This window comes from Leucopleurus acutus (assembly GCF_964270905.1).
Source record: "Leucopleurus acutus genome assembly, chromosome: 16".
Taxonomy (NCBI): Eukaryota; Metazoa; Chordata; class Mammalia; order Artiodactyla; family Delphinidae; genus Leucopleurus; species Leucopleurus acutus.
Window position 1 is genome coordinate 5,100,638 of NC_139158.1, and position 136,093 is coordinate 5,236,730.

Here is a 136,093-nt window from a genome sequence, read left to right on the forward strand (position 1 = left end):
AGGGAGGGTGGGAGGGAGGGAGACGCAAGCAGGAAGAGATATGGGAATATATGTATATATATAACTGATTCATTTTGTTGTGAAGCTGAAACTAACATACCATTGTAAAGCAATTATACTCCAATAAAGATGTTAAAAATAAATAAATAAATAAATAAAAATGAAAAGAAAGATAAAAAAATATATATATAAAAGCAAAAAAAAAAAAAAAAAGAATCCACCTGCCAATGCAGGGGACATGGGTTCGATCGCTGGTCCGGGAAGATCCCACGTGCCTCAGAGCAACTAAGCCCGTGAGCCACAACTACTGAGCCTGCGCTCTAGAGGCTGCAAGCCACAACTCTGAAGCCTGCACGCCTAGAGCCTGTGCTCTGCAACAAGAGAAGCCACCGCAATGAGAAGCCTGCGCACTGCAACGAAGAGTAGCCCCTGCTCACTGCAACTAGAGAAAGCCCACGTGCAGCAACAAAGACCCAACACAGCCAAAAAAACAAAAACAAACAAACCTTCAATGGGGGACTTCCCTGGTGGCATGGTGGTTAAGACTCCGCACTCCCAATGCAGGCGGCCCAGGTTCGATCCCTGGTCAGGGAACTAGATCCCACATGCATGCTGCAACTAAGAGTTCGCCTGCCACAGCTAAGGAGCTGACGAACCGCAACTAAGGAGCCCATGAGCAGCAACTAGGAGCCCGTCGGCTGCAACTAAGGAGCCCACCTGCCACAGCTAAGACCCAGCACAAGCAAAGTAAAATAAATAAATAAATTAAAAAAATATTAAAAACCAAAAAAACCTTCAGTGGAATTGGAGATTTGGAGACATTAAGGAATTGTTCGTTTTTTGTGCATATTTGTTTCAATGGAACATGTTTATCTTTTGGAGATGCACCACGAAACATTCACAAATGAAAAGGTAGGATGCCTGGAATTTGCTGTATAGTAATATGGGAGAGGCAAGGAGCAGGTGGGGGTGAGACCAGGCTGGCCTTGAGTTGAAGGTTTGCTAAAGCTGGTGACAGGTGTGTGCAGGGAGGGGCTGGCCTTACACTCCAGCATCTATGTTTGCATGTTTGAAATGTCCCCAGCAAAAAGTTGAGTGAAAAAACCCTTCAGCAGTCCCTAACAGTGGCTGGACAGAATCCAAACCCTGGAGCTGGCAACTCCTCACCCCGTGTCCTGGCCTCTGTTCTCCCCAGGCCACCTCCTCTGGGCACTAACACACGCCCTGCATTGCACCCCACAGCAGCCTCTAACACTTGCCCCTGGGCTTCCCCTGTGCAGAGAACACATACACCTAAGCTGGATACCCCCAGGCTGGCTAGGTGCCTCCAGGGCTCTCTACCTCCTTTACAGCCCCAAACACCTTGTATTTCTAACACCTGTTTCCTTATCGCTGGCATGCATTCATTCAGTCAATCAGCCAATGAATAGTTCTTGAGCATTTTTAGTGAGTATTTAATCCAGTCAATGGGGATCCAGCGGGGACTGTGTCTATTTAATCCGGCCTAGGACCCGCCTGGTTACAACCCAAGTGGCGGAATAAAAGGGCTGAGATGGGGAACATATGATCCACCTGGAACTCTCTCCATGGCTCATAGACATCTGAACAGCAGGAATAAAAAGGCAAACGGTGGGTGTTGTGTGTTTTTGAGTGAATGAATTCAGACGTGTTCAAAGTGTCCCAATGTCCTTTCAAACGAGCCGACAACCACACGTTGGGCCTTACTGTGAGTTGAGGGAAAGTTGTCTCTTTATGAGTCTCTGAACAGGGTCCACTGTTCCCTCCTCCATGCAGCTCTGGCTGAAAAGTAGGACTCCCAGGCGGCAGCCAATCTTGAAGCAATAAAGGAGAATTCTGCAGATACCACATCAAGCCCTGGTGATGTGGGACATAAACCTTTGACTACTGCCTGTCTCAAATGCTTTGCAACCCCAGACCTGTTTTTTTTTTGAATGAGAAACTCTAGTGAATTTCAGGGGAAAAAGTACCTACACATTATTAAACCCCACACTCTCTCCAAATGATCTTTTAATCTTTCTTGAGGGCCTTGGGTTTGTACACAGCTGTAATCAGTAGGTACAGATATTTGGGGTTGTGTTGTTCTTCTCCTTTTTCTTAGTCTGGTTTTTACTGCAGAGACTCCATGTAGTGTGGTTGGTTAGCTTAAACACTGTGCAGCCAGCTGCCTGGGTATGAATCCCAGCTTGCTGTGTGGCTCTGGGCAAGTTACTTAATCTCTCTGTGCCTCTGTTTCCTCATCTGTAAAATCAAGTTGGTAATAGGACCTACCTCTTTGGATTGATGGGCTGATTAAATGAGTTAATACGTGTGCATGGGCCAGGGCCCTGGCTAAAGCAGATGGGTAGCTGCACAGGGCAGAAACTCAGAGCCACCCACGTGCCTCCCTTTTGCTTTCTGCCCCGCCCCGGCCACTGTACTCAATTGGTGCCCATGTCCTGTGGGCTACATCTAGGGAGGATTTCTCCAGTCCTCTCATTTCTCTTCATCCCTGTCCTTGCCGCCTAACCCATCACTCCCGGCTTGAATGACTGCGGTGTTCGCTCTCCTGACCGTTCTCCCCTCTTTTCTCCGTCCTGATAACTTTTCAAGGTAGTGATTTTGTTTCCTTTGGATAAACACCGAGAAGTGGGATTGCTGGATCATATGGAAGTTCTCTTTTTAACTTTTTGGGGAACTTCCATACTCTTTTTCATAGTGGATGCAGCAGTTTACATTCCCGTCAACAGAGCACAGAGTTCCCTTTTCTCAACACTTATCTCTTGTCTTTTTGGTGACAGCCCTCCTAACAGGTGTGAGATGATATCTCATTATGGCTTTGCTTTGCATTCTCCCGATGATGAGTGATACTGAGCACATTTTCGTGTACCTATCGGCCATCTGTATGTCGTCTCTGAAAAAAATGTCTGTTCTGTTCCTCTGCCTACTTTTTAATTGGATTATTTGTCTGTTTTTGCTATTGAGTTGTGGGAGTTCCTTGTATATTTTGGGTACAAACCTTTTATCAGATATATGATTTGCAAATATTTTCTCCCATTCTGAAGGTTGCCTTTTCATTTTGTTGATGGTTTCTTTTGCTGTGCGGTCTTTTGGTTTGATGTAGGTCAGTGTCCTTTATAAAGGCCCCCAATATTTAACTACCCTCCCCTTGCATATTCAGTCCCCCACCTGCATGTCTCTGAGATGAACCTTTTCTCAGAGATGCCGAAAAACATGCATGGGGATAAGTTTCAAGTGACGGCCCTGGTACATTTGGTAGACTGTCCGAACCTTCTGCCTTTTTGAAGGATGTGTCACTCAAAAGATGCTGATGCCAAGAGAGAATGGAGTGCCGTGGGAGCTGTATCTGTGCTGCCTGGTACGTGGGCTTTAGCCACATGTGACTATTTACATTTAAATGTAAAATTCAGTTCCTTAGTATGGCAATTCCTCAGAAAATTAAACATAGAATTACCACATGACCCAACAATTCCACTTCTGGGTATAAGCCCAAAAGAAGTGAAAGCAGGGCCTTGGACAGGTATTTGCTCACAGTATTATTCACAACCAAAAGGTAGGAGCAACCCGTGCCCATCAATGGATGAATGGATAGACAAAATATCGTCTATCCATACAATGGAGTATTAGCTTTAAAAAGGAAGGAAATTCTGACACCTGCTACAACATGGTTGAACCTTGAGCACGTTATGCTCAGTGAAAGAGCCAGTCACAAAAGGACAAACACTGTATGATTTCACTTAGGTGAGATACCTAGAATCGTCAGCTTTACAGAGTCAGAAAGTAGAATGGCATTCGCCAGGGGCTGGAGGAGGGGGAAGGGGGACTTGGTGTTTAATGGGGACAGAGTTTCAGTTTGGAAAGATGAAAAGCTTCTGGAGATGGATGGTTGCACAACAGTGTGAATGTGCTTAATGCCACCGAAAGGTGCACTTAAAAATGATTAAATGGTTAAACTGGTAAGTTAAAAATGGTAACTGATGAACGTGGTACATTTTATGTGATGTATATTTTCCCACCATAAAAAACATCAGTTCCTCAGTAACACCAGCCACCTTTCAAGTGCCCAACACGTAGCCAGTGGCTACCATAGCTCAAAGATATACAACGTTTCTGTCATCTCAGAAAGTTCTATCGGCCAGCCCTGATACCAGGATGCCACTGGGTGCCATGGACCCCAGTGGTTCTCCTTACTGATCTCATCATCATGGATGAAACATGAAGACAAAGGGAGCCTGATGCTGAGGGAGTGATGCCCTCTTGGGTTTTCCTGTCATCCTCCTGGATGGTTTGAGCACAAACGGGAATTGATCACATAAGCAGAGCCCTCAGCCCTGTGCTACCTTTACAGACAAAAGAGATGTGTGATCTCACCCATCTTTAGAGAGACTGTAGCAAGTCCATCTCCCTCCAAATGGCTTCAAACTTACCTTCCCTCATCGCGGAGTCTTTGCACCCTTGAAATTTGCCCTCACAATGTACACTGGGGTTCCTTGAGGACAGAGGCTGCATTTCACCTATTGTTTGTTTGTTCACACTCTGTAGCACCTATTACAAAGTTTGGCACAAATTAGCCATTTGAGACCTTTTAGTTTTAATTTAAAAAACTTGTGTCTGGGGACTTCCCTGGCGGTCCAGTGGTTAAGACTGCCCTTCCAGTGCAGGGGGAGTGGGTTCGATCCCTTGTCAGGGAACTAAGATCCCATGTGGCACGGCCAAAAAAAAGAAAAAACCCCAAAAAACAAAAAACAAAACAAAACAAAACCCTTGTATCTGTGCCAGGATTCCTGCCACAAAGGCTGAGATGACTTACAAAAGGAAAATATGCAATAAAATCATCATAACTCAGGAGGAAGGAAACAGGGCCAATTAAATGGGAAAAAAAGTGACAGCTGAGGACAAAAGAAGTCAAAAGGCAAGTCAAAGGCTGATGTAGTTGCTGTGCACAAGCCTCTGATTTGGCTCAGAGCTTCCTCCATCAGTCACATCTGTCTTGTTGTCAGGGACACCAGATATCTCCCCTTTACTGCGTCAGATCTACTCTCAGCCCTTCTCCAGGCCAGTCTCTGTCCCACATATTGGCGCTGTATGGACCATACCAGCAGGTTCCCGTGCCCTCCAGCTTCTAGATGGGTTCAGTCCATGCAGAGCTCTGGCGTGAGATCAGAGGAGAGAGGAGAGTGAGGTTGGACTAGTCATCTCCCCCTCCATCCCCAGCTCCTCATACTTCAAGGTTAAGTGGCCTTGAGCTGGCTGTCCTCTCAACTGAAAGTCATCCCTCCCTCCCTAGCTCTCTCCCCTCCTGGGTCTGATAACTCCTTCTTCCCTACTCCTTCCAGCCAGGGGTGATAACAACTTGACTGCTGTTATCCACACCTTTGTAAATAGCTCCGCCGTAAACAAGCCCTCCTAAAATGATCCTATTTTCAGTGTGCCCTCTGGATCCTGATGGGACCTTGACTGATACAATATCCATTTCTCAGGGGAGGCAAGCTCTTCTGGCCCTAAGTTTGAAAATGAATGTCTCACGTGGAGTGTGATCTAGGAGATAGGGAATGGGGGTGGGTGTGTGGTGGTGAACGGTATCCCCCCAGCAAAATCAGCAATGAGTGTCAGTGGAGTTTCCTTCATGAGAGCCAAGAACATCTTATTCATTCATTCAACAAATAATTCTTGAGCACCTATGATGCTCAAGATGTTGGGAATTACACTCATGAACAAAATGCAACCCCGTGAAGACAGCTCTGTAAGAGAAGAGCTACTGCATCCCCGTATGCGGTCTTGGGAGGGTGGTTCTCAAACGTCAGCATCAGATCCCCCTGGAAGGCTGGTTTAGACACAGATCACTGGCCCCGCCCCCAGTTTCTGTTGCCAGAGCTCCAGGCTGGGGCCTGAGAATGTGCATTTCTAACATGTTCCCAGATGATGCTGATGCCTCTGGTCTGGGTACCACACTAACTTCTGATGCCCAGATCCTAAGGGTGGCACATAGAAGGCCTCTTGGGATGAACATATTCTTCAAACCCTCTATCAGTAAGACATCTTCACCTTGGCTTTTGTAGGCCACTTGGGGCTGTATTCTCCAGCCAGGGTCCGGGATGCTAAAATTAACCACTCTGAGTTAACTGGGGCTTGGTCATAAGAAACCAGGGGGATGTGCCTTTATGAAAACAAAGGCACCAATTCCAGGACTCTGACTAGCATAGGAATGCTGAAGGATAAGACCTAAACCTTCTAAGTGTTTGAATACCCTCTTCTGTGTCCCTTTACTCTGACAGAGACTGCCAACTCTCCACCATATCTGCTGTTCCTTTATTCCCCAGTAAATGAAAGCCCCAATTCTTAGCTGGCCACACAGCCACCTAGAAAAAAGCCTACATTTCCCAGCTTCCCTTGCAGCTAGGTATGGCTATGTGTCTAAGTTCTGACCAATGAATTTTTTTTTTCAGTGCATTCTCAGCCCATGCTGCTTTATTGCCAAAATATATATGTACACAGGTGCAAAGTTTCCAACTCTTACAGCAGTTCCTTTTTACAGCAAAGAATAAAGTTTCTTCTAAAATCCCAAAGGTGCATAGATTAGAAAGCAAGCTACCTTCTGTAAAACTTCATTCAATGAAATTCTTTTACCATTATCTTATATACCAATGGGGCAATGGAGAAGATGCTGAACAGCAAGTAAAAGTTTTTCTTTAATTGAAATATAATTCACGTACCATAACATTCACCCTTTCGAAAGGGAATTTCAGTGATTTTCAGTGTCATTAACAAAGTTGTACAACCATCACCACTATTGAATTCCAGAATGGCTAATGAGTTCCAAGTTTCCAGGAACCTTCCCTGAAAGGCAGCTGTGACAAACTCTTTGCCCCTTCTTTGTCCTCTCTTCCATTTTGTAACCTGGAATGTGAATATGATGGCTGGAATTCCAGTTGCCACCTTGGACCATGAGGATGGGACCACACCCTAGGGACGGCAGAGCAGGAAGCTGAAAGGAACCAGGACATCTGGGGCCTTCGTGCTGCCAGGACTGTTTGCCCAGACTTTTAAATGAGAAAGGAATACACTTTTGTCTTGTTTAAGGCTCTCTTATTCGGGAGTCACTGAGATTCACAGCTGAACCTAATTCTAACTGATAACCAGTAATCTGATGAATCAGCCTGGGTTCTTAGTTGTAACCACAGAAACTAATTCTAGCTGCTTTGAACAGAAAAGAGATGTGTTAAAGGGTGCTAAGTAACTCCCAATCTCCAGAAAGGCTGGAGAACCTGGCTTGGAGTCTACACCACCAGGGACAAGCCCCAGGCACACCACAGAGCAGGTTTAGATGGGAACCCCGTTAGAATAACATTCCCTTTGATTCCCTCCCTGCTTCAAAGTGGATATGCCTGCTCCTGTTTCTAGCCTCTTGACTAGGCACCCATGCATCTGACTGGTGGAATACAGTCACATGGCAGGGCCCTAGCTTCACAGGAGGCTGGGAAAATGATTGGCAGCCTCCCGTGGCTGGCACTGGGAGCCAGAAAGAATGACAAAAGGCCACGACACCCATCTCTGGCATTCCCCACAGCTGTTGCCAAGCCAGAATCTCAGAGGGCTTTTCACTGCACGGAGCCTCTGATTTATGTCTGTGTGGAGGGGATCTCTGATGGACAGGGGCTTATCTCTAGGATTTAATCAGCCGCACTTTTTAATGCTTTGCGTTGCCTGTCACTTTGGATGTAATTCAATCTGTGTGGTGCCTCTTGCAATTCACCTCCATCCTTAGGAGAAGTGAATGCATGTGTGGCGAGCTCTTGCAGGGTACAAGTAACTCCTGATCCAGCAGAAAATTCCCCCTACAACTCCTACTCCGGAGTTTCGGCTTTCTCTTCTTTATCCCTAAGAGGAGAAGGGCTCAGGCTTCATGACCAGGACAGAGGAACTGTCTCGCTGTAAGACCTGAACTCAATGCAGATTTTTCATCCACAAGGAGAGCTTTGGGCTCCATGCTTCTGAAGACCCTTCCAGCCCAAACTGATATTCTGGGCCTCAGTGCTGCTGCGTTTTCTAAACTTCCTGGGGTCCCTCCGGGATGCAGGTGTTGTTGGCACCAAGGACCGGGAGCCAGGAGACTTTCCAATTGGCCTCGTCTCCTTTTCTATTAAAATGCCTGCTTGCTCAGCAATTCCACTTCTGGGTATATATACACCCCAAAGAATTGAAAGCAGGGACATAAGCAGATATTTGCACACCCACGTTCCTAGCAGCATTATTCACAAGAGCCAAAAGGGTGGAAACAACCTAAGTGTCCACCAACAGATGAGTGGTCTATCCTTACAATGGAGTATTATTCAGCCTTAAGAAGGAAGGAAATTGACACCTGCTACAACGCGGACCAACCTTGAGGACATTATGTTCAGTGAAAGAAGACAGTCACAAAAGGACAAATAGTACATGATTCCACTTATATGAGGCACTTAGAAGAGTCAAATTCATGGAGACAGAAAGTAGAATGGTAGTAGCCAGGGGCTGGGGGAGGAGCATGGGGGGTTATTTAGTAGGGACAGAATTTCAGCTTGGGAAGATGAAAAGGTTCTGAAGACGGATGGTGGTGACGGCTGCACAACGATGTGAATGTACTTAATGTACACTTACTTAAAAATAAAGTGTTGCATTTTATGTCATATATTTTACCATAATAATAATTTGAAAACGTCTGCTTGCTCAGAGCCCAGTGTCTTCAAAGACTCTGTCTGCTGGATCTCACTAGCAGGACTAAAGCCAAGTAACCTATTGCCAAAACATCCCATCAACTCACTCAGTCCCTAAATAATTGTAATCAATACAGAGAAAAAGAACCAGTCAACCCTTCCCTGTTCTCGCGTAAAGGAGACAGCACCCCCTGAGCCCTCAAACCTGACTCGTGGAAAGGTGCCGATTTCTGCTTAGATATTCCAAAATCCACATAGGATGTCTTGTCCCCAGACAAGCCAGCTCATGACTCCAGCTTCCTTCTGAACACAGACACACATACCCAGATTTGAATAAAGACATGACAAATAGAATTTCAACTCCATGCCTCTATACCTCGCACAGAAACAATGCAGAAGAGCCAAATGGAAAAGCTACCCGCCATCACCAGACAGCAACAATCTTTCAGGTCAAATTCAAAGAGAGTACCTGGAGCATAGCCAACCACCCCACCAAAAAGAAAACACTCCACGGCCCTCAGCCGATTCAATTATCTCTCTAAAAAAGGGCTTTTTTTAACACCTCCCAGCAAGCAGCAGATTCAGCGAGTTGGTGAGGATGACAGTACATAATCAAGCAAGTAGAGCCCAAGGTGTAAAGTAAAACGCGGACTGGCTCGGCCAGGAGCAGCGGTGCCCTCACGCCATGAATACAAACGTTTAGAAACGGATATTATCGTTTTTTTGCCATCTGGAATATTTTCCTCTACGGAAAGCATATTTTAAAATGTCTTCACTATTCTCTACTTGGAAAGCGATGCTGGTGACCAAGTTTCTGTCCTGGACAGGATATCACCGAGTCGAGTCTGTAAAAATCCACCAGCTTAAAAACAAAAATAAACACACGAAACAATCTGCCCTTTTCCCTATAAAATAATTCAGGCTCATTATAGAAAACTGAGAAAATACCAAAAAAAAATTTAAAAAAAAGAAAAGAAAAGAAGAAATGAATAATAAATAACGGAAGGCAGAAAAAAATGATACATCCATAGTTGTACCTTTCAGACATAAGCATGTTATTACGCTAGTGTTTTGGTGATTTCCGTCTCATCCTTATGAATATGTATGATATGCATATGAATATGAACATGGGATTATGCTGCCTCCTTTAACTTAACATGGCAACATGGCATTTTCCCTCGTTAACGTGGTCACTCTGGTCTTGATCCCCTTCTTGCCTTTTAAGGCCTTTTGGCCTCTGTCCTCTGTATGGACTCTCTCTCTCTCTCTTGCCCTTTACTTTCCTTTCTCATCCAGCCTTACTGCGATGTGATTTTCCGCTATTTATGCCTCCTCATGGGAGTTTCTGTGCTCGGGGCCTGTGTGAGGCCATCAGACCCTTCTGGGCACCCAACAGCCAGCCCCGTTGGACCCTGGTTCTCTGGCCAGGCCTCTCATCAGCAAGGGCAACCTCTGCATTCAGTCTCCCCCGCCTCGCCTCCAGCTCTTTCACCAGCCTGGATTTAAATGGCTCAGGAGGCCTCCGGTCTTTTCTTCGAAATGCTTTCTTGAAGGGCAAAGGAGTTTGCAATTGGTTTTCCCCACAGGAATCATTAGCTTCCATGGCTTCGACTCCGTAGCTATCTTGATAAGAAGAAAGTCACAGGTGCTTGTTCTCAAAGGAATCTGGGGCGTGGCTGAGCAGGACCCACGTAAACACAGCTCGAGCAGAGGAGGACGAAGGCTGGGTCCAGGGATGCCCGGAGACGTCCCTCACCCCCACGCCCGACAGTCCGAGGAGCAGGGAAGCCCCGGGTCTAGCTGAAGAGCTGCTGGAGGTATGTTGTCCTCTCAAGACCTAGGACAGACCTGGTGTCGGTCCCTGATGCCCAGGTCCCCTCTGCCCCGTCCTTCCTCGGGGTCTCTGCCAGCCTGCCCAGCCTGGAACGAGCCTTACCTGTCCACAGATGGCAGCCTCACCCTTCATGAGGAAAGGTGAGCAGCTGGGTCAGGACCCATCTCCCCCAAGAGGAAACAGGTGTGAGGAGGGAGACTATGGCCTTGGACCCAAGTGAAGCCCGTAGCGGAAGGCCACCCTCCCTATGAGCCCTTCCTGCTGCTGATCAAATATCACCCACAGCCTCATCATCCTCAGGGAAAATTAAGATGCCCCAATTCCCGCACCTGTAAAATGGGCACAGCTTCGACCCCAGAGGGTCATTCTGCGACGTAATGAAGTAACGCACCAGAAATGCTTGTGTGTCACCCAGGACACAGCTCCTGTCTGAGCATCCGGAGCAGACTCTGGCTTGTCTGTCCCTGGAATCAGAGAGAGGGACACACACTTGCCCCCTGGAAGAACTGTGGTTTATGGTTACAACCCAGATGTTCAGAGAGCAGTGAAAAGACCTGGGTTTTTTTTTGTTTGTTTTGTTTCGTTTTGCGGTACGCGGGCCTCTCACTGCTGTGGCCTCTCCCGTTGCGGAGCACAGGCTCCGGACGTGCAGGCTCAGCGGCCATGGCTCACGGGCACAGCCGCTCCGCGGCACGTGGGATCCTCCCGGACCGGGGCACACGAACCCGTGTCCCCTGCATCGGCAGGCGGACTCTCAACCACTGCGCCACCAGGGAAGCCCGAAAAGACCTGTTTTAATCAAATCTGGCAATTTAAAAAACGGCCACACCTCCCTCTGCTAGTAAGTAACAAATTCACTGAGCAGCAGAGAAGGAGCCACACGTTCAGGCCCAGCCTGTTGGCAGATGTTGGAACTGCCCGAAACAGCTTCAGGCTCAAGGAGGTGGGGCGCGGGGAGGTGCAGGAAGTCGCCTGGGCCTCCCTGACTTGGGCTCTGGCAGCCGAGGCGGGGGTGAGGGTGCCACTGGTGACCCGAGGCTGCCTCCTGGGCGCTGGGACTGAAAAGGAGCACAGGCAGGATCGGGCACCAACTGCAAACAGCGGCCTGTGGTTCATCTGGGTGACTTTGGACCCAGGTTCTGGCCAGTTGGGCTCTGGCAGAGTCGATTCCTTACTTGTCCTCGTCTTTGGGGTCCCATGAAGGCTTTGTTTCTCCGACATTTGGGGGACAGACAGACAGAAAGAATAAGGAAAGTTCCTGCTTCTGCTGCCCCTCCCTGGGGCACCAAGGGCACCTCCGATGGGTCGGGGTGGCACTGCTGGGGGAGCCTCCCAAGGAGTCCCTCTGCTCTGAAGCTCCCAGGCCTCGCTGGGTTTCACCAAGAAACCTTGCAGAAGACTTAAGTAGCTGAGAGTTGGTTTCAAGGATCTTCTGATGCTCTGAGAGGTCGCACAGGGCTGAGAAGTGGCTGGAGAGCAGTGGACAGCCACAGAAGAGCTGGGCTTGGGTTCAGGACACGAGCAGCCCCCAAGGGGGCTGGGCAGCAGGGAACTGTGCGCCAGGATGACACAGCTGCCAGCGTCACCTTGGACCTGGAAAGACGTGCTATACCCTGGCTGCTGGGGCCCCAGAGGGCATGGCTGGTCCATAGTCTTCATAGTGGGAGGTGACCTTCCTACTACCAAGATTCATATCATGGGGGTTTCTCGATATGGGAAGGAATTCAGCTTCTGGGCAGGCCAAAGAGAGAAAAAACCCAAGTGTTCATCCCAGGAGGAGAATCTGTCTTTCGCAACAGATTTATTTTATTGAGCAACTATTGCCTTCAGGGTAATATTTGCTTCCCCACCTCCTCTATTCTCCCATCCCTACCTCTGTCCCCACCAGGAGGCAACCCCTAATAGGGCATCTCACCTGAGGGGCGCACATAGGGCAACTTGGCTCCCAGCTCATATTCACGAAAGTCCTTCAGTGTTTGCTTTTGACATTATTCAGTTTTGATTTTGAGACTCGCAAGGACTCTGGAGCCAGGCTGCCTGAGTTTGGATCCTGCCTCTGCCACTTACTAGCTATGTGACCTTGGCTAAAGTACTTAACCCCTCTGTTTCTGTTTCCTCTTCTGTAAAATGGGAATGCCAATAGCTTACACCAGTCACAAAAAGCCACACATTGAATGATGCCATTTATAGGAAATGTCCAGATTAGGTAAATCCATAGAGACAAAAAGTAGATTTGTGGTTTCCAAGGACCAGAAGGAGGGGCGCGATGGGGAGTGACAGCAAATGAGTGCAGAGCTTCTTTTAGGAATGATGAAAATATTCTAAAATTAGATAAAGTTTAAAGAGTTACCACAAAATGCTTAGAGCAGTACCTGAAATACAGAAAATGATTTGTAAGTCATTGTTAAGGAAAACTCACTTCCAGATGAAGGCATTCACCCTGATGAGCTTGGGGAAAATATGCTCATCATGTAATTTTGAAGTGGTATTCCATTCCTGAATCTCACTGTCTGTCGGGTACTTTTATAAATCCTGTCATTATCTTGGGGATAGCATTGTGCATTCATTCATTTTTACCATATTGGGGCCCCACCTCCATAAATGGGTGGTGGCTCAGGGCTCTGAAAGGCCACCACATCTGGCGAGCTGTCCTTGACTCAGTCAGCTTTAGACACAGGATCTAGAAGGCAACAGAAGGTGAGGACTTCATACAAAGGCATTTAGAAGGAGAGTTGAGGATGAGGTGTGTGGCCTTTGTTTCATTGGCAGGGAACTAGGAAGAGGTGATTTCCAAGCTGCATGGTCTCTTTATTTGCTCAAAGCTGAATTAAAGTAATGCAACCACAAAAAGGATTCAAGTCAGCAAGCGGCAGTCATAGAAACCCTGTGGAGGGTGCCCTATGGCAAGACCACTAGTGCGCATACCTAGGGCTCTCTGGGAGGAAAAGAGCCTTGATTACTAATGTTTGCCAATTTCCATGGTGTAAATACTCAAGCTATAGACATGATATCACTGGAGTCAGAGTTGGCAAGAGTTGTGCAGTAGTACAGTATTATATAGCATTTCTGCTATACTATATAGCTACAACAGATGTAAATAACCTCAAGGGCTTCCCTGGTGGTGCAGTGGTTGAGAGTCCACCTGCCGATGCAGGGGACACGGGCTCGTGCCCTGGTCCGGGAAGATCCCACATGCCGCGGAGCGGCTGGGCCCGTGAGCCATGACCGCTGAGGCTGCGCGTCCGGAGCCTGTGCTCCGCAACGGAAAAGGCCACAACAGTGAGAGGCCCGCGTACTGCAAAAAAAAAAAAAAAAAAAAAAAAAAAAAAAACCCTCAAAGTATAGATAACAGTAAATGTAGCAAAATAATTGACTTTTTAGTATTTATAACCTTTGCTTTTTAATAACAACTTTGAGATATAATTCACAAACCACAAAATTCACTCCTTTAAAATGGATTTTAGTATATTCACGAAGTTGTGCAATGATCACCATTATTTAATTTTAGAATATTTCCAACACCCCCCAAAGAAACCCCATACCTATTAGCAGTCACTCCCCATTTCTTCCCTTGGCCCTAGGCAACCACTAACCTAATTTCTGTCTCTATGGATTTACTTAATCTGGACATTTCATAAAAATGGAATCATACAATACACCTTTCGTGACTGGCTCTTTTCACTGAGCATAACGCTGAGGTTCATCTGTGTTGATTGGTCTCACTGAGGTTCATCTGTGTTGTAACATGTATCAGTACTTCACTCCTTTTTATTGCTGAATAATATTCCATTACAAGGATATACCATATTTTGTTAATCCATTTATTGGTTGATGGACATTTGCGTGGTTTCCAACTTTTGGCTATTATAAATAATGCTGCTATGAATGTCGGTGGACAAGGTTTGATGTGGACATATGTCTTCAATTATATTAGGTGTATATCTAGGAGTAGAATTGTTGGGTCATATGGTGACCCTACGTTTAACATTTTGAGGAACTGTCAGACTATTTTCCAAATCAGTTGCCCATTGGCACCTCATTTCCTAAATTTTTCTTTTACACTTTCAATCAGCCATCTGGTGTCACTGGCTCAGGAAGCTGCAATGTTAAACAGTTGCCACTGGTTGTTTTCAACAAACTGGGGGTAGTGCTGCTTGCACTAAGGGAGTTCCGAATCCTGTCAAATAAAGACAAATCCTGAGAATGATGCCTTTCTAGGGAGCTGCCTGACAGGTCAAATAGTGACAGTTTTCTGGGGATGCAGCTTTCGGGAGAGCTCCAAACCTGTTCTGTCCCCTCCAGTAGCTTAGCTAGGCTGTTCATTTTCACAGCTACCATGGTTGTGAGGTTGATGTTTTTCAAGACTACCACGGAGATGGGAGAGAAGAATGTGGCTACAGCAAGTGAAAACACCACAAAGCTCACAGTTTTTACTGAGGTCAGCCATTTTTCTTTAATAAATGCTCCTTGTGATGTTGCAAACCTCTGGCTAATTTCTAGAGTTCTGAAGAAGTTGATTTTGACAATGTTTGCTAGTCTTCTCATTGCTTTCCATTCTGAAAATGCTTCTCCTTTTGAAGTAAGAAGTAAAATGCTTCTTACTTTTGTTTTTAATATCATTTATTTAATTGCAAGTTTATATAAATTAATTTTCAACAGTGGCTGTGTCTAACAACTGGCATGCAAGATTCCTGAAGATTTAACAATTGGCTTTCACAAGCTGGTACCAGCTGGCTCCAGTATACCACTGACAGGACCCTCACAGATGCACCCATTTGATCCAGCTCAGCCCTGCAAACATTTAGGGTACTCAGAGATGCATGCTCATCCAGTACTAAACTGAATCCATATCCCTTGAATCCAGCCCTCAGCCAGAGCTTGCTGGCAGGACAGACAATGCCTGTAGAATCATCCAAGTGATGGCTTGGCATGCAAGAAAAATTGGAAAAGGCCGAGCACAGGTGAGGACAGCTATAGAAACACTGAAAGATATTGCTTCTCATCTTAGGGATCTAATCCCAAATTGTGCCAAAGGTGGTTTTCTGATTCCTAGAGGAAACTAAACAAAGCAAATAGGTTCTTATTTGCTTTATAAATTCTCTAACTGGAAGTCTTCAAGAGAATCACTGGGCAAAGATGTGAGCAGTGAGGTAGGTGGTAGGTCAAAGGTTTCCATTAGACACCGCCCGAGGAATGTGCACCTTAACCCTTGCTCTGTGAAGTGGAAAGGAAATAAGTTTTTAAAAAAACTTTTCAGCTGGTCGAATAATAACGAAACCTGCTTTGGGATTGTGGTCTGACATGTGGTCGTTGGAGCTCACTTTAATTATGATTAACAGCCACAAGGATTATGAGTCAGGGCTTTGGTTGGGCCAGCACTGCTGCACACAAATCCAGTGACTCCCCACGGGAAACAGTGTGAGCATTCCCTGGCTTTCTCAAACTCAAAGTCCGGAGCTTCCTGATCCAAGGAGAAGCACAACAGGGTGATTGTGGCTCTTTTCCAGACCTTTGCCTTCCTTTCCTTTCCCACACAGAGATCAGCAGACAGCCATATACGCTTTAACCCAGCACTTCCACATTCCAGCTATTTGTTTACTTAGGTGTTTATTGGCTTGCCTTAATCATTCAACAAATATCCCCTGGGCATGGTCCATGTGTCCACACGGGGTTAGCCCCCCACAGAGAGCTGGCATTTGGAATGGACATTTGAGGAGTCCGGAGAATTGGGGAGGCTCCCTCGTGCTGCCCCATCTGATAAGATTCAAAACAGTCCCTCTCATGCACAAACTGGACTCTGGGTGCATTCTCCGGAAGAGCCCAGCATTTTCCCAGCCTCCAGGCTTCTGATCATCGTCACTTCTACCTGGAAAGTATTTTTTTCTCTACCCTTTCTGCAGAAGGATGCTCTCCTCACGTGTTGGCTGAGTCTTGTCACTTGGTGGGAAGAGGCAGGCACCCAGGACCAGGCACCACTGCTTTGGAGAATTCCTACTGGAGCCCACCCCCAGAGGACACGTGCACAGTTCCTGTCCTTAGGGAACTTACAGGGACAATAAAATATGGCAGCTGGGATAGCAGTCTGTCCAGGGCCAGGGAGGGGCACTAGGAGTTGCTAGTCATTTCTCCTGAGGTTGGGAGAGGCCTTCTTAGATGACATCATTCTTCAGGTGAGTCTCGACAGTGGAAAGGGAGTGTGCCAGGTGGCCAAGAAAGGACAGGAAGGGAACTCTTGCCAAGAGGAACAGCTTGAGCTCAGGAGCTGAACTAGTGGGTGCGAGGGGAGAGGTATTCTATTCTTGCTGAATTGAAATAAAAAAGCCCAAAGCTCCTTGGTGGCTGATAGGTCAACCTAAGAAGAGTCTAAAATGTCTGTTGCAAGTAAAAAAGGCAGAAGACAAAACAGGCCTATTTTTACACGTTTTGAAATACTGAGAAAAAAATTCAGAATGGATTCTGGATGCTTTTCATTATCTTCTTTATACTTCCCTTTTTAAAAAATTGTAAAATAATTGCTGGCATCACCTGCTGCTCACGCACTTCTTGGTCTGCAGGGGGCGCACCGGCGGCCACCCTCCCTCAGCCAGGGTGGTGGGCGTGGCCTCCCAGGCGGGTGTGGAGGTGACGATTGGCAGGGTGGGCTGTCTATCACGGCGTCCCGCCCCCCCACCCTACGTCACATGACGCAGCCCATCATGGCGGTGGGAGCGCGGCTGCACTGGCTCGTGGCTCCGCAGAGCTGCTGCCGTTGCTTCTGTTGAGAGGCGGCGGCGGCGGCGGCGCAGGCGGGCGGGCAGGAAGGATGGTGTTTCTGTGGTTGGAGCGGTGGGTGCGGACCAGGATCTGGGCTGAGGTTTGGCCGAAACGACGTGTGCTCAGGAGCAGCCGGCGCGGGTGCCGCTGAGGCAGCGGAGGGAGACAGGACCGACTGACGGACGGACGGACGGAAGGCAACCCGAGAGCCAGTCTCCGGGGCCGCGCCGTGGGCGAGATGCCGGGGCCCCCGCCGTTGCTGCTGCTGCTGCTCCTGGCCGCCGGCAGTGCCGGGGCCGCGCCACTTCCGCAAACAGGTGCAGGTGAGCGGGCCCGAGGCAGGGACGGGGCTGAGGGGACCGGTCTGCGGGGCCGCTGCGACGGGGGTGTCTGGGAAGGAGGCTGCAGGCCCGGTCCGGCCTCGGCGCCGAGGAATCGGAGGGCCTGCCGGGGCGGGAGGCCCGGGGAAACGAGTGATTAGGGAGATTTTGCAGCAGGGACGTGTGTTGGGCGGGGGGGGGGGGGGGGGGGGGCGGGCTGCCTCTCGAGGGCCGAAGCGGGGGCGAGGCGATGCGGATGGGGCTGGGGAGGACTGCGAGCGGGGCGGCAGCGACCGACCCCTCCCGGGGTAGACTGCAGCACCGGCTCTGGACCTGTTGCCTGAAGGTCCTCAGCCTACATCCCTTGCTGGCAGTTCTGCTTCCTTTTCCAGATGTCACCTGCCTCCTGTGCTTTTCTCACATCTTATAATAAGAACCGTTTCTTAGCCCTAATCATACTTAAATGCAAATGACTTGGAGAGCTGCGCAGAGTTTCCTTCGCTCCCTGTAACTTGTTCTGAAGTTGTAAATTGATTTTAGACGCTGTGCGTTTTATTCAGATTGAATCTCTGGGGATGAGAAGGAAACCACTCTATAAATATTTCTACTTTAGGAAGCCACTGATTAGAGTAGCAGCCTTTGAATAACTATTGACAAAATGGCCCAAGGGTGATTGAAGTTTCTATTTTAGCTACGTCAGTGTGTGATTTTCTTTTTTTCTCCCCATCGTTTTCGTTTGTGGTTTGTTTTCTCAGATAAAACTTCAGTCCAGGAAAGCATCTCAAGTTGGATAATTATTTTTAAGGAAAAAAATAATCTAGGCTAATTTACCATTATCATCTGTTACTTATCTTTGAAATGAGGGGAGACTGAAATTTCATAGAATCATGGAATCTTAGAGATGGGAGAGACCTTAAAGAAAATTTAGTCCAATTTCTTTCATTTTGCAGTTGAAGATAGTGAGGCCCTGGGGGTCAAATGACCTACCCAAGGTGACACAGCTAAATTTTAGGAGGAGTCACAACTTAAACCCAGGTCTTAGATTCCCCTAGCTGGGTGATTTTTCTGCTTTACCACTTCAGGTCTCTTATTAGCTGTTTGGAATACTCTTGAGGTCAAGAGTTATTTTAGAATGATGTTAGTTGGGTGCAGAATGTGGAAGGTACTGTCCCTGGTAAAGACATATTTTTCAAACACATCTACAATGGAAGCTAAATATAATTGTTTCCAGAGACACACCAGGTTATGTCATTGAGTGCCCTTTAGTTACCCAACTAAACTGTTATCATTGTACCACGTAGTGTATTGCTAAATTTCTGCCACTGCCTTAGATCAAATAAGCGTAAGGTGAATTCTGTTTTCTGACCTGATAGATAAGAAGAGTGAATATTATGAGGAATGTATAGGCAGCCCAGGTATGAGTCACAGAAAGTACCTGGGAAATTATAAAAGACTGTAGGGAGAAGTGTCGACGTTGATATTGAAACATATTCATAGTGAAATTGAAAATTAGCACTAGAATAGGATAGTGGATAAAGACTACATATGTGAAAGAGATTCAAGAAGTTTCCAGATGACTTTGCTCTTAATCGAAGTTTTACATATTTTGTAAAACAGATTCTATTTAGGAAACTTTGGAAATGTGGCTGCTTATAAACCTTTTTTTTTTTAGCTGAACCGTGAGGCATGCGGGATCTTAGTTCCCCGACCAGGGATTGAACCCGTGCCCCCTGCAGTGGAAGCTCAGAGTCTTAACCACTGGTCCACCAGGGAAGTCCCTATAAACCTCTTAATGTGTTTATTCCCTTCTTCTACTATTTCATGGAGGTATGAATCAAAAAATTGAAGTTTTTGTTGGAGTGTTGTATGTAAAACAAAGCAATCAAGAAAATTAATCCACAAATAGAAATATTAAATCTTGGCATTAAAAAAATGTAAAGAACTATTCGGTGACTTGTAGCAGCTTTTGTAGATTTTCCCTCATGTTCTATTGCTTGGAGGGTGTATGGTGAGACTTGTGGCCTATGGATGACAAATACCTACTACGGTTAAATTATGTGGAAAAGATGCACAATCACACATAGATTTGGGAGTTTTTATTTCCATTCAGAAGGGATTGTTAATCCTGGTAATGGGGGTAGATTCTTGACCAAGAAGAGTAAAGAAACCTTTGAGCTAATCCTGATAAGTGAGTTCGCTGGTTAAGAAAGAGGAACCCCTCTGGAACATACATAGTAGATAAAAGAGCAGTTAAACATTGAAAACAACTATCAAGCTTTTGATTATCTGGGGGCCTGTACTCCTTACAAAGGGAGAGCTGGCCATTTTCAAATTCCGAGTAGATCCATTGTGTATGGTCTTTGCCTCCTTGGCCTTATTCTGCTTAAAGTTCAAACTGGTTAATACTGCCTTGGAGAAAGCATGGCTTATCAACAGTAGGTTGGAAAAAATACTTGAATTGTATCCTTTGCCAGCCTGTTTGCATGGGGAAATGAGACAGTTAACTGAAATTCAGCATTTAAATCGAAGTTCATTTATCCCGCGTTTCTTTGTCATCCAGAATCATTTCTAGGTTCTAAAGTTGAAAAAAGGTATTTACCCATTCAGTCATAGTAAGCTTTGTAAATATGTGGATTGCCTTTGCCCATCAGGCAAGAAGGCATTTCTAGGTTGAATTTGGGGGGGAGAATCTGTTTATCACTCTGAGAGTCCCTTATGTCCTCCCTGGTGCGGGGGGGGGGGGGGCTTTCCTGAGAATCTGTATTTCTGCAAAGGCCCTTATTATATAGACTGAGATCCCGGTCCTCACTTAAGAAGCTTACGTAAAGGCAGGAAGTCCACTGTTTCACACACAGTTCAGTTACCAAACTAAGATTACAGTTAAGAAATTCTTTTTCTCCAGATCATAGTTATCAGACCTTTCTTCTCGGCAAATATTTATGTGCCTTTTGTAAGATTCTCAGAATTCACATCATAAAGAAAGATGTTGTATGCGTGAAGGCATTCCTCTAAGTCCACAACTTGTTATTAATATTAGGATAGTGGTGAGACAAGGAAACTCACTTCTATTGTTCTGTGGCATATTAGGTCACAGAGTACAGAGGAAGCTTTTAGCAGTTCCAGATAAAGGACCTCACGGAAGTCTGTGAAGCCGGTGGGACTCAGCTACTGATTAAGCAGCAGCTTGTGAAACCGGGGCTTTTGTTTTAGATTAAGCAAACAGGCTTGTATCTTGAAAAAGATTTCTGAAGTAAAGGAAGTGCTTTCTAAAGTGTGAATTTTTGTGTTTATTTTAACAGCTTCTGAGAGCTTTCCATGCAAATTCTTGTGAGGATATATGGCTCTAAGGCTTGAGATCTGATTTAGACTGGGAATGCTGTTAATTGCTTTCAGTAGGTGATATTTTGGGGTTAACTAAATATGTCCATTTGCATAGTAATAGGAAGTCTGTCCAGCAACTTGGTAGCTGATCAGCATCGAAGTTATCAGACCTCTACAGTTTTGCTGATATCGTGTGCAGATGTGCTGACTGTTCACGCAATTCTCTTGAAATTTAGAGCCCTTGGGCCCTCTGTGCTCCTGTGGGCTGTGTCACTTAGAACAGCTGTACATATAATGAAAAACACTTCGTAATGTAAATGTCATATAGGGGATAGCCAGGGTTCTGAAACTGTTAAACAGACTGGTCCTCAAAAAAGTCCTTGTAGGTGGACATATAAAAAGAATCCACCTTTTCAGCTCAGTTGAGAGTAAAATTCATGAACCAGTCACAGGAGGAGCAGGCGTTGTGGCCAGAGCTTGGACTTTGGAGTTAGTCTGGGTGTGAGGCCTTCCTCTGCCACTTTAAAGCTTTTAAGACCTTGCCCAGTCACTTGACCTCTCCAAGCTTCTTAGAATTCAACTATTAAAAAAGGATGATGATAATATTTACCTAAGGGGTTGCTGTCACGTGATAGCCATGCCTGCTACAGGTTTGGCCCTTGGCAACATAGATTCCTTCATTGCTTCAGATTTCTTGGTAAATTTGGTGGGTTATCCTAGAATTGACTAATGGTGGGTGGTATGGCTTCAAAGAAGGAAGTCACCGTGGTAGCTGCGTATCATGGAATGCCTAGAACTTATGGATGTAAAAAAATCTTTGTTTCTCAAAATAGCAGATTATATGATGGGTGAAGATCCTTTAGAGAGAAATCTGGCTTATTGAAGTATGATGTATAAGCTGGTAGTGTTACTTCTTTTTTTGCGGTACGTGGGCCTCTCACTGTTGTGGCCTCTCTCCAGACGCGCAGGCTCAGCGGCCATGGCTCACGGGCCCAGCCGCTCCGCAGCATGTGGGATCTTCCCGGACCGGGGCACGAACCCGTGTCCCCTGCATCGGCAGGCGGACTCTCAACCACTGCGCCACCAGGGAAGCCCTACTTCTTGAAATTCATAGTCTTGGGGAATTATGCTAGAAAATTTTAAGATGATCTGGATTAGTCTGCTTTTATATAATAAACCTGTTTTTGAACATCGAGATGACTAAAACTCTTGCATGTGAACAATTGCTGGTTTTAATTTACTTAAAGGAACCACGGGCAATCTAAGTTTGGTTGATCCCAAACAAAATTGTGTACTCGCAGAAAGCGTCCCTGAAGGGAGCCCGTTCACCCAGACTGTGGTAGGACCAGCACAGTGCTGAGGCTTCCCCTTAGAAAATGTCATTTGGAGAGATGAATGTGGCAGACTTGCTTTCTCTCTCTCTCTCTCTCTCTTTTAAAATTATGTATTTTTGCAATCCTCTAGCGGTGCTTCACTCTTTGAAATTTTTATTTATTACTCAGACACGAGGAAAGGAATATTATAGAAAGGAGAAGCTGGACAAACGTTCCTGGTCTAAAACAAACTACTGTATCTGGGGTGGTTTTTAGATTCGAATTCCTGCTTTTCTGTGAATCCTCATATGAAGACACTGTAAGAAAGCTGAGGAGATGTGGCAAAACCTGTGTCAGAGCAAAATGTTGGAGTGAAGTATTTTTAAGTTGTAGTAAATGACTGATTTGGAACCATGCCTTGGCATTACAGTTATTTGCCACAAAGGACAGGCATATCAGAAAAATAACCTCAATATTTCAAAAGAAGGTTTTGTGCAAAGGTTAGCCCAGTGCAGAGATTCCAGATTTCATTGGACTTTATTGTGATTCAAGTGGGCAACATGAGAACAGCTGAAGCCGAATGTCGCAACGCAGGTGCCTGAGACACAACACGGTGAGCGCCTTTACTCCTCTGAAAGCCTCTGCCCACCCCCCACTGCCCTCCACCCTGACTGCAGAAGAGCGCTTTGTACTCTTCTGCTTTCCTGGAGCTTCAGAGGGGTAAACCTGACATTTTATTTTTAACAGCGTGGCAGATTTTGCATTTTACTATATTATATGTTTGTTTTAAAAGGCTTAAATTCCCATTACCTCAAACAGATGTGCCACGACCCGGTGCTGTGGTGCAGCTGGGGTAGCTCTGGGCATCCGGCATCTGACCCCAGTTTGGGAAGCTTTGGGCAGGGAGGTCGTGGCAACTGAGTTTCTGCTGTCCCAGCCTCCGCTCTCCCCCTCTCATGGCACTTTCTTAACAGCTAAATTGATCTGCTCATGGTTTGCAAAATATCCTGTGCAGAGTTCCATCTTCCAGCGCTTCATATTCTGTGTGCAGTTGCCTGACTCTTCCCCTTGTATCTTTTAAGTGCTGTCATCTCTTTCTTTGTCTTTTTTTTTTAACCTCTTTGCAGCCCCAGTTTCCCTACTGAGACCTTTCTCCTTGCCCAGGCTTGGCGATTGCCACCCCTGATGAACTCTTAGAGTGTTTCCTTGTGGGACAAGACGTTCCAGGGGATGCAGCATGAAAACGTGGGAATTTTCTAATTTATTTTCATTTCGCCCTTAAAAATTTTTGACTTATGTGACTTTTGAGGGATAGAGTGTATTGGTACACTAATGCATTTGTATGACTTGGAAATAAATTTACATGAAATGGAAGGACTACGAAGAAAATTTACTGGTGGGTTGCGTCATCAAAAAAGGTTTGCGTTTGTTGTACTGGCCTACCACTTGCACTTAGCAAATACCACCTGTTTTTTTAAGTCCTGTCTCTTCACCTGGATTGTAAGCCCTGTGTCTCATCGCCTCAGTATTTCTCGTGTTTGCGTGGTTTTGAAGTTTGTGGGTGATGCTGAAGTATGAGAGAGATGGTGCTGGAGAACTGACTTCACCAGACCAGCACTCCAGAGCGTGCGTGTGTTAAAAGGAGGGGGTGTCAGCTTAGACCCTGTCATTGTCCTGCGAACTTCATCCAGCCCCAGTCCTTCACCAGGAATGAGGCCATGGATGGTTGTTTTATTTTTAGCCATAAACTTTTTCTTTTAGAACAAATGTAGATTTACAGGAAAGTTGCAAAGATGGTACAAAGAGCTCCTGTGTATCCTTTGCCCAGTTTTCCCTTTTGACGTTGGTAACAACAAGTAGCCGGTACTCATACATTGTAACCAGCGTGCAGACTTCACTCGCATTGCTTCAGTATTTCCCTGGTGTCCTTTTTCCGATTCAGGATCCCACAGTGTGTCTGGCTGACATGGCTCCTTGGGGCCCTCCAGTCTGTTCCCTGTTTTTGATGATCCTGACATCTTCAGGAGTCCTGGCCAGGAGTTTTGTAGAATATCCCTCTGCAAAAGGGATGCATGTTTGATGTTTTTCTAGCTATTAGACTGGGATTCTGTGTTTTGGGGAGGAAGACCACAGAGTTGAAGTGCCGTTCTCATCACATCATGTCAAGGGTGCGTGCTTTCAAGACTCCTAGTCCCTTGATCCCCTGGCCGAGGTGCTGTGTGTCAGCTTTCTCCACTGTCAGGTTACCCTTTCCTCCCTACTCCGCGCTGCGCGTATGCACAGCCCGCACTTCGTGGTGATGAGTTCCGTGCCACCTCCTTGAGGTAGAAATTACCTGGGTTTCTGTACAGGGTATTTAACTATTCTTCCCCATTTATTTCCTTATTCAATTATTTATATCAGTATGGACACATGGATATTGATTTTACACTTTGGCTTATAATTCAATACTGTTATTTGCTGCTTAAATTGGCCCCTGGGAGCCCTTTCAGTTGGCTTCTGTGTCCTATAGACATATGTCCATCTTTCTTTTTTTTTTTTTAAGCGCTTCCTTGTTTTCTGGCGCTAAGCTCACCTTGTATATTCCCTGCTCCGGCCCTAGGATCAGCCATGTCTCACGCAGCTCTCTTTATTGGAGAGCGATATTAGAAACCGATGTCTGGGCACTGGATTTGCGTGCTGCTACTGGCACATTTATAATAGGGTTTTTCTTTTTTGTTTGTTTTTATTTTAACATCTTTATTGGAGTGTAATTGCTTTAAAATGGTGTGTTAGTTTCTGCTTTATAACAAAGTGAATCAGCTATACATATACATATATCCCCATATCTCCTCCTTCTTGCATCTCCCTCCCGCCCCTCTAGGTGGTTCCAAAGCACGGAGCTGATCTCCCTGTGCTATGCGGCTGCTTCCCACTAGCTATCTGTTTTACATTTGGCAGTATATATATGTCCACGCCACTCTCTCACTTCGTCCCAGCTTACGCTTCCCACTCCCCATGTCCTCAAGTCCATTCTCTACGTCTGTGTCTTTATTCCTGTCCTGCTCCTAGGTTCTTCAGAGCCACTTTTTTTTTTTTTTAGATTCCATAAATATGTGTTAGCATACGGTATTTGTTTTTCTCTTTCTGACTTACTTCACTCTGTATGACAGACTCTAGGTCCATCCACCTCACTACAAATAACTCAATTTCGTTTCTTTTTTTGTCTGAGTAATATTCCATTGTATATATGTGCCACATCTTCTTTATCCATTCATCTGTCGATGGACATTTAGGTTGCTTCCATGTCCTGGCTATTGTAAATAGTGCCGCAGTGATCATTGTGGTACATGACTCTTTTTGAATTATAGTTTTCTCAGGGTATGTGCCCAGTAGTGGGTTTGTATGGTAGTTGTATGGTAGTTCTATTTTTAATTCTTTAAGGAACCTCCATACTGTTCTCCGTAGTGGCTGTATCAATTTACATTCCCACCAACAATGCAAGAGGGTTCCCTTTTCTCCACACCCTCTCTAGCATTTATTGTTTGTAGATTTTTTGATGATGGCCATTCTGAGTGGTGTGAGGTGATACCTCACTGTAGTTTTGATTTGCATTTCTCTAATGATTAGTGTCGCTGAGCATCCTTTCATGTGTTTGTTGGCAGTCTGTATATCTTCTTTGGAAAAATGTCTATTTAGGTCTTCTGTCCATTTTTGGATTGGGTTGTTTGTATTTTTGATATTGAACTGCATGAGCTGCTTGTAAATTTTGGAGATTAATTCTTTGTCAGTGGCTTCCTTTGCAAATATTTTCTCCCATTTTGAGGGTTGTCTTTTCGTCTTGTTTATGTTTTCCTTTGCTGTGCAAAAGCTTTTAAGTTTCATTAGGTCCCGTATTATAGGGGTTTGATCCTCTGCTTCCTGTATCTAATCCTAGGTGTTGGGAAAAGAGAGAGAGTCAGTGAGAGATTTTGGAGGGACAAAGGGCCTCTAAGAGACAGATGACTTGGACGGACCCTGTGCACGTTTGATCCTGTCACTTGACCACCTTTTAACCGCCTATTAATACCATCGTAAATACTACACATCCCACACTTGTGGTATAGTGGTATTGGCAAGATGTTATTTTTATTTTCAGAGCAATGGATATTTGAAAGATTTTATTGACTCTCTCCAAGAGCAGCCTAATCTCTAAGAATAGGAGGGAAACCTTGTAAGCTTAAGGGTCTAGTTAGAGAGAATTATTTTAGGGGGCCTATCAGCTTTGGAAATTGTTGAAAGGGATCATAGGCAACTCCTTTAATTGGTGAAAGTTCAGATAAAACGTCCAGTGGCAAGTCTCTGGGAAAGTACAGGGGGCTGTAGACTTGCTGTGATTTTTTTACGGAGCTTTTTGTTTCTTTTCATTTTTTATTATGGAAAATTTCAAACATACACAAAAGTAGAATAATTAATATAATGCACCCTCATGTGCCTGTCACCCAGCATCAGCAATTTTGAATTTATGGTGAATCTTGTTCACGTGTACCTTTCCCACTGGCCCAGTGGCCCCCACTGTTTTGATATAAATCCCAGCCACGGTATCAAGTTCAGCTGAAATTGTTTCAGGAAAAAGTAAAGATGTTTTTATAAAACAGGATTATTTGCATCAAGATCAGCCAGGTACTTGTAGAAATGCAGGTTTGGGGGCCCCCAAACAAACCAGCTCAGTTGGAATTCTGGATGTTGGCCCGGAAATCTGCATTTGTAGTACTTTTCAGGCGATTTCCCCAATCCCGAGACACAAAATATTTTATCTTCTACTAGAGACAAAATAATATCAGTTATTTAATAGAAATCTGTTGACTTGTGGAGCTAGTGAGACTCAAGGAAGGAAGAACAATTTAAAATTAAAAGATTAATGTCAACACCTAAAATCTGAAGTGCTCTCTGCTCCTGACCACCATACATGAGTATCATTCTGAAGAAACCTCCTGTGCAAAGTATGTGTGCTATAACCACAAAGGAATTTAAACAGGGTAGAACACACTTACAGCACTTAACCGCTCCAAAGACCTTTCCTTTCGTTCATTTTTTTTTTTTTTGTAACTTTAGCCCCTTCTCTGGGAGTCAGTATAAATAATAACCTCTTTACATTTTATAAATCTCCTGTATAAATAATCAGTAAAAAAGAATTGTGAGCTGGTAGCCTGACAGTCAGATGCCAGTACTGTGAGCTGTGAACCTCATGGTGTAGACGTTCCTGCCCTGGCCTGCCAGGGTTCTGCCCACTGCAGCTCAGACCAGCAAGGAAACTAAGCTTGAGCAGGTATAACTCATGACATTCTTAGTTCTCCAGGTGACAGATGTGCATGCTTTGTGAGAGTCCCCGATTCTTGACCTGTACAAGAACTTGCGGGGTTAGTTTTTTCCAGTATAATAATACCATGTTGTTAACATTTTGCTATAAAAAAGTTTGTTTTTCTAAACTGGCTTATTTTGGAATAGCCTCGGGTTTGTAGCCCATTTTGTATTTTTCAACAGGTACTTTTTTTAAAGCTGGTTGACGTAATTTGATGTACTTTCTGTGGGTGTATTGATGTGTACAAAATATTTTTATGACGAGCTAAAGAAAGCAAACTATCTCTCTCTAAAACTGCTACAGAATGATGATTGTATAATCAGTTGGGTTTGATTAAGAAAGTCATAGGCCCGGGACTTCCCTGGTGGCGCAGTGGTTAAGGATCCGCCTGCCAATGCAGGGGACACGGGTTTGAGCCCTGGTCCAGGAAGATCCCACATGCTGCGGAGCAACTAAGCCCGTGCGGCACAGCTACTGAGCCTGTGCTCTAGAGCCCGCGAACCACAACTACTGAGCCCGCATGCCACAACTACTGAAGCCCTCCCACCTAGAGCCCGTGTTCTGCAACAAGAGAAGCCACCGCAATGAGAAGTCCGTGCCCTGCAACGAAGAGTAGCCCCTAGTCGCTGCAACTGGAGAAAGCCCGCGCGCAGCACTGAAGACCCAACACAGCCAAAAATAAATAAATAAATAAATGAATAAAAAGAACATCATAGGCCCACACACTAGTACAGATAATTCTGGACTCTGTTTTCGTTTTTTGTTGGGTTTTTTTTGGCAATACATATGCTTTGCATAGGAGAAAAGAATTTCATTCTAAGAATCTAGGATAGTGATTTTTGAGAGAGAAGTTGCTCTTATCCTAAAGTGAAACCACTAGAATTTAATTTTTATTTTTTATTTTTTTTAATTTTTAAAAATTTATTTGGCTGTGTCAGGTCTTAGTTGCAGCACACGGGATCTTTGTTGCAGCACGTGGGATCTTTCGTTGCAGTGCACCGGCTTCTCTAGTTGTAGTGCACGGGCTTCTCTCTAGTTGTGGTGTGTAAGCTCCAGAGCGCGTGGGCCCAGTAGTTGTGGCACGTGGGCTCTCTAGTTGTGGTGCACAGGCTTAGTTGCCCCATGGCATGTGGGATCTTAGTTCCCCGCCAGGGATCGAGTCCGCGTCACCTGCATTGGAAGGCAGATTTTTAACCACTGGACCGCCAGGGAAGTCCAGAATTTAATTTTTAAAAACTCGTGGTTTTTTTTTTTTCTCCTTGAGGTCCATGTTCAAAGTCTATCCTGAAAGTGTCTTTTTCCCCTTTTTGCTACACTGAACAGGAGGCTTGAGTTTGATGTGATATAACTGCAGCCTTTAATTATGGCAGGTAAATCTCTAAGACATTTTGGACTTAGAAGACAGAGGAGGATGAGTTTGCAGTCATTTTGCACATTTAAAATATCTACTCTAACCAACCAGTAATTGTAAAATTCTGTAGTTTCAGCTTATTGCAAAACCGAAGGTTGTGATCTACTGGTTACCTCTCAGATTAGCCTCTGAATTTAAGTTTAGCGTGTTTTTCACGCTGCAGATTCTTCCTCAGAACCCTCAATAAATTCAACCTGTGCTCCTTTCAGAAGGAAACAAAAATCCCTCTTCCTGGTGCTACCTGGCAGTGTGCCTCCCTAGAATGGTTCTGTGTCAGCAGCAAGTGTTACTTTCCAAGGATGCAGGCTGTAGCTTCCAGGCGCAGAGCCCCACTTGACTCTTGACTTCAGACTGTTATTAAAATGCAACACCCGGACACTGATTGCAGGTGAGGCACTGAAAAATAACAAACTTACCAAAATAGTCCCCTGGGAACACTCCACCAGAGGCCTGATGCGCAGTGCAATCCAGAAGTCTGTAATTTAACTTTGTTTGCTTTAAAAAAAAATTTCAATAAAAGATCTGATTACCAATTTTCACTGTAGAGGCACTTGGAGAACTCATGCAATTTTGGCATTATAATCCTTTTGTATAGAACTTTAGAGCTGAAATGCCAGTTTACAGGTGAGGGAACTGAGGCCCAGAGATGTGAAGCAGTAAATTCAATCCCGTACAGCCTGTCAGAGGCTGACTTCATTCTGGGTTGAGGTGATCTGACATCCAGTCCACCCTGTTCTCCGGTTCACTGCCTCGTACTTTCAGGAGAACTCTTATTAGTGTGATGCACACGCATAGACTGATTCCAGTTATTTTTCCTTTGAATATTTATTTCTATTTATTATCTGAAAGTCCTGAGTGAAATTTAAAAATATTTATGATATACTTGATTCTTGAAGTACTATAGATAATTCCTTATTGAATTAGGAAACGTGCTAACTTCCATAATTAGGCTCACAAAACCACATTCATATTTAATTTTTTTTAATTTGTGAGAACAACAACTTCCACCTATGAAGTGATTTGCACTGTTTAATTAAAGGTGATTTAAAAATATTTCTGACTTGAAAGAAATGTAATCGTAAACTTGTAAACATTCGCTTGTGAACATGAAAAATACTTAAACACTGTGATTAAATAAATGCTTTTGTGGAGGTGTGGACCATGTCTAGAGTCTGCTGGAGGCTGTGGATCCCAAGAAGAGTGCTCGCGAGCAGATAGTTTGTGTGTACTTGGAAGAGTCACAGGCAGGTGTCAAGAAATGTATGTGGCGTTGTAGACACGTCATTTTTCTCCTTGTGCTCTCAGCTCCTTTTTTTTTTTTTTTTTTTTTTTGTGGTACGCGGGCCTCTCACTGTTGTGGCCTGCGGAGTGCAGGCTCAGTGGCCATGGCTTATGGGCCCAGCCGCTCCGCAGCATGTGGGATCTTCCCGGACCGGGGCACGAACCCGTGTGCCCTGCATCGGCAGGCGGACTCTCAACCACTGCGCCACCAGGGAGGCCCTCTCTCAGCTCTTTAAGACCACCTCCTTGATTGATGCCCTTGATCCCATCCTGCCTCATCTCTTGCTTCCCTCCAGGGCTCAGTCAGCAGCAGCAGTAGCTTCCATATTTTCTCCTGGACCCTCTCTCTCAGTTCACATATAAAAGATGACAATTTAATATATGTATTTTCCCGCATAGCTTTATTCTACTTTTGAATAACTTTATTAGTGTAAGTTCTCAGGAGTAGTTAAAAAAAAAAAAAGTGAACCATTCTTATGTTTCTTTTGCTACTAATCACCATATTTCTTTCCAAGACACTTTATTTTTAAATCTTTATTGGAGTATAATTGCTTTACAATGGTGTGTTAGTTTCTGCTTTATAGCAAAGTGAATCAGTTATACATATACATATGTTCCCATATCTCTTCCCTCTTGCATCTCCCTCCCTCCCACCCTTCCTATCCCACCCCTCTAGGTGGTCACCAAGCACTGAGCTGATCTCCCTGTGCTATGTGGCTGCTTCTCACTAGCTATCTATTTTACGTTTGGTAGTGTATATATGTCCGTGCCACTCTCTCACTTTGTCACAGCTTACCCTTCCCCCTCCCCATATCCTCAAGTCCATTCTCTAGTAGGTCTGTGTCTTTATTCCTGTCTTAACCCTAGGTTCTTCATGACATTTTTTTTTCTTAAATTCCATATATATGTGTTAGCATACGGTATTTGTCTTTCTCTTTCTGACTGACTTCACTCTGTATGACAGTCTCTAGGTCCACCCACCTCATTACAAATAGCTCAATTTCGTTTCTTTTTATGGCTGAGTAATATTCCATTGTATATATGTGCCACATCTTCTTTATCCATTCATCCGATGATGGACACTTAGGTTGTTTCCATCTCCGAGCTATTGTAAATAGAGCTGCAGTGAACATTGTGGTACATGACTCTTTTTGAATTATGGTTTTCTCAGGGTATATGCCCAGTAGTGGGATTGCTGGGTCATATGGTAGTTCTATTTGTAGTTTTTTAAGGGACCTCCATACTGTTCTCCATAGTGGCTGTACCAATTCACATTCCCACCAGCAGTGCAAGAGTGTTCCCTTTTCTCCACACCCTCTCCAGCATTTATTGTTTCTAGATTTTTTGATGATGGCCATTCTGACTGGTGTGAGATGATATCTCATTGTAGTTTTGATTTGCATTTCTCTAATGATTAACGATGTTGAGCATTCTTTCATGTGTTTGTTGACAATCTGTATATCTTCTTTGGAGAAATGTCTATTTAGGTCTTCTGCCCATTTTTGGATTGGGTTGTGTTTTTTGTTATTGAGCTGCATGAGCTGCTTGTAAATTTTGGAGATTAATCCTTTGTCAGTTGCTTCCTTTGCAAATATTTTCTCCCATTCTGAGGGTTGTCTTTTGGTCTTGTTTATGGTTTCCTTTGCTGTGCAAAAGCTTTGAAGTTTCATTAGGTCCCATTTGTTTATTTTTGTTTTTATTTCCATTTCTCTAGGAGGTGGGTCAGAAAGGATCTTGCTGTGATTGATGTCATAGAATGCTCTGCCTATGTTTTCCTCTAAGAGTTTGATAGTTTCTGGCCTTACATTTAGGTCTTTAATCCATTTTGAGCTTATTTTTGTGTATGGTGTTAGGGAGTGATCTAATCTCACACTTTTACATGTACCTGTCCAGTTTTCCCAGCACCACTTATTGAAGAGGCGCTTTCCTCCTCTGCCGTCCGTACACCCTTGTCTCCATCTGCCTCTACAGCGTCCTGTTTCCTGTTTGACCCTGTTTCTTTGTCCCATCCCCATCCCTTAAATGTTGTTCCCACCCCCTTGGCCCTCTCTTTTCTATTCCCCTCCCCATCTCCTCTCTATTTGCATCAATTAGTGCATGTAGATATTTTTTAAAGTGAAAGTGTTCCAGAGCTTATAATAAAAATAGCTTAGGGAGCCCCTGTCCCACATCCTGTTCTTCATCCCTACTCTCTGTTCCCCTGGGCATTGCCTGCCAGCCCTTTTAGCCATGTTGCTAAAGAACAGGGTGGAACCACTATTTCTTGGTTTCAGTAGGTACTGAATTTCTGCTGTGGAAGAAGAGGATTTATATACTTACACACGTACACACTCTCCCCCTCCTCAGCATCGTTATTTACACTTTTTGGTTAAATCAGCATTCAGCATTCTTTTTTTTTTTTTTTTTTTACGGTACGCGGGCCTCTCACCGTTGTGGCCTCTCCCGTCGCGGAGCACAGGCTCCAGACGCGCAGGCTCAGCGGCCATGGCTCACGGGCCCAACCGCTCCGCGGCATGTGGGATCCTCCCGGACCGGGGCACGAACCCGTGTACCCTGCATCGGCAGGCGGACTCTCAACCACTGTGCCACCAGGGAAGCCCCAGCATTCATATTTTTATGACTACAAATACTATTCGCAGCTGAGCCTATAGTGTATCTGATGATTAAATTTCTTCGGCATCTTTTGTCTTAGCTAGATGTTATCATTTCCTTAGCTCTTCGTGAGTGTATCATTAATTTGTCCCACACTCCTTGGCAGGAGTTGAAATGTCCTCTCGGTGGGTTGGCTACGCCCTGTGCGGGACTTGGGTGGCTCTCCCACTGCCCCCAGCGCTCTGCTGCCAGGTCTGAGGCCACCTGATTTCCTCTCCCACGTGGCCTCTGTTCCCTGCCTTGGATAGAAACTTTTGAGACTTTCTCTCTAAATTCCGGAAGGTTGCAAAGCGATGCCTTGGCGTGAGTCTTTACCGTTCATCCCACTCATCAGGGTGGGTACGCAGTGGGCCTTTTGAATCTGGAAAGTGGCGTCCTTTAGTTCCAGAAGAGTTTCATACACATATATTTTTAGGGAGTTATTTCCTCTTCCTTTTCTTCTTTTCCTCCGGGAACGTCTGTTAGTTGAATGTTGGGCTTTTTTGGAGTGAACTTCGACTCTCCTTTTGTTCACGTTTTCTCTCTTCGTTCTACTATGTGACGGCCTTTGTTTTTTCTACTACACTTTATTTCCAAGAGTTTTTCCTTCCTCCCCCACCCCCTTTCTAAATAGCATCTTCTCATGAGTGTAATATCTCCTCTTATTTCTGAGGATATTAATTATAGCTTTGTAATAATTTTTAGGTTTTTTTTTTTAAACCACTGTATGGTCTGCCTCCTTCAGATCCCTTTTTCTCTCTTTGGTTTGATCACTTTCTTTCACTTTTTTTTTTTTTTTGCGGTACGCAGGCCTCTCACTGTTGTGGCCTCTCCCATTGTGGAGCACAGGCTCCGGACGCGCAGGCTCAGCGGCCATGGCTCACGGACCCAGCCGCTCCGCGGCATGTGGGATCTTCCCGGACCGGGACACAAATCCGTGTCCCCTGCATCTGCAGGCGGACTCTCAACCACTGCGCCACCAGGGAAGCCCTTTTTCACCTTTTTTAAGGAGGGTTTTCTCAAATGTCAGGCGATCCTTGAAAGCCTGCCCATGTTGAAGAATGAGGGACACCGATGGGAGGTGTCCCCTGCGACCCTTTCCCCTCACACTCCTTGTCGCATCTGCCGCCAGGTCCCAGGCACTCCTGCCTCAGTGCCCTGGAGTAGGAGTGTGCCCCTGAGCATCACCACGTGGGAGCTGTGTGACCCGGGAGAAGCATCTTTGCCTCTCCCGGGTTCAGCTTCTTCACTTTAAAGTGGGGCTAATAATAGTACCCACCTCAAAGGGTCGTTACGGGGTTGGATGAGTTTAGAACAGTGCCTGGCACATAGTAAGCACCATTTATGTTTTAGCTATTTTTATAACCACCTGGGGCCAAACCACCATCATTTCTCATGTGAATTATTCTAATATCAGAATGGGTTCCCTGATCCCTTCATGTAAAGTAACAATCTCCCACGTCCCCTCCCTGCTTTATTTTTCCACATTGCTTATCACCGTCCAAGGTACCATATATTTATTAATTTGCCTGTGGTCCGTCTCCTGCGCGAGAATGTAAGCTGTGAATGCAGGGGCTTTGTTCTCTCCACTTCTGTACTCCCCGAACCTGTGGCAGTGCCTGTTCTGTAGAAGATGCTGGGTAAACACTTGCTGAATGAATCGATGTGTTGGGTGGGGCTTACTGGTGGGTAGACTTCACAGTCTGGTGATGGAACAGCTGTTTCCATAAGAGACACCTTGTCCCCAGAACTCTTCTAATTATCTATAGGTCTCTTGACTTGGGCTGGACACCTGAGTGTCTGGAAGCACCTAGTTATATGGGGTTTATTTTTCTGTATAATATAAAGACAGTATCAGAGGAGCATTATCAGATAGGAAGCCCTAGGTAATCTTGCCTTGATGTTCCATAGACCCTTGTCCAGTTCAGTATTGTAAGCAGTTTCTGGCTTAGTTATTAAGGTAGTACTTTATTATGGAGAATTTTGAACATAAACAAAGTAGACGGAAAAGTGTAATGAATTCTCTGTACCCCTCCCCCAGTCCAGCCATCCCTATGGCCAGTCCAACTGCATCTGTACCACCGTCTGCTTCCTCTAAAGAGAGAACTTTTAAAGACATGGCCAGAGAATATGTGTCAATTATATTGGCAAGACTTTCAATTAGACCTTAGGAAGCTGGAAAGGTTCTGAGACCATAGACTCTATCAAAGTGTTGTAGGAAATATTAAGAAACAGGTAGACATGTTTATCTAGGATGTTTGGGGTCTGCCCTGCCTGGGAAGTAAGGAGCACACATCTAGGTCATCTGTCCTTTCCTTTTTGGCTGTATTTTGCAGGAAGTGTACCGGCTAAGTGTTGTGAATACAATACTGCCATTGACTTGCCTGCACGATGCTAGAGATTTCAATGGGAAGTTGTATGGAAAGACAGAATGTCCTTTTCCCCAGACATTAGTGGTGCACTGAAGTGGCCAGTTGTGGGGGAAGAAGCCCTGGGAAACTGGCCCAGGGTTTCTACTTCTGGGACCAGATCCTGCCTGTTCATCAGCTGGCTTCCTGGACCACAGGGAGGTCCTGATTCAGAACTGTTACAAACATCTGGCACTGTGGATGACTCCACACCTTAACTATGCCAACAACCTAATTAAGATTCTAGTTCATAAAATATGATCCCTGCCGTCATTTTCCTGGGGTGTGGGCCCAGGGTAGTCTGGCAGAGGTCATCTAAACCTGACATTCCTTTGGCCAAACTGTGACATTCCTTTGGCCAAGCTCACGTGAGATGAGCTCTTTTGTGGTAGTCTCCATCCTAGTTAGTGATTTTAAAATTGGAATAAAATGAGCCTCTGATAACAGCTTTTAATGGACACAGCTGAGAGAAACAGCGACTTCATCTAAAATGATCTCATTCACCGGTATTCAGTCAGCGCTCAAAGTATATAACCTTTCTGCAGGTGTGAGAGAACAGTGCGGCTGGCTGACCTTGGAAATTGTTTCTGAACAAGAAGAGCACTTCACTGGTTAGCACACAGCATGGTTTGTTTTTCTAGGCTGTTGATGTCCTGGCTTAGGGGTCTTTGTGGAATCTCTGATTCATCAGCTAGATCATCAACGCACTATTTACTGTTCCCTGCGGTTGGGTATATTTAGTGCTGTGCTTCATTTTCCCTTCCTAATATTAGAATTCATCAGGGAGATTCTAGAGTGTTTAATGTTATTATAAATAGGTGTATTGTTAAATTAAGAGACAAGGAAAACAGTGACTGAGGATTCTGTGCACAGGAAACCTTTATGATAGATGGGTTTGTAATTTTGAGGTGTTAAATAAAAATGTGTGATTTGCAATGATTGTCTGAATCTTTTTCCTTGAGTAGTATGATTCATTTGACTGGTCTCCCAGATGTAGAGCTGCTTGTCAGGATGTTGGAAAAGGAAGGTGGACTTGTTGGTCCTACACTTAAAAAAAAAAAAAAAAAGCCTGGGCTTGATGTCTGGCACTGGTTTGGAAGATTGCTGGTCCTTAGCTTCTCTGAGTTCTGCCAGGTTTCCTTTGTCTAGTCAGCCCAGTGGGCACCAGCTTTAATTGTCAAGTAGACACATAAATCTCCTGCGCATTTCCTGAGGGTGAGGGTGGAGAACAGAAGGGTTAGGTACGTATCTGACCCTCGCTTTAACTGCTGTAGAGCCCGTTCCCATTTTCAAACCACTGCATCCTGGGAAGCCAGGGAGGAAGGCTGCGTATACTTGTCTCTGGTGCCAGCAAGAGTGGATCCCCTACCAGTGGGGGTGGTGTTCCGAAATTAATAAATTTTCAGTGTTCAGGGCTGAGCTCAGCCACCCTCCAACTTTAGAAGGTAACTGACTGTATTTGGAGATCAGGCCTTTGAAGATGTGAATATGTTAAAATAAGGCCATTAGCTCTTTCGTTGCTAATCCAATATGACTGTTGTCCTTACAAGAAGAGGAAATGTGAACACAAAGAGACATCAGGGATGCTCGCTCAGAGGAGGACACAGCGAGAAGATGGTCATCTGGGGGCTTCCCTGGTGGTGCAGTGGTTGAGAGTCTGCCTGCTAATGCAGGGGACACGGGTTTGAGCCCTGGTCTGGGAGGATCCCACATGCCGCGGAGCAACTGGGCCCGTGAGCCACAACCACTGAGCCTGCGCGTCTGGAGCCTGTGCTCTGCAACAAGAGAGGCTGCGGCAGTGAGAGGCCCGCGCACCGCGATGAAGAGTGGCCCCCGCTCGCCACAACTAGAGAAAGCCCTCGCACAGAAACGAAGACCCAACACAGCCAAAAATAAATAAATTAATTAATTATTTTTAAAAAAGAAGAATTAATTAATTTTTCTTTTTTTTTTTTGCGGTACGCAGGCCTCTCACTGTTGTGGCCTCTCCCATTGCGGAGCACAGGCTCCGGACGCGCAGGCTCAGCGGCCATGGCTCACGGGCCCAGCCACTCCGCAGCATGTGGGATCTTCCCGTACCGGGGCACGAACCCATGTCCCCTGCACCAACAGGCGGACTCTCAACCACTGCGCCACCAGGGAAGCCCTAATTAATTATTTAAAAAAAAAGAAGCCAAGGCCTCAGAAGGAACCAACCGTGCCGACCCCTGGGTCTTGGACTTCCAGCCTCCAGATTGTGAGACAGATTTCTGTTGTTGAAGCTGCACAGTGTCTGGTGTCTGGTTATGGTGGCCCGAGCAGACTAATACGCAGGTTTAGACTCGTGTCTTAGAAGGCATCTGTTAAGATTCCCTGTTACTTGGGGTACCGACAATGGAGGCTCCTTGTGCAGCACCATCGGGGGCCCGTGGAGGAGAGGGTGCCTTTGGATCCTCTCTGCCGGCGTGGGGTGAAACCACTCTGACGGCTTCCAGTGAGATGAGACTGTGCAAAGAGCATGGCGTGTGGAAATAAATACCCACTATCACAGGAGAATGTAAGCTGGGGGAAACCCACTCTTTAAGAAAACTTATTTTTTAAAGAAAACAACTTAAGAGTTACACTGCTAAACATGAATTGCAAAATGGGCAAGTAAAGAGTGTTTGTGGGAGTTGTGTGCAACCTGGGGAACGAGTGATAAGCCATGACTGGGGCAAGGGAGGGACACCCCAGTGCCGTGGACATAGGGTGATTAGTGATGGGGGAGAATCTTTGCTGAGTAAGAGCATAAAATTACTGAAGGAATGCTACTTTTTGGTCTTATTTGTTTGACCCTGAAAGCATGTGTTTATCCTGTTAACCAGTAGATTAATGATGGATTTCTGGTGGGGGAGAAAGTGAACTTGAAGACTGAGGTCACAGAGAATCCATCTGGAAGGACTGGGAGAGGTCCGTCGTCGCTCCAGGTGGAGAGCTGGGGCGAGTGATGAGGGTGCAGAGCGAAGAGGTGAACGGGGGCTGGAGGACCAGGGATGCTGTAAGGCTTGTTAAGGGGTTTGGACTTTCGGCTGACAACCATGGGAAGCCCCTGGTACAGAAGTCAAGACGTGGAAGGATGGAGCCACTTCTCCCTGTGTCCCCTTCTCCTGGTCTCCCTCCCCGTAGGTGCCCACTGTTGCCTGCTGGTGACGTTGTGTACACACTGTTGCGACCTGTTCTGTTTGTTTCTGGTTTTTTTTTTTCTTGTTTTCATTTAAACATATATCCTGGAGATGGGTTAAATCGTATCCCCCTCCCGGATTCATATATTGAAGTCCTAACCTCTTATAACTCAGAGTGTGATCTTATTTGGAGACAGGGTCTTTACAGAGGTTATGAAGTTAAAATGAGGTCATTAGGAGGGCTGTGATTCAACATGACTGTGTCCTTATAAAAAGGGTAAATTTGGACACAGAGATAGGCATAGAGGGAAGGTGATGTGAAGATTCCCAGGGAGAAGACAGACCTGGGACAGATCTGTCTCTCACAGCCCTCAGAGGAAACAGCCCTGCTTCATCTTGGACTTGTAGCCTCTAGAAGTGTCCATACCAGTTCGTACTTTGTTACAGCATTTCTAGCAAACTATGACACACAGATTGTAAATTGTTATATCTGCTTTTTTTTCCTATTTAAACTTTTTATTTAATGGATGTGAAGAAATTATTTAATAAATGGAAAACTTCAAACATACACCAGACTAGACAGAGGCTATAATGAATTTCCACGAACGTACCTTTCACCCACCCATTGACTCGGCTTGGGGCCATCTTTTTTCATAATACCCCCATCAGTTTCTCTACCCTCATACTATTCTGAACCAAATTCCAGTCATTGTTAAATAGGTCACTATCTCTGAGAGATAAAGACAACTTTTAAAAACAGAGCCATTATCACTGTCTCCTAGGAGAACTAGATCATGCTTCCCTAATATGGTCAATTGTCAGTGTTCAGATTTCCAATCGTCTCAATGCCATAATTTTTTTAAGGTTTTTGAATCATGATTCAAATTAACACCTGTACATTGCAGTTGGTTGGTCTTTTAAAATCTCTTTTAGTTCCTTCTCCATCTCTTTCTCTCTCCTTGTAATTCATTAGGGTTTTCTCCTTGAGAGTTTTTCCTAGCCTAAACTTTGCTGATTATGTTCTTCTTGTGAAATTTAATATGTTCCACTATTCTCTTTATTTCCTGTTAATTGGTATTTAGATCTAGAGGCTTGGTCAGATGCAGGTTTGATACTTTGTTACTATTGGATTGTTTGTTTTGGGTAGTACTGTGTAGTGGGTGGTGGTGTGTCTTTCCATCTGGAGGCAGGTAATGTCAGGTTGTCTGTCTTTTTGCATTATTAGCTATCGATACAAATGTCCTGTCATGAAATATTTTTCTTTTGGGTTTTTTTTTTTTAAACAGCTATTTAAGAATGTAAGCACTATTCTTAGCCGGCACGCCATACCAAAACCAACAGCAGGCAGTCTTTCCCCACAGGCCATTGTTTCCTGAGCCCTGTTCTAGGGTCTATATATCTTGGACATAAGAGGAAATATCTATTTGGTCTTTGTCCCCTCTTCTGGCACGGAGCTCCTGAAACCCTTGGAATTTCCTGAGTGATGGGGTGACAGGAGCACCTCTTGTTATTAATAACAAGCGCCTTCCAACCACACCCGAATTTATGCTATTGAAGTGACTCTTGGCCCCTAAGTACCTTCAGGATGGGGGCCGGTGGCCAGAGGAACCAACCATGTGATTGAAGGGTTTGAAGTTTCAGTCTCACCCTTTACGACTTGAACCACTGGCTAACCAGATAGTAAATATGGGGAAATTTTCTTTGTAAACTGATATCAGTATATCAGCTGGTAACCAAACAGGGAATGACAAAGTTAGAATATCAGCGTTTTGCAATCCCTCATGGATCTAGACATTGATCATCATTTCTTTTTATCTGTGAACCTTTAAAATTTTTAATTTAATCTGAAAAAGGATTCACAGGTGACTCTTCAGTTAATTACGCATGTGCTCAAGTTCTAATCATGGTTCTAGGCAGGGATTTATAATGGTTGAATTAATAATCGGATAGCACTCCTCACTTACTCTGCGTCATTACTGAGAAATTGTGTTCCCCAGATTACCTGTTGATAAAACAGATAAGATGCACCTACCTCTCAGAGTTTCTTAGGTTTTCTGCTTATTAAATCAAGTGCTAGGTATCTATTAAAATGGTTTGGAAACTAAAATGAAAACTCATAGACTGTACCTTGGAGATACCATGTGTTTTTGCATCGGTGTCTTGGGGAGGTGTACGAAGTACCCCAAACCTCTAATTATCCTTGTTCTCAGTTTGTAATCTGTGAGGCAGCCTCAGTGTGCGGAGACACTCCTCTCATTATTGATGTTTTTCTGTAGGCGATGATTGGTTTGACTTAACACGTCTCTGAATGCTGCAGACTTGAGAGTGTCAAAAGAAAACTGTCTTTCTTCATAGTTTCCGGCTGTCGCAATCAGGAACCTTCCAGGGTCCTGGGTTGTAGTTTGACCACTGGGGCCACGGGGATTTTAGTGTAGTTCCTCAGGTCTAGAATTTACTTCCTCTCTGAGGTTTATGCAAACCCATCTCACCTTCCAGCCTATAGGAGGCTGGTTTGATTTCTTCATTTTATACAAGTTTTTCTTTTTTGTATGGAAGTGTTCCTCTGTTGGTATACAGTTTTGTTGTTGTTTTTTTTTAAAAGAATAGGACTTTGGGCTGATCGAAAGAAAAATACAGTAAATGAAATAGTTTCTAGGAATGGTAAAACTGTAAAAATGTCTACTAGAGGCTATCTAGTAAATATCTCAGGTAGTGATTTAGAATCTTTTCAGTGGGCCTGGTAGACATTGAGGTGGAGTAGACTTGTATGCCTTGAGGAAATCTGAGTCCAGGAGAGCAGAGGCCCCTGCAGTGTCTTAACAGAAATAAATACGTTATCAAGGTCAGGCAAAACTCCACATAACTAGTTATTTTTAACACGGGTATGACTTTTCATGCCTGCCTGATGACTCACAGAAGACAGTTTTATGGATCAGTTATTGCGCTGGCCCTCAGGCAGTTTTGATCAAATTTTATGATAGGGTGTGACGATAAATTATAGATGAAAAGAGAGAAAAAAGTTGTTTACTATTCATCCTCTGGAGTTTGGAGAAGTATGAACTGTCTTAATTACAGTGAGAGGTTTCCTTTGAAGCACTTAGGCTGTTTTTAAATGTTAAAAACAATGAGGCAAATCGATGTGGTATCAAGGGACTTGTACCCAGCACCCCTGAACCCAGAGTCTGGCCTAGCCGCTTTCCCACCTCGTGTCCTTAGGCACATCGGTGTCCTCGTCTGTGACATGGAGCTGGCGTTGTGACGATCAAATGAAATAATACTATATTTTAATCTCAAATCTCAGATATGACCGATAATGACACACCCTTATTTTTGTGCCATTAAGAAAGAAGAGGGCTTCCCTGGTGGCGCAGTGGTTGAGAGTCCGCCTGCCGATGCAGGGGACACGGGTCCGTGCCCCGGTCCGGGAAGATCCCACATGCCGCGGAGCGTCTGGGCCCGTGAGCCATGGCCGCTGAGCCTGCGCGTCCGGAGCCTGTGCTCCGCAACGGGAGAGGCCACAACAGTGAGAGGCCCACGTACCACAAAAAAAAAAAAAAAAAAGAAAGAAGAAATGCTGCCAATGAAAACAGCTTTCTTTCGAGTGTAAGATAGCCCTGAAATTTAGAGATCTTAAAATGCAGTGGGCAAACCTCATCTTAAAAATCAGTAAAATAGGGCTTCCCTGGTGGCGCAGTGGTTAAGAATCCGCCTGCCAATGCAGGGGACACGGGTTCGAGCCCTGGTCCGGGAAGATCCCACATGCCGCGGAGCAACTAAGCCCGTGCGCCACAACTACTGAACCTGTGTTCTAGAGCCGGGAACCTAGCTACTGAGCCTGCGTGCCTCGAGCCCAGACTCTGCAACAAAGAGAAGCCACTGCAACAAAGAGTAGCCCCCACTCACCGCAACTAGAGAAAGCCTGTGCGCAGCAACGAAGACCCGACGTGGCCAAAAATAAACAAATAAATAAGTAAATAAATTTATTTTAAAAAATCAGTAAAATACAGTGTATGAAAGTGCTTTGCCACATAAGCCTCAGGAGTCGTATTTAATCCTTATTATATGAGTCAGGGGGAGTGAAACAGAGTTATAAGAAAATACCAGTGGGCAGCACAGGCCGAGCTGAGTATTGGTTCTAGAAGGTCGGCTCTCAGTGGCTCAGGCTCCTTGCTTCGCTTAGCTTTCCAGATGGACACCGGTGTCCCTAGTCAGGGAATTCTGCGTTCTTCTGTGTTCATGTGTGGATTTCCCTCTGTGTTCGATTTTGTGGGTTTAGAGCTTGCAGGTGCTTGACAACCTTTGGTCAATGGCATTATTTTTAAGAAGGAAGGCTGCAGCGGAGTCCGACCCCCTCGTGACAAAGCAGGTTCCAGCAGTGCTCATTCTCAGATAGACTTGTGTTATTGGAAAGGAATTCATTCCTGCTTTGCACTTGACGTGCTGACTCCTTTAGGCTTCTCTGCTCTTCACTAAAGAAGAGCATTTTATGTTCAAGAATGTGTTTCACTCACATAAGAGTTTGGTTAGTTTTTGCTTTCTTCAGGTACTGTGATCTCATTTAAGAAAAATGGTGGCATCGTTCCTTAACTTGTCTCCAGGCCTCCTTGCTTGGTGCCTCTGAACATGTAATTAGCCGTTGGTGGGGATTTTAAGGAAAAGTTTATTTCTGACTTTACTGTGATAATCATTTCACAATATATATGTATATGAAATTATCATGTCGTACACCTTAAACTTACACCGTGTTATATGTTAGTTATATCTCAAAGCAGGAGAGAAAGAAGAAAAGTGTATTTCTTAGTAAAACGCTGGTAGGTAAGACTTAACAATTTGCTCTAACAAAAAAAGGTTCAAACTAGCCCTAGTTGAATAAGATGCTTTCCAGATAACTAAATCTTTGCTGAAAGTAAGCAGAGAGAATCTTTCTGGTCTAGACAGGGGTTGCAGACTTTTTCTGTCAATGGCTCACATGCAGTGTCTATTACAAATTCTTCCCCCCCCCCCCCCGAAACAGCCCTTTAAAGATGTAAAAATCATCCTTAGCTGCCCCCGCTCCCGCAAGCAAAAAGTGGTCACAGGCTGTAGTTTCCAGGTTCCTTATTGTGACAGGAGCTCCTTGGAGAAGTGGCTGATTCTAAAGCCGGAGGAGGGAAAATATAAGAGGAGCCTGGAGCTTCGCATAGCATCAGAGAGTGAGGAAGTATAGGAGGAAAAAAGTAAAGGATGGGGCATGTCTGAAGGACCCAGGAGTCAACTTGAAACAGCTCCCAGGGGCCAAAGCTCGAACAATTTGAGCCACAAAGAAATGAGAATAATGGATTATAACCCAAAGAATAAAATAAATATCTTATGAGTTCATAACTTTGTATATGACTGAATAAATAAGTGTGGGAGGAGGGACAAGTCTTCCGTACAGAAGCGTACCAAGTGGTAAATGTAGAAGGAATAAGGGAAATAGAAGAATCACCACTAGAACATCACAGTATTCATTGCTGCAGGGAAGACGCACGACTCCAGTGAAAACTATGGTGTAAAGCTTCCCGGAGACCCGGGGTGTGTGAAGAGCCTCAGAGTGTATCCCCGGGTGTCAGTTACTGTAGCCCTTTTAACCTGTGTCTACACATCCTGGGACACTCCTCCCTCCGGGAAGTACAGCTTAATTCCCTTACCCGTGCGTGTTCCCTGGACTTTGTGACCCTCTTCTGAAGAGAGGCGTATGCGAAGGGAAAAGGGTAACTTCACTGTGGTCAAACCTGGCAGAAACCCCCTGGGCCAAGGGATCCAGTTTCACATCACTGGTAATGATTGTGCCAACATCACATGCCCCAGATACGATGTCATGAGAAGGACCTTTCACCATGTGGTGTTCTAGATTCTTCCCAGATATCTGTAACCTCAGTCCAGTCATGAGAAAACATCAGGCAACCCCATTTGAGGGACATTCTACAAAATAACTGACCAGTACTCTTCAAGAGTGTTGGAGCTATGAAACACGGACAGAGAGACATCAGAGATCGGAGGAGACTAAGTGGACATGATGAGTAAATGCAACATTGGTGGCCTGGATTGAATCCTGGAAAAGAAAAACGGTGTTGATGGAAAAACTGGTAAAATCCAAATAAAGTCAGAAGTTCAATTAGTGTTGATAGTATTGTACCAGTGTTACTGTTTTAGCTTTGATAAGTACACTATGTAAGATGCTAATGTTAGCGGAAGCGAGGTGAAGGGTATATGAGGACTGTCTGCACTGTCTCTGCAACTCTTCTGTAAATCTGAAGTTGTTTCAAAATCAGAAGTTTTTAAGATTTTTTTTTTGATTTGTACCAATTTAAAAGTCTTTATTGAATTTGTTACAATATTGCTTCTGGTCTCGAGGCATGCGGGATCTTAGCTCCCTGACTAGGGATTGAACCCACACCCCCTGCATTGGAAGGTGAAGTCTTAACCACTGGACCGCCAGGGAAGTCCCCAAATCAGAAGTTTTTTTAAAAAAACCCTCTAACTTCTTATCCTGGGTTGGTCATCAGCTTTATCTGGAGCATTTGAGCATTATTTTATTAACTCTTGGTCCCGTTTGTATCTGGCAGAAAATATATTGATTCACTTATTAAAGCTGATTTTGGAATGCGCATGTTAATATTGTTTATTTCTCTTTCCAGGGGAGGCACCTGCTGCAGAAATTTCCTCATCTTTTGTGGTCCTGTCTGTGTGCAGTTTAATGATATTAATAGTGTTAATTGTAAACTGTGTATCCTGCTGTAAGGACCCAGAAATAGACTTTAAGGTGAGCACAGGTGGTAGGAACATGTAAAGTCATCCTCTGATACATTTACCAATAGAACGGCTGTATATCACAGTCCCTTGGGTGCAGGAGTCGGCAAATTTTTTTCTGTAGGGGCCAGATAGTAAATATTAAAGTTAAATAAAGAGCTATTGTAAATAGTAAACACTGTGGGCCATACAGTCTCTGTCATGGCTACTCAGCTCTCAGCTCGGCCGTTGTAGCCACGTGAGCCACAGACAGCATGGGAACAGGTGGTCACCGCTGTGTGCCAGTGAAATCTCGTGTACAGAATAAAGTAGGTGGTCTGGATTTGGCTCACTGGCTGCAGGTGCTGGCCCTGCCTCAGAGCATCATTGACAGTAGCCACTTGGCTGTTTTAATTTAAGTTTTGTCAAGTGAGGAATAAGGAATGATGATTGAATTCACTTGCTATAAGGCCTGTAAGGAGAAGCAGGCTGGTTTTGATTTTTTTCCAAACTATGTGCTGGTGAATTTGTGGTTGTTGAGATCATTGAGGCCAGTGTGTTTTGTGTGTGAGGAAGAGCATCTTTCAGTTTACCTCGAGCCCTGAGTTCCCTAAGGAGGAGAAAAGAAGGGTGCCAGTTGTAAAGCTTGCCCAGGGTGGAGGGTGGAGGTGGGGGAGGTGATAATATAGAAGGATTGTTGTCGTAGCTGCTGAGGATGGGTGGAGTCTGCCAGAAACCAGCTGGGATATCCCCTCTAGAACTTACCGCTGGCATGTGTTAGGGCTCAGTGAAGACTTATTAAAAAGGAGTACATAAAAGAAGGGAAAAAAAGGACTGTGCACATGCAGAGGAAATGGTCTTTAATATAGAGCTTTACCAACTGGACTAGGGCTGTCCCAGGAGTCCTGAGGACTGTGGTTCAAATCAGGGGAAAACCTTTTTCGTGGATGTGTGGACCTTATTTCTCGAGCCTCACACCTGTTTATGTCGTGTGTTCCCTTTACCTTGGGTCTGGTGGCAGCTCTGAGGAGAGAAGATGTGCTGTCCCTTTGGCTGGACACCAGTGTTATACACACATAGGATGGAGGCTGGAGGACTGGGGTGGGCGTCTGGGGGGAAAGGCTCATGAGCACAGGTCATTTTCTTTAGAAGATTTCACCCCAGACATGGAGGACATGAGCGCCTAGGCCCTTGGATCAGTGCAGACACTTCTGTGGGAACCCAGCGACTGCGCCGCATGGGGCCACAGAGGTGGGCAGAGAATCCGTGTCTTGACTGTCAGTCTTGCTGAGGGACTTTGCACAGACCCCTGGCCCTTTGGGGACGAAGATAAAGCCTGATCAGTGTTTCTGAAAATGAAAGCCAGTTTCTCTCTCACATCACGATACCTCATTCTTGCCTCGAATTGTTCTAACCCCCCTGACGCTTAGTGTGGACACAGGGCATTTATGATGACTCAGATTCAGGGAGGGTGTGTTTTTATCGGGCTTCCCCAGGTGATTCTGATGCAGGCGGCTCAGGGACCACACCGTACAGAGGATCCTCTCCAGCTTCCAGACTGTAACTGTAGAAGAGTGTCACCATCTATCATTCGTGGGTTTCCTTTAGACTTAGAAGTGTGGCGTTTCAGAACTAAATGGTCCCTGGGAAGTCATTTACAGGCCAAGAAGCTGCAGTCTTTTACAAGTGACCTGGTCTTCTCTCACAGCCCCGTTGTTGTTGTTATTGTTGTTATACTGTTGTTGTTGTTATTTTTATTGTTGTTGTTGTACTGTATTACTTCTGTGAACCTTTAGAATCCTCTGCTGCCTAATGGTATATCCTGCTGCTGCCAAGGTTAGGAGTGATGGATAAAGTCTTTTTTTAATGAGAGAACCTTTAGGAATGTCTGAAGGGGAAATTGGGCAAAGCTGTTGTGTTTAGAGGTGACCTCACAGATTGAAGTGTCCTGCTCTCCCCTCCCCCGATACAAATAGTGATAGTGTCCTAATGCGTTTGACAACGTGTATGACATACATAAGAATATGTCCTCTTGCATGCATGTGAGAGCATAAATGTTGTATCAGAGAAATCCACCCTTGCAACCTTCAGCTTCTCCCTTGCATGGGGGCGGGTGGAGTAGAGGGAGGTCGTAGAAAAGGGAGCTGTGTAGACGAGTGAAAACAGTCTCGTTCAGCTTCTGTCATGGCTCCTGGTGGGGTAATGCTCCTTAATTATCTGAATGAAAGACCTTGATAATCATCTGTATCTATGTTAAATTAACATGGACACCAAGGTAGGCCCAGCTCACTGGAATGATGATAGGAAGAGTCAGGATAGCTTTCTGCTGGACAGAGTCACTTAAAAGGTTTCCACAGCGTTATTGGTGCAGCCTCAATATTAAAGTTGCCATCTTTAGAAAGCTGGATGTTCTTAGAATGTTTATTGCACTTACGTGATACAGAGTTTAGTACTGACCTTCCTGGTTCAGATCTTGATAGTTTTGTTACCCAGTTTAATAATTTATCCATTATTACTCTTTCCAGAGAAATAGGACTCGCTTACAAATATCTTTCCTGAGTCTTTTAACTATCTTTATTTTGATTGAAATCACACAGCAACTAGAAGTACATATACAATTGAAAAATAAATGTTTTGATTCAATATGCAGAGAGATTTGTGAAAGTGAATAATAGTAATAAAAAGAATACCTTAAACTATAGTAACTTAAACATAAAATTTTGAAACTGGAAGATTATTTCCCTTTTAAGTTCCAGGGTCATTTTAGAAAACTTTGCATTTAACTTCAAGTTATCAGTTTAAAAATTACATAAAATATGTATAATTTATTTTCAGATCTTATTTATTCTGCTATTTTGAGTTGGAGAACACAATTACACATGCTTTTTACCTGAAGTCAGCACAAATTGGAAAAAAAAATTATGGCAGTGTGTTCCAAATGAGTGAATAAATGTTCATATCTTAAATGTTAGCAGATGTTTTTGGTATTTACTCTCAAGCTGATTTATATTAGATATAACATTGCTCGTCCTTTATTTTAGGAATTTGAAGATAATTTTGATGATGAGATTGATTTCACACCACCAGCAGAAGATACTCCCTCTGTTCAATCCCCAGCAGAAGTTTTCACACTTTCAGTACCAAATATTTCACTACCAGCTCCATCACAATTCCAGCCTTCTGTAGGTAAGACCTTCTTCCATCCTGATGTCATGTTTCCATGAATAATTTCTGAGAAGTGAGAAAGGGAGCCTTACTACTAATCATAAAAAAATTGGACTGCCTGTCTCCTCTGCTTGCTAATTTTTCTTCCTTCTGCTCTCTGGTGAAGCTGAATTCTAGTGGTCAGGCCCATTGCGTTCCTTCAAAAGCTGAGTCCTTTCCTTTTGGACCTTGGCTCTGGCATAAGAGTAAATTGGTCTCCTCGATTCTTCAAAATGGAATACTCTGACAGAGGCTCCTGGCCTCTGTGTTGGTAGGCAGGCTTCTCTGCCAGTTCTCAACACTGCCTGTCTGGCTGAGTAGGACACTGCTGTTTTCTACTGGGATGTCCTGCGTTTGGGGAGGAGGGGTAATTTGGATATTACTTTTCATGCTAAGATAGAAGATAGAGGTTTGACTAGATGTTAATTAATTTCTTATTATAAAATAGAGTATCACTAGTGGTTCAATAATTAGGGATTTCTAATACTGCTGAGAAGGTTCTTTAAGTCTTTGTAGGTACCAAGCCTGCCTTGGTACTGCACACACAGTGGTGTATGTTTAGGGCAGTATAAACTGAACAGTTGATTAATATTGCTATAGGCTATATTTTAAAAAAAGCTAGCTAAAACATGACACAGCTGGTGTGTTTCATACAAAATATTTATATGTGGTGTGAGGTAATGATCCAGGTTAATTCTACAGGTGGATGACTAGTTGTCCCAGCAACAAGTTTTGAGGAGACGGTTCTTCCCGCCTTGAATTGTCTTGGCACCCTTGTTGAAAATCAGTTGACCATATTCGTTTAGGTTGATTTCTGGACTTTCAGTTGTATTCCATTGATCTATATGTCTATCCTTATGCCAGTACCACACCGTTTTGATTATTATAGCATTGTAGTAAGATTTGAAATTGGGAAGTATGTGTCTTCCAACTTTTTTTTTTTCTAGATTGTTTTGGCTATTCTGAGTCCCTTGCAATTCTATATGAATTTTAGGATCAGTTTTTCCATTTCTGCAAGACAGGCCACTGGAATTTGTATGTGTGTGTGTGTGTGTGTGTGTGTGTGTATGTGGGCGTGTGTGCACCCATGCATGCATATCATTTGATTCCCTTCTCATTCCCTTTTGTGTATATTTTTTATACTTTAAAAAAGTGATTATAATGGGATTACAATTACCTTAAATTTATAACAACTGAGTTTGAATTTATAACAACTGAATTTATATTCACCAACATATAAAACCTGTTCCTTCCCTTTATGTTGACACACATTACAGCTTTATACATTGTGTGCCCATTAACATAGATTTATTGTTGACCCTTGAACAACGAGGGGGTTAAGGGTGCTGACCCACACCCCACACAACCACACACCCCCAGCCCTGCACACAGTCGAAAATCTGTGTATAACTTTATAGTGGGCCTTCTGTATCCATGTTTCTGCATCCAACTGTGGATTGTGTAGTGCTATAGTATTTATTGAAAAAAATCTACATTTAAGTGGACCTGTGCAGTTCAAACCTGTGTTGCTCAAGGGTCAACTATACAGTTTTTTAATGTGTTTGTCTTTTAAGTCATATAATAAATAAAAAAGGAGCTACACACAAAAATACAATAATACTGGCTTTTATTTTACCTGTGTAGTTACCAGAAATCTTTATTTCCTCATATGACTTCTAGTTACTCTTTAATGTCCTTTTATTTTAGCCTGAAGGACTCCCTTCAGCATTTCCTATAGGGCAGGTGTACTGGCAGCAAACTCCCTAAACTTGTTTATCTGGGAATGTCTTAATTTCTCCTTCATTTTTAGAGGACAGTTTTGCTAGGTATAGAATTCTTGGTTGATGGTACTGTTCTTTAGCACTTTATATGTGCCATCCCACTGCTTTCTGGCCTCCATGGTTTCTAATGAGACATGGAATTGTTATTCTTATTGAAGATCCCTTGAATGTGATGACTTGTTCTGTCTTGCTGCTTTCAAAATTCTCTATCTTTGGTTTTTGATAGTTTGATTATAATGTGTCTTGGTGTGGATCTCTGAGTTTATCTTACTTGGACTTTGTTGAACTTCTTAGATGTATAGATTCATGTTTCTCATAGATTTGAGACATTTTTTACCATTATATCTTCAAGTATTCTTTCTGCTTCCTTTTCTCCCTCATCCTCTGGGGCTCTCATTATATGTATGTTGGTCCACTTGATGGTATCCCATAAGTCCCTTAGACTTCATTCATTAATGTTTTCATTCTTTTTTCTTCCTCCTCCTCAGATCGGATAATTTCATTTGACCTCCCTTCAGGTTTACTGATTATTCTGTCTGCTCAAATCTGTTGTTGAAACCCTCTTGTGATTTTTTTTTTTTTTTTTTTTTTGGTTATTGCACTTTCAGCTCCAAAATTCTATTTGGCTCCTTTTAATAATTTCTATCACTTTATTGGTCTTCTCTATTTATTGGGATATCATTCTCTCAGTTTCCTTTGGTTCTTTGTCTGTGGTTTCCTTTAGCCCTTTCAGCATGTTTAAGACAGTTGATTTAAGGTCTTGTCCAGTAAGGCCAATGTCTGTTTTCTCAGGGACACTTTCTTTTAAATATCTTTTGTACCAGTGCATGTAGCATTCTTTATTGTTTTTTATTTGGTTTGTAATTTTTTGTTGAAAACTGGACATTTTGAATAATAAAAAAAAAAGAAGAAAATAGAAAGGAAACAAATGACAGATGCTGTCTAGGTCCCGGCAGACTGGCTCTGTGTTGGGGCAGGTCCTCAGCCTGGCCACTGACAGCTCTGCCTTAGCCTTCACTTCCTGCTTTGCTGAGCATGAGACTTGCCAGAGGTGAAGCCTCTGTTCTTCTTGGGCCTCTTCTGAGTGTGTGTGCTTCCCTGGGCATGCAAGTGGCTCTCTAAGTTTCCCTGTTTGTGTAATAATAGCTTTTTTTTAAAAAGCCCATATCCCCCCAAACCCCCCAAATTTCACTGGGCTTTTCTGCTAAAGCTCCAGCCTGTCTGTTATTGCCTCAGTTGGGTTTTTCTATTTGCCCCGGGCAGCAGCACCTTGTCCACTTGGCTTTCGTTGTTTCTGAGGCACGTGAAGCCTCTCCATCCTGATAGAGCCCAAGTTAGGTGGAACAAGGGGCACCACTGCAGCAGGCCTTCCGGGAAACCCCAGTCAGATCAGAAAGAAGCACAGTTTCTGGGGAAGAAGGTCACTGTGCTCCCTCTGGAACCAGCACCCACTCTGGCACATGGGTCATCTTTAAGATGTGCTGCAAGAGAGGTAGGACATGAGTAAATTAAAGGCCACAAAGCAAGTCTGCCTGTTTCAGTGGCCTTCCTCCTGGTTCTCTTTGGTTGCTATAAACCTTTTCCACCCTCCAGAGTTCTGATAAGGTTGATGCTTACAGTTTTTTGACAAGATTTTCAGTGTTTCTAGGGAGGGATAGCCCCGGAGGTCCCTACTTCGCCATAAAAGTAAGGACTGAGTAAAGGCCAGTGAGGTGGTGGTGACTGGTGGTGACTGGTGGTTATAGTAGGGTAGTTGGTCAGAGGATTCCGTGCAAGAGCTTAAAGTCAGGGCAGGATACTCATTCACAAATACTGTCAGTTTTAAAATTTGAGACCGTTTTGGCATTATTAGTTTGAGAGAGATGTTTTATGTATTTATTTCTACCTTTATTATCACAAACATTAAATTTATGTTAGTGTTTGTACTTTATAGGTTATATATTAATATTTATTTCAGTTAAATACTTATCTTTAGTTTTCAATGTTCTTTTTTCTACAGAAGGTTTGAAGTCTCAAGTTGCCCGCCACAGTCTAAACTATATACAGGAAATTGGAAATGGCTGGTTTGGAAAGGTAAAGTTTGTTCGCTTTCATTTTTTGCCCTCCTACTTATACTGTTTAGAATTTAAAGCTAATTAAGACTTGTGTTACGTGACATTCCGCATACTGTCTACGCACTATGGTCCCAATTGAATTTCTCCATTGGTCCCTGAACCCATGTGGAAGTGTGAGCGTCAGCATTCCTGGGTGTGTGAGTTTTTCCAAGAAGGTCTTTTATTTCTATATCAGAGACTTTTCTAGTTGTTGGCAGACAACGGTAAAAAGGGAAAAAAGATGGGAATTTTAGAAGCTTTTTGTCCTCCTCAAATTATTTGTTTCTTCTTTCTTCTCCCCCTTCCCTTATGACACTTAAACCACTTTATAATAGATGGGTAGCATGGTTATAATGAAAACCATTGTGAAGAACTGTTGTGTTTCTCGTAGCCTGTCAAGTGACCTATAATAACACACTTTGTTGATCTTTATACCACAGAAGGAATGATCTTTTTTATAACAACTGTTTCTATGATGGAGCAATCATTCTTTGTAAAAGGGTGTAACTGAGTGATCTTTGTAAAAGGGTGTAACTGAGCATCATAAGTAGGGCAGTCACGACCAGAAGATGTATTTGCTCTGTAGTCAACCATCTCATGCTTCTGTCTTTCCGATAAGAGTTGTTTGTCCTGTATCTTTCATGTCGTCCAAACTTTATTAGTTACCGGATCTTCTGAGCCATTTAGCAAAACCTATTATGTGTTAGACGTTGTTCTTGGTGCTGGGAGTATGATGTGGAGGAAGATGGTAAAGTCCTGGCCTGTGGAGTCCTGGGAATGTAGCAGCAAACAAGATGGAACCCTTGCCCTGACAAAGCTGAAATTTCTAGTTGGGGCTGGGGGGTGATCAGACAGTAAACAGTCAATGGTAGGAGACAGGCTCAGAGAGGGGTAGGGGAGCCAGGGGACATGAGGTATTTCCTGCATTTCGAGACTTTGACTTTTCCTCAGAGGGGGCTAGGAAGGTGCTCCAGGATCTGGGGATGAGTGACATCACCTGGCTTACAGGTTGCGAGGATCGCCATGTTGTAGAGGGCCACGGGGAAGCAGGGAAATTGGTAAGAAGGCTGCCGCAATTGTCTAGGGAGAGTTGCAGGCAGGCTTGGACCTGGATGATAGCATGGAGAGGTCGAGGTTCCAACAGGAAGCACACAGGACTTGGGATGGAGCAGATACGGAGTCTGGAGAGGGAAAGAAGTTAAGGATGACGGCTTATGGCCCGATTGGCAAGAAGCATGGAGTTGCTGTGATCTGAGATGGGAAAGACTAGGGAGAAGCAGACGTGGAGGAGGAAGATGGGTTCACTTTTGGATACATCAGGGGTGAGATGGCTCTCAGATGTGCAAATGGAAATACCATGTAGGCAGCTGGAAATGCAAATTGAGAGCTCAAGACAGAGATATAAACTTGGGAGAACTCAGTATAGAGGTGGTACTTGAGGCTAGATGAAATCACCGAGAATGCTAACACAGAGGAGAGGGGGAGGCACAAGGACCGAGCCCTGAGGCCCTGCAGCGGGGAGGTCAGCACAGTCAGGGAGACCTGTGAGGGAGACAGAGAGTCAGCCAGTGAGTAGGAGAGGGCACAGGAGAGAGGAGCATTATTCTGAAGGTCTGAGGAGGAGCTCCAGAAGATGAATTGCAGTAGATGCTGCGGACACACTGAGCAAGTTGAAGGCTGGGAGAATTAGGGCCCAGCAGCATGCAGTCCATGGTATCCTCAAAAGATTCAGTGCTCGTGACCTCAAAAGGGCCATGTCACATCCTCACGTGTGGTGGGTTCCAGGGAGAAACTGGAGATAGCACATTTAGACAACTCTGTTGAGGAGTTTTAATCTAAAAGGGAACAGAGAAATGATGAGCTGTTTGGGCTCGTCCAAGGGCGAAGGGAAGGTTTTTTGATTTTTTTTTTATAGTATATGCTGCTATTTTAGCACGTTTATATGGGAGGGGGGACTGATACTGTGGGAGGGGGTGTAAGCGTAGGAGGGATCCACAGCATTATCGTAGGACTTGGCTTAGGCCCAGGGACAGTTTCTCTCCTGAAATGGGAGCAGAAACAGGATGTGTACACAGGTGCAGGTGGATTTGGTGTTAAAATGAGCAGGTTCACTTTTGATCATTTTACGCAGTAAATAGGAGGCCCGTTTGAAATGCAGGAGTGAAAAGATGTTCGTGAAGTTTGAGCAGAAGGAGAATGTGGGAAAGTATATCAACTGGGGAAATGGGGGTGGTGGTGAGCAGCGCTGAGGACCCTCACAGATTTAAAGTGAGACCACTCATCATGGCTTTTTTCTACTTTTGATGCTTTTTATTGTAGGCAAGTAGATGGATTTAAGCAACACCGAGGCTTGGCTGAGCTAATAGACCTCAGCGAGAGGGCGCAGGGGTGATGGGAGTGAGGGGTCGTGGGCTCTAAGCTGCAGTCAGGACAGGAGGGTGGAAAAGCGGGATCATTAGTGGATTGGGGGGCAAGTTGTGCACTTGTTGGATTAGACTGTTGAAGTAAGTGAGCTGGAAATCGAAGGACGGGTAGAGAAGTTAAAATTCAAGGTTTTGGACATAACATAATTACTAGCTAGGTCTAGACCCCTGGGAGTGTTTGCTGAGATGGGCTCATAGGAAAGATGAGCGGGAGTGAGGTCAGAGAACTGAGAGGTCCCGGTGTTGAGTGCATAGTCCCTGCATACGTTGCCCTCCAAGGATGACAACAGTGCTGGCTACAGAGAGAGAGAGACAGTGAGCCAGATCATTGCCTGGTCCCCTAGTTATTCTCCCCTCTTTGCAAATCAACACCATGGACGTGTTAGGCTTGTTATATCTGTGCAAACTCGTTATTTGAAACAGAGAATATGGCTTAGTTAATTATCAGAGTTTCCTGTTCTATGCATTTTTCTGCCCTTATATTCCTAATATAACATTAAATTCTGTTCAGGTTCTTATTCTCTATTTTCAGGGCATTAAAATTAATCTGTTTTGTAAAAATATAAAAAACCTATTTTAAAAGGAAGCCTTTTAGTTTTGACCATTCTCAAATTAGATAAAAATCTTTACTTCATCATCATTTTCATCTTAAATATTGTATTTTGGAGTGCCTTTGTATTGTCCTATATTAATACTTAATATATCGCTTGTAGCTTGTTCTTATTTTCATTCACATTTTGTGTTCTGTTAATTTCAGTGGAGTGTTTTTTCCCTGTGTTTTGACTGAAGCTTTAGTACAAGATAAAGACCTGGAATAACTGGCATGCCATGGATTTTTAAAGCTATAATGCAATGATAGTTTGTACACTGGCTGTTTGTCAGTTTATTTTGTGCTATGTGAAGTAGACATAACAAAATAACACAACTCAGTTGACGTGTTTTTGAGAAATATTTGGGTTATATTTGAACCAAACTAATAAATCACTCTTCTGTAATGTCATTGGCAATTTCTGTTAAAGTATAAAACATTTTTAAGTAAATAGAAAAGAAGTACATATAAATATATGAATGTTGTAAACATCTGATGACTGTTTTAAAACTTAAGGAAAATATTTTAGCTTTCCAAGCTTTTCGTGAGGTAGAATTTAAAATAATAGAAAGCCATCTGACTGTTGCTTAATTTGTTTTCCTGTATTCCATTTCCTGGTAAGTGTAACATACTTCTTTATCATGTTGATGGAAGTGAAGTGAAAAACTATTCTTTGGTTTTAGGTGCTCCTTGGAGAGATCTACACGGGCACTAGTGTAGTGAGAGTAATAGTGAAGGAGCTAAAAGCAAGTGCGAGCCCAAAGGAACACGATACTTTTTTGAAAAATGGAGAACCATACTAGTAAGTAAACCATAATAAATGTTTTGTAAACGTGGTCTGTGGTCTGTTGAAAATCAGGTGTTTAAAACGCCTCTGGGATTTCTGCTTGTAAAATACAAAATTTAAATAAGATCCAGAGTCTCATAGCATAAGACCCAAAGTGTCCAGGTTTCAGCTGAAATCACTGATCTTTCCAAGAACCAAGAGAACTCAGCTAAGTAAGAAAAGACAACAGATGGTGGGAATGTAATTTGGTGCAGTCACTATGGAAAACAGTATGGAGATTCCTCAAAAAACTAGACGTAGAGTTGCCAAATGGTCCAGCAATCCCACCCCCAGACAAAACTCTAATTTCAAAGAGATACATGCACCCCTCTGTTCATAGCAGCACTATTCACAATAGCCAAGACATAGAAACAACCTAAATGTCCATCGACAGAGAAATGGATAAAGAAGATGTGGTACATTATATATAATGGAATACTACTCAGCCATAAAAAAGAATGAAATAATGCCATTTGCAGCAACATGGATGAACCTAGAGATTATCAAACTAAGTGAAGTAAGTCAGACAGAGAAAGACAAATATCATATGATATCACTTATATGTGGAAGCTAAAATATGACACAAATGAACTTGTTTACATAACAGAAACAGACTCACAGATATAGAGATTAGGCCTGTGGTTACCAAGTGGGAGGGGGGCCAGGGTAGGGATAGACTGGGAGTTTGGGATTAGCAGATGCACACTGTTATATATAGAATGGATGAACAACAAGGTCCTACTGTTACAGCACAGGGAACTATATTCAGTATCCTGTGATAAACCATAATGTAAAAGAATATGAAAAAGAATACATTTACAACTGAATCACTTTGCTGTACAGTACAAATTAGCACAACATTGTAAATCAACTATACTTCAATAAAATAAACACACACAAAAAATAGAAAAGACAACAGATACCAACACCAAGATGACAGAGATGTTAGGATTATCTCACAAGGATTTTAAAGCAGCTGTTGTAAAAATGCTTCAATGAGCAATAAATTATAGTACCCTGGGACTTCCCTGGTGGCATAGTTGTTAAGAATCCGCCTGCCAGTGCAGGGGACACGGGTTTGAGCCCTGGTCTGGGAAGATCCCACATGCCATGGAGCAACTAAGCCTATGTGCCACAACTACTGAAGCCCACATGCCTAGAGTCTGTGCTCTGCAACAAGAGAAGCCACCGCAGTGAGAAGCCCATGCACTGCAACAAAGAGTAGCCCCCCGTTCGCCGCAACTAGAGAAAGCCTGTGTGCAGCAATGAAGACCCAACATAGCCAAAAATAAAATAAATAAATAAATTTATATTTAAAAGAATTATAGTACCCTTGAAACAAATGAAGAAAACAAAGTTTCAGCAAAGACGTAGACTACATAAGGAAGACCAAAGCGGACTTTAGAACTGAAAAATATAATAATCAAAGTAAAAACTCAGTGGATGAGTTCAACAGCAGAATGGAGAGGACAGAGGAAAAAATCAGTGAAGTTGAAGATAAAACAATAAATATCACGCAGTTCAAACAACAGAAAGAAAATATGCTTAAAAAAATGAAAAGTGCCTCAGGGACTTGGGGGACTTGAACAAAAGATCAAGACATCCCAGATTGAAAGGAGACAGAAAGTGGATAGAAAAAGTATTTGAAGAAATATTAACTGGAAAATGTTCCACATTTTGAAAAGACAAACCTACAGATTCGTAAGTTGATCAAATCTCAAACAGGATAAACCCAAAGAAATTCATGTCAACACACATCATAATCAAACTTCTGAAAATGAAACACAAAAAAATCTCAAAAGCCGGGAGAAGGAAACACCACCTCACCTGTAGGGGGGTTACACTGAAAAGAGGACAAGTCTCAAATCAATAACCTAAGCTCATACTTTAAAGGACCAAAAAAAGAGGAGCAAATGAACTCAAAGCAAACAGAAGGAGTAGATATTAAAGATAAGAGCAGAGGTCGATAAAATTGAAAACAGTAGATAAAAATCATTGAAACATAAAGTTGGCTCTTTGGAAAGATAATAAAATTGACAATCCTCTAACAAGACTGACAGAGAATAAAAGAGAAGACACAGATTTCTAATATCAGGAATGAAAGAGACCCTACAGACATCAAAAGGATAATAAGGGACAAACAGCTCTACGTATATATATATTTGACAACTTAGATGAAATGAACCAATTACTCAAAAAGCACAAACCACCACGACTCACCCAATATGAAATAGGTTATTTGAATAGACCTATGATCATTGAAGAAATGGAGTTTGCAACTTAAAAACTCTCAAAAAGAGTCCCCAGGCTTAGACAGTTTGACCAGAGCATTCTACAAAACGACTAAAGATGAATTAATGCCAGTTCTACACAATATTTTCTAGAAAATAAGAGGGAACACTTCCTAACTCATTTTATGAAGCCAGTATTACCCCGATACCAAAACCTGACAAAGTGCAAAAAGGAAAACTGTAGACCAATATCTGTCATCGATGTTGATGCAGAAATTCTAACCAAAATATTAGCAAATATATAAAAAGTTATATATCATGACCAATTGGAATTTATTCCAGGAATGCTAGTCTGATTCAGTATTTGAAAATCAGTCAGTGTAATCCACCATAATTACTGGGTAAAGAAGAAACATCACATGATCCTGTCAGTTGATGGAGAAAAACGTTTGACAAAACTCCACACTAATTCATGATAAAAACTCTTTGAAAACTAGAATTAGATGAGAATCTCCACTTATTAAAGAACATCTACAAAAAATCTACATCTAGCATCATACTTAATGGTGAAAGACTGAATGCTTTTATCCCTAAGATCAAGAAAGACGTAGATGTTCGCTCTCATCCCTGCTATTCAATAAGAGCCAGAAGTTCTAACTAGCTCAATAAGGGCAAGAAAAGGAAACATTCAGAAGCCTGTAGATCAGAAAGAAAGACCTAAGTGTCTGTGTTTATATGCAGAAAATGTTTATGCAGAAAATCCCAAGTAATCTCCGAAAAAAAAAAAATCCCCTAGAACTAGTAAGAGAGAATTCAGCAAGGTTGCAGGATGCATGGTCAACATACAAAAGTCAGTTTTATTTCTGTGTACTATCAGTGAACAATGTGGAAACCAACTTTTAAATAAAATAACTTTTATATTCACTCAAAAACAAAAAAGAAATACTTAAGTACATGTACAGGACTTGTATGCTGAAAACTATAGAAACTGATGAAAGAAATCAAGGTCTAAATAAACGAAGAGACATACCATATTCATGGGTTGGAAGATTCGTGAAGATGTCCGTTCTTCCCAGTCAGATTCCTGCAATTCCTATCAAAATCCCAGCAAGATTTTAAAAACCTATATACAAGATTATTCTAAAATTATATATAAAGGCAAAAGTAGGATAGCCAAAACAATTATGAAAAATAAGAATAAAAATTGGAGGAATCATTTGACTCAATTTCAAGACCTTATATAGCTACATAATTAGGACAGTGTTTTTGGCAGAGAGATAGACAAAACTCAACAGTAAAAAACAAAAATAAACAAAAGACATCAAGTGACACCAAAGAGGATCTATGGATAGCAATGAAAAGATCAACATCATTAGCTAGGGTAATTACGATCATGTTGAGAGACCACTTCACAAGTATTAGGAAAGCTAAAATAAAATAGCAACAATACCAGATGCTGGTGAGGATGTGGAGAAACTGGATCTCTCACACATTGCTGGTGGGAATGTAAAATGGTACAGCCACTTTGGAAAATAGTTTGAGAGTTTGTTAAAAAACTAAACATACGCTTACCACTGTATGTATTAGTCAACGTACTCCAGAGAAACAGAGCCGGTAGAATCTGTAGATGGATGGATGGATGGATGGATGGATGGATGGATGGATGGATAGATGGATAGATGGATGGATGGTTAGAGGGATGGATGGATAGAGAGGTAGAGAGAGAGATAGATGGATGGATGGATGGATGGATGGATGGATGGAGAGATAGATAGATGGATGGATGGATAGCGAGAGAGAGAGAGATGGATAGATAGGTAATTTATTTTAGGGAAATGGCTCATGCAGTTATGGAGACTGGCAAGTCTGCAGGGTGGACCAGCAGGCTGGAGACCCAGAGCAGAACCACTGTTCAGTTCATGTCCAAAGGCCATCTGCTGGCAGAATTCCTTCTTCACTGGGTGAGGCTAGTCTTTGTTCTTTGGACAAAGCCCACCCACATTTTGGAGCACTGTCTGCTCTTACTGAAAGTCCACTGATTTAAATGATGATCTCATCCAAAAACACCCTCACAGAAGTGTCCAGAATAGTGTTTGACCAAATATCTGCACTGTGGCTCAGCCAGGTTGATGGAGAATTAACCGTCACATCTTGTAACCCAGCTGTTGCTCTCCTAGGCATCTATCACATAGAAACGAAAACTTACTTCCGTGCAAAATCTCTTGTGTGATTATTTATGGCGGCTTTATTTATAGTAGCCTCAAACTGGAAAAACTAAAATGCCCTCTATAGGTGACCGGTTAAACAAACTATGGTCCATCCAGCCATGGAATCCTGCTCAGTAGTAGAAGGGAAGGGACTGCTGATGCAGGCAGTGACTCGGGTAATCTGGAGGGCATTGTGTTGAGTGAAAAAAATCAATCTCAGAAGGCCACATACTGTGTGATTTCACTTACATAGTATTCTCAAAATGAGAACATTATAGAAAAGGAGACCAGATTCGTGGTTGCCAGGGCTGAGGAATGGTTGGGGGCGGCGGCAGTGTGACTATAAAGGGGTAGCAGAAAGGGGTAGCATGGGAGGTCTTCGTGGTGGGGGGCAGTTCTGCATTTCTGTTGAGTGGTGGTTGCACAAATCCACACATGTTGATAACAGGACTTGCAAGCCACACACACACCGCACCCTAGTGTCAGGGCCCTAGTTTGGGGATTGCACTGATTGTGTCAGGTGTCACCAGTGGGGAAAACTGGGTGAAGGGGACATGGGACCTCTTTGCACTATCTTTGCAACTTACTCTTAATTCATTATTGCTTCAGAATAAAGTTTTGAAGTTTAAAAAACCATTTTGGCATATCTTTTTTTTTAACTTTGTTTTAGACAAAATATTTTCCAAAAAGAGTTTGTGTACTGTGATTTATGAAAATAGTATATAAGCTAGATAGCCTAAGAGGTAAACTGAGTATTTTATTATGTGGATTGAAAGTGCTCATGGAATATAGTTTGCCTTCTTTTAAACGATGCTTCAAAATGATATCTATAAAGTTAAATTACTAAAGTTAAAGATTCTTATGTTAGGAGATGTTTTAATTTGTGAAAATGTTCGCCTGATTGGCTTTGAATTACTTAATCATTACATGACTTAGAATACATCTGTTAAATAGAATCTTAATTGTGCTCTTTTCAGTTGATTATATTTAAATCGTTAAGAATGTTAAATTTGCGGTTACTGTTTGAACAATTTTACTAGCCTGCTCCCTCATGAACAATACTATGACTTTTATTTTTACCAGTATTCTTCAACATCCAAATATTCTTCAGTGTGTTGGACAGTGTGTAGAAGCAATCCCCTATCTTCTGGTGTTTGAGTTCTGTGACTTGGTAAGTTTTCAGTAGAAATTCAAAGTCAAGTATTCAGAAGTTTTTACCAAAGTGTTTTTGACAGATAGAAATGATGGATGAGGGACTGCTTTCACTTCTGTCCCAGGTAGTTAATTCCAAAGAAAAATTATTAATAAACTTGATATATTAGCTTTCCGTGGGTTATATTATAGTAACCCCCCCAAATCTCAGTGGCTGATAAGAGCAAAGTGATTCTCATTGGCTCTGGGTCAGCTTCAGCTCTGTTCCAGGCTATGTTCACCTCTACCCCAGGGTCAGTGTTTTATTCTATCTGTAGATGCTGGGGAGAAAAACGTGTATTCTGGTGATCTGTACAGTATGTCTGTATGGGTCTTTTGGGTCAAGTTTATGAGGCTGTTCAAATCTCCTGTATCCTTCTGATTTGTGGGGAGGGGGCAGGGACAGAGGGAGCCTGGGTCCGTTTTCTATCAGTTATTGAGAGGCATGTTAAAATTTCCTGCTCTGATTATGGATTTTCCTTATTTTTCCTTATAGTTCTAGTTGTTTTGCTTTGTACATTTTGATACCCCGCTGTGTCAGGGATCCAAATTTAGAGTTGATATAACTTCCCTTAATTTGAAACTTTTATCATTATGAATGCAATCTCTTTAAGATTAAAAGCATTACTGAGGATTAAGTCTATTTTTATTGATGTTAATGTAGTTAGGCCAGCTTTCTTTTGGTTAGAATTTGCCTGGTTTATCTCTGTCAGTCCTCTTCTCTGGTTGACATCTCTTGTAAATAGCTTACGGTTAGAATTTTATTAACCTGTCAGTCTCGGTCACTTAACATGGAACAGGTCATCCATTTATGTTTATTGTACCTATGAGATATTTGGAATGTTATGTGCCTGTTGTGTATTATTTTTCTTACCTGTTTCAACTTTTCTTTTTTGCTTTTTTTCTAGCCTTCTTTTAGATTCTTGAATTTTTTTGTTTGTTTCAGTTTTCCCCATCTACTATTTTAGATACTGTTTCTTAATTTTGTGTATGGTTACACTAGAAGTTAAAACATGCATATTTAGTGTAACAAGGTCTAAAATTAATCAATATTTTAACCCTTCTCCAGAGATGCTGGGACCTCATCAAGCTCTCTCTCCATGTAAAGAAACCAGAGTTAATCCTACTTTTCTGTGCCCTCCCCACGTTTCCCCCGTCGTGGAGGGTGCTTCCTGATTGAACACTTGGTGTAGAAAGGCAGCGTGCTGTTCTCAAGGGACCCAGAGAGAAAACTGGCCATTGTCCTCTAGGCCTCCTACTTAGAGGGAGCAGACATGTGATAATTGCCATTTAGCCTGATTATTTAATAGAGTCACGAGAACGAAGAGGAAGGAGTTCGCAAGGATGTTTCTCATAGTTTTATTGCGTAGCTGGTTTTGATTATCTCAGAATTATCAGAGCTGTGGTATGTATGACCTTACTTATCATGATAGGAAAATAACTCCTTTTAGTCTAGCTCTTGGTGACCAGTATGATAGGTGGTGACACAGCAGGTGAGGAAAGAAGACCAAAGATGCATTTTTATGTGATAAGACAAGTCTGCTTGTCAGAGTTCTGCTTTTCTGAGACATTTAATGGTATCTTCTTTGAGTCCCTGAGCTCCTGATATTGATTATAAATAACAGTGGGAATGTTCTTTATGAGTGACTGTAACAGAAATAACAGCAGAACCACCATCTTCTTGAAGTAGCACGTTTCCAGGCTAATCGAGGTGGTTTATAAAACTAGCTCATGTACTTTGGCATTTTCTTATTCTTTACCCTGTTTGTCCATTCCTGAAAGTTTTACTAGACAATGTTGTTTTTCCTGGAATAGTAAAAGCTTAATGTTTTCTTCTAAGTGGGTTCAGGTAATGGGTTTAGTTTTAGTGCTGCTCTAATTTGTTTTTGCTTTTGTTTTTTTTTTTTAATTTTATTTATTTATTTTTGGCTACATTGGGTCTTCGATGCTGCGCACGGGCTTTCTCCAGTTGTGGCGAGTGGGGGATACTCTTCGTTGCGGCGCGTGGGCTTCTCATTGCAGTGGCTGCTCTTTGTTGTAGAGCACAGGCTTAGTTGCTCCTCCGCATGTGGGATCTTCCCGGACCAGGGCAGGAACCTGAGTCCCCCACACTGGCAGGCGGATTCTTAACCACTGTGCCACCAGGGAAGTCCCCAACATTCTTGTTATAGAATTTTTCCCTCATACTTTTCTATCTCAGATTTAAATGCGTATTCTCCAAGTACTGACACTAGACTAAGTATTCAGAATATACATATTTACTTACCTACATTTCTGTTGGCTTTCATCTTTTGAGATGAAGATTATGGATACAGCCCTCCAGAATTAGGAAATGTGACTTCTTGAAACACATTTTATGTGACTCTCCTAAGTCATGTTCACTCTCCTCAGTCACTCCTGAAGGCTGAACATCTGGAAAGAGCCCATCCCCACCAAAAGTTTTCACTGGCAGTGAGAGCTAATAGCCATTTTTATTTAAGTGCACTGCCCAAGGGTACATTGATCAATAGTAAAATTGAAAAACAATAATTTTCCTCCCCGAAATTAAACTAGAATTTCCACATGATCTGGCAGTTTCACTTCTAGGTACATATATCCAAACAGTTGGGAGCAGGGTCTCATTTTCATGCCCGTGTTCACAGCAGCATTATTCACAGTAGCCACGAGGCAGAAGCAGCCCAGGTGTCCATCAGTGGTTGAACAAATAAAATTGGGTCTATCCATACACTGGAGTATTATTCAGCCTTAAAAAGGAAGGAAATTCTGCCACATGCTGCAATATGGAAGAACCTTGGGGTCATTATGCTCAGTGAAAGAAGCTAAGTCACAAAAACACAAATACTGTAGGATTCCACTTATATGAGGTCCCTGGAGTGGTCAGACTCACGGAGACAGAAGGTAGAAGGGTGGGTGCCGGGGGCTGGCGGAAGGAGGGGATGGGGGAATTAGTGTTTAATGGGGACAGACGTTCAGTTTGGGAAGATGAAGAGAGTTCTGTGGATAGACGGTGGTGATGGCTGCACAGCAGTGTGAATGTACTTAATGCCACTGAACTGTACACTTAGAAACACTTCAGGGTGGTGATTTTATGTTACGTGGTTCTTACCACACAAAGGACATTGGTAATTACCTACTATTATGGAAGGGGCTGTACCGCTGTTAACTATACTTGGAGGAGGCTGGTATGCCCTTGGGAAATCTCAGTCAGCACTTGGAATGTCCAGCCTCATATCAAGGTAAAGGCCGTTAACCCAGGGAGCCCCCAACCTTGCCAGGCAGTGATGTCACATTTATCTCCGAGGGCAGTTTCGTTCTCATCATCTCTGGACCCTAGTAAGTTGCAGAGGGACCAGCTCCTGAGCAGCAAGGGCTGGGCCTCGACCGGGGACACTGGCCCTGCAGTTAGGTCCTCAGGGCTCAGTGTGTGCAGAGACCAGGTAGCAGAAACGGTCAGCTCGTGTCAGGCCCGTGAGCCATAGAGGTGCCTTCCTGCCTGGACTGCAGGGACGTTCCCAGCACACCCCAAAGCCTGGCTTCACCTGAGCCCTGCTCCCAGCCTGGATGCCCCAGAACCCTCCCAGAAAGAGGCCAGACTGAGCAGAGGGGCGTCATTCAGGGCAAAAGCACCTTCTGGCCAGGGTCCAGAGGCCAGAGGCCTGTAGCCCAGGATTGGTAATCAGCAACTGCAGGCACAGTGAAAGGAGCCACTATCTTCACATGTTCTTAGTAGGTCAGGAGCTATTGAGTGAACGTTGGCCTTTTCCGTCGTCACCAGGCAGTGACCATGCTCAGCGATAACATCTTTTAAGGAGAAAGGAGAGAATATTTTCACATTTACTTAAGTCATTCCTTGTGAGATGGAATTACCAGTCTCTGAAAAGCACTTTATCTTAGAATTTTTATGAAAGAAAATGAAAACTCTTCTGAGTTTGGTAGCTGGACCAGAGTCACCGATGTGTACTGCTGATGGTGCAGTGTTCGTGAGGGGACAGATCACTGCAGGGTGTTGTGTGTAACTTGTGGCCATAGGAGGTACACTGTGCTCTCACATGTCTATGCGGGCAAGATTGTTTGGGGGTAAGGGTCACTCAACAGAAATGTATGAGCACCTGTTGAGTACAAAGAGCTGTGCCCAGTGCTCTCAGGAGCACGGGTGAGTCACCCTGACCCTGCCTTTTCTGCCTGTAGAGCCAAGCGGGCCTGCCTTCAGATGCTGGTTCTGCCACTTACTTGTGTATCACCTTGGAGGTTACCTGACCTCTTTAAGCCTCAGTGTAGACATCTGTAAAATGGGAGTGATACTGCCCACCCTGTAGGCATAGTAGGTGCTCAGGAAGTAGTAGTTATTTTTATTCATTTTTAGTTTCTTAATTGATCATAATTTAAAGGTTTGAGTAGTTCTGTGTAGCAATTCTAACTAGGCTCACTGGCTCCTTTGGGAAGGCTTCACAAAAGAAGTGGTGTTTGGTCTGAGTGTGGACAGGTGGGTGGATGGACTTTCTTCCGCAGGAAAGAGTCATAGGAACAGAGTGAGCCAGGCAGGGTAGCTCAACTGTGTGTGTGGACCGGGGTGGGGGGTGGGGCGATAGATGGTCCCACAGTGGGTGGCGTGGGGACCAGGTGAGAGAGCACTGCATTAGGGGAGGCTGGGTGGCATCCGCTGGGAAAGATCAGCTGGAAAGGTGACAAGCCGAGACCAACTGCTTGGAGGCCAGACTGCAGGCCAGGTAAAGACAAGGAAGTAGATCACCTCCACTCCGTCTTATCTCCCATGACAGTCAGCAGTTTCTTCCTCTGTCACCGGACTCCGAAGCAAGAGATGATAGTCTTTTCTTTGCAAGGGAGCGATCTTGGTGTCGTATGCAGATTTCCACAGTCCTCTGCGGGCCGGGCTTGCTCCAGCCGCTCAGGAGAGACAGGGAGGCAGGGTCCCGGGCTCCCAAGGCTGTGGGAAGCTTGTCCGCTGCCCACACAGGGGTGGCGGTGTGAGGAGGGAGGGCTCCGACCTGTGCCAGACCTTGTGCTGGGCCTCAGGTGTTTGCTTCTCCTTCACTGAGTCTTCTTGCCTCAGTCTTCTTCGTTTTACAGATTAGAAAACCGGGCTGCAAGAGATGAAGGGCCTCTCGGGGCCACACCCATGCCCAACCTCAGGACCAGGCTTTCTGTCTTCTCTTCTTTGGTTAGTTGACTTGCCTGATGTCACATGATTGCTTGTGGCAAAGTGGGGATTTTAACTGATAGCTTAATTTTATTCTATGTACTTCTATATCAGGTAGTTTAATGGCTGTACGTTTGTCTTCCACCAGTGGGAAGCCTCCATTTTCGAACTGGCCTTTTGTACAGAAAACGCCTAGTCCATGTCCGTGTCTTATGTGTAAATGAGTTCGTTACATAAGCCCATGCACTGGGGCCCTCCCAGGCATACAGAGATGGGTGATGTGTCCCTGCCACTCGGGAGCGGGAGTAGAAAAGAAAGGACATGGGCTTACTGTGGAACAGAGGTGCATGTGGACGGTGTCTCTCACTCGGAGCCAGCGGGAGGGACACGTGCAGAGCAATGACACAGCATCATCAGGCTTGGAAGGGGGGTGGCTGGTGGGGGCGCCACATCCCCGGGCCCTGCCAGTGGCTCCCTTCCCCACACGTGGCTGCCGCCCTGGGCCCTGAGGCCCTGGCTCTTTGTGAAAATAGATCCGGGCCTTGGTGATGGGTTGGATGTGGGCGTCTCGAGAGAGAGCAAACTCAAGAATGAGGACTTTGGTTTTGGCCTGATCCACTGGGAAAGCGGTGATGCCATTTCCTGAGATGGAGCAGATCGTCGGAGCTTTGCACTGGGCGTGTTAGGTTTGAGGTGCCTCTCAGGGCATCTAGGGAAGGGTGTCAAGTCCGCAGGTGGACAGATGAGTCTGGGGCTCAGGAGGTGGAGGGGTCTGAGTCAGAGAAATGTATGAGAGATGATTTTCAAAGCCACAGGGTGATAGAGTCACCCGGAATGAGTGTCACGGTGAGGAGGGATGAGGACCACAGACAGAGCCCTGGGCGTGCCGACGCCTACAGACCAGTAAGAGGGGGAAGGTCCAGCACAGGGGCCCCAGAAAGGAGTGGCCAGTGAGCTCGGAAGAAAGCCAGGAGACCGGTGGGGAAGGAAGGAATGGACCCCTCACTTGGTCCTGCCCAGCAGGAGCAGCTAGAGCCCAGCCTGTTGGGGGGCGAGGGGTTCGAGAGAGATTGGGGGGCCAGGAGGCAGGCCAGCCAGCGCAGACCCGGCTTTTGAGGCGTCTGTCTGTGAAGAGGGGAGGGAAGTGGGGTGGGAGCGGGAACCGGGTTTGGAGGCAGAGGGCGCTTGCAGGTTCTTTGTGGGATTCACCTGAGAGGTATTTGAGCAGAGAAGGGATGGGCTCAGGGAGAATAATCCGTGATAACAGAAGGTGCTGTGCAGGTGTGGATGTTGGGGGGCGGGGCGGGACTCGAGTGGTGGAGGGAAAAGTAGGCACAGTCAGAGGGCTTGAGGGAGTTAAGAAACCCTCGGGCTGGGGGCGTTCCCAGGGCTCCCGCCCTACCTCCCTGTTTCACTTTGTCGGTGGACACCGTGGACACTGAGCACATGCGGCTGTTGCTGCCATTCTTTCCTCCTTTCACTCAGATTTTTTTTTTTTTTAAATCTTTAAAATTTTCGGCTGCGTTGGGTCTTCATTGCCGTGCGCGGGCTTTCTCTAGTTGCAGCGAGCAGGGGCTACTCTTTGTTGCGGAGTACGGGCTTCTCACTGCGGTGGCTTCTCTTGCTGCAGAGCACAGGCTCTAGGTGTGTGGCCTTCAGTAATTGCGGCACGCGGGCTCAGTAGTTGTGGCTCACGGGCTCTAGAGCACAGGTTCAGTAGTTGTGGAGCACAGGCTCAGTAGTTGTGGCTCACGGGCTCTAGAGCACAGGTTCAGTAGTTGTGGAGCACAGGCTCAGTAGTTGTGGCGCACGGGCTCAGTAGTTGTGGCGCACGGGCTTAGTTGCTCCGCGGCATGTGGGATCTTCCCGGACCAGGGCTCAAACCCGTGTCCCCTGCACTGGCAGGCGGATTCTTAACCACTGCGCCACCAGGGAAGTCCTCAGATTTTTGTTTAAAAACATAAATTTTCCTCCCAAATCCTTCTATTAAATGTATAAACAACTAATTTTTCAGTTAGAAAGCTATTTACTTGTTGGGTTTTTACGTTGTATTGGAGTTCATTCATTGTTCTCAGTGTCCTGTGAAAAGCTGGCCAAAGCCCTCATGGCAGCTGATGCTGGGATTTATGAGGGCCTTTGTGAGTAACCCTCTAAAGGTCCAAGAAGTCGGCCAAGGGGCCGCTCTGGTATCTGAGATCTCAGTGTAAGCACTTTGCTGCCATCTAGTGTCATACATTTTTCTTTTTGAGTATTTTGCAGAGGGGCGCAGTTTGGGGAGGATCTGAGAAATTTTTAAAACTTGGATAAAGGAAAATTTATTTTAGTTCAGAATACATTGCTGTTCTCAGTGTTTTTCTCTTCAAATAATGGACCAAAGTAATAATCCCTGTCTACTCACTAGGCATCATTAAAACATAAATAAAATAAGCCAGATATCTAAATACAGCTTTATCTGTTTTGGATAGAATGAGTCAATTTTTAGTACTTATATAATATAAATTTTTTTTCTGTAATTAAAGATTTTATGCTGATTTTTCTTTCAAATGGTGGTGCCGGGAGAGCTCTGAGGCTCTTTCTAGAACACAGAAAGAGTCCCTCCCAACCCATCACAGGCCTCATCCTTGCGAAACAGTCATGGGCTCCTCAGTAATCGCTCATGTTTACTCCCCAGGTTAGAGACGTCTTTTCTGGGGTCGCGCTCACTTTGCGCCCCCCCGCAGTGCGGGTTGGGAGAGGCCTTTAGTGTTTGTCAAGCTGGAAACTTCCAGAGCGTTAGCAGTCTGAAGTAAAATCCCCTTCTGTTCATTATACTTTATCTTCTAGTGAAATCTGGGGAGTGGCCTGTTGTGGGGAGAAGATAACTTTAGAACAGTGAGTGGTAAGGAATATGCTTTAGGGAACCTTGAAAAATAACTACACCCACTCTGCCGTTCCTGCCTTCATGGCCAAAGTCACTTGGGAAGTACTTGCTGTTTGCCTGAAGCTTCTGTTTGTTTTGAGAAGTGGCCAGATGCAGCACAGCACAGTCCTACTTTTGTGTGAGGGTAGTTTTTTCCTTAGATGGGTATTGCAAGAAAGGGGTTAGACAAATGCATTTAAGTGGTCATTTCACTGGTAATGTAAGTAAACTTCAGCTCTTTGTTTTCATATTTCGTTTCCATATGAACTACCTTATGAAAATCCCATCAGCCTGTAGCCTGGTGCTTTTTGTTGGAGTTTTTCTGGGTTAATTTAATTGTTGCCCAAAGCTGGGTTTATTCCTACCACTCCCATGCTGGACAGAGCCTAGCCTGGGTGAAGGTGGGGTTGGCACGGGGAGGGGCATGTATTTTTAAAGGGGAAGAAAAGGTGTCTGTTTCTCCGCTGGAGCAGCTTGTAATTGCTAGGGGAGCAAACGGGGAAAGCACCACGTTCTCAAAGAAATAGGAGGATGGTGACGTGGGCGAGCACACACCTTGGTCCTGAGGGGAGCAGCTGCTGCCCTGGCAGAGCAGTTCACTAAGTTTGGGAGACTCCTCCACAGCTGTGTGATTGGCTTGAATTTACTGGACACTCATTCTTATAGAATAATCGATTTGATCTACGTGCTAATTTGGTTCACTCACCAAATAGAGTTTTCTTGGCAAGTTGGTAAACTGTAGAAGTGCAGCCCCACTGTTTGTTAGCTCTGTGGCCTTGGGCAAAGTTCTTAACCTCCCAAAGCCTATTCCACATCTGGAAAGTGTTTTAAATTGTGAGAGTTATTTGAGGGCAGCAGGTGTGGAAACTCCCAGAACAGTGTTTGGGAAACGTTCGAAAGCCCCGGTGGTAACAGTTATTGATATCAACATTATCGTTCATATTAAGATGATGGAAACTGGGAATGAAAACAAATTTAGGTTCTTGGTGTGGACCTAGAAGTTACATTAGAATGTATTTATTATGCAGTGTGGACAAATGCTAGTAAAGGAATATTGTGTTTTAAAGTTTAATTCTGGGAGGAATTTGCTATCTTCAGTAGCAGTTATGAGAAATGTATCAGAATCTTTAATTGGTTGAGAAAAATTTCCTTCCTCTGGAGTCTTTTTTGACTCAGATGTAAAGAAAAGTGAAAGCTGTTGACTTGCTTTCTAAATTTTATTAACTGATTATATAAAGCTTAAACTTGGAATTAAAGCACATCAGTAAATGCTTAATCATGTGGTAAGCAGAATGTGGAAGATTGCCTCAAAAGTGTATTTCCCAAAAGAGATACACTATCCCCCAAGACATACAGCCCTAAAATTAAAGTCATGAAACAAAAACAGGATAAGATAGGGGAGTCCTGTGCGAATACGTGGGGTACTCGGCGTTGAAACATGTGTGCTGGGTGTCTAAATGTGAATTTGCCCATTTTCCTGCCCGTGCTGCTGTCCTTCGAACAGGCTTATTTAAATTAACATCACAAATTTTTCTGGAGTGGCTAGAATGCACTTTCTCGCAGTGGTCTCTGGGCAACACAGGGCCCGGGGAAGCCGGCAGAGAACTGAAGCAGTTACCGGCGCTGAGAGTACTTTTTCTTCCTCTTCCACCCGTTTTCCTTTCCTCATCTCCCTCTCTGTTGCTCATGAGTGCTTTGGCGGTGGCCTTTGTGGTGTGGTGTTCTCCTGGGATCCCTGAAGGTGGTGTGACTGGCACTTCTTTTACTCTCCATCTCATCTCTTAGTTACCTGGAAATTTCTGTACTTCTGCACTTAAATTGTGCATTATTGTCAATTTATCTTTTTTAACTGTTGTTATCTCTGTGTTTATATAACAAAGGTAAACTAATGTTTAATTTAGAATGATCCTAAAAGGAGAGTAGTGTTTTCTCTACCTTTGAAGTATTTGGTTGGAATTGCTTTTTTGTAATTTCAAACTTGCTCGGGGTGAGCTTATTCTTTATTAAGCTCAAATCGAAATAATTTCCAATAAGTAATCTCAGCCATCTCGGTCAGCTGAGGCGTGTGTGGAGATGCCCGTTTGTTCCCGCGGTCCTCTTTGGAAACTGACCTGGGCTGGTTTCCGCAGGGCGATCTGAAGGCTTACCTGCGCGGCGGCGAGCCCGAGCCGGCGCGGGGGGACGCGCAGACCATGCTGCTGCAGAGGCTGGCGTGCGAGATCGCGGCGGGGCTGGCGGCCATGCACAAGCGGCACTTCCTGCACAGGTGGGTCCCTCTACTCGCGTGCACCTCCCACACTGCTGACCCCCAAAGTGTGGGAAGAGGCCCTGCAGGAAGCTCAAGGAGGACCGGCTGTAACATGAACTCTCGATGTATAAACAAGGTGTCCACTCCTGCCCAGTGTCAGAATAAGGGTTGAGCTGGGCTCCATTTAAACCAATTCCCGGGGAACAGAGTGCCTTAATACAGCCTAAGGCCTAGAAATTAGTCCCAGAATTTCAAAGAATGCAAAAGAGTGCAGAGGGAACAGTTCCGGTCTTGCATCCTCCTCCTGTCAGCTTCAGGCTCCGGCTCTACCCGCTGGCTTTCACGGCGTGGCCCACCTCCCGTTCCGGAGATGGGAAGAAGGGATCTGAAGGGCTGACATCACCTTCTCATAGAAGGTCACAGCACTGGTCTCCGACCAACGCCACCCAGGCCAGGCTGGGGGTGATCGGGGGTTGTGTGTGAGCAGCACAGTGGTCGGGATAACACGTTTCTGTCCAAGCCTTTCTGTTCCTACTTGCATAGCTGCAGCTCTCTGGAGCGCATCGTATCTTGTTCAGATCGTCAGTGTAATTTCCGTAATTAAAACAACAAAGGGCTTTGAGTCCTGTCTGAGATGATGATTCTGTGAATAGTCTTTTGAGCTCTGATTTATGTTTAAAATTATTTCTCAGGTCTTTGGACAAAACCGGGCAGTGTCTCTTTAGTTGACTTTAAGTCATTTAACTCTTAACAATCCAAAGACCTGAAAAGGAGCACCTGTGTGTACCCACATGGAGGGTGTCTATGAAGTATTATATATTTTTTAAAGCAGGTTGCACAGGAATATATTTATGACAACGTTAAAAAAAAAAGCTTGTATTTGTAGGGGTGTGTGTGTGTGTGTGTGTGTGTGTGTATGAACAGACATGGAAAAATACCTATCAAATTCTCAACATTACTTCAGGGTGGGAAGAAGGAAAATTAACATTTTTCTTACACATCTATCTTGTCTGACTTGCATAGTGAGCAAATCATTCTGATAAAGTGCTTTTTAAGAGACCCAGAAGATCATGAGTTTCTTCAGGCCCAAGGCAGAAACCCTTACACAAAAGTTCAAAATATAAAGATCTATTTGTTTTATAATGGAGAAGTCTTATATTTTGTTTTTTAACTTCATGACAGGTTAATTCCCAGCTTATTTGTATTGTTAATCTTTTGTGAAACACAGATGATTATTACCTAATACTTGGTGTAGGAATTTTTAGATTTTGGAGAATGGAGCATTTAAAAAGAATATCATATCAGAATCAGCAACATAAAGTTATCAAAGACAGCTAGAAATTGTGTTTAAAGCCCAGGTCGGTTTCTACTCTTGTATTTTAAAAATTGGCAAAGATGTCAGAGTAACTGTTATCTTCCTGTGAGTTTCTTTATGTTAAAGTTTTACTTAATTTAGAATCTTGTGAACTTTAGAACAAATAAAGTTGATAAATTTACTCACGTGGTTTGGATTTAATTCAGGTGCATAAACTCAAGGTAAAGAAAATTCTTGGAACCATTGACAACTGTTTCATTTTATTTTAAAAAGCAGCCATATTTTATGTAAAATTTCCATTTGGGGCAAAATTTTGTGCTTTATTTTTTTGTTGGTAGCACAGCGTAATAGCATCTTTTAAAAATTGAAGTATAATTGATTTACAGTATTGCGTTAGCTTCACATGTACAGCATAGTGACTCAGTTATATATATATATATATTTCTTTCAGATTATTTGTCATTATATCAATAGGTTATTATAAGATATTGAATACATAGTGGCGTATTTTTAAGTTGGACTTTAGAGTATGTGTTTGCTAACTCAAAGTCGGACTTTCTGTGTTGGTTGAAAATAGAATATCCTACACGTCCAACTAGAAGCTGATCTAGTAAAGCACTCCCAATTAAATTTTATTTTTACTTATCGTCTAAGAGGAGACGTATGCCTGGGTCTCGGGTAGCCTGTGTTTCTGCAGTCAAACACGTGACATTCGTGAAGGCCGCATAAACAGCAGGAGCTGCCAGTGTGTTACGCTCCACACCAGCCTGCCCTGCTGGCCAAGAGCCTGGGACTTCCTGTCCCCAGCCTGTCAGTCTTCCTGAAGGAGCAGCTCCCATGAGAAACCACCAGCTCACTGCAATGAGCTAAGTGCACAGGGCACCCAGCCCGCGGCGTGGGCCTTGTGGTGGCTCACGTAGCTGGAGACCTGTGTGACGGTGGCCTTGAGGAGTACCCAGGTGGCAGCTGTGCACAAAAGGACCTCTGTAGGATTTGCCCAGTTTTAAAGTTAAAGTTACTCTCTGCTGAGAAACACCGAGGTGACTAAGTCATCCAGCCCTAAGAGTGTGGGTGTCCAGTGTTACAGGAGCCCAGTGTTCATATAACCCAGCTTACACAGAAGGTACGTGTGAGAGGGTTAGGAAGGACTGCTGTAGACCTGTGGGCTGGCTGTGTTGTGTGTCGGGGAAGAGAAGCATGATGGGGGCTGACTTGATAAGCAGGGGTCCAAACCCTGAGCAGAGTTGCGTCTTTGTGCCATGTCAGAGTCCTCTTGCCTTAATCCTCTACCTGTATCTCTGTGAGCTGCACCCCACCTTCAGGTGGTAAGTGGCAGAGTCTCTTCACAACCCACGTAGGGGTTTTTCTTTTTAAACCTTCGTGGCTGCCAACGGCAGGTTGGTGCTGTTAAGTGCCCTCTCCTCAGCTTTACCAGTGTGAGCCACGTTCCTTAATCCTTCTGAGCCTGTTTCTTCTATGAAATGGGGATAATCTTGCCCTGAAGTGTTCTGGTCAAGATTACAGAAGGTAACGTGGGCCAAGCCCTAGAAGAGTATTCTGTAACTTTCGGTTGTTTGTTACTCTTTTGATCAGGAATTCAGGGTCTCTGGGAGACCCTAAGTGGTAACGTAAGTAGAGGAGAGGATGGTTTGGGAAGTGTCTCCAGCCACACTGGGGCGTTTCCATGAGAGCAGTCCTCCTGGAGATGGGTACACTCTCATTCCAGGGGAAGCAGAGAACAAGTGGTGATGCTTCCTTGTGACTCGGGATGGGAAGCTGTTTAGAACCCCTTTCCTCTGTGAACGCACGCTTCCTGTGTTTGGTGGCTCTGCTCACGCAGCTGGGTCCCACTGACAGCTGAGGCCACCTTGAGCGCGCTGCCAGCCAAGGGGGACGGGGCCAGAGCTTTAGAGCCTTTCAGGGCTGGATCGCTTGGCAGCTTTGCCACTAGACCTGTTTTTCAACTTGAAGGAAGAATATACTGGGTATGTTTGTATTTCCTGACCCAAACCAGCCATTGACATCAAGAGTTACCTCTGCCATTAAATAGTTACACCTTTGCGTTTTCCTATTCTTTAGCTTGGCATGTTATTGGCCTTCAGAGAGTGTTTATTTTTACTAATTTTGAATTGAATTATACCATCATTTAGAATCTGGATAACACTTCAGTGTTTTGAAAACATTTCATATTTAAAAAAATTTTATTCTTATAAAAACCGTATGAGTTAACCCTTACAGGTTAGGCCCCCTCTTTTTCTGACAAGGAAAAACGAGGCTCTGATGTGTGAATTGACTTAGCCCGAAGTCACACAGTTCTTAGCGGTGGAGCCAAGACTCGTTCCCAGGTCTCTGACTTTGTCCAGTGCTTTTGCCACTGTACTCTGGTGACGGGGTGTTTGGGGTAGAGGGAGGGAGCAGGTTTAGAAGAAATTCTCTCAGTCACACCATTGTTTTCCTCCTCATTACCCCTGGTTTTCAGGTAATGAGAAGCACCTCCTCCTTCTCTGAGAGCAACAGTTGAATTGTGTAAGAGTTTCACAATGTCGTTTATAACGAGAGCCGCAGGTCTTTTGCAGGTATAACTTTTCATCTTTTATCTAAGCTTCTCCTTTCCTGTATCTGAAGACCTGCAGGAAACATGTGTGAGGAGAGAGGCGAGGAGGGAGGCAGCTGGGTGGTCCTGGAGTGGCTCTAGTGGCCTGAGTGGAAGGTGCCAGGGGCTCTGCAGGTGCCCTGCTGGCCTCGCCCTGCTGCCCCGCCACAGATGACACTCACATACCCCGGCCGGAATGCTGGCACCCAGCTTTTAATTCTGGTCCTAGGACACAGGTGTTGGGGAGGTTGAGAATGATCTGTTGGGGCTTCCCTGGTGGCGCAGTGGTTAAGATCCGCCTGCCAATGCAGGGGACACGGGTTTGAGCCCTGGTCCGGGAGGATCCCACATGCCGCGGAGCCACTAAGCCCGTGTGCCACAACTACTGAGCCTGCGCTCTAGAGCTCGCGAGCCACCCTACTGAGCCCGTGTGCCATAACTACTGAAGCCCACGCACCTAGAGCCTGTGCTGTGCAACAAGAGAAGTCACTGCAGTAAGAAGCCTGTGCACCACAACGAAGAGTAGCCCCCGCTTGCCACAACTAGAGAAAAGCCCGCGTGCAGCACCGAAGACACAACACAGCCATAAATAAATAAATACATAAATCAATGGAAGGATCTGTTGGCAGGGGCTCCAGAAATTCTGGTTGGAGGTGCTCAGGGCCTCTGCGGCAGGACCCGCAGGGCCGCACGGGTGCAGCTCTTGGTCCAGAGGGTCAGGCTGCCTTAGAGCCTTGTATTCTCCTGCCCACATGTGGCCCCCCTCCATTTCTCCCTTCACTCCAAAAGACAGGGACCACATCTCTCCTTGAGATGGGAAGTTTCTGCAGGCACACCTCGTTTTATCACGCTTCGCAGATGCTGCGGTGTTTTATAAATCAAGGGCCTGTGGCAGCCCTTTGCTGAGCAGGTCTGTCAGCGCATTTTTCCAACAGCGTTTGCTCACTTCCTGTCTCTGTGTCACATTGTGGTAATTCTCGCAATATTTCAGACCTTTTCATTGTTATTATGTTTGTGATGATGATCTGTGATCAGTGATCTTTGATGTTACTTATTATAATTATTTCGGCATTTTTTAAGCAATAAAGTATTTTTTAATTAAGGTTTATACATTGTTTTTTCTTTCTTGGACATAATGCTCTTGCACACTCAGTAGACTACAGTGTAGTGTAAACATCACTTTTCTATGCACTAGGAAAGCAAAAAATTCATGTGACTCGTTTTATTGCGAGAGATGCTTTATTGCGGTGGTCTGGAACCAAACCCGCAGTATCTCCCACGTGTGCCTGTATACTGTCTATAACAGTAGGGGTGTCCCGAGGTTTTCCCCAGATGCCTCCACAGGCCTGATGTCTTCTGGATGGTGCGCCGTGAAAACACGGCTTGTAAACATAGTGTAAAGAAGAATTGAGCACATCTAACTGGAAATTGAGATCAGCACGTTTATTGAGGAGCAGCTGCACGCACGGCACCGTGCTCTGACTGGTAATAACGGATTGTTGGTGGTGGTTATTGATGGTGAAGGACGGAAATACTGACCCTGGCAGAGTCACTTCAGTTCTCTGTGCCTCAGTTTCCTTTTCTATAAACGGGGAACACTTTGAGTGCCCGCCTCAAAGTCTTGTCGTGAAGATTAAGTGAGTTAATACGTGTCAGGTGCTTAGGGAAACACCTTGTGTAAAGTGCTTGGCTCACATTAGCCATTATTGTACGATTGGATCAGTGTCGTTGTACACACCAGGCTGTCACTGAAGTACATCAGCCTTAGCTGTTGCTGTCCTCATTCTCATTATTATTACATTTCAGACATGTGAGCTTTGGAAATGAAAATCATCGAAAATAAGAATTTGATAGTTTTTGGTCTTCTACAGTCATATAAAGACAAACGTTTTAAATTTTGGACTATAGAAATCCAGCTTCTGATTACTTTTATTTGTGATTTAAAACTATAAATTAGGTATCCAATTCTATTTTAACTTAGTGGCTTTTTTATTCATGTGCCAATTGATAATTAAAAAGATTCTAAGGGGTAAAGGTGAAATCCAAGAAATGTAATCTGCTATTTTTATGGGAAGTTCCTTTAGAAAAAGTAGTTTTTACTTTGCAAATCAGGTGTTTTTGAAAATTAACTTGTTCTTAAATAAACTATGTAAGTAAGTTGTTTTAAATGAGTCTCGAAAATATGCTCTTTGCCTCCCTCTTGGGGAGGTGGATGGAGTTTGGAAGAAATAAGAGTGACTTGGAAAGGGTCTCCTTATAACGCTTGCACATCTTTGAAAAAGGAGTTAAAAACCAAACATTTTTAATAATGTAGATTATTTTCGGGTGCTTGAAGTTGTAACTTTATTCTTCTTTACTTACATTAAAGAGACTGCTACTAGACTATTACTCAGGTAATGCAAGTTATTTTAAAAACTTCAGACAATTTAGCCAATTTAGAATTCTTTCTTGGTAACTCTAAAAATACTAGGAAATGAGCCATAAATCTGGTATTAATGCAGAACAAGGTATGGATATGGTCAGTATTTAACCTTAGCAGTCAGTGATGTACAAAAAAATCTGATCATCTCCATTCTTTAAGTAATTAGGAATATGGTATTAGTCTTTATCTGTGAAAAAGGATTTTAAAACACGAATTATTAAGCAGGGAGCTCAGTACACTAACTGATTACTCAAGAAAGCCTTTAGCCATAGCAATTTCATGTCACATCATCCTGGGTGTTAATTCTCCTTGTTCTCGTGTTCACTTCACTCTTTCTGTTTTCAGTGATTTAGCCCTGCGGAATTGTTTTCTTACCTCGGACTTAAATGTGAAAGTGGGAGATTATGGAATAGGATTCAGCAGGTACAAGGTAAGCCAAAGGTTTAAGGGTCCTCTCCTTGACCTGATTTAATTTCATACTCATTAAGTGGTCATATCACAAAATGCCATGCCTTTTTGGAAAGCGGGGTAAATTATTGCTACCTGTATAATAAAATACACGTCATATAAATATTTCTCTGTTACATGTTCAGTAAAATTTCAGCTCAAATTCGGTAAGCTTGGGATTTGGATTTTTAAACTCTGTTATAATTATATCCCCAAAGAAAATAAATGAAGTATTTGAGATTTTTATTCGTGTGTGTTTGTGTAGCCCAGCTGAGTGAGGTGCCATAATGTGGGGCAAAAAAAATCACGCAAATGTAAGGCAGTTCTTTGTCCACATGGTAGCTCTAGCGTCTTGAGCGCTTGCCGTATACCACCCAGGCACTATGAAGTACTTGCCTGCACGAGCTCATGTAATCCTCACTGTAAAGGGAGGTAGGTGTGTCTTCCTGATCTTAACGGATCAGGAAGACGGCTCAGTATGTTTGTTGCTTGCCCAGAGTCACAGAGCTGGTAAGTGGTTGAACGTGGACTCAGCCGGTCTGTCTGATTGGAAAGCCTGCGCTCTTACTCATTAACCGCCCCACTCCCCTGTTCAGGGATACGGCCCAGCATATTTTACAAGATGTTTTGCTCAGAGTCTGTGTTCTGTGCATCAGACACGGCGTACCTTCCTTTTCCAGGAAGGATGACTGAGCAAACGTTCATGGCTCAGAGACCAGCTCATGAGGCCCAGGAGGCTTCAGGGAAACCCTCACCCACCTTCTGCCCAGAAAGTCGGTCTCGTGCCGCCTTCTTTTTCTGACATGTTTTTTTGGGGTGGAGTTTGTGTTTTCTGAGAATGACCTGGAATTAAATCATTGAGCTCACTAGAAGTGTTATAAAATTCAAAATTCTGTATGCTTTCTAACAAAACAGGAGGATTATATTGAAACAGATGATAAAAAATTTTTCCCTCTGCGATGGACTGCTCCAGAATTAGTAACCAGCTTTCAAGACAGACTACTAACTGCAGATCAAACTAAGTATAGTAATATCTGGTATGTATTGATTTATCATTCTGTTAGGCTTTTGTTGTTAGCAAAGTCCTGACTTCTTTCTTCTCAGGTACTTTCTTAAGGGAAAGTAATCGAATAAGACAGAGGAACACCAGAGTGCCTGATGGTGTGAAAAAAAAAAAACAATTTATTGACATCATAGCAATTATCACAGTTGCCATGATGCTGTTAACTTTTCTCTTACCCATTTGACAGTAATAATCTCCGTAAAAGCAGGAACCAAGGCTATTTTCTTTGCCTGCCACAAGGCCTGGCTTATAATAGATGTTTAGTAAATATTTATTGAAGTGAATGAAGAAACAGAAAGGTTTGGACCATTATGTAATACTGAGATGTATGTCAGTTTAATGGAAGTTGAAAAAATGTACCTGAGTCTTTAGCAATTTCTATTACAGCTTCCTTAATTTACGTCTACACTTTTTTGTGTTATTGTCCTGCTTTTTCTACTTTCTTTTTCTCTTCTTGCCTTCTTTTGATTTTTTTTAAACTGTTTTTTCCTCTTAGCTTGGGAGCTGTATACTCTATTCCTATACTTTTATTGGTTACCCTAGAAATTATAACATGTATACTTCACTTAACTTAGTCTAATAGTAGTTCTCATCTTGGCCCTGTTTCTGAGCCATACAAGGACCCCAGGCTACTTGAACGTACTTTAACTTGGTTTAGTTTTACTCTACACACACACATGCAATTATATGTCATTGTTGGGTATGATTTTTCTCTTTTAACCCCACAAGACATTACTATAATTTTTTTTAGCATCAGTGTTTGTTTAGGTTTATCCACGTAATCAAATCACTTTGCTGGGTTTTTTTTTGTTTTTTTTTTTAAATCTCAGACCTTCCATCTGGGATCAGTCTCCTTTTGTCTGAAGTATGTCCTTCAGAATTTCCTTTAGTGAGGTTCGACTGGTAATAGATTCTCAGGTCTTTCCCTGTAGGTCTGAGTGTACCTTTACTTCGTCCTCGTTCTTGAAGTATATTTTTACTTGATGACAGTTGTCTTCTCTCAGCATATTGAAGATCTCACTCCACTGGCTTCTGGCTTCCATTGTTGCTCTTGAGAAGTCAGCTGTAAATCTCCCTCAGCTCTTTGGAGGTGACGTGACGTTTTCCTCTCTGGCTGCTTTTAAGCTCTTCTCTTTGTCTTTTGGTTTTTGTAGCTTCACTATAATGTGTATCGGTGTGGATTTGTTTGTTTTTCTGCTTGGGATTTTTTTGGCTTTTCATATCTTAGGTTGGTGTTCACAGCCCTTATTTACCCTTCAAATACTGCCTTTGCCCCGTTTTTTCTCCTTTTGGAAGTCTGATTAGATATGTGTTAGACCTTCTTGCTCTGTCTCTTATCCTCTCTTTTATATATTCCATCTCTTTGACTCTCTGTGCCACACTCTAGATCATTTTTCAGACCTGTGCTCTATCCACTAATTCTCTCTCTTTTTAAAATTCTCTCTTCAGCTGTGTCTATTCTTGTGTTAAATCTCTCTGTTGAATTCTGTAGTTCAGATACTGGCTTTTTGGTTTTAGGAGGTCTATTTGATTATGATCCACATCAGATAATTCCAGTATCTGAAGTCTTTGTGGATTTGATCTTGCTGGCTCTTGATGGTGGTTTGTTTCCTTGGGGACTTTTTTATGGTGAGGATCTTGGAAACCTAGAATTGAGAAACATGTCTCCAGAGAGGGTCCACATTTGCTTTTGTCAGGTACTTGGGTGTCCCGTCATGTAAGGGACTACTCTAATCCAGGGCTTTCTGTATCCAGCTCAAGATCTTTTAGAGCACTCAGATGGTGTGAGTTTGGGCTGTAGGTCCAAGTAAGGGCCAGCTCTGTGGTTACAGCTTCTTTGGGACTGCACTCCCCCGCCAACACACACACACGTACTCACGCTCCCACACGTCCACTAATTCACAGGACCTCAGTGCCAAGGCAGCTTGCCTTCCAGGCCCCTGAGAAAGGCAGGGGGCAGGTTTATTCCCACTGTGAGGAGGTCTCTGTGAGACCCCTTACCTTGTGCAGGCCCAGGGCTTTGGCCTGTGCACCGCCACCATCACCCCCACTGAGCCTGGTACACCACAGACACAGAAGCGCAAGTTCTGTGCTTCAGCAGATGCTGCAGTCAAAGGTGGTTTTAGTGTTCTGCTTAGTTCAGTAAGCTCTAGATTTTGTCCAGGTAATTCCCTGCTATCTTATCTGCTGTTCGTTGTGTTTAAGAAGTTGCTTTTCACGCTTCTTTCATATTTTTACTATTCTTGCAGGGTGATTGACCTGAAAACTTCCCAGAGACAGAGTCTCCCCCTTGTTTCTGACGGGTTGAGCAGCCTTTGGTGGCAGGGCTGGCAGTGGCGCCAGCTTCCATGAGAGGCAGGGACCAAACTGCCCTGTGCCAGGGGTGAATGAGAGGGTCCTCTCTCAGTGAGTTTGGTGGAAGAGGGGATAAGAGCTACAGGACATTTTTCTTCCCAGAAGAAAGAGGCTTGCTGGTCCTCAGGGAGACACAGGCCAGTGCGAGGCAAAGAGCTGGAGAGAAGGGAATGCTGGCGGTGGCCAATGGCACTTGTCCCCGAGGAGACTGGGCGGGAAAGACTAGGGAATAGAGAGCTGCAGGGCAGGGTGGGCACACGTCTCCTCTTTCTATGTGGCCTGTGCCAGGAGAAAGGGATGCTCAAGGAAGATGTTAGGAGTCGGGGGAGTGGGGAGTTGAGAAGAAAACCCATGCTTCACGGTCTCTGAAGAACTGGGGAGGGGATTGGTTCGGGAACAGGCCTTGCTGGGAGAGAGAAAGGTAGTGACATCGGGGATTTGGAGAAAATGAGGCAGGTAGAGGTACGTGCCCAGGGTCAAACCAGGCTTCGTGCTGATAACACTCGTTTTGCCCCTAATCATAGGCCACCTTTGTGGTCTTTAGCATTTCATGTAAACTTATCTTCCTCGGTCAAATAAATTGTTAATTCCCTAAAGTCGTTGACAGTGTCTTAAACTTCTTTGTATCCAAAACAGCCCTCTGCCCCTAGCAGTTCTGTGCCAGGGAAACTTCTCCCGTCTTGAATTGGACTGGGAGATTTGGGTCCTTTTCTTTCCTTTGGTTGAAATGCCCTCTCCACTTAGATACTGAATATGTTGATTTTTCTCACTGATTTGTGAGATTAGAATAAGAGAGTTTAACTCATACGTTACATTGTACTCTACCACGTCAAATAGTCAACTTGTTTACTCAAGTACGGCTCATTATTCACACAAGCATTCTGGTGGGTATAGTCACGGAAACCATCAATAGCCAAACCTGGCTGGACGTCAGCACCATGAGGGAGCTTTTAAAGATGCAGCCACACCTGCATCCACCAACGAAGAGTCCTCGGGGTTGGGGGGCGGGGAGGGTCCTAAGTACCAGCATCCGGTCAGCCAGGTTTGGGAGCCGTTGCAGAAAATAGACTGTAATATGCGGCAGAAGTGGAGGTGGTGGGAACGAACGCAGGGATCACACAGAGGAAGTGGAGAGGCTTCAGCCACAGAGGCCGTTTCCATGGGGACAGCACTGGGCGCGCGGGCGAGTGGGCCGGGTACTGCGAAGGTTGGCCCTGCCCGTGGTGACGGCTGTGCACCTGGAGGTGGTGAGGGGCTCGGGCATGTGGCCGCTTCTGGCAGAGTAGTGGGGGGCGTCCTTCCGAAGAGCAAAAAGCCCCAAGTACTCAGGAATAGCTACAGCAAGAAATACATGGGGCGAACAGGGAAGGGTCGTTCGTGTCAAGATTTCCGACGTTTACTGCTGTCGTGAATGGGATGTTTTTTTCCCACCAAAAATCTCAGAATTCAGTGTATTTACCTTGTATCTAGCTGTGTTGCTGAACTCTTAAAAGTCATCGTGATGATCTTTCTAATTTCTTGAGTTTTAAGGTTGACGGTCATATTCGCTTCTCCGTGTAATCATGCCTCTTAGCTCCATCTCATGTTTTTTTTGCATTGGCCAAAATTCCTAAAGTAATATATTCCGTTAGTAAATCTGAGGAGGTATTCTTGTGGTCCTCATTTTAATGGAAATGCCTGCTTTTAAAATCATGTTAAAGAGCGATCTTCAGTAACCGTGTCAGTAGACACCTTGTGCTTGAAATTACTAGTGACTGTACAAGTAAAAATGTAGGTGTTAAAACTTCGACATCCGAAGAGGGAAAGAAATAACCGTGTGCTTTTTTCTGCAGGTCCCTGGGTGTGACACTTTGGGAGCTTTTTGAGAATGCCACTCAGCCTTATTCCAACCTTTCCAACTTAGAGGTTCTCAACCAGGTCATTCGAGAGAGAGACACAAAACTCCCAAAGCCCCAGCTGGAGCAGCCTTACTCTGACAGATGGTGGGTAACTTCACGCCACGTTCTTTTCAGAAGATAAGGAAATCCTGTCTGCATGGGTCTTAGTTATGTATTCTCTAATTTCGAACAGTAAATGTTATGAAAAGCAATCGTTTGTATATTATTCATGACTGATTTTAGAATTAACATCCATTTTTTTAATGTAATGCTAATTTTTAAAAATGTGTAGAACAAGCAGGAATTTATGTATTACATGCAATAAGAAAAATGTTAAGTCTGAACTAATTAGAAAAGTCAATTCTAAGGGAGTTTCCTGTTGTGGAATTATTTTTAAATGAGGCTGTTTGTTTAAGTGATAACCCAATGTGCAAGAGGAGAGACGGGTGGCATAGACATGATCATATTTAAATTGGCACATGAGGCTCATTTGCATAATGTATGTTGACATTTGCAAAGCAAATTTACTTCTTACGATGCTCCAGACCAGTTCTTACTCGGTTTCCAATTAGGATCGGGCTCACCTGTGTCAAGGCCTCTGTCTGCGTCACCCTGTGCCCGGCTGATGTTGCTCCTGGAGCTCGGTGCCCCTCTGTGTGGGCGTTGCTCAGCCCCCCTACTTGCTAGAACTCACTCACCCAGAATAACTGGACATTCACGCTGTAAACTTAATACCATGACATCGTCTTTGTCTTCCCTTCCACTCACGGCAACAGTTTAAGATGCTGGCCGCATTCAGCCAGCCCTTCGAGGACCAGCTCCTGGTTGCTGCCGTCTCTGGGCTTCTTTCTCTACTCTTTCCCTACACCCTCAGCTCCTTTAATGACCCGAGGAAACCATGTGCTGCAGGAGATCATGGTGTCACTTTTTATTGGGGGAATAATTAGAGATTAGTCACAACAGCATCTGTCTGTGTGAATTCTTGCAAAATAAAGTGAGTAAATCTCAGAACATTAGATACATGCATCCTTTACTAAGCAGAATACCTATGGCAGTTGTGTTAAGAGGAGAGCGTTTTAGAACTGGTTCTAAATTCGGTGGCTAAGTCTCTGGAAAACGCCAGAAGAACAGATGACAAAGCAAAAGAATTGCAGTGACACTGTGCAGTGTCCTGAGGACACAGAAATCTGTCTCCATTTTCCCTTTCACGCTGATATCACCGTGAGCTGAACCCCTTCAGGTGGTCGGCAGTGATTAAAGTGTCGAGGCTTCTGGGGTGTTGAGTTGGCCCAGGGGTCCTTGTGAGGTCTTTCCTTATTTTAAAACAATTTATCATCTGTCCGCTAATCACCTGTCTGTGTCGCTCAGGTATGAAGTCTTACAGTTCTGCTGGCTGTCACCAGACAAGAGGCCGGCGGCCGAGGATGTGCACAGACTGCTCACCTACCTGCGGATGCAAAGCCAGAGGGACCCGGAAGTCGACTTTGAGCAGCAGTGGAACGCACTCAAGCCAAACACAAACAGCAGAGATGCTGCAAGTAACGCCGCCTTCCCCATCCTCGACCACTTCGCCAGGGACCGGCTCGGTCGTGAGATGGAGGAGGTCCTCACCGTGACCGAAACCAGCCAGGGCCTGAGCTTCGAGTACGTCTGGGAGGCGGCCAAGCACGACCCCTTCGAGGAGCGCGGCCGGGGCCCCCCGGACGAAGCCGTGTCCTACACCGGCATCTTCTTTGCCACCGAAGCGTTTGAGAGTCCGCTCTCAGATCCCGGGCCCGGGAAGCAAGATGACAGTGGCCAGGACGTCCCCCTGCGGGCCCCCGGAGTAGTGCCCGTCTTTGATGCCCACAACCTTTCCGTCGGAAGCGACTATTACATCCAATTAGAAGAAAAAAGCGGTAGCAACTTGGAGCTGGATTACCCACCTGCACTGCTCACAACGGAAATGGATAATCCAGAAAGGGTCGGTGACACAGCATCCCAGCCTCTGACCCTCAGGAATGTCGAATTAGAGGAGTCCAGTACAGATGAGGATTTCTTCCAGAACACTACAGACCCCAAGGATGCCAGGGTACCCGAGGATGTGCATGTTACCAAGGGCCCCGAGAGCCCTTTCGACAGTATATTTAATGATCTTGACAAATCAGAGGCTTTGCCCAGTCACCAAAAAATATTTGACTTAATGGAACTAAATGGAGTCCAAGCTGACTTTAAGCCGACCACCTTAAGCTCCAGTTTGGATGACCCCAGAGAGTCGGTAATCACGCACCACTTGAAGAAAGAAAAGCCCCGTAAGCTTTTCGACTGCGAGCCTCTTGGCTCATCAGAAAACCTCGTGCACCAAGATGGTTTCGATCAGTTGGATGATGAAGAATTGTCAGAAAACTTTTTATTTCTTCAAGAGAAGAACTTACTGAGAGACTCCTTGTCCAGCAAAGAACATATAAATGATCTTCAAACAGAACTTAGAAATGCTGGTTTTCCTGAAACCATATTAGAAAGTCCGAGTAGAAACTCTCTAGATGCTGAGTTTAAGTTTGCTGAAAGTAAACCAGGCTCTTCTTTGCTGCAGGAAAACGTCAGCGCGCAGGGCAGAGGCCCGGGCATGGCGCCCAAGGACGGCACTTGGGACACGGCCTCGCCACCTTGCCCGAAGGCGCAGGTACCTCCTACCTCGCTCGAAACAGAGGGGCCGCCTCACGATGTCGCTCCAGGTGTGCCCCTGAAGCAGGGCGGAGCTAAGCCCACGTGTTTGGATGTCGGTGTCCGTGAAGACGGTGTCTGCCGAGAGGTAAACCCAGACTCCACGCCCGCCCCGGTGGACACACCTCCCACCGGCGACAGGTCCCGAGACCTGACTCCCCAGAGGGAGGGGGCCTTGAGACTGACCCAGAGCGACTCAGGCCTTGTCCACAGCACTTTGGCCAGTAAGGTGAGTATAGGGAACAGCCTTCCAGAACTGAGGCAGAGCTTACAAAGTCAACCACCTTTGGAAGACCACTGCCGTCGAGGCCTGCCAGAGAGGGCCTTAGAGGCCGTGGATGCTCTGAGTCAGCTGGGCTGTAAAGATGCTGCTGCAGAGGAGCGGGGCTTGGTGTCTGCCCTCTCCTTGGACTCTGCCAGTCAGGACAGCCTTCTAGAGGACAGCTTGTCGACGCCCATCCCGACTTCGGAGCAGTCCGTGGAGACCCCAGGCTCCCTGGACTCGGTGGATGTCCGTGAGGTTTTACTGGGCTCCTTAGGCCCTCACACGCCACAGAGACTCTTGCCCCCCGATAAGCCTGCGGACAGTGGCTACGAGACGGAGAACCTGGAGTCCCCCGAGTGGACGCTGCACCCGGCCCCCGACGGCGCCATAGCCCCCGATGCAGGCTCGGCGGGCGACGGCGTTCGCGGGGGGCCACCTCCCAACCCCGTCATCGTCGTCTCAGACGCAGCCGATGGCCACAGGGGTGCAGAGGTCACCTCTCAGACTTCTGCCCCTGGCTGCCAGGGCTCGTACCGAGACTCCGCCTACTTCTCAGACAATGACTCTGAGCCCGATAAGAAGTCGGAGGGGGTCCCGGGAGCCTCGGCATCGGCCTTGGGAGCAGACCAGCCCCTGCCTGAGCCAGGCACCCCAGAGCAGAGTCCCAGCCCCCCGGACGGCTGCCTGGACACCAGCAGCAGCCAGCCTGGCCAAAGGTGTCCCCCTGCTCGGCAGAGCGCCAGTCACCTGGAGTCGAGAGAAGCGGCAGAACCAGCACCCGCTGGCGCTTCCAGGCAGATGCATCCCCCTGATGACGGTGAGGCCGGCAGCCCCTCAAGTCTGCTGAACTCGGAGCTCAGCAGCGGGGATGACCTCGAGGCCCAGGAGGAGCCCCCCTGCACGCTGGCTTCCACCGGAACCAACACCAACGAACTCCTGGCGTTTGCAGATGCCCCCCTCTGCTCTGGCGGCCCAGCAGCCCCGATGGCGGAGAAGGCCTTGCGCGGCCACTCCGAGGGCCCCAAGCTGAAGGAGCCAGACGTCGAAGGGAAGTACCTGGGGAAACTCGGCGTGCCAGGGGTGCTCGACCTCACCGAGGACGGAATCGACGCGGACGAGGAGGACGAGAACAGCGACGACTCGGACGAGGACCTCCGGGCCTTCACCCTGCACAGCCTCAGCTCCGAGTCGGAGGACGAGGCGGAGCACATAGTGCCTGTGGTCCTCAGCCGTGAGGACGGCCGCCACCTGCGGAGCCTGCTGAAGCCCTCAGCCTCTGCGGACCAGCCGCCCGACGACTGGAAGAAAGAGAAGAAGGCGGTGACGTTTTTCGATGACGTCACAGTCTATCTCTTTGACCAGGTATCTGTTGTCTGTCACCTCCAGGTTGTCCTGCTAGAGAATTCCAGAACGTGTTAGGGGAACGAGCGTGCTTATTTTTTCTGATTGCCGTTTCGAGGCCACGGATTGTTTTGTGATAACTCAGGAAAAGGAATTTGGGGTTGGCTACAGTGTCAGTTCCAAGAACACGCAGAAGTGGGGTTTGCACAGGGAACTCCTGTTACATTACAGGAAGAAGATCTGCATGCCCTTCCTGGGTGTCCTGGCAGAGTCCTGCTGAAGTCGCTAACCCTTTCCAGACCAGATTTTTATACTCTGACAGTCGGCAGTAATGCCCAGCGTGCAGGTGCTGCTTGAACTGTCCGAGGCTCACGTGTAGCCCTGGAGACACCGACCAGCAGCCCTGCCTGTGGAGTGGGGACGGGGACGGGGCAGCAGGACAGAGTGTGTGGCCCTCCCGGCCAGGGGCTGGCCCTGCCCTCCTCCCTGGGGTTGCGCAGGCTGCCTGCTGTCGCCACTCAGGGGGCCAGCCTTCGGCCTCTTTAAAAATGAGGCAGCCTACAATTCAAGCTTTTTTTTTTTTTTTTTTAAACGTTCTTTGTTGACTGGTCTTCGTAGCCCTTGAATTTGCTTCTTGAATCCGCTGGATTGTAAGTGAAGCGCCCGTTCTGGAAGGCGTGGGAGTCCTTGTTGGTTTCTTCTTGGACCTGCTTGCCCTCCCTTTGTGTTTAGTCCTTGGAACCGAGACCTTGGTACCTCAGCCTCTCGTTCAGCATTGGGCCTCTTGGGCCCCACACTTGAGGCTCTGCCCACACCCATGGGGGTCCTGGGTGCCGCCCCACCTCTCCCCTGGGAGCTGGGTCTGCTTTCAGTTGCTCGTTACTTTACGTGTTGTCGCTTCTGTGTGTTCTCTTTCTACGGTGTCGCTCAAAAAAATTTGACCTGTGGCGTGTGGGGCAGGGAGGGTAGAGGTAGTTAAGTGTTTGGGAAAAGAAAAAGTAGACTCCCGGCCCCAACCTCAGTTCACCAGATCTGTGAGAGGGGCCGGGAGGCTTATACACATCCCAGCTTCAGAACCTGAGGGCTCAGGGAGCCTAGGAAACTGGTTTGCCATTTTTTTACTGAGAGTGGAAGAGAAGAGGGATCACCTGGCCCCAGATTTTGTGTTTTGTTACCAGTCGTTCGAATTCACGTATCCCTTTCTTCACCTTCTCTGTGAACTTGAATTGTACCGAGACTTCACCACAGAACAGACGATCTGTAGGTGGGATAGAAAGAGTTACAAAGTGTGTGCCGTGAGCAGTGGTGGGTGAGGGCTGGGGAAGATGTCTGGTGGTCTAGTTGCAGCAGAGGGATGAACTCAGCTCCCGTGGAAGCCCCCGCCTGGGCTACAGAAGGGCTGCACTCGTGTGACGACTTTGGGGGGGGGGGTGATGTTTTGGTGGCTTCAGAAGACAGGGCAGGATGGCATGAGATCGAGATTCAAGGCATGAGAACGAAGGTACAGAAATCAAGTGTAAGACATGCTTAGTAGACGTGAGATTTGAGAGGCTTAGTGTTGTAGAGAAAGTTGGGAAGTGGGTGAAGTCCTGAAAGTCTTCCTTTCTGTGATCTCTAGTTAGTTCTCTCATGCGCTCCACGCAGTGTCCTTGGAGTGGCAGCCCCCTGCTGGCTCAGGCTGACGGCTGGTAGATTTTCTCCTGCTTCTCTTACTGGGCAGCTTAACGAGCTGGTTTTGAAGTAGCTTCAGTACCTTAGCTCCAGAGTTTTAACTGAGCACTCCTGGGTTTTGGCAGTTCTGTGTCTTGGTTATTTCACTGTTGGTTCAGCAGATGCTTGGTGAACACTTACTGTATGTAAAGCAACTTGCTCGTGAAATCACGGCACAGTGAGTGAGCGGTCTGGGTGCCGGCATTTCACGCTCAGGGTCTCCTTAGCTTCCCCACACATCGGCGGTCTCCCATGTGCTTCTCGTGGGCCCTAAGTGAGCCTGGCGGGGTGTTTGACCCTCAGCTCTCACACTGCCCCTTCCGGACGCACAGTGTTCTCAAGGCCAGAATGGTGGACAGTGATGCTTGCTTACAATTAACAGGACGCGTGGCTGCCCTCCAGCCTGTCACAGGGCAGATGAGCTCTGAGCTCAGGCCCATGCGTCACAGCGCTGGTCATTGTAACGACGGGGCCGGGGCTCGGCAGTGTGGCCTTGGAGCCGTGTAGAGCCATGCTCGGGACACCTGCGTTGTAGTCTTACAGCCAGGAGCCCCCAGAGATGTGAGGTGGACTGCCTGTCCTGGGGCACATGGGGAGCCTGGGGGCCTGTGTGCTGCTTTTCTATATTCACAAAAATATTCTACTGGGATTTTGATGGGAGTTGCATAAAATCCATAGATCAGTTTGGGGGAGAATTGACATTTTTACTATGTTGAGGCTTTCAACTCATGAGCACAGTACGTCTCTCCATTTATTCAGTTCTTCTTAGTGTTTTGTAGTTTTCAGCAGACAGATCCTCTGCGTGTTTTGTTAGATTTATACCTAAGTATTTCATTTCTTGGGGAGCTAATTTAAAGGGTAATTTTAAAATTTTGGTTTCCATTTGCTCCTTGCCAGTATATAGAAACGTGATTGACTTTTTCCTAAATTAATTAATTAATTTTTTATTTTTGGCTGTGTTGGGTCTTCATTGCTGCATGCGGGCTTTCTCTAGTTGCGGTGAGCAGGGGCTACTCTTAGATGCGGTGTGCGGTCTTCTCATTGTGGTGGCTTCTCTTGTTGCAGAGCACGGGTTCTAGGCACACGGGCTTCAGTAGTTGTGGCTTGTGGGCTCTAAAGTGCAGGCTCAGTAGTTGTGGCACACGGGCCTAGTTGTTCCGCGGCATGTGGGATCTTCCCGGACCAGGGCTCGAACCTGTGTCCCCTGCATTGGCAGGCGGGTTCTTAACCACTGAGCCACCAGGGAAGTCCCTCAACACATTTTCTGATTTTCCTTGAGACTTTTCCTTTGACCCACAGATTATTTATAAAAAATATTGTTTAATTTCCAAGCGTTGGAGATTTTTTTTTTTTTTTTACCTTTCTGCTACTGATTTCTAGTGTAATTCCATTTTGGTCAGAGAACATATTTTGTAGGGTTTCAACTCCTTTAAATGTGTTGTTTTGCTGTAGAGCCAGGATATGGTCTATCTTGGTGAATGTTCCATGGGCACCTGAAAGAGTGTGTATTTTGTTTCTGGTGGGTGGATTGCTCTATAAATGTCAGATGCAGTTGGTTGTTCATTTCTTCTGTATTGTTGCTGATTTTTCTGTCTACTTGTTCTGTCTATTACTGAGAGAGAAGTGTTGAAGTCTCCGGCTATAATTATGGATTTGTCTGTTTCTCTTTTCATTTCTGTCAGTTTTTGCTTCATCTGTTTTGTAGTTCTGTTAGCTTCATACACATTTAAGATTATTATATCTTCTCGGTGAATTGACCGTTTGTCATTATATGATGTCATTCTTTATTCCTTTCTCTGATATTCATAAAGCTACTGTGGCTTTCTTTTGAGTAGTATTTGTATGATGTCTCTTTTTTCATCCTTATACGTACCTGCATCCCTGTACTTGATAGTAGTTTCTTGTGGAAAGCACATAGGTGGTTTTTAAAATCTATTCTGAAACTTTTTGTCTTTTAATTGGTATTTTATGCCACTTACATTTATTAGAATTATTTGTATTTGGATTTAGGTGCACCATTTTATTCAGTGTTTCTGTTTGTTCCTCTGGTTGTTATTTCTTTTCTTCCTCTTTTTGCTTTCTTTTGGGTAATTTGAACAATTTTTAGAATTACCTTTTATCTATGCATTTCTTACTATATGTCTTCTCTTAGTGTAGTTTTTGGAGTGGTTCTTGGGATTACAATGTACATACTTAACTTTTCACCGCCTCCTTAGAATCAGTGTTTTACCATTTCAAGTGGAATATAAGAACCCCTGTACCCTGTGGGCCCTTCATCCCCCCCACCCCTTTTCTTCAGGTTGTCTGATGTGTCATATGTTTATTCATCAAAAACCCCATCACACAGTGCTCTATGCTTTACTTCTAGTCATCAAACATGTTTTAAGAAACTGAAGAGGAGAGGAATAGGATTATATTCACTCAGATAGTTACTACTGTTCTTTTTTCATTTCTGATGTTCCAGGTTCCTTTTTATTATCATTTCCCTTCTGTTTGAAGAAGTTTGTGTGGCCTTTTTTTTTTTTTTTAAACAAATTCTCTTAGCTTTTCTTCATCTGAGAGGGTCTTTATTTTACACTCATTTCTTAAGGATATTTTCTCTGAACATAGATTTCTGAGGTGATAGTTCTTTTCTTTCAGCATTGTCCCTGGCTGCTTTCAGGAGTTTTTTTTCTTTGTCTTTGGTTTTCAGTAGTATGATTATGGATTTCTGGATTACAGGCATGGATTTCTTTGTATTTATCTCATTTTAGGTTTGCAAAGCTTCCTGAACCTGTAGTTTTATGTCTTTCACCAGATTTGAGAAGTTTTCAACCATTGTTTCTTCTTTTCTTCTTCACCACACTCTGTCTCTCTGTTTCTGGGACTCCAGCGTTACACCTTTTGGTAATATCCTAGTATATGGGCCCTGAGGCTCTGTTCTTTTCTTTCCCTCCAGTGTTTGCTTTTGTTCAGATTGGATCATTTCTGTTGATCTGCTTCACATAACTTATTCTGTCCTCTCTCATGTCCATCCTGCTATTGAGCCCACCCAGTGAGTTTTAAAATTTTGGTTATTGTATTTTTCTGTTCCGAAATCCGCAATTCATTATTTTTATCTATTCTTTTGCTGAGACTTTTCCATTCATTTCCAGTGTGTTTTCCCATACTTTGTAAGAGCATATTTATAATTGTTGTCAGGTAATTCCAACATCTAAGGACATCTTGGCATTGGCATCTGTTGATTGTTTTTTTCTCCTGGGAATTGAGGTTTTCCTTATCCTTTGTTTGCTGAGAAATTTTAGATTGTACCCCTATTATTTTATCCGATTCTGTGCCTTGTTTAGATTCTATGGATAATGTTGATATTTTCCCCTTAGAAGGCGTTGACCCAGTTGGGTTCAGGTCACAAGTTCCAACCAGCCTTCTGGGGATTGGGGTCCCCTTTCAGAGCCTTTGTTGTGCCGTTTGAACCTGTCCTGTGCGTGTGCCACCCCCTGGCCAGACTGGACCTTGGCAGTGGTCTCCCTGAAATTCAGTTCTCAACGCTTTGGTGTGCTGTTCAGGGTCAGATCTACCCTGAGCAGCTGGGGGTAAGCCAGGAGCTCATAAACAACTGATGGGATCCCTTTTTGAGCTCCCGCTCCCTGGGCTGTCCAGTGCCACTCTCTTCTTGGTCCTCTGGCCAGAAGGCTGGGCTTTGGGTTACCACAGTACGCTGTGCAGCTGCGCAGCGCGAGGACGGAGAGGGAAAAGGCGTGTGGGTTCTCCAGGCAGAGAGGAAGCTCACCGCCCTCAGAATTACAGGTGCCTGCCACCCCTGCTGCTGTCACCCAGGATTGCTTGGGCTGGGAGCAAGAGAACAGAGGGAAAAAAGCAAACCCCTGGAATTTCCTCTCCTCTTTCTAAGCATCAGAAGACCCCCCCTTCCTGCATCTGGAGCCAGGACCCAAGTGGCGAGGGTGGGGTGGAGGGGTGGGGTTGGTTCACCGCTGGCTTGGTGTCCTTTGACTCCAGCGCTCTGCCCCAACCTGCCTGCTGCGTCTCCTCCTCCGAGGTCTCCCGTGGCCACTTTGTATGTCTGCCCAGGATTTAGACCCCGTTCCACAGGAGAGATGGGGCGCGGACTCCCGGCCCACCTTCCCCAGGGGTGGGAGGGACAGGTCACAAATAGTCAGCGAGGGCCCCTGCCCCAGGGCTCCTGAAAGCAGGCGCTGGCTGATGGGAACTTATGTTGGGCTTTTCAGGAGACCCCGACCAAAGAGCTGGGCCGCTGCGGAGGAGAGGCGTGCGGGCCGGGGCTGAGCAGCCCCACACCGTCGTCAGGCTCCCCCTACCCGAGCAGGTGCATGAATTCCGAAAGTTCCACTGATGAAGAAGGTATCTCATTGGCAGGTTTAAAAAGCAACTAAACTTGAGTGTGATGTGAGCTGTTTCTGAGGATAACTTCACGTGTCGCCCTGCGGGTGTGGGGTGGGCAGCTCTGCCGTCTGCACCCAGGGTGGTCTGTGCCCCTCTGAGCCCACCTGGACGTCTGCACTGCCCTCTCTGTTCCTTAAAACGAAGTCATGAAAGGAGAGTTACTTTTATGTCTTACTTCCAGGTGGAGGCTTTGAATGGGACGATGACTTCTCCCCGGACCCTTTTATGTCAAAGACAACGAGTCACCTCCTCCGCTCCAAACCTTCCCTTCAGACATCCAAGTACTTCTCCCCGCCGCCGCCGCCCCGGAGCACGGAGCCCAGCTGGCCTCACGGGGCGCCCTACTCCAGGTTCTCCATCACACCCGCCAGCATCGCCAGCTTCTCTCTCACGCACCTCACAGACTCGGACATGGAGCAGGGAGGTGAGCAGGGTGCGGAGCCAGGGCAGGGCCGGCGGCCCGGGAACGGGGTGCTCTCCCGGTGCTGGCAGACAGGGCTGTTCGAGTCTTTGCGAAGAGCTCACAGCCTTGGCAGTGTGCTCCGGGGCCTCGACCCCCACTTCTGGGCTCCGGCTCTGCCCTGCTGGGCCCGGTGGCCCTGGGGCTGCTCTGCCACCTTTCTTCTCCTTTTTCCCTTTGTTCTGTTAGCTCCCAACCCCCCTCTCTCCTTCTCTCCCCCAGAGAGGAGCAGCTCTTCAGAAAGCTCATGCTCTGAAGAACACTTGGCCCTGACTTCGGGCTTGAACCCAAATGCCCTCGGGCCCTCCCCCGGCAATGTTGATTTTGCCATTAAGTCCTAGTCTTCGTGCGCCACCAGAGGGCCCGGGGGAGGTCATGGGCCGGGCACATTTGAAGTAGTGGTATCTGAACATATGGATCCTTTTTTCCCCACAACTAGATTGAAGATAAATGTTAATAGGTACACTTTTTTGATGTGAAGTTTTCAGATCAAATAATAATAACTGCGGAATATAAAGGCTTTTATTTGTGTTTGCCCTGGGTTTAATTGTGCCGATTAGATAACGCCCATGACCTAATGATCTGTTGGGGGCAGATGTGTGGGGCTCAGAGCCAGTTCTCTCCCGCGCCCAAAGCATTGGCATTGAGCAGCGTGTGAGCCGCGCAGATGTGTCTGCGAGAGAGCCTGGCAGGTGCTGCTGTCGCAGGAAGCGGCGAGCGGCCGGGCAGGTGGCTGAGAGCCACACTTGTAGCTTCAGTTCCTCTTTCTGCAGCGAAGCTCAGACGCCGTCCACACTGTTTTTATCTGTGACGATCGTTTTAAAACACAGCTTTGCTTGCTCTCTCCTGATAGGAAGCAGCGAAGACGGGGAGAAAGATTAGGTGATGCTAAGGCACCTCGGGCCCAGGCGGCTCCCCGGCGGCAGCGTTTCCGGCTGCCCAGTGGCACCCACTCGACAGCTGCTGACACGGGAAGCGGAGGAGGACTCAGGAGGCCGAGGGAACGGCGCCGCGGGACACCCGGCCAGGCGTGGTCTCCCAGCTCGTCCAGCTCGTCCAGAGCTATTTGCTGCCCTCGCCGCCCCGCCAGCTGGAAGGGCCGGCACTCCTGCCATCCGCGGGGAGCCTGAGCCTGGCCAGCGTGGGGGGCTGTCGTCTCTGGGCGGTTTCTGGTTCCCATGTGGGGTGTTCTCTGCGTCCGCACCTGTGCATCCCGTCCGTGCACAGGTCCCCGAGGACCACGATGGGAATTGGCACCAGTGAGCCATATTTATTGTTTTTAAAGAAATCACTAATTGCTTTCTGTAATTGCACTGTGGATAAATGTCCTGAGAGTCCCTGATATTGTACAGAATCTTAAATTATTCAAGGAAAATGAGGCAGGTCAAGCTGGTGCTATCCACTAGTTTGATTTTTTTTTTCTTCTGTTTTATAGTTTGTTTGCATGGTACTTGTAAAGCTTAAGTATTTTGAGTGTTATGCTGTCTTTAGAAATTGTTGGAATTGTACATATGGTACTCTTTCGTAAATGATAAATGATTCTGAATGTTAGTGTTTTATGTTCTTATAGGAAATATTTTTGATGAGTCCAAGAAGACTGCTCTGTTTCGCTGATTGAATGAAACACATTTCTGTCTCTTCTCTCTAAGGTGGTTTTTTCCTTGTTGCAGTTGAGGCTTCTCTGAGGGGCTGACGGGTCTTGCAGCCCCTCTGTGTGATTCTCCCACCCTCCCCTCCCCCAACTTTTAAAAAACGCTTTTGGTAAGAATCGACAGGTGGTTCCCAGAGCTCAGCTTGGTTGGAACATCCAGGTCCCCCCGTTGTCCCCAGGGGCCGCGAGGCCTCCTCCCAGCTGGGCCCCAAGTCACTTCCCCTCAGAGCCGGCTCTTCTGCTTGGTTTCTAGAAGCGCAGACAGCGGTGGCTTGAGGGCCCTTGTGTGGTCACTCCTCCCTTCAGGAGCATAGAAGCGGCTCCACGGAGGGCCCTGGGGGCCGAGGACGGTTTGTGTTCATTCTGTCTGTGCGCTTGAGGTGTTGAGCTTCTCACAGCCCCCAGAGCCAGTCCGGATCACGTCCCGTCCATGTGTGGCTGGTCTCTGTAACCGAGGCAATACACTACATCCCACAGCCGTGAGGACGACGGAGGAGCCTCCACAGCCAGCACGTCCTCCTGGTTGGGCCCTCGGGCAGCCCGAGTGGCCGTCGCCCCCAGACGCCGCCCCGGGCTCATCTGCACTGACCCCCGCCTTCTGCGTTAAGCCCCCAGTTCTCCCCTTGCTCTGAAAGGACCGAGTGTGTCCAGTGCAGCCTCATGATGTTGGCAGGTGTCGGGTGTTGGTAATAAAAAGCTGACCTCATTCTGCGGCCCTCGAGTTCTGCTCTGCCAGCAGCGTGGCAGCCAGTGTACACGGGTGGGGCCTTGGGGCTGGGTCCCCGCACACCGGCCCCTCACCCCAGGGGTTTCCGGTGCTGACGTGCTTTCCCGACTTGAGCGAGAGGCTGGGATGACCCTCCAGGCCCGCCTGGGGCTGCAGGACATCGGTCACGGGAGCTTGGGGACCCGATGCAGGTGTGTGCGCTGGCTAGAGTTGACATAGTAAATTGTGACCTATGTTATCAATTCTGGCTCGCCCCCTTTTTATACTAGCAATGACTTTCCAGAGCGGCAGGGGCGCCCTTCCCCTCCCCCTGTGTGAGCACAGAGCACTGCCAGAGCCGGACCCTGGGACGTGCATGTTGAAAACACAGTTAACAGGGCATTAGGAGGTGATTTTGCCAAAACTGTCATAACTCTCAACTTCTTGCTCTGGAGACTTCCAGAGTTTTCTGAATTTTTACATCTACCAGTCTTGGTTAAAAGAAAAATGAGAGGCAGTTACACTAGTTTTTTTAAATTTCCAGGTTTAAGGAGTTCAGATCTAATGACTAAAATCAAGTGGATCCATAGACTAGATAGTCTTCTACAGTCAGCCTGTGGTAAATTATTGATGCTTTGGGGCTGTCCATTTTTCACTATGATTAAGGAGATTTTTAACACCATAATCCCCATTTTAATTTATTTTAAGGTCTGCATCACTCTGATACAATGAATTGCCAAAAACATTTTATACAGGGAGCTAGGGGTGGGGCTGGGTTGGAGTAGTAGGTCTTAGTGTGGTGTTGCATGGTCGGGTAGATTTTATATTTATAATAAACATGGGAATTAACATGTTCTTTTGAAATCTCAAGTAATACACAGGAAATTATGTAGATTAAAATTTTCTGCCCATTTTTGAAATGTCAGCATGTGCTTTGTTGTTCGTTTCAGTTTTCTTTTCACTCGGTTACCAGTAGGTGGGTTTGTAAACCGCTTTTGTTCTAATAAGTTACACAATGAAATAGTATCAGTGGAATTCTCTAGATAATGTGGGTGAGGTGTGTCATACCTGGTTCACAACGATATTTCCTGGCCTCCTTTGGGATCTGTCTTACTTTGGTGGAGTTTACGTATCTTAAGTCCTACAATAAAAATAATCTAACCTTCATCTCCTTCCTAGCTAGATGTTAATTTGTGTTATCAAAGGACTTGGTCATAAGCCAGTAAGAGCAATGTAGAAAAAGTGCTCCCCCAAAATCCTTCTGAAACTTGGACTGTGCGTCTGGGTAAGAAGCCATTCATCTTAAGGGTGAAGAAGCTCCAGGAAGCTGAATGGAGAACAGAGTATCTGTTCTATTTTTGAGTGTACAGGCGATTGTTTCTATGAAAATGGGTTTATCTAAGAAAGGTCTTGGTATGTCTTGCTGCCCTGAAACCCCTTTCAAAGCCTCCTTCTTTTATTAACACTTTCCACAGGGTGTTCGTGGGGTTAATGACTTTCTGTACGTTTGTCCTGAGGGCCCAGGTGCAAGGGAGGCAGCTCCTGGTTTTACTCTACTCAGCCCGTCATCTGAAAATTCCAGAAGCGAACCAAGTGTGAGGCTGGAGATGCCGGGCTTCAGTTACGAGGGGCTTCAAAATATTAGCCTTAGGAGAAGTAGCCTTAAAATAAGAATGGGTGTACACAGTTACTTCAGGTGTAAGTCTCAAAAACAACGTTCCTAAGTAGTAACAGGGTTGGCCCAAGATTTGGCTATCAAAAAGTAAAACACTCTTTGGTATGTAAATTAATTCTTAAAAGATGTGTGGACAGTATTGCATCGCCAACAACCTGTTATTTGAATGGCTGGAACATGGTTAAGTTCAAGTTGGCACGGGCGTAGATAGGCGGTAACAGCGGCCCGCTGTGAGTACCCACTGCTTCATTCCAGCCGCAAATGAGGACGCATGGGGCCATCCGACCTCCGAGGTTTCCCTGTTGTGCTTTAACACAGTTGTAAGAGGTTCACGGCAATATAATAGTTAAAGAACTTTCAGTTTAAATCGTGTACATTTTTAAATTGTAAGATTTTTACTGTATATTGATGCATAGTGTGATTCAATAAACTGCTTGTAATTTAAAAACTATTTAATATTCAAAATAAATATAGTTATATATTTATAGATTCTGTTACCGCATTGATTCTGTGTGTTTTCCACGGTGTAAGGCCTGGGGTGGGCAGTCTGGCACTGCCCCACTGTGGGTGCTTGGAGCCTGCAGCCCTGGTCTCTAGAGATGGGATGCCCTTTTCTGGGACAGACCTAAACCCCACGCACCCGAGAACACGAAGATTTGCATAATCACCGGAAAACTAGCATGGACTGTTTGTGCTGCCATAAAGTGTACCTGTAATTCAAACATGGATGAATTTCAGAAGCATTTTTGGGGGTTTTTTTTTTTAGTATTTATTTACTTATTTGGCTGCACCGAGTCTTAGTTGTGGCACGCGGGATCTTCGTTGCCGTGTACGGGATCTTCACTGCGGCACACGGGCTTCGTAGTTGCGGCACGCATGTGGGATCTAGTTCCCCGACCAGGGATTGAGCTCCGGCCCCCTGCATTGGGAGCGCGGAAGTCTTAGCCACTGGACTGCCAGGGAAGTCCCAGAAGCGTTTTAATTTCTGAGATCCAGCCTCTAAGGAGCGCTAAGCCCAGAGGCTAATCAGCTCAAAGCCAGCTTTTCTGCTCCCCGAGTGTCCCCTCCTTGCTGTCCTGGTCCCAGCTGTCACAAGCAGGGAAATGGGCCTCCTTGTACCAAAATAGGGGCCTGGCCCCAGCTCAGGTTACACCAACTGCAGAGTGACCCTCGGGGAGTAGATGGAGGAGACCTGTGCACTCCCATTCCCAGAGCCCATGACAGGCAGTGAGTGGCAGTGTCCGGGGGAAGTGCGGGGGCCAGCGCAGACCCTGGGCCTGCAGGACCGGAGCCGGTGGGAGCCCAGGACCGTGTGCCGCCGCGGGTCCTGCTGCACTCCGGCGCCTCCCATCAGCCCCCAAGACCCCTGTGCAGTTGCTGCTTTTAACGCCTTATAGTGCTCCGGTCAAAGGTGAGGAAACTGAGGCTGGGGACGATGAAGTAAAGCAGGTGGGTGGCAGCCGGTTTTGAGCTCGAGCTGCCTCTAGCCCCTGGAGACCTAAAACCGATGACCAGTTATTTCTCGGTGAGCTGCCCACAGGCGGCCGGGCAGGTGCTCCCCGGGCAGGGCTCCGCCGGCTCGCACCTGGCCCGGCGCCGCGGGCGTGGCGGGGTCGGGTCCTCAAGCCCCCGGTGCTTCAGGATCCTCCCGAAACGCGGGGTGAGGGCGCGGGGTGCCTGGGCTATTGCTCTTCGGGGCTGTGGCCGCCGGCCGTTTGAGAAACTCGTATTACCGCAAAACGGCTTTTCCACGAATCTGACTTTGACTCCGTGTGCTGAGCCTTAACCCCAAGGCCAGGTGCGGCGGCCAGGTGCTTCCCCTCCGCGCCGGCCGGCTCGCAGCGAGGCCGGCGGAACTGGCTCCGGGGGCCTGCGCGGGGCGGGGAGGCGGCCCGGGAACCCTTCGCGGGCGGGCGGGGAGGGGCCCCAGGTCCCCAGCCGGCAGGTGCGCCCCGCCCCCGCGGCGGGGCGGGACACGCGGACTCCGGCCACGCCCCGCGCCCGCCCCACGGGCTCATTTACATGCGGCCGCCGCCCCGCCCGCGGCGCCTAAAGCGACGTGTCCTTGTCCCCCGTGGGCAGCCCCAGCGCGTGCGGCCACGGATCCCCAGGTAACGGGGTTGGGGTGCAGGTGGGGCGGCGGGGAGAGGACCCTGGGGCAGGGCCGGGTGGCGTCTGGAGGGAAACCTGGGTGGAGGGTCCGGGTCTCGAGCTCTGGCCGCCGCCATCCACGTGTTGGGCCTGGGGACTGCGGCGGGCTCTGGTCACCGTCCGCCTCTGACCTCCGACGGCCTCCTCACGTCCACAGCCATTCTGGCACCAGTGTTGTCCCTGCATGTGTGACATCCAATGGGGCAGGACTGTGAGTGTAGTTGGTGCCTGTCCGTCCAGGCGACCAGGAGGTAGTGCAGCCTCGGGCAGAGGGCCTGCCCTGGGCTAGGATGGGGCCGCGCCTCTGGGCGGTCTCAGGCAAGTGTCAACGGCCACCTAAGCCCAGGAGGCACTCAGGAGGCAGTGAGGGGCATGGGGCCGGAGAAAGGTCCAGGGGTCAGTACGTGTCACCCAGGGGGAGAGGGGGCCACCAGACCAGGGAAAGGTCTGAGGGGTCAGTGTAAGGTCAAACAGGGGCATGGGGGGTGGGGTGGGGTCTGGGAAGGACCCTGAGGTCACTGTGCACCAGCGGGGCAGCCGCCACTGGGGACCGCTGCCCTGCCGAGTAACCGCGGGGTGGCCTGTGTTCTGGATTTCAGCTCCAAAGGCCCCCCCGCCTCAGAGCCACCCCCCCCCCCCACCAGGACAACCAGTCTGGAGCCATGAAGACCAAGAGCCGGCCTCCCCGGCGCCGGGTGCCCCCGCAAGACCCAGAAGCCACCCCAGGGGAGCGGACGCCCGACAGGCCACCACCGGGCTCGGGGCCAGACGCGGCCAAGGCTCTGCGGAGCCGGAGGGCGCGCACGCAGGGGGCGCGGGCAGAGGGCGGGCGCCGGCGGCCGGGGCCAGGGAGCCGGCGGGAGAGCAGCGTCCAGCGGCGGCTGGAGAGCAACGAGCGCGAGCGGCAGCGCATGCACAAGCTCAACAACGCCTTCCAGGCGCTGCGCGAGGTCATCCCGCACGTGCGCGCCGACAAGAAGCTCTCCAAGATCGAGACGCTCACGCTGGCCAAGAACTACATCAAGTCGCTGACCGCCACCATCCTGACGATGTCCAGCGGCCGCCTCCCGGGCCTGGACGGGCCAGTCCCCAAGCTCTACCAGCACTACCAGCAGCCGCAGCAGGCGGCCCGGGGCGCGCTCGGGGCCTCTGAGGCCCCGCCCGAGGGCCACCTGCAGAAGTTCTCCACGCAGATCCACAGCTTCCGCGAGGGCTCCTAGCGCGCCGCCCCGCCCGGGTCAGCGGCCCGGCCTGCCCCTCCCAGCCCTGGGCCCTCCACGCCCCGCGGCTCCGTTTCCCTGCACTCTCGGCGCAGCCCTGGGCACGTCCCAGGGCCCAGGGACAAGACCGGTGAGTCGCCTGGTGGAGGCCACGGCTCTGGGCAGCATGAGGTCCATACCTCCACAAGGTCCCAGGGCTGCCTTGTCATCGTCTAGGCAGGAGCTGGCCGGCCCTTGTCACTAACTCCTCTTCACTCCCACTCCCTCCTGAGGTGAGGGGAGATTCCACGCAAAGGTTTGCTTGGGTAAGTTCCCCAGTTACTGCTCAGGCCCAGGCCCAGGGCGGAGCCTCCCCCAACCTGCACCATAGCCTCCTCGTTCAGGGTAAACTGAGGCACGGAGCAAACAAAGCCCACAGCCTCGAGGGGAGTGGGGCTGAGCAGAGGTGCTTGAGTGTCTAGTTCAGCATCTGTCAGGGAGAAGCCCCCGTCAGGTCCCCTCCCATTAATTCTGAAGGGACCTTGTCGGGGAGAGGGGCTGGGGTCTTGGCTCCTCCGGGCGGGGCTCCTGACCGTGGAGGGTCTGCGGCCCGGCACCGAGGGTACAGGAGACGGGGCTGGGGGGTCGGGCAGAGAGGCTGTTAGGCCGTGGTTCCCCTGAGCGGTCAGGGGTCTCCTGCAGGGTGAGGGTCTGTCCCCAGGCCTCCCTCAGGGTCCCACCGAGGTTTGCCACTCATTGTCGTGTTTGTGGTCGTGTAAGTGGCAGAAGGTGGTCTGACAGACTTCAGGATGTTCTTGGGTCCTGGTTGCACTTGGGGGCCCTGCGGGGAGGAGCCTGGGGTGGCAGGGGCTCCCCTCCCCCAGCGGGTGCTGCTCCTTAAAGACGGGACTGAAGCTTGGCAGGTCCCCACCGCCTCGGGCCACGCTTCCTTCTGTGGCGTTCCCGCCCCGCTGGCTCTGACAGGCTTGGCGACTTTGCTCCCAACCCTGCTGGCAACTCCTCTCCCTTGTCCGGCTGCCCACAGCCAACATGGGGAGGGGACAGGGCCCTCTGCATCTCGGGTAGGAAGCCCAGCCACAGGGCTGCGGAGAGGCCGGAGTTGGCCTGGCACGTGGGGCCGAGTTCCGCGTGCCCAGATCTGCCGCACAGCCGTCGGGGGCCAGGCACCTCTGCACGCTCTGCGTGGGGCTGAGCCAGGCCGGGAGCGGGGCTGCCGCAGCTGAGGACCCAGCCTCCGTGTACGGCCTCACCCTCCCGCCCCGGCAGTCCCGGCCCCGGCCACTGAACGCCCCGCCCGGCTTGGCGTCAGCCCTGGCCTCGTCAAGGACAGCAGGTGGCACCCCTGGAAAGAGCCATGAGGGGCTTCAGTCCCAACTTTCCAGGTCAGACACCAGCCGACACCCCCGCCCCTCCACCCACCCACAACACCCCAGTCGCTAGGCCCCAGTGCCTGGTGGCCCCCGGAGGCCTGGTCTGGTCCTGGCCGACCTTCAGCATGGGTCGGGGGGACCCCAGGTGTCCTGGCCTGCCCCCCAGGGGTGGCCACGCGGGAAGGTCAGTGGTCAGGGGCCCACCAATGGGAGCCGAGATTGCGGGCAACTCTGAGCTCGGGACAGATGGGGCCCACACGGCCCGTGTTAGGAGAGGGAGGCCTGCAAGCCTGGCACCTCTCGTTCTGGCTGAGCTGAGGCCAGAGCAGGGCTCAGCGCGTCCCTGAACTTGCCGAATGAGCCGACAAACTGAGACTGAAAGCCTGGGGTGGGGTGCGCCCAGCAGAGGCTCCGTCCACCAGCCCATGCCTGGTGACCGGGGGCCTGTGGATCACCACCTTGCAGGACAACAGCCTTTGTGACTCTGTCCCTCTGTCCCAGACTGGCATCTGCCCCCACGCTGCTTCCCAGAGGGTTGCCTGGGCCCAGATGTGCAGCCTTTTCCACCCGAGGCTGGAGGGCACTTGCCTGCCCTGTGGCCACATCACGAAGGAGCCTTAAAGGTCCCAGTCCAGGTTTGGGGTGTTGAATATGGGGAAAGGGGTGGTGAAGGGACAGGTCTGGTGAGCCTGCTGCCAGGTCCGCTCCGTCGACCCTCGTCTTGGACTCCAAGCCCAGGCTGGACGCTTCTGTCCTGCAAGAAGGCCCTGCCCCGCCCTTCCAGGCTGTGCATTTCCTAAAGTCAGAGACTCACGCACTCTGAGCCCGGGCCGCCCGGCCGGCACCGGGGGCCACAGACCCACCTGCAGACCAGACCTGCATGAGCTCGGGGGTGACAGAGAAACAAGAACTGCAACTTTCCTATAGAGAAAACCTACCTGGAACTGAACGGCCAGTGCCCCTGCTATAATTATGGTGAAAATGTTTCTTAAATGATCCCAATTTGCTTTTATTTTTCCTAACAACCTCCTCAAAGTACTAATGAAACCAAAATAAAAGGTTTCACGGCAACTGCTACTTTTGCCCCAAGCTCGAATGGGTGGGGAACTGTGCATTTTAATCATAGTGCAGCAATAAAAATATCGCGTCCTTGACAGTCTGGCCTAAGTTTTTATTGAATAAAGCATCCGAGGACTCGAGATGGTTCGGTGATGCTGAGCAGGTCAGCAGTCGGCGCTCCGCAAGGAGGGGACACGGTCGCCCTGGAGAGAGGGCAGGGAGAAACCGGCGAGTCACAGTAGAACGACAGGGCGCTGCCACAGAAGAAACAGGAATGCCCGCGCGGAGAAACCTGACAGCACGAGTGTAAACAGACAGGAGGGCGCCGCCCACCCGGCCCTTCACTTGCTTTGCCTGGGCACTGCCCCCAGACTCACGCCTCCCGGTCCCACCTCCAGGAGATGAGGCAGAGGCCTGCGGCCCCTCCAGTGCCCCTCAGGAGGGGGCCCAAGGGAGACCTTCTTAGAGTCAGCTTCTGGGCGGCAAACACTGCACCACAAAACGGCGCACAGCCGAGCCCTCCTGACGGGAACGCCGGGGAAGCTGGCGGTCAGTGAGCAGAGACGGGACACGCGCTCTGATGACCCCCGGCAACGCGTCTGGCTGTGGGAAGCAAACTTGAGACCAAATGGGGCCTTTTTCTGATTAAAAAAAAAAAATAGCAGCTGAGGAGCTGCCCGCTGGGAGTGGGGCTGCTTGGGGGGGTGCCTCCCTAGGGCTCTGCTCCGGGCTGAGGCCTCCAGGCCCCTCTCGGCTGGTCTCCACCCTCCCCACCCCCTGCGACATGATCCGATGTAAAAGGAGCCCCCAGTCCCCAGCCCCGTCAGAGGAAGGGCTGGCTGAGGACCGACGACGGTGACTCTGTACTTGGACAGCTTCTTGCAGCCACGGGCGGCCCCTCCGTCCTCCGACCACCCCAGGAGGGCCCGGCCCACCCGGGGAAGAAGACGCCCCTCCCCAGCACTTATTTCCAACCTTCCAACTCCTTCCTTAACTTTTGAAAGGAAACCCCGTTTGTGAATCCTGCTCAGAGAACTGATCAGGTCCAGGTGAAGCCACACTGAGCCCCACAGCCAGTTTTCTTTAGGGGGCAGGGCTGACGCCGTCTGGGGATGCCCGGGGCTCAGGGGTCCTTCGTGGGCTCTCTTCCCCAGGGGCAGTGCTCCTGGAAGCCTCCAGGCTCCCGTCCTGGAAAGGGAGGAGGCAGAGAGGGAAGGGACGCGCAGGAGAGGCCGGGGCGAAGGGGTCTGCACCCCACACCCCACGTTCTCCTCGCAGCCGGGGACACACAGCGTCCACAGAGCTTCACATTTCTGGGTTGTTTCAGTGCCTCCAAGGTGGCCATGATCTCAGGCCAGGTTCCCTCCCCAGTCTCGAGTCTGGGCCTGGAGATACCACTCCTGGGATCCACGTTTCAGCACGTTCAGCACGAGAACAGCTCCCGACAGGAAGGCTTGCATCAACCTTGGTCCTTCAAACCCAGCATCACACCTGCTCCAGGTGAGGGGAAGCGGCCTCAGCAGCAGACGGGATTGGGGGTCTCCTGTGGGGCACCGGCCACCTCCGAGGGCCCACTGGGGAGGCCCTGCTCCCTTCTCCACTTGCCGGCTGTCTCCTGGGACGAGCTCCTGGGGGCCCTGGTGGCACTGGCCCGGACGGACAGGTGATCCCAGCCCCCCTGAAAGGAGAGAGCGGAGTGACCCGGGGCTGCCAGGGGTCAAGGGGCAGAGACCATCCTTCTAGACGGTTGGACTCTTGGGCGGCTCTGCCCGGGGCCTCCCACCCGAGAGCCCTCGGGGCTCGGAGCCCCAGGCCAGCACAGCCGCCCCGTGCCCAGCCCTGCTTACCCCGATGCCATAGTCCCAGCCCTGCCCCTTGGGCTCCAGGGGCTGCACACCCGTGCGGCGACACACAGTTCCCCGGCTCAGGCTGTGGCTGCCCTGGACTTTGTTGGCGATGACCCAGACCTGGAATGCAGACCCACTGAAGGCCCGGCCCCACCGCTGCAGGGGGACCATGGAGACAGCAGCGGGGAGACCAGAGCAGAAACCCGGATCCCCCCAAGTCCCCGACCCCAGGGCAAGCACCCACCCCCCTGTCGCCCCAGACCTGGTCCAGGGGCCCCACGGACACGTGGCGCACGTTGTTGGACACGTGTTCCCAACTGGTGCCCTGCGGGTAGCTGGGTGTGACCCCCTGGCGGTACCACAGGTTCCCTAGGAGAGAAGCACCGATACCGTGAGGCCCCGAGCGTCGGGATCCACTTCGGGGTCTGCGAGGCCGGGAGGTCTGACCATGAGACAGGCGGGGTCTCCCTCTGCATCCCCCCCACTGCCCGGGGCTCCTGCTGACCAACAGCCGGAGAGACCCTGGCCGTAGCCAGCCCTGCCCTTCCCACGTTTGCCTCCCCCTCACTTCATAATTGCCCCGCTGTGCTGGGCTGGCATCCTCGTCTGCTTTCTATGCATGAGAAACCGAGGACAAGGAATTCTTTAAACAATAAAGAGACCTGGTGTGGAATAAAATCCCTGGGTTCCAGTCCCGATTCCGCCCTTTCCTCGCCTTGCTCAGCTGGGACAACAACTACAGACCATTAAAGGGCACGGGCGGAGCTGGCTGGAGGTGGCACGGGGGTGGGGCAGGGATGGCCTGGGCCGGGCAGGTGACCTCTGCCAGCCGCAGCTGCCCCGGGGCTCCTGAGTCGCGGGCCTGGGTGGCACTGTCTAGAAGATGCTCCCAGGCCTTGGCACCGGGTCCTCCTCCCGAGGTGCAGGCAGGCCAGAGCACCTGGGGGGGCTGGGGGCCCCCGACCCTGCCTGACTCGGGGGAGACTGCTTGGAGGCTGACCTCAGGCTGGCGGCCTCTCATGGGGCTTACGAAGGTCTCATGTTGGGGCCTGGGGTGGGCGAGGGTCTGGTCTCATCCCATCAGGGCACTCAGGGAACCCCAAACCTCCCCTGGTGACCACTGGGGATCAGAAACCACTTGCCGTTTTCGTCCAAGGCGAACACTGCTGTGTGCCCCACGGACACCTGTTTCAGTCTCTGTTTGGGAGGAGATGGGATGAGGTACCAGCAGTCGCCTGCGATGGGAGATTGGATTTGGGATGCAGCACCGAAACCGTCACCCCGGTGCTCCTGGAGCACGTGGCCTCCTCTGCAGCTCACGGGGTCGAGCAGGTGCGGCCGGCCTCTGTCCCCAGACTGGCCGGACCACAAGTGTGAGAGGGCCCAGCACAAGCTGACCTGTGTCCTGCTGTCCCTTCGATGCCCCGGCCTGCCCAGTGCCCTCCCCAGGGCCCGCCCGAGGCTGTGGCAGCTTCCAGACGGTGGGGTCCGATGGGCCGCTGTCCCGAACAGGGACAGGAAGGTGCCCGGCCCAGCATGCGGTGGATACTCAGCCTCAGGGCCACTGTGCGAACCCACTGCCGCTCGTGGAGGGTGGCGATGCGCCAGCCACCACCCACCCGTCGGTCCATCCATCCCTGTGCCGGACACTGCCTGGAAGTCCAGAGAAGAACAAGCCTACACGGCCTGCACTCCCGGAGGGCAGCCAGGGTGGACACTGTGGACGGGCTGTGCGGGTGCCCAGGGCCGTCCCCGAGGGGCAGGAGGGGCGGTGAAGGGCAGCCCCCCTGCCAGGTGACCACCCCTGGGTCAGTCCCAGCGGAAGGGGCGGCCTCTGGGGGGAGCCCAGCGCAGCCCCTGCGCCTGGTCCACAGGTGTGTTCGGTAAATGCTTGTTGAACTACACGGAGACCCGTCAACCGGCTTCCCCGGAAGCGGAAGCAGCTCCAGCCGCCCCCGGCGCCCGTCACAACATGGCAGCGGTGGCGGCAGGAGGAGGTCCTCCCGAGGGGTGGCACTCACCAGCCGGCTTGGACGGGGACACGGAGCCACGGTAGAAGGCGGAACCGTCCCTGGCCACGGCCCACACCTGGTAGCAGCCCCCGACGGAGACGGAGGCGAAGGGCTGGTCGGTGCCCACATGCAGCCAGGAGGAGCCCTGCAGGCGGGGAGGAGGGACACTCAGGGCGGCCGGGCCCCGCCTCTGTCACCCACCCGGGTTCCGGGAGCTGGCGGCTCCTCACGCCAACCTCATCCTCAGCTCCAACTGCCCGCAGGGCTTGGCGACCGCTCGGGCCACGAGCGGTGACCACCGGTCCCAGGGAACGTCCTGGGCAGAGGCCTGGGGAGGCCCGATCCCTGCCCGACTCCACCAAAGAGCCCTATCTCGGTAAGAATCCGCCAGGGGGCTGGCAGGTGGGCAGGCCCTGGGTCCCACAAGGTGCTCACCGCGGGGTTGAGCTCGGACACGCCCAGACGGCACAACACGTCCCCCTTGTCACTGACGGCCCAGAGCGCGATGCCGGGCCCGCTCCCGTGGGCACCCGGGCTCTCCGGAATGATGGACACGTCCCCCAGGGCGATGGGGGCCACCTCCAGCCAGGGCCCGCTGGTCACTAGCTTGCACTTTCTGTGCGGCAGAAAGAGAGCAAAGCCCCGGGCACCCTGATGCCGCCGTGAGCCTCAGGGCCGTCTGCTCTGGACAGAAGGGAGCAGCCAGGCCCCTGGCCCTGGGGAGGGCTGGGGCCACAACCTCCGACCCCCCAGAGGAGCCGGTGGGCACCACCCTTCACGCCGTCCGCCCCTGCCTGGCCTCCAACCCCATCCGGGCCTTCCTCCCACCCTGCGGGTCCTGTAGAGCCTGCCAACATTTGTCTTGTTTGTTCTTGAAAACAAACGCTTCAGAAACAGCACTGGGAGCCCGAGGGCACTTCCTGGGCTGACATTTACTTTGATCCGCTTTTCTCCTCCCGCCTCTAACCTCCCCTTTGCTTCCACAGGGACTGAGGCCGAGGCAGGGAGGGGCATGGCGGCACCCCCCAGTTACCTCCCTCCTTACCTGGTCCAGCACCTTCTCCTGACGAAATCCTTCATGGTTTTGTGCCCATGGTACAAGCTGCAGAGGAAGAAGCTGATGTCGAGACCATGGAAGTTTCTGGAAGGTGACGCTGCACGCACATCCTTTCCCCAGGAGTTACAGAGCCCAGCCCTCAGTGCGAGCCGAAGGTGGGGCTCGGGGGCAGCAGGTAAGGGAGGACGCCGTCCTCCTGCTTCAGATGCCTCTGGCCCCGCCCGGGCCCCCCTGCGGGGTCTTCCTGGGGCTGGCAGCTGCCCAGCTGGGGGGTGGGCTCTAGCTAAGGGGCCTCTGAGCCCTCCCCACCCCCAGGCGCCATCAGAACGCTTCTGGGGAGCAGTCAAGCTCAGGACCCAAGGCCAAAGCGGGGGGGGGGGGGGATCAGTCCAGGATAAACCAGCCTGGGGCTCAGAAGCCAGGCTCAGGCCCTGGCTCAGTCTCGCCCGGCTCCATCTTCCATCTGGAATGAACTGTGTACCGTGAAGGGTCTGCACTGTGGGGCAGGGGGCAGGGACTCTGCCTGGCTGACTGGGCCTGACACTCAGGGTCGCAGCCCCCTGAGGCCCCCTCCCCACGCAGAGAGAGACATGCTTACGCAGGGAAGTCGCTGGCGTACTGCCACCCCTCCTGGTCCGTGCCCCCAGGGACGCTGAAATCCACGAACCAGTCAGAAACCTGGGGGACGGGCGGGTCAGTGCGGGCGGACACCCCCCACTGCAGCCCCCGCCCCAGCCCCAGCCCGGAGCTTACCCAGGCCCACTGCAGGGACGGGGGCTTTGTGCTGGCCTTGGTGCACTCCTGCAGGCCTGTGGCATCACTCCACATGTACCGGTCAGTGGGCAGACCCCTGCGCAGGACAACAGGGCTGAGGTGACGCCAGAGAGAGGGGAGAACGGCCCCCCTGCCCAGGCCCCTGGGACGGCTGCATCTCTGGAGGGGCGAGAGGGCGGAAACAGGATGGCCCCAGGGCGGGGACAGCAACAGGGGGACCCTACATCACACGGGGGCCAGGCGCCAACCAACCACAGCCAGGCCACCCACCCGAGGGACCCCACACCTCGTTCTCTCATGATGTGGGTCATCGTGTCCCAAAAAGACTTTGAAGCCCTAACCCCCGTGCCTATGAGTGGGACCTCATTTGGAAATAGAGTCTTTGCAGAGAATCAAGTTGAGATGAGACAGTTATTTAGTGGGCCCCAGTCCACTAGGACAGTGTCCTTACCAAACGGGGACGTCTGGACCCAAGTTTCCCAAATTGGGAAGACGACGTGAAGACAGGGAGAAGGCCATGTGACAACTGAGTCACCAGACAAGGAACACCGGAAGCCCCCGGAAGCCAGGAGAGAGGCCGGAACAGATCCTCCCCAGGGCCCTCAGGAGGAAGCAAGCCTGCTGACACCTGATCTCAGACTCCGCGGCCTCCAGAACGGAGAGAATAAACGTCTGCTGTTTAAGCTGCTCAGCCCGTGGTGTTTTGTTACAGCAGCCCCGGCTGACTGATACACTCCCAGCAACACACAGTGCACGGTGGTCTCCGCGGGCGGCTGTGGCCCTGGCTTTGCACTCTCTACACAGGCTGGGGAGCCCGGCGCTGCTTTTCTTCTCCCGAGGACCAAGCAGGGAGTGAGGAGGAAGGGGACAGGCAAGCAGGTCAGCATCCCGTGTGGACCCTACACACAGCCAGGGCGGAGGCTTCCAGAACACATGCGGGCAACGTCTGTCAGCTCCCTTAGAAGGGCTCAAACCCTAAGTTACCGGGGTGAACGGAGAGACTCGCAAATATTTACACACGAGGAAATCCTTTAAACTGTCCAGACGACAGCAAAAGGTCACAAACAGTCTACATGTCCAAGACCAAGGAGGGGTGAGATAAGCCAGGTCCACCCTCGGGGATCAAATTGGGAGGCTGTCACAGGCCATCTGTACATGTCTGACTGTCCCCCTGCCTCCAGCAAATGCGGGCACGCTGGGGACGGGCAGGGGGAAACACACCAAAATGCGGAGAGTGGCTACTATTTTTGGTTGGTGGGATTAGAATTTATTCTTCATGTTATTTGAAATTTCTTCCTTTCATCAATTTTGAAAACACAAAGGAAATTTAAAAGTTTGTGCCATTTATCATAGACTCAAAAATATGAAATACCATTTACAAAAGATGTCAAGACCCCGTTACAGAAAATCACAAAACCCTATTAATACGAAATGAAAGATCTACATAAATGAAGGTATAAACTGCGTCCAGATTTTGGAGATTTAGGAATGTGAGATAACGTTTCTACCCAAACTGACCTATAGGTCCAAGGACATCCTGACCAAGACCCCAAGAGCTTTTGAGGACTGCTTCTAAAGTTCACCTAGAACTGATCCAGGAAGAGCCAATGCTGGATGAAGAAGATGAGAGGCTTTGACAACTTCCCATAAAGGGACGGCAGCTGGAACCATGTAGGGTTAGCACGAGGATGCCCAAAGCCGCACGGAAGAGAAGGGCTTGGGAACAGCCACTGCCCCATGGACACTGGAGTTAAGGCAAAGGTGGCCACTGTGACGCAAGGGGGAAGGACAGTCTTTTCAATAAACGGTGTGGGTCACTGGAGAGTAAAAAACCAAAACCACTTTACCCCTACCTCACCTTATATACCAAGTAGTTCAGGCCAGGGGGTTCTAGACCTAAATGGACAAGACAGAGGAATAAAGCTTCCAGAACAGGGTGGACAAAAACACGCCTCACAGGCCTAATCAGGACTGTTTCAGCACAGCCTACAAAGTAAGGGTCGTTTTTACATTTTTAAATGGTTGAAAAAAATTCAAAGAAGGATAATGCTTTGGGACACGTGAAAATTCTACGCAATTCAAATTTGTGTCCAGGTGTAACGTCTTATTGGGACACAGCAATGCTCATTCGTTTACGTGGCTGCTTTCAAGTGGCAGCTGCAGAGTGAGTCACTGTGACAGAGACCCTAAGGCCCACCACACCTGAACTATTTCCTATCTGGTTCTTTATAGAAAAAGTTTGCTGACTGCTGTTCCAGAGATAGAAGGATGTATTAATCCCCTTGGGGTTAATGAGATTTCTTAAGAGGTTTTTTTAAAGGCCCCATCTTTATGTAAAGAAAAGGATGATCAACAGGACTACGTTTAATAATGAAGTCACCACTAACAGGGTGAAAAGCAAGCTGCAGAACAGGAGAAATAACAGAGAAAGGGCCCACACCTTCATATGTAAAGAGCACTGGCAAATCAAGAAAAAGAGATCATCCGACCAAAACATGGGACAAGGACTCGAAGGGGCATTTCACAAAGGAGGGTATCCAAGTGCCAGTACATGTTTGAAAGGTGCTGTGTCCCATTAGCCCCCAGGAAACAGAAACTGGAAACAGGAGATATTACTACACGCTCATCAGTGTGTCTAAAACATAAGAAACCAGCAAAGATGTGGGGCGTGCCCTGCCTGTGAGAGTGTGGACAGGTCCACCCACTGCAGAGAACTGGCTATTCCAACACCAACTGGGTGGACTGCAACACCACTCAGTCCCCACAAGGTAAAGGCACGGTCCCCAGCAAGACTGCCCCCACTTCAGATACCAGCCATACTGCACTTCTGACCAACTGGCTACAAATGGGGGGCAGTTCTCATTACCTCCTCGGGTTTGATAATTTGCTACAACGACTCAGGGAACTCAGGAAATCTCTCTACTTAGGATCGTAGTTTTATTATACAGGATATGAAATGGGACCAGTCGAAAGAAGAGACCCACAGGGCCAAGTCTGGGAGGGGCCCCAGCGCAGAGCTTGGATGAGGCTCAAGCTTGAGGACCGCTGTTCTGGCCGGCCAAAACCCCTGCAGTGGCTTTAAGAGGTAAGAAACACCACAACTCGCTTGCTTTCTGAAACAAACGAACCAAATACCCCAGGACAGGGTATGAGAAATACGTTTCTGTGCTGAGTGGGCAGGAAATAAATAGCTGCATACAATCTAGATTTTCTAGAGTGTCCCGCTTCTGCACCAAACACAACATATTGACTGTCTTGTCCCAAAGCCTCACATTTGGAGAATTAAAATAATTTCGGTGGAGGCTGTGATGTTCTCAGCAGCTTCAATTAAGCAAAACTTTGTAAGAAAGTTAAGTAACCACCCCACTCAAAAAAGCACCAGAGGGGATGGGGAGGGAGGTGGCGATGTTCTATTTCGTGACCCGGGTAGTGATTACGCTGGTGTTTGATCTGTGAGAATTCGATGATATATATGGACATATCAACATATTTAGATACATCTCACCGTATGTACGTATATGTGTATGTTTCACGCACTTTATGTATGTCACGCTCTCAGTAAGCGAGTTTTTAAAATACGCATTATACTTTAAGGGAGAAAATCCTGCTAAGCAGTAAGATCCAGTCAGTTCCACATCTGGGGCCAGACGCCAGCTCTCCCGCTACAGCAGATGCGCCCGTTCAGCTCGGTCCTGTTTCCGCGGGCGCGCGACTGGCTCACCTGCTGGTGTAGCCCGTGACGGGGTTCCAGCGCTGGTTCTCGTAGATGTAGACACACTTTACGTCCGACTGCGTGTAGATGTTGCTGGTACTGCTGGCCAGGCCTGGGGGCGGAGAGGAGGGTGCTGGACCCAGGCCACACCTGCCCGCCCGACCAGGTGAGAGCAGGCGGGAAGAGAGGGCCGAGAGGATTCACAGGCCGGCTGAGCTCCTCTGGGGTTACCCGGGGTTGTACGTCCTGGTGGCAAGAATCTGACACTCCTCCACCTCACGCCCTATTCTCACCTGCTCCTCTTCCCCCACCTTCCAGCCCACTCACCTGGCACTGGGCAGGTGTGAGGCCCCCCCAGCTCATTCCTTACTAACAAAGGTGCCTTGGACCCCTCATGTAAGCCCATGAGCCCCACTTTCCTCACCTGTAGGACAGGGACAAGAGTAATTCCTGCCTCACAAACAGGGAAGCTCTTAAACCTGCACGACGTGCCTTCCTGGGGTCTCGGTGGACCACAGTTATACAGGATTAGCTGCCTCCACTGTGGGGCGTGTGGGCTGGGGCATGGAATGTCCCACTTCGGTGTTTGTTTCTGCCTCTTGTTTACCAGCAGGAGACAGAGGGACCCTACCTCCACAACTCGGGGAGCCCCCAGGGGTTCAGCAAGCTCTCGTCCCCTAAGGCGCAACCCATCTAAAGGGGAGCTGGAATCCGGGCCTGGGAATCAGGAGACTGGCCCTGGCGGCTGTCTTTCTAGAACCTTCACGGCCTCCAGCTCAGCAGTGGGTGCCCAGGAAGGCCCACTGGGGGCGAGACCCGGTCTCTGGGCTTTCACGCTTTGTGCGCTGGCCCCGGGATTTGGAGGTTGGCAGTGGTGAAGGTCACCTGTCAGCCAGCTGTCAGCTGAGCATCGATACTGGTGCAGCGGCTCCGGCGTGGGGCAGGGAAGCCAGCCAGGGATTAGCGGGGGGACCGGCCCGTGCGGGAGGCTGGGGGCAGGGCTGGGGGAGCCGGTCCTGCCACCCTCACCTTGGAAGCAGCCTCCGCCGTAGCCACCCGTGTACACCCAGGCCGTGTGGTCGTAGCCGATGCCCCACACCACGCCCCGGCTGTTGGCCTCCACCACCCGCAGGTGGCCTCCCATTTGCCGCCAGAACCTGGAGATGAGGAGGGAGGGAGGGGAGGGGAGAAACTGTCCCGCAGGGCTTTCCAGCGGCTACCCCTCTGCTCCGTGGCCTCCCGGACGTCCTGCTTCACTCACCTTCGGCCTCCAATGACAGACTCTATTGAGCACAAGGGAACCCGCCTGGCTTCCCACTGGGAATTAACCAGCTACGGCGAACCCTGAGCTGCTGCAGGAGCCGGTCAGGCCCCCAGCGAGCGGGGGCTTCAGGAGCCCCTGATCCCTGGAGTTATGCAGACAGGAGCGAGGTCAGCAGCCTGAGTCCCCCCTGCACCCTGGTCTGGGACGGGCGCATCACGCCAGACCAGGAGGGGCCACCACTCGGGCCAGCACGGCCTCCTGGAGTGCAGGGTGCAGCTGCCACCTGGGGCGCGCTCCTGCGGGCGGAGGCCCTGCCACTGTCCAGAGGCAACTCGTCCGACTGGGCGCCGGGCACACAGGGCCACCAAGAGCGGACGAGCGAAGGGCAGACAGACATCCCCTCTCCCTCCCGTGCAGGGCCTCCCAGCCTCACCCACGTCCCCCTGGTCCTCACGGGCTCTGGGTGACCTTCTGGGCCAGGTCCCCAGCTCCGTCAGGTGCAGCCAACTCACATCTGGTCACAGGGCAGCCAGTGCTCGGGGGCCTCGAGGTCTGGGCTGGGCTCGCTCACGAAGATGTCCCCCTTGCAGGTGACGGACCAGATGGCCTGCGGGGAGGGGCGGCCGTGCACCCTGCGGCTCTCGCAGCAGGACAGGTCGAGCAGGGCGAGCTGCGGCGGGGGGACGGCCGGTCAGCGAGGCTGGGCGCCCAAGACCGAGGCTCCCTCACGCCCGCCCGCGGGACCCCCGCCGCTCACCCAGTCGCTCATGTCCTGCTCGGTGGCAGCGGCCAGGCGCACAGGCCACCTCTGCCGTGTCCTCTCGGGGGTGTACATGGCGAAGGAGTGCTTGGCCTCACTGAGCACGGGGACCAGCGCCGTCACCTCGTTGAGGAACACGTGGATGTACTGTTGGCAGAGGACAGGCAGCAGGGCTGTCACCGGGGAACCCGCGGGCCTGCGGCTGCCTCGGGCCCCTGGGTGGAGCCCCCGTGTGGTGTGGCGACGGGGACGGCTGGGTCACCCTGATTCGAGAGCCAACCCCTGGGGGTCCCGGGCCTGCAGGGTTTGGTGGTGGGTGGCAGGTTCTGATGGGGAGGCCTTGCTTGTGAGCAACGGCCTTAGTGATGTTTTCGATGTGTACGAGGGCATTTAGAGCCAGACTGACCGCGTTCAAACCCCAGCCCCGGAGGGGGCGGCTCTGTCTCCAGAGCCTGGTTGCTTATCTGGAACACGAGGGCCCCTCAGCAGCTGCTGGGGGTGAGGCCGGCACACGCCTGCCGGCCACTGCCCGGCTGCTGGCACCGCGGACGGGTGCTTTGCAGATGCCACACGCTGTCCTGGGCCAAGCGCCTCGGGGCCCGTGTCCCATGCCCACTCCTGCACCCCGGCTTTGCAACCCCTCCCCTGGGACACCCCACCCCCCTGCACCTCCCTCCTCCCCTACACCTCCCCGCACCTCCCCCCTGGCGCCCCCACCCACCTTCTTCTCCTCATGGACCACGTAGTAGATGAAAAGGATGCTGTCCCGAACCCCATCGTGGCCCGTGAACTGTTCCAGGGCCACACGGACATCCACCCACTTGTGGGGTTTCCAGTCGCACCACCACTGCAGGGCCCCCGTCTTCACCCACACCGACTGCAGCACAGCGGGACGGTGGGACGGGTCACAGGCCGGCCCTGGGGCGCCACACTCTGGCCCAGTCCCCGGCACCCCGGGGCCACTCTGCTCCCTTCACTGCCACACTGGGGGCTCCTGCCCGGCCCTCCTGGCTACCCCATTTCACCCTAAGGACAGAAGTGACCGCCAGGCCCCGAGCCAGCGAATTCTATGATTCTCAAACAGTCTGTGGGATCGGCACCGTTACCCCATGCTCTGGGTAGGGAAACTGAGGCCCGGGAGGTTCTGTGCCTGGCCCGATGTCAGAGAGAGTCAGCGGCAAAGCCGGGGCCCACGCCACCCTAGACGCAGCCAGGTCCTCTGTGCCTACAATGCAGTGGGGCCCGCGCGGAGTTCTTGAGGGCAAGTGAACCGACAAACGGACTCATCGCTTCATCGTTGATTCTACACGGGCCTGGAGGGGACGGCTTCGCATCCGAGATGGACAGACAGAAGGATGGCTGCATCCATCTGTGTCCCTCCCACCTACCTCAGGGCTGGCATGCAGCAGGTGCTCAATGAATGTGTGCTGGAAAAGTGCACCCGGGCACTGCCCACCTGCTCCACGGCCTGCTCGTAGTGTCGGAAGTTCTCCAGCTCCCGCTTGGTCCTTTCTGTGAGCTGCTGGAAGATCTGCTTCCGCCAGGCGGCGGTCTGGGCCGGCGTGATGGACAGCGAGAGCATCTGCATGGAGGCGGACAGGCCTGCGGGCCGGTCGGAGCCTCAGGGCTGGGCAGCAGGCCAGGCCTCTCTGCTCGGTTTTTCACCAGCCCTTGCTTTCTAGAAAGCTACCATCTCTGTAACATGTCCCGTGAGGGCCCTCCCTCCCATCATTCACCCTGAGGGGAAAGTTGATGTCCCCCAGGTCAGCCTAGAATGGCCACCACTGCTGGGACAGGGGGAGGGAAGGGGCTCCAGGCCCACGCCCTTCCTCCTGACAGCCTGGGCTGGTCTTGGAAGGCTCCAGAAAGATGGGCTGAGCACGGTGGGGGCATCAGGCCTGCCCCACCTCCCCTGGGGCACCCTCTGGGGCGCTGGGCCGTTGCCCTTACCCGAGTGGACGGTGAACCATTTGAGTGTGGTGTGGGCCTCCACGGCACAGCCTCCTCCGGACACCCAGGCCCACAGCGCGTGGCAGTTGGCGCTGTCGGGCTCCTCCAGGCCCAGCGGGAGAAGTGGCAGTGAGGAGAGGTTGGTGGCCTCGGGAAAGTCGGCGGCCGCGTGGCTGGGCCCTTTCTTGGGCTCCTTCAGGTCGATGTTGGTCCAGGGCAGCTCGGCCGGGGCGGAGGCCGGGGCGGAGGCAGGGCCGGCGACCTCCACGTCATGCTCAGGGTCAGGCCCCGGTCTCTTGGCTTCCGAGTCGCTTGGCACACGGGACTCACCACCACCCCTCACCTCGTCGCCAAAGAAGCAGCCGGCGCTGGAAGGAGAGGGGCAGACCCATGATTCCCTCGGGGAAGGACCATGCGCTGTGTGACCCTTGGCCAAGTCATGGCCTCTCTGTGCCACACACACCAGTACCTGCTCCCCAGGGAGCTGGAACCCCTGGGAACTTTTTTTTTTTTTTTAATTTTTGGCTGCGTTGGGTCTTCGTTGCTGCGTGTGGGCTTTCTCTAGTTGCGGCGAGCGGGGGCTACTCTTCGTTGCGGCATGTGGGCTTCTCATTGCGGTGGCTTCTCTTGTTGTGGAGCATGGGCTCTAGGTGCATGGGCGTCAGTAGCTGTGGCATGAGGGCTCAGTAGTTGTGGCTCACAGGCTCTAGAGCATGGCTCAGTAGTTGTGGCACACGGGCTTAGTTGCTCCGCGGCATGTGGGATCTTCCCGGATAAGGGCTCAAACCCGTGTCCCCTGCGTTGGCAGGTGGATTCTTAACCACTGCGCCACCAGGGAAGTCCCACCCTCAGGAACTCTGAAAGGTCCCCAGGCCACACCCAGACCAACCAAATCAATGTTAGGTGGAGATCTGGCAGTATTATTAGTTTTTATCGTAAAATACATGTGATGTAAAATGTACCATTTAAAATTGTACAATGCAGTGGCGTTAAGTACATTCACAATGTTGTGCAACCACTACCAATTTCCAGAACCTTCTCATCTCATCATAGAAAGCCTGTACCCATTAAGGAGTCACTCTCTAGCCTCCTCTTTTCCTCCAACCTCCTGGCAGCCACGAATTCGCTTTCTGTCTCCATGCATTCGCCTGTTCTGGACACTTCATATAAACGGCATCGTACGGCATGTGACCTGTTGTGACTCGCTGCTGTCAATTAGTGTAAGAGGTCAAGAGTCATCCGTGCTGTAGCATGTGTCAACACTTCATTCCCTTGTATTGCTAAATAATATTCCATTGCATGGATAACACTATGTTTTATTCATCCATTGATGGACATTTGAATTGTTTCCACGTTTCAGCTATTGTGAATAGTGCTTCTTTTAATATTCATGTACAGATTTTTGTTTGAACATGTTTTCGGTTTTTCTGCGTATCTATCTAGGAGTGAATTTGCTGGGTCCTATGGTGACTCTATCTTTAACTTCTTGAGGAGCTGCCAGACTGTTTTCCAAAGTGGCTGCCCCACTTTACACCCCACCAGCAGTGCAGGGGAGTTCTAATTTCTCCACATCTTGTCAACACTTGTTACTGTCTCCCTTTTTGATTACAGCTATTCTGGTGGGTGTGAAGTGGTATCTCATGTGGATTTTTTTTTTTTAATGTGGTTTTGTTTGCATTTCCCTCATGTCCCACGACGTTGAACATCTTTTCCTGTGCTTGTTGGCCACTCGTATATCTACTGTGGAGAAATGTCTGTTCAAGTCCTTTGCTCTTCTGAGTTGAGATGTTTTTGAGTTGTAAGAGCCCTTTATGTATTCTAGATAACAGACCTTGTTAACTATCTGATTTGCCACTATTTTCTCCCATTCTGTGGATTGTCTTCTCATTTTCTTGATAGTGTCCGTTGATGCACAAAATTTTAAAACTTTGATGAAGTCTGATTTATCTATGTTTTCTTTAGTTTCTTGCGCTTTGGGTGTCATATTTAAGAAGTCACTGCCAGTATATGTATAGCTGATTCACTTTGTTACAAAGCAGAAACTAACACACCATTGTAAAGCAATTATACTCCAATAAAGATGTTAAAATATATATATATATATATTTATATATAAAAAGAAGCTACTGCCAAGCCCAAGGTCATGAAGATCTGGCATCAGTGGTTCTGGAAATTCTCAGCTGATCCCAATGTGCTGCTCCCTTTGAGAAGAGCCTAAACCCTCAGGTGAATGTGAGCAAACCCTGCCTGGCCAGCCTCCGGGCATCTCTAGGCTGACGGTGCAGCTGAGCGCTGACCACCAAGCTGGGGGAGCAGAGGGTGTGGACCAGCGTCTGAGGGGGGCCCAAGCCGGCTGCAGAGTGCTGTGCCGAGGGCCCTGGGCCCCATGACCGGGCAGGTGAGCGCTGGTGGCGCCCCCAGCTGAGACGCTAAGACACCTGCCTGCGTTCTAAGGGCCAGTGGGCAGGGCTGGGATGGGTCCACACGCTCTAACCCCAGGGATCTCAAGGCGTGGTCCCCAGAACTGCAGCAGGAGCACACCTGGGACCTTGCAAGACATGCAAAATCTCAAAAAAGTAGCTCTGGGGGCGGGGCGTGGAGATCCTCGGGAACGAGTTCTCCAGGTGATTCTGGGGCACGTCTTAATTCAGGGCCTCTTCTCCAGGCTAGAAACCCTCCATCTTCTTCTCTGCCTTCCTTTAACACAGGGGCCTGAGCATCCTCCCGCAAAGAAGGCTTTTGTCTCCCAGACCTTGAGGCTTCAGGACCAACAGGCCAGCCCTGCTCTGGGACAGCCCCCAGCCCCTACATGGGAGGACATCCTGGCCTCACCCAGCTGCCCTCTCCCGCCTCCCGCGTGCTGCCCCCGACCTCGGGCCGAGCAGGACCCCAGGCACAGGAAGGGAGAAGGCCACACAGCCGCGGCTCCCGTGGGTCGGGACCTGCTTTTCTCCCGCCTGGGGTGAGGCCGGGCAGCAGCCTCCTCCGACACGGCCCCCCACCCCGGACTGACCCCGCGGAGCCCCACCGCCTGATCACCTGAGGAGGCTGGACAAGCTGCCCGAGTGTGAGCCGTCACACTCCCGGCCGGCGACGATGGCCTTCCACGTCTTCCCGCTGAGCTCACTCTGGGTGACACCGTGACGGAAGTACAAGGCCCGGTCTGCCCAGCCGATGCCCCAGACCTGGAACAGACAGAGGTGCTGCTGCGGGGGGTGGGGGGTGGGGGTGGGGGTGGGGGTGGACCTGGAACAGAGAGAGGTGCTGCTGTGGGGGGGGAGGGGCGGGTGCAGACTGGGGCTCCCTTCCCCTGGGGGCGTGGGGGGAGCCCCCCAGGTCTGGAAGACACGCCTGCAAATGCAGGCGAGGGGGGGGCGGTGCGCCTGTGTGGGTGGGCTGCGAAGGGGCTGGGGTGGCCTAGAGCTGAGTCCAGGACTCAGATGCAGGAAGCGGAGCCCCGAGGGGGCTGGGGGAGGGTGCGGCTCCAAGGTCAGGAGGAGCAGGGACCCAGCCTGGCTCCCCGACCTCAGGCAGACTTGGGCCTTTGGGGCAACAGCGTCCAGAGGAGGTGCTGGTGCCGGTAGGCACTGTGCGGGGACAGGAAGTCCACCCATGTCCCCAGCTTCCCTGTGGCCTTGGTGGGAAGGGAGCTGTTCCCCAAGTGAACCCAGAGGATGGTCCTGGTCCTTTTAAAGATGCAAAATAACCTCCTTGATTCTGACCTCAGTTTTATGGGGAAGGTGGCTGGGCGGGCGCTGAGGAAGGAAAGTGTGCTGGGCAGCTGAGGGGCCCAGGGGAGGGGCCTGGGAGCAGCCCCTTGGGAGCTCTGGCCTTGGGGGTGCCTGAAGGCGGAGCCGTGGCCCCAGGTGGCCTCGCTGTGTGTGTGGGGGGGCTACGGCATCTCTGTCACTTGGTTATCGCACGTGGCCTCCGTGCTCAGGCCCATGGGCACCAGCTGGCACCCCCTTGCCCCTGCCCTTGCGTGCCCAGCTCACCTGGGCAGGTGAGGAGTGTGTGCGGACACAGGAAAGGCCAGCCCCCCCCCCGCCCCCAGGAAGGCTTTCAGAGCATCGGGAAAGGCGTCACCTTCACACCCTAAGTCTTAAAACTAGCCAAACCACATTATCCACCAGAAAGAGGCTACGATAGGAACCATGCAGGTGGCGTTTAAAAGCTGCTGCTCTTACAAAGTTGGAAGATGTTCTGTCCTGTACTCAGTGATCTGACTTTGCCCTGAAATTTCTCAACAAAACTTTCCAGTCTCCAGGATGAATGTCCCTCCCCAGATCCGTGCTCGCTACCACTGCTCTGAGGGTCCTCGGGGGTGTGACCCAGGACAGTGGGGGCTCCAGGACTTGGGGGAAAGCAGCCCCCTTGGGTGCCCTCGCGGGCCTGGAGTGGGCAGAGGTTCTGGGATGCCCTCCGGTACCAGCCTCATGAGCATGCCCAGTGGAAAGGGATGGCGGGAAGCATGGGGGGGCCCCATTCTGATTCCTCTGCCGCCCCCCACCCCCACCCCTGGGGACCAAGGCTCCGGACCACACACACCTGGTCGTTTAGCCCCACGTTCACCATCATCATTTCTCCAACCATCTCGATCCAGCTCGTGCCGCAGGGGTTGTGAGAGTTGACGCCTCTTCGGAACCAAACCTGGGAAAGTCAGAAATAAACACACCTCCCTGGAGGGCCACTGAAATAGAAGGGGTTTTTTTTCAAGGCCTGGGAAAACAAATGAGTAATTTGGTCCTTTGGTTCAGGCCGCAGATGAGCACAGCACATTGTTCAGAAAGGATGCCCCTGACGTGGGGTTAGAAAGAGATCATGGAAGCAATGCGAAATCAGCTTACTTCACTGGACTTGCCTCTGATAAAGTCAAAATGACAAGCTCTGGATAGAGAAGAGGGGAGGCATTCATTTAGCTGAGGGCTTCAGAAAATTAGCTTCTGATTATCTGAAATGTTACAGCCTGTTGCACAGTAAATATAGTCATTCTGCACTTTGTACAGGGGTGCAGGCAACGTTTTGGGGGGTCACCAAACATCTTGGAGATCACCAGTGACGTCAACAACAGAATACGCACGGTGCCTGGCTGACACTGGATTTGTTCCAAAGGGTGTGGACCACTCTCACGAGAACAAAAAACCACACAACCCTCAATGTTAAACAGAGCCATTGGACCCAGCCCCCAGGGACCCCGTCCTACCTTACGGTCCTTGGTGATGGCCCAGACGACACCGACTCCTGCGGAGACGTGCAGGATCCCGTTTTCAGACGTGGGAGGCTCCACCACAGACCACGAACTTCCTACCCGGCCCCAGAAGACAGTGCAGGTGGCCCCCATCACTGGGAGCTCCGGGGAGAAGGTGGGCGGCCCCGCCCTCCTCTCCTCCGCAAGGTGCAGGGCTGCCCACCTTTGGGATTGTTCCTGTTGATTCCTTCCCGGACCAAGGCCTGTCCCTCCCAGAGCGACACCCACAGCAGGTCGTGGGGCCCACAGCTGATCTGAACCGCCTCCCCTGGGGTGTCCACCAGGGACCACGACGAGCCTTCGGGGTTGGGGTGGCTGACGTCCTCTCTGTACCACACCTGGGTGGAGAGAGAAACCCATGGGGAGGGTCAGGCAGGGTCAGGCCCGGGGCTCTGTGGCCGGGTTGGCTGCCCGAGCTTGGCTGCACTTGCATCATCCCATGCACAGCCCAAGCATGGGGTCTCCAGGGGACCGGGGGTCTCCAGGGGACTGGGGACCAGGGTGCTGGGACTGTCCAGATCTCGCTCACCCTGCCCCCACTGCCATCGGGATTCTCGACCAGATTAGATGACTCCCCCACCCCTGCTAAAAAATGCGACACTGACACCTGGATTTTGGCGGTCGTAGGGGACAGACCTCTTCTGTCGTCTGCTTGACTTGTGAGAACTCCAGCCCCAGCCCGGGTGTCCTGCGCCCCCTAGTGGCACAGTGCCCTCAGGACACCTGTCTCTAGGGGAAGCCAGGGGCCCCAGCGGCTGGATGAGGAAACCCCCAAGCCCCCTTCATAAGAATGTCTAAAACGTCCACTTCTTTTTCTCCTTAACCTGAAGACAGGGAGCATAATCAAATATTTAAGACTGAGCCACCCGCTCCTATTGCCCAAACTGGCTGATTTCATCTAGAGGGGGCAGCACATTGCTGCGTGGTCCATGAGGCCTCCCAACCCTGTCACCTTGCCCTTTTTTTCTTTTTAAAATTCTTTATTAGTTAGTGGGATTTATTACTCATACTAATTTTATTTGTAAACTTTAAATTCTATGCTATCTGAACAGACTGCCTTAACACTTGTGAATTATGTGACATGATCTCACTTACAATAATGAATAAAACATTTTCAATGATTTGGCATAGACAGAATTTTCCAAGGACAGAAGAGACAATAGACTGGTTATAAGCCTCCACCATGATCACCATCACTCAGAAATGCGTGTGCTATGGGCCCTGTTTGCACGTGATGGTTTACTGGGTGCTTCTTCGAACACCTTATCCAGTGAATAAATCAGCAGCTGGATCAACTGCCTTCCTGCACTGCAGAACCCGGTCTTGGCAGCCCCGCTTCTGCCACCTGCTGGTTTGGGCCCAACTGTCTGCCCGGCTCCTCCGGGAGCCCGGGGTCCTGGTTTCACCTTTTACGGACCACAGGAGTGATGTCGGGCAGCGCTGGCTCACACCTGGCGCTGCTTTCAAACCCGTTCTCCCCTCTCTTTGCATCCAGGTGGCGTGGCCCCTCGATGGGGGCTCTGTCCCCGGCCAGCTCCCCACCACCCTTCAGTGTGGCTCAGAGAAAACTACTACGGGTTGACCTAAGCCCAGACCAAGCAGGACCTGAAGGTAAGCCTGATAAAAGCCTGCTGTGGCTGCGCCAAAGCCAACCAGAGAACTTTGGTCCGTTTGTGTTAAGGGTACTGAACGGTCACGAAGTACGCTCTACAGCCACAGCCGCAGTGTTGGGTCACCTGCACCCAGGCCCATCCGTGTCACTGTCACTGTTGCTGTCAGCAGTGGGTTTTATTCCTTTGCTTAGTTCACAGGCTCCCCGAGAAAAGAATCTCCTCTCCTCCCACCCACACAGCTACCTCCACCCACCCATCCCAACAGCCATCCATCCATCCACCCACCTATCCACGCATCAATATGCTTATCCACCAAGCCACTTGCTCATCCGTCCAACCAACCATCCATCCATCTATCCATCCCCCTGTGCATTCATCCACATGACCGTCCATCCATTTATCCATCCACACACACACGCACACATCTATACCCCTATCCATCCATCTACTTATTCATCCATCCTCCTACCCACCCACCAATCCACAATACTACTGGAGACCAGCATGTGGGAGGCAGCACAAGGCAGTGGGCAGGGAGCTGAGATTCTATCTGAGGAGCCAGTATTGATGCCCTCTGAGCCCAGGGTGGACACTCATCAGTGCTCCAGGGGCTCAGAGGAGGGACAGGCCAGGAGCAGCCATGCGGTGGGAGGTCAGAGGCTTCTGGGAGGAACAGGACCCCGTGGGTCCCCAGGACAGCAGGATTCACAGGAGGGGGACTCTGTGGGGACCCCGGTAACAGGCTGACCACTCAGGGCAGCCCCAGCTGCGGGGACAGGAGGCGAGGAGAGGGTCCCGGGGAGAGCCCTCCTCCCTCCTCCACCTCTGGGAAGACAGTGGACGACAGCTTCTCTCCTGCCTGCTCCCTGCGGCCGGCCTCCTTCAGCCGCCTCCCATGCCAGGCCGGGGGGGCGGGGGCACAGGCCTCACCTTCCCCTGCAGAGACACGGCCCACACGGACAGGCGGCCCACGGGCTCGTCTGTGATCTCCCAACCCCCCACAGAGATGTCGCTGAAGGGGTCAGGCAACCGCTGGGGGTCATCCTCCGACGGGATCTGAAACGAGGAGGTGTGAGGAGGTAGCAGTCAGTGCCTGTGGGCCCCTGGGCCAGGAGGTGGCCCTGCTCCCCGCCTGGTGGACACCTGGGCGTGCACACTCCCACCCCCGCTTCCCCTCCGGCCCTCAGCACGCTGCCTTCCGTCCTCCAGCTAGGCCCCAGCAGACTTCGCAGGGCCGGCAGCATCAGGACGGAGGGTTCCCAGCCCTGGGCCCCCTCTGCCCTGTCCTCCCCCTGTTGGCCGCCAGGCCTGGGCTGCTGTCCCCAAGGAGTCACTCCTGCCCGTGCTCTGCAGTGGCCTGACCGCTGTGGCTCCCTCCCCCCATCACAGAACACGGCCCTGCAGTGAAGGCCTCCCGTGACACTGGCCGTCACCTTGCTCCCAGGCTGCTCCCAGCCCCAGGGCCAGGCAGGCTGGGCTGGACCCTGCAGAGGGGTCAGGCGAGGGCCTGTGGCCTTCCTCTCATTTGAGGTCACGTAGGACCCCAATACAGGCCTTGCGTCCCTAAGCTGGATTTTGTGGGTCACTGGAAAAATACAAGAGCCGGAGCGGCTCCCACGCGGGGTGGGGGGCAGGGGAGGAAGACGTGCACAGACTGAGCCTGAGTCTGGGACAGGGCAGCCTGGAGACCAGGTCAAGACAATTCTGTGCCGTCCGGGGCCACGGTCTGGCCCGGCTCCCCGACCAGCCATCTCCCAAACGAGGGCCGCCCAGGGCCACAGCCTTCCGAACAGGAGAGCAGGAAAGGCCAGGCCCCGGGGCGGGCATGGCGTCCCTAGAGCAGGGCAGGGAGGGTGGGGCTGAGGGCCACGTGACCCTCCCCACTACAGGGCTGCGCTCTGGGCCCCGCCCCCTGCCCCCCCCCCCCCCCCCCCCCCCCCCCCCGGCCACACGCAGGACCCCGGACCTTGGCCCAGGTGTCCCGGGACTTGTATCTCCTGTACCGGGTCCACCGCCGGCGCCGCACACAGGAGTTCCACTTCTTGTCCCTCGTGTACGTGGCGGGGAAGTCAATGGCATATGTCCACCCCTGCAATACCAAGATGGGGGGAGGGACCATAAAGCTCTCGAGGAAGGACGTGAAAGAGCTGGGGAAGGGGGAGCAGGATGGAGGAGGGGTGGAGAAGCAGCAGCGCGGCCCGAAGCATCGTCCCCATGGATCCCGTCCGGCAAGCGGGGAGCACGCGGGGCCCAGGCTGAGGTCTGATGCCACGGGGTGCTGGGGATAGCACTGGGGGGACGGGCCGAGCCCAAGGCGCTCCCTCCCCGCAGGGGAGCCCCGGCGGGACCCGAGTGCACCTACCCCTTTCTCTGTGGGTTCCCCTCCAAAATTCTCATCCACGTACCAGTCCGACTCCCACTCCCAATGCGGCGAGGGCAGCGCCACCCCATCCAGCGGCCGGTGCTGGAGCCCACTCACGTCACTCCACGGCCAGCGGTCACTCGGCAGGAGCGTCTCACAGAAGCCGCCCACGGGGTTCCAGCGCTGGGGGCCGGAGGCAGAGACCAGCCTTAGGCCTGGTGGCCAGGGCCTCTCCGAGGCCAGTGGGGACCTCCTCTCGTCTCCAGGGCGGGAAGGGAGCAGAGGGCCTGGCTCTGCATCGTGAGCCCGCAGCCCAGTCCGGTCCCAAAGGGCAGAGGACCTGCCGCGCCGAGCAGTGGGGGACACGACCGTCCTGGGCTCCTGGAACCCGGCCGGAGCCCCGTGCCTGTGCGGACCCGGCCAGCTGCCTGGATAGGGACCCACAGGGGCTCTGGCCTCAATGACTCGGATGCTGCAGCACTCGGATCTCAGCAGAATGAAGGCGGTGAAGGCGGAAACAGGCCGGGAGCCTGGGGTGCGGGGGCCCTTACCTCCCGGCAGAGCGACCAGCCCAGCAAGCCCGCCGCTCGGGACCCCACCTGATTCTCATAGGCCTCCTCCCGGCAGCGGATGGGGACGTCGCTGGCGCCCACGTGCACGTACACCTGGTTGTCGCAGGCGATGCCCCAGCAGCACGGCGCCGCCGCACTGACCCGCTTGAACTCCAGCTGGGCGTCCCTGCACAGCTCCCAGTGCCGCCCGGCCGTGGACAGCGTGAACACCCTCCCGAAGAGATCCACCGCCCACAGCTCCGAGCTGGGCATGGCCGCGGTGCTGCGGGAAAACAGCGGCGGGAGGGCGAGGGTCAGCACCCACAGCCGCTCCCGGCCCGGGGCAGCCGGGCCAGGCAGGAAGCCCGGGCCATGACCATCTCCTGCCGCAGGAGGGTCCAGGGCCCTTTTCTCTTCTCTGCCTTTCGCCCTTCTTGTGATGGGGATTTTTTTTCAAACACACAAAAAAGTCCGGAGGACAAAACGTGTAACATCCGAATACCCACTGCCCCCAATTTAATGAATGTTATTATTATCTGGTCAGAGTTCGTTCAGATCTTTCTTGTCTAAAGAATAAGTGAAAAGTTGTACATTTAATGAATCCCAAACCTACACGCGTCCTGCTGCCTCCAAGGGAGGCCTCTGCCCCACAGTGGAGAGGGACCCCCTCGTGCTGGTCCCCCTGTGACCTTCCTCTGTGCGTTCGTGGGGCGTCCCCACAGGCCCGGCACCGCCCCCCCCCATCCCCCGAGCGCCCTGCATGGTCGCGCAGGAGCTCTGTGGCTGTGTGCGTGGCAGGGATGGGAGGGGCCTGTCTCTACCCTCCTTGTGCGACCACCTTCCTCTCTTCCCCGACCCCTCTCCTGCCATTCTCCACTCCGGTTCCTTCTTCTCTCCTCTTCCTTTCTTATTTGCGGGGGGTGGGCAGAGTCACGGCTATGCTCTACCGCGGACCCTCCCAACCCCAGGGCTGACAGTGCTGCTGGGACCTAACTCCTAGAGGCGTGGCAGGGCCACGTGGCCGGGCCCGCAGCAGCAAAACAGAGCAGCTGGATGAGGGCAGTGCAGGGAATCCCAGTGCGCAGCTCTGCCGGACAGGGCGGCTCCCACATCCAAGACCCATCACTGCCCCAGGGCGAGACACGGCTTGTCTGGTTCGGAAACCAGAGCTACGGGGAGACAGAGCCTGGGCGCCTCGAGGCCGGGGCCAGGCTATTCTGCTCCCGAGACCTGCCAGGGGCACCAGGGCGCTTCAGAAAGCGTGACGACTGGAATGACAACGTGGACGATGGAACGCGTCTGGAAACAGGAGCATCTGCTGCGAGCAATGAGGCTCTTTCGGAAAAAAGTGTGTCTTACAAACACCGGAGAAGAAAGAGCGCGGGCGGGGAAGGAAGTGACTGAAGGATACAGAACAGGAAGCAGGGAAGTGGAGCAGGCGCCAGCTTTGGGAAACACCCAGAACAGGAAGTGGAGGAAGACGACGGGGGTGGGGGGGGAGCCTGACTGGCAGAGTGGAGAAGCTTGATCCCTCCACCCGGGGCCCCAACGCCCAGGTCAAACACACGGGAAGTCAGGACGCTAGCCTTCTGAAGCCACTTGAAAACTGGCATCTGTATCCGGGTGCCTGAGATGGGACCCCTGGAAGAGCTGTGGCACCCCCAGATGCCCCTCCACTCCTCCCTGGGCAGGCCTGAGGGTCCACTCTCCCCCCCTGCGGCATCTACGCCGTGACTAAGAGTGCCCAGAACCACGCCGGACCCACACCATCCCGGCCCCACCACTTTCTAGTGTGAACAAAAGCCCACTACTGACTAACCTCTCTGTGCCTCGATTTCCTAATCTGTAAAAGGAAGAAAGGAAGACTAACCCAGTTATGTGGCTGTTGTGAGAACTGAATGAGATAACACAGGCACAGAGTTACAATAAAGTGCCCAGTACCCAGCAAGAACTCAATGAGTGTTACTGAAATCATTTTATTACTTGCCATTTGCTCTCACAAGCTGCCACTTATCTTCTATCTCTTAAAAACAAAAAACTCAAAGCCCTTTCTGGTCAGCCTGAGTCTTTGGCCTCTTCATTTCCTCTGCATCTCCCAGTGCTCTGCACAAAGTGGGTGTTTGTTCAAAGTTATGGAAAATCACCACCACCTACATTCACCACACCACCACTCCCTGAGCTAAGAGACGGAAATATGGCTTCAGGGAAGCTGAATGTCACCAGTTACTTAAGGTTAAAAGTAAGGTACTAGGAGGTGGATAGATATGTGATAAAGCAAGAATGGCAAACTGTCAATAGTAGAATCTAGGTGGTGGGTGTGTGGGTGTTTACTGTATAATTCTTTCAACTTGGCTGTATGTTTGACAATCCTTATCATAAATTGTTGGGGAAAAAAAGTAAGATTTTTACATGGGGGGAGGGGTGACGTCGGTTCCCGTGGTGACATTTTAATATAAATACAGTCTTCAAAGATATTTCTTGGCTCACAGGTCACTGTACAAGTAGCCAGTTAAGTCAGGCTCAGTCTGCATGTTGAGCTCAATGAATGGTGATGTTGAACTTGGATACACTTTCCTCCAGAGAAATGACTAAGCAGATAGACGTACTTTCAGCCTTCTGGGCAACTACCAGAAGACTCTACTGCAGAGAAAAGATGGGGGGGTTATGTTTGCAAATTCCCTTTGGTGTGGAAATACCGGTACCCGTCACTTCCCACCTAAAGATGACACAAGGTGGACATCCTTGGTCAGCCTCACCTCCTTTCCATGCCAGCCAGGATGTAGTCCCAAGATCACCCAGGCCACTACCTGGCTGTGAGGTGATGGGGTAACCTGTCCAGGGACATGGGGTCACTGGATCAGAGGACTCTTGAATGGGAGGTTGGAGCACTAAGCTGCACGATTCTGGGATCCTGGGATCTCTCTGTTTTCTAGGGGTGGAGTGAGGGAGGCAACATCTTCCGAGAAAGCAACCTCCGATTCACCAAGAACTTCTGCACAATGAATTCCAGGTGGACCTTCAGTCATTCTTCTCAGTAGGCCTGCTCACCACCCGCAGTCATCTACCTTTCTGCTGGGGTTAATTAACAGATCCCTTCAGAGATGTAAAGGTACCCAAGGGAAGGTGGGGGTTGAGGGAGTAGCGTGGGGTGCGGTACAGGGAGGGACACGGTCCCAAGGGAGTGCCTAAAGCATTTACTTCCCAGGCCATCTTAGGACTGCTTCCTGCCCAAGATTTCCTGCGTTTTTTTTTTTATTATTATTATTACACCCTGTCACACCCACCCCCTGAACAAACAGAGAAAACCCTGGCTACTAAAGCAGCTCACTGCCCACCAGTTGTGGGAGCTGCTGGAAGGCGACATCAGGGTCTAAAGAGGTGGGAGAAAACTGCGGGACATGCACGCTAGTTGACTCCTTCCATTCCCACAGGGAAGGAGGTGCCCTGAGCCGGCAGCTCTGAAGATGAACCCCCGGCTCCCATCATCTGGGCGGTCGGCCTGGTTTCGTTCAGGTTCCGTGCCCTTGGGCGACAGGTGGGTCCCCTGCCCGGCCACCAGCAGCATCTCAGCGCCGGGCCCTTACCATCTGCCTGAGCTAATCCCAAGCCAAGCAGCTTTGCTCTCACCACTGCCCAGAGGAGGGACAGACGGGCTCCTCGCAGCTCGATCCTCTACACCCGCCAGTCACTTCCCAAGTCACTCCAGCGCAAAGGCTGGTGGGGGTGTCACGTTCAGGGGTCGGGGTGGGGGTCCGGGGACGGCGCCCCGCCGGGTGTGCAGGAAAGAGCACTGGCACAGCCCCTTCCCACCTCGCCGCGCGTGGGGCAAACGCTCTGCTGCCTCCGCCGCCCCAACCTGTCCGGAGGGACGGGGGCGCCCGTCCCACCTCCCGGTCGCCGCTGCACTCACCTGGGCCGGCGCCCGGAGGGCGGGGTCGCGGCGATTGCGCCTCTGAGGCCGGCAGAGCGAGCAGGCTCTCCCCCGGGGCCGGCGAGCCTGTGGGCAGGAAGCGGCAGCCAGGCCCGCGCCCATTGGCCGGCCTCGCAATAACGCAAACGCAGGAGGCGCGCGATTGGCTGCGGCATGCTGCGTCACCAGCCGGCTTTGGGGTCTCGGCCGGGTCGCACGCCCGCCCACTTCCGGGATCTCGAAGAAGTTGAGCTTCGGGGTTGCGGTGGTGGGGCGAGCTGTCCGCGCTGCCGGGACCGAGGCGGGCCTGCAGACCGCCCGCCGCACCCCAGCACCCGGCTGGTCGCCCCCTAAGACCGCCCGCCACCCCCAGGTCCACCGGCCGGAGCAGGCGGTGTGTTCTCTGGGCCGCAGGCGAGGAGAGGGCCAGGTAGGGAGGTGCCTGGGTGCGCGGCTCTGCAGGGACTGGAGGAGGGGGGAGGGGAGCCGGCTTCTGGGCGCTTGGTCTCGGGCATCGAAACAGGTGTCTAGGTGGTTTCCATCTAACTGAGATGTCTGAGTACACATAAAGTTTTAACCTTCTTGGGAGAAATTGTGACTACGGCATGGTGTGGTAGCAATAACAGGTCACCGTTCTGTTCAGGCTCTTGTGTTGCCAATGACAGAAAACCTAATTCGAGGTAGCTTGTATAGTGATACTGCCATGTGAGCGCTGGCTAGGTGCCAGGCTCTGGTGTAAGTGCTGTACGTGGACCTTGGGATGGAGAAAGAAAAATGAAAGAAAAGGAGTTGTGACTGATGAAAGGCCAGGCACAGCCAGACAGGAAGGCTGAAGCAGTGGCGCTTGGACCTAGTCTCCCTCCCTTCCTCTCTGGTTCTTGCTGTTCTGAGGACGCACTGGGGAAGCCCTCCATGGGTTGACTCCAGAGGGAGAAAAGGCAGAGGCCTCTGATTCACCCTGGATGGCATTATGGAGTCTTGTGTGTAATGAGGGAATGGCATTTGTGGACTGGCTTAGTCTGGAGATGTGGGTTGTTATGGATGATATGTTTGTGTCCCCCCCAGAATTCATACCTTGAAACCCTAATCGCCAGTGGGATGGTATTTGGAGACAGGGCCTTTGGGAGGTAATTAGGTCATGAGGGTGGAGCCCTGATGAAGAGACTAGTGCCTTCGTAAGAAGAGACACAAAAGACCTCATGCCTCTTCCCCTTGTGAGGATACAGTAAGAGGGTGGCTGTCTTCAAGCCAGGAATCAGGCTGTCCCCAGATGCCGTCTCTACTGGTGCCTTGATCTTGGACTTTCAGCTCCCAGAACTGTGAGAAGTATTTGTTGTTTAAGCCCCCAGTCTGTGCTATTTTTGTTGTAGCAGCCTGAGCTAAGACCCTTAGCATGAGGGCTCAGCCAGACAGAGGGCGTGGTTCCTCAGAGGAAAATTAGGGTACTGTTAGCAGGAGCATGAGTGGCCACTAGTCTGCAGAAACATTAGTCTCAAAGTCGAGACCACTGGACTCTGTTCTGTGTGTGACACTTTGTAGCCATTTCTTCTCTCTGGCCTTGGTTTCTACTTTAGAAGAAGCGTGAATTCGGAGCTCTCCAAGGTTCTTGCAGTGCTCATGGGCTGTAACAGAGTTCAGTGCCAGGTTTTCTTGGATTCAGGGTCTGACCCAGTGGACTCTCTGGGGACCCATGTTCCTCCCCATTGGCCACCCCCACACCCAGTCCTTCCAGCCTTCGCAGAGCTGACTCTTCAGTTATTGTCAGGAGGTCTGCATTTTTCTGCCCTCACCGCAACGGATTATCCTCATTCCTGTTTCTGCTTTTTAATCTTAGCTTTCATTTCCTGTTTCTTTTTTTTTTTTTTTTTTGCGGCACGCGGGCCTGTCACTGCTGTGACCTCTCCCGTTGCGGAGCACAGGCTCCGGACACGCAGGCTCAGCGGCCATGGCTCACGGGCCCAGCCACTCCGCGGCATGTGGGACCTTCCTGGACCGGGGCACGAACCCATGTCCCCTGCATCGGCAGGCGGACTCCCAACCACTGTGCCACCAGGGAAGCCCCCCATTTCCTGTTTCTTTTTTTAAAAAAATTATTTATTTTCGGCTGCATTGGGTCTTCGTTGCTGTGCGCGGGCTTTCTCTAGCTGTGGCGAGTGGGGGCTACTCTTTGTTGCGGTGCGTGGGCTTCTCGTTGCGGTGGCTTCTCTTGTTGTGGAGCACGAGCTCTAGGTGCACGGGCTTCAGTAGTTGTGGCTTGCAGGCTTTAGAGCACAGGCTCAGTAGTTGTGGCACGCGGGCTCAGTAGTTGTGGCTCACAGGCTCTAGAGCGCAGGCTCAGTAGTTGTGGCACATGGGCTGAGTTGCTCCGCGGCATGTAGGATCTTCCCAGACCAGGGCTTGAACCCGTGTCCCCTGCATTGGCAGGCGGATTCTTAACCACTGCGCCACCAGGGAAGTCCCCATTTCCTGTTTCTTCTCCATCCTAACGCTGCCACTTCTCTCCTGGGCCAGACACAGTGGGTTCAGGTCCCAGGTCCATCACTTACTATGTGAGCCACTCACCCTCTGAGCCTGTGTCCTCCTCATCAGCAAAATGGGAATAACACCACCACCTGCCTCTCTGGGTCGGAGGGAGGATGAAGTGAGAAAGTGCGTGTGGAGCGTTTCCAGCAGTGCTCGGCGCCCGCAGAGCACTCACGCGTTCCTGGTATTATTCTTATCATCTCTGTGTAGCTGGGTTGGTGCACTTGCCATTTGCATCACTGCTTAGTGGAAGTTCCAGAAACACTTTAGAAACAACCCTGGATCCAGCACCCTCCCAAATGATTGATGGAGAGATGCTTTCAAGGTGACGGACGTTCCCGTGTATATTCTGGTATTTGGGACAGGGAGGGATGGCTGGACTGATGCCAGGATGGGCTGGCTAGACTTTCCCAGTGGTTGCCCGTCAGCCACAGGCAAGAGCCCAGGCTCTTCCCAGCAGCCTCCCCGCCGGCTCCACGTTTTGTGGTGCCTCGTCCCCCGTGAACCTATAAGCTTGAGCCTTGGCAGAGGTCCCTGTGCGGGCCCTCCCCACTCTGGCAGACCCCTAGGCTTCCCCCACGCAGCTCCCACTGTGCCAACGTCCCACCCACCTTCCTTCTTCCACTGTCCATTCTCATTCAGCCTCAAGTCTCAGATCAAAGGTCAAGTCTTACTGAACCCAAGGGAAAGCAGATCTGCGTTATTGCGCCCTCATACTTTGTACCTTCTCCATTCTAGCCCATCACATGTTGTATCGTAATCGTAATCCCATCTGTCTCCCTGACCACACTGTGAGATCTCCAAGGGAGTGCCTTTCTTACTGACATTGGAATTTCCACGGCTTTATCATTGCCTAACACACAATAGGTACTCAATTTTTATTAAAGGAATGAATATCCCTCCCTCAGTCCCCCAGATAATGGGTAAGTCATGCACTGAAAAATGTTGGAAGAGCCCGAAAAACAGGGGTATAGATTACCAGAACCGACCCTCACACATCTCAGCCCCTGCGTCTCACCCCCACCTCCACCAGCACTGTGCGTGGCTGTCTTCACCCTCCATGATGCACGAGGCTCTCCGCCATGTGCCAGATGGAGGTGGCCAGGTTGCTCCTAAACTCTCTGATGGCATATCTCTTCGTTAATCACTGTTTGAAGTTTCCTTTCTCTGTGGAAACTATTATTCACTCGGAGTAAACTCTTACTCACAAGTGGTACACAGTGTTTTCACTTTAATTCTGCTGACAGTCATTCCTCCCTTGTAAAGCCAATCAGTCAGATGTCTGCCGTGAGCCTGGTACCCCTAGGGCGGGACCCTGGGCAGACTGCCTTCTCCAGGTCCCTTCTCACCACTCAGCCGGTGGTGCCCAGCTCCCAGGGTGGCCCACACCGCACAGGTCCTTCCTTTACACTCTGCTAACGAAATTAATTTCAACACTTTCGTTTTTCCTTTGATACTTACGGTGCTAGATGAAGCAGCTAAAAATGTGCTGTTTCCCCCATCTCTGGCAAAGGGAAACTTGCAGAAACGGTCTGTAGAAAAATGCAACTCAAAGTTCATGTGCACGTCCAGATGCACACATCCAAGTACAGGCGACGACGCCTTGAAGTGAAGAGATGATGTTTTTGTGTCTAAGAGAAAACCTGCAAAACCTCTAAAAGCAAACAAAGAGTGAGCGAAACCTGG

At 49.0% G+C, this 136,093-nt stretch overlaps 3 protein-coding genes across 3 annotated transcripts; 2 read left to right on the top strand and 1 right to left on the bottom strand.

The window, feature by feature from the left end:
* The first annotated feature begins 17,282 nt into the window (after positions 1-17,282).
* LMTK2 (lemur tyrosine kinase 2) lies at positions 17,283-99,353 on the top strand. The gene is made up of 14 exons (XM_082856694.1): positions 17,283-17,618; positions 45,100-45,224; positions 48,232-48,376; positions 52,175-52,248; positions 55,964-56,082; positions 61,628-61,715; positions 71,922-72,058; positions 78,716-78,800; positions 79,733-79,854; positions 84,068-84,217; positions 85,481-88,442; positions 94,358-94,490; positions 94,714-94,956; positions 95,846-99,353. The coding sequence occupies exons 1-14, from the start codon at positions 17,534-17,536 to the stop codon at positions 95,872-95,874; spliced, it is 4,497 nt and encodes a 1,498-aa protein (XP_082712820.1). The 5' UTR covers positions 17,283-17,533; the 3' UTR covers positions 95,875-99,353.
* Positions 99,354-101,837: 2,484 nt separating this feature from the next.
* Positions 101,838-102,395, top strand: BHLHA15 (basic helix-loop-helix family member a15; the record flags this gene model as incomplete). Its single annotated transcript, XM_082856221.1, has 1 exon — positions 101,838-102,395. One exon carries the CDS (start codon positions 101,838-101,840, stop codon positions 102,393-102,395), a length of 558 nt encoding a protein of 185 aa, XP_082712347.1.
* Positions 102,396-106,340: 3,945 nt separating this feature from the next.
* Positions 106,341-128,257, bottom strand: TECPR1 (tectonin beta-propeller repeat containing 1; the record flags this gene model as incomplete). Its single annotated transcript, XM_082857668.1, has 24 exons — positions 128,023-128,257; positions 127,424-127,606; positions 127,028-127,150; positions 125,992-126,117; positions 123,612-123,786; positions 123,404-123,504; positions 122,749-122,850; positions 121,240-121,385; positions 118,201-118,568; positions 117,707-117,852; positions 116,972-117,127; positions 116,248-116,397; positions 116,003-116,160; positions 115,256-115,383; positions 114,236-114,338; positions 110,494-110,590; positions 110,339-110,418; positions 109,729-109,785; positions 109,119-109,299; positions 108,693-108,828; positions 107,814-107,906; positions 106,934-107,040; positions 106,672-106,791; positions 106,341-106,502 (listed from the first exon to the last, which is right to left on the bottom strand). The coding sequence occupies exons 1-24, from the start codon at positions 128,245-128,247 to the stop codon at positions 106,341-106,343; spliced, it is 3,423 nt and encodes a 1,140-aa protein (XP_082713794.1). The 5' UTR covers positions 128,248-128,257.
* Positions 128,258-136,093: the final 7,836 nt, after the last annotated feature.

What these genes read in the sequence shown, in the direction of transcription:
- LMTK2 (XM_082856694.1), top strand. Translation starts at nt 17,534, where the DNA reads ATGCCGGGGCCCCCGCCGTTGCTGCTGCTGCTGCTCCTGGCCGCCGGC. An exon ending in GAAATGGCTGGTTTGGAAAG is followed by an intron (nt 52,249 to 55,963) that starts GTAAAGTTTGTT and finishes CTTTGGTTTTAG; the next exon opens with GTGCTCCTTGGAGAGATCTA. An exon ending in CAGTCTATCTCTTTGACCAG is followed by an intron (nt 88,443 to 94,357) that starts GTATCTGTTGTC and finishes TGGGCTTTTCAG; the next exon opens with GAGACCCCGACCAAAGAGCT.